This window comes from Chanos chanos, chromosome 3, assembly GCF_902362185.1.
Source record: "Chanos chanos chromosome 3, fChaCha1.1, whole genome shotgun sequence".
NCBI classification, from domain to species: domain Eukaryota; kingdom Metazoa; phylum Chordata; class Actinopteri; order Gonorynchiformes; family Chanidae; genus Chanos; species Chanos chanos.
Genome location: NC_044497.1, coordinates 14,515,547 through 14,659,114, shown reverse-complemented (window position 1 = coordinate 14,659,114; position 143,568 = coordinate 14,515,547). Strand labels below are relative to the sequence as shown.

The 143,568-nt window shown below is 41.0% G+C and overlaps 8 protein-coding genes across 14 annotated transcripts in view; 5 read left to right on the top strand and 3 right to left on the bottom strand.

Annotated features, from left to right (window-relative positions):
* Positions 1-1,850: 1,850 nt before the first annotated feature.
* olfm3a (olfactomedin 3a) lies at positions 1,851-12,058 on the top strand. Its single transcript, XM_030769190.1, has 6 exons — positions 1,851-1,919; positions 8,059-8,202; positions 9,070-9,225; positions 9,640-9,859; positions 10,829-10,935; positions 11,381-12,058. Exons 1-6 carry the CDS (start codon positions 1,851-1,853, stop codon positions 12,056-12,058), a joined length of 1,374 nt encoding a protein of 457 aa, XP_030625050.1.
* A 16,452-nt stretch (positions 12,059-28,510) lies between these two features.
* Positions 28,511-36,624, top strand: tecrl2a (trans-2,3-enoyl-CoA reductase-like 2a). 2 transcript variants are annotated; one of them, XM_030769027.1, is made up of 13 exons: positions 28,511-28,525; positions 33,823-33,873; positions 34,054-34,105; positions 34,359-34,403; positions 34,948-35,051; positions 35,158-35,273; positions 35,376-35,481; positions 35,573-35,645; positions 35,746-35,789; positions 35,882-35,939; positions 36,072-36,160; positions 36,252-36,297; positions 36,497-36,624. In XM_030769027.1, the coding sequence occupies exons 1-13, from the start codon at positions 28,511-28,513 to the stop codon at positions 36,622-36,624; spliced, it is 927 nt and encodes a 308-aa protein (XP_030624887.1). The 2 variants fall into 2 exon arrangements, with proteins under 2 accessions (XP_030624887.1, XP_030624886.1); XM_030769026.1 differs by lacking the exon at positions 28,511-28,525 and adding an exon at positions 30,640-30,663.
* A 1,576-nt stretch (positions 36,625-38,200) lies between these two features.
* On the bottom strand, positions 38,201-66,036 carry abca4a (ATP-binding cassette, sub-family A (ABC1), member 4a). Its single transcript, XM_030767604.1, has 49 exons — positions 65,971-66,036; positions 64,911-65,004; positions 64,556-64,697; positions 64,063-64,202; positions 62,724-62,851; positions 60,073-60,270; positions 57,718-57,807; positions 56,175-56,415; positions 55,721-55,860; positions 54,203-54,319; positions 53,679-53,876; positions 52,053-52,258; positions 51,713-51,889; positions 51,233-51,455; positions 50,704-50,925; positions 50,230-50,434; positions 50,029-50,106; positions 49,754-49,936; positions 48,643-48,820; positions 48,411-48,542; positions 47,893-48,032; positions 47,560-47,697; positions 47,254-47,444; positions 46,933-47,032; positions 46,507-46,712; positions 46,313-46,367; positions 45,577-45,752; positions 45,292-45,416; positions 45,034-45,132; positions 44,620-44,809; positions 44,372-44,466; positions 44,247-44,279; positions 44,062-44,167; positions 43,693-43,767; positions 43,391-43,560; positions 42,887-43,064; positions 42,578-42,693; positions 41,952-42,099; positions 41,604-41,727; positions 40,855-40,984; positions 40,444-40,564; positions 40,290-40,352; positions 40,049-40,155; positions 39,777-39,918; positions 39,528-39,662; positions 39,317-39,420; positions 39,134-39,226; positions 38,725-38,974; positions 38,201-38,311 (listed from the first exon to the last, which is right to left on the bottom strand). Exons 1-49 carry the CDS (start codon positions 66,034-66,036, stop codon positions 38,201-38,203), a joined length of 6,879 nt encoding a protein of 2,292 aa, XP_030623464.1.
* Positions 66,037-67,607: 1,571 nt separating this feature from the next.
* Positions 67,608-105,034, bottom strand: arhgap29a (Rho GTPase activating protein 29a). Of its 4 annotated transcripts, none has more exons than XM_030769761.1 (23): positions 104,914-105,034; positions 103,079-103,458; positions 86,474-86,617; positions 82,149-82,245; positions 81,229-81,301; positions 80,726-80,780; positions 79,805-79,951; positions 79,017-79,081; positions 78,707-78,817; positions 78,476-78,556; positions 77,391-77,558; positions 76,681-76,818; positions 76,154-76,347; positions 74,549-74,721; positions 73,054-73,182; positions 72,123-72,221; positions 71,643-71,806; positions 71,054-71,242; positions 70,824-70,961; positions 70,499-70,731; positions 70,032-70,347; positions 69,798-69,921; positions 67,608-69,704 (listed from the first exon to the last, which is right to left on the bottom strand). In XM_030769761.1, the coding sequence occupies exons 2-23, from the start codon at positions 103,359-103,361 to the stop codon at positions 68,752-68,754; spliced, it is 4,074 nt and encodes a 1,357-aa protein (XP_030625621.1). In that variant the 5' UTR covers positions 103,362-103,458; positions 104,914-105,034; the 3' UTR covers positions 67,608-68,751. The 4 variants fall into 4 exon arrangements, with proteins under 4 accessions (XP_030625621.1, XP_030625624.1, XP_030625622.1 ...); XM_030769764.1 differs by having other exon boundaries at positions 69,810-69,921; XM_030769762.1 differs by having other exon boundaries at positions 69,798-69,918.
* A 1,368-nt stretch (positions 105,035-106,402) lies between these two features.
* On the top strand, positions 106,403-116,731 carry abcd3a (ATP-binding cassette, sub-family D (ALD), member 3a). 3 transcript variants are annotated; one of them, XM_030767473.1, is made up of 23 exons: positions 106,403-106,531; positions 107,130-107,166; positions 107,328-107,429; positions 108,515-108,603; positions 109,508-109,577; positions 110,044-110,141; positions 110,455-110,578; positions 110,745-110,801; positions 110,902-111,044; positions 111,150-111,219; positions 111,372-111,441; positions 111,543-111,640; positions 112,000-112,091; positions 112,222-112,313; positions 112,411-112,477; positions 112,598-112,661; positions 112,919-112,996; positions 113,332-113,397; positions 113,559-113,648; positions 114,290-114,409; positions 115,267-115,371; positions 115,579-115,635; positions 115,798-116,731. In XM_030767473.1, the coding sequence occupies exons 1-23, from the start codon at positions 106,422-106,424 to the stop codon at positions 115,873-115,875; spliced, it is 1,977 nt and encodes a 658-aa protein (XP_030623333.1). In that variant the 5' UTR covers positions 106,403-106,421; the 3' UTR covers positions 115,876-116,731. The 3 variants fall into 3 exon arrangements, with proteins under 3 accessions (XP_030623333.1, XP_030623331.1, XP_030623330.1); XM_030767471.1 differs by having other exon boundaries at positions 112,405-112,477; XM_030767470.1 differs by having other exon boundaries at positions 107,127-107,166; positions 112,405-112,477.
* Positions 116,732-117,670: 939 nt separating this feature from the next.
* Positions 117,671-121,872, top strand: LOC115808164 (tartrate-resistant acid phosphatase type 5-like). The gene is made up of 6 exons (XM_030769447.1): positions 117,671-117,787; positions 118,015-118,205; positions 118,915-119,042; positions 119,291-119,482; positions 121,113-121,260; positions 121,492-121,872. The coding sequence occupies exons 1-6, from the start codon at positions 117,715-117,717 to the stop codon at positions 121,729-121,731; spliced, it is 972 nt and encodes a 323-aa protein (XP_030625307.1). The 5' UTR covers positions 117,671-117,714; the 3' UTR covers positions 121,732-121,872.
* A 763-nt stretch (positions 121,873-122,635) lies between these two features.
* Positions 122,636-125,770, bottom strand: f3a (coagulation factor III, tissue factor a). Its single transcript, XM_030769411.1, has 6 exons — positions 125,648-125,770; positions 125,304-125,412; positions 124,708-124,901; positions 124,417-124,601; positions 123,614-123,779; positions 122,636-123,056 (listed from the first exon to the last, which is right to left on the bottom strand). Exons 1-6 carry the CDS (start codon positions 125,757-125,759, stop codon positions 122,911-122,913), a joined length of 912 nt encoding a protein of 303 aa, XP_030625271.1. The 5' UTR covers positions 125,760-125,770; the 3' UTR covers positions 122,636-122,910.
* Positions 125,771-143,466: 17,696 nt separating this feature from the next.
* alg14 (ALG14 UDP-N-acetylglucosaminyltransferase subunit) overlaps positions 143,467-143,568 on the top strand; it is an 8,909-nt gene continuing 8,807 nt past the window's right edge. Inside the window, exon 1 of the mRNA XM_030769586.1 lies at positions 143,467-143,568. This exon is cut by the window's right edge and continues 253 nt beyond it. The gene's annotated coding sequence lies outside the window, so the exon portion shown is untranslated.

Here is a 143,568-nt window from a genome sequence, read left to right as displayed (position 1 = left end):
TCAGCTTCACACAGACGCACTCCACTTAGTCTACCACAATGACTGCTACACAACATGGACATCTTATTAGGCAATGACATGAACTTTGAATTTAATATTTTGGAGCACCCTGGCCATGTTTTTTTTTTATACTCACTCAATTCTTTGCCAGGGAGGATCAAGTTGAGTCTTTGAGTCCTTTCGTTCCAATCAGAAAAAGGGAAAGGAAGACATTCTTATTTTGCAGTTATGATAGGCACTCGAGGTTGCGTAGCAATTGTAATTAACCAGTGAGCAAAGATTAATTGAAGAAGTAAATGTTTGGTATGAATAATACAGGACTGAGTCACTGTTCTGTTGATTTGCATGCTCTTTGCAACCTATGGACTGTTTTGTTGATTTGCGATCTGTTTGCAACTGATGGACTTTCCGAACCTTTCGCACAAACAAAACTAAATCTACAAAACCTAAATCAATCGGCGGTCATGCAGAATCTTTTCTCGTACCTTTTTTTATGAGTAATAACACCCCGCTGTTTCTCTGAACACTACTTTTGGGATCTTGAAAAGACAAGCAATGTGTAGGAGTGCACATAGTTCCATTAAGCTCTAAATTTCCCTGTTTTGTTGTGCACACAAGAAAACAAGACCATGTTAAATGTTATGCAGAAGCAGTGTGGCAAGGTAGGGGGCAGTGGAGAAAAAAGGCTGCGCTCTCAGGAAAGAACAAGAAATGGAGAAGAACCAGTATGGTGCCAAGCTTTGTTTGGTTGAAACTTGCAAGACATACGTGAATCACAAACACAGTTTAACAACAACAACAAAAAAAGAAGTAGAACCACGCGAACCAGTCATTCCAATACATTATCAGCATCACTGCATACCTCCGACCATCAGTAATCACTGTTCCTGTCAACTGGATTGCATTAGAGCAATTATAGTCTATCACAGAATTCAACCGTTTGCTCAGCAATCTAATAGACTCAGTAGTCAGCAATCTAATAGACTCAGCAGCAAAAAAGGAAATCATATGCCGTTAATACATGTTAATCATAAATTGCATTGCATTTCCTTTGGGGGGAAATCTACTGACACCTGAGTATAGTCTGCCTTAGTTTTATAATGGACCGAGTGGTTAATCGGTTTTGCAAAAACTTTTCATCTTGCATTTTCTGAATTTTATGAATGTGTGTTGAGCAAATGCCTGATACTAATTGTGTGTGTGTGTGTGTGTGTGTGTGTGTGTGTGAGGGGGGGGGGGGGCAGGGGGGGCGAGAGACAGAGAGAGAGAGAGAGAGAGAGGATCACATCATATTTACCCATTCATAAATCATACACCAGATAAGTGGCTCATCTGAATATTGCGACTGTACTTTTCTGAACGGCAGTCATGAAGCACTGAAAAGTATCACTGCACACGTTACATACACCCACAGTTTAATGAATGCTAAGAGATACACAGTCCCTTGAGAACAATGGTCAACAACAGGGTGTGAAAACAGCCGCCTACCCCTGCATTTTGGGAAGGCTGTATAAACTGATATTGATCAACATAATCACATTTGGTTCATGCAGACCCAAGCGAAACATCAAATGATGTCATATCCGTTGTGCAGGTCGTGTAGCCCATCCGCTTGCTCTTAGGTGTCTGGTGTGTGGTCTGAACTTTTTTCTGTTGCGTGGTGGCGGGCTGCGTGCTCAGTATTGGCTGCACGCAGAGACTCTCCAAACGGTGGAATGATTGTGGAACTACTCGCCCTGTTCCGTTTGGGCGCTTTAATCGGCGAGTGGTCTCCAGCTGCAACGCTACCAGTTCTGCATTGAAGACTGAGTAAGAATAAACGAGAAAAGTGGTATTTTATTCCTGACAGAATGCGATCTCTGTACAGCGTTTTAAGTCCCCTGCTTCTCCTTATTATTTTCGGATTTTATCCGTCAATGGTAAGGTATCGGTTCCTTCATCTTTTTCTTAATTGTGTGACACATTCTTTCATGCATTAATTTGAACTGTGTGACATATTCTTGTCTGCATTATTTTGCTGCTAATAAGCTAGATGACTGTTCGTTTGTGTGAAGAAAGAAAAAGAGACAGGTACATAATTTCACTTAAAGTAAGGACCCAGAGGCTTAGTTGCATTGGGAGTGATGTTCTTATCTTTCTCCTCTGACAAAGCTTTAACGTTGGGCTTTCTCAGTTTATACTATATCTCAAACGTCTTGGAACTCGCAGCGTGCAGACATTTCTTCTCAACTGTGTAGCCTAAGCCATAACCTTTGAATCTTTTTCTCGTGTAACTCACCGTTAATCATATGAAGTTCACAACGGGTGATTTTAATTGCAGCACTATCGGGAGTGTAGTATTAAAGTATCGACAGCGTGAGAGGCGCATTTACATGGTAAAAGTAGATGTCAAGATAGGAAAGAAAACTGGACAATGCCATTGTTTGTCCATTCTGGGCAATTGCATTCTTAGGCAACGCAAATGACTTGTTTAAAACATATATTGACTAGTTCTGAGTTGCCATTTCCAGTACTATGCAAAGCCATTGTCTCCTTTCTCTTGTAAATATAAGCCAACCACTGATCGGCAAGTGTGCACATATAAATCAACAAAAGTATAAGACAATTATTCGATTAAAAATTTATGAGACGCGGAACAGGCTGTTTTTTTTTAAATAAAATAATAACAGTTCATCACTTCATGTCACTTCACCACAAAAGAAGAGAGGTTAGCCACAGTTCAAACATGTCTAATCGTTGTTTGTTTGTGTGTTTGTTTGTTTGTTCAGTAGAAAAATATTTTCGACTTTTCCAAAGATTACGAGAGATGAGGAAGTTGCCTGCATAATTCCTTGTCAATGTAGGGTCTCCATGCCTCAGACTGTTGATTGTAGGGCAAATTAACTGCACGATTGTGTTTTTGCGCAAGTGCCCGTTTGTGCATTAGCTTAAACTCCGGAGCTGTCCAAACGCCATGGTGCTGAAAAATGCTTCCTAGGGACAGGGGCGTGCAGAGAACGTGCTGTGTCTCTTTTCCAGTTGTCTGGTTACGGTACTCTTTGCTGCAGCATTTCCCCATACTGTTGTATTTTAATCGAACTCTATATCATCTCATTGTCATGTTGTCAGTGTTAGTGTAGCGTTGTATTGAAATTAATTTAGTAAATAGCTAGTTAAAACAACTTGGCAAAATGATGATGGCCACATTGTGTCCATGAATGTCAATGTGTGTGTCTCAGGTAGATTGTTTGAAGTGATAGGGACTGCCGCTTATTTTCTGGTACCTGAGGAGAAGCTAGCTGTGCTGTGCCGTTCATACTGTACTGGATGCAAATAGAGTGTTTTGTGTTGATTAATGTGAAGTCTAGAATCTAGTGCTTTTATGATTAAGAGTTGCATTACAGCCCAAAGGATATCCTGTCTTTAGGGAAGAAGATTTAATTCTAGTGCTTTGAGTGAACATAACTGTCCCCTGTTGCCTATCAATATTTTATCACTGGAAAACATTTTGAGGGCTATCTTCTTCTTCTTGTTCTTCTTCTTCTTCTTCTTCTTCTTCTTCTTCTTCTTCTTCTTCTTCATCCTCACCCTCTACTCTTCCTTACCACTCATATCACATATGCACATACACTGTCCTGCTGACTTGTGCATGTGGACACACACAAACCCGGAGAGAAACCTGTCATGCAATCATATAACTGAAATCATATCTTTGTATTTCCTCAATGTGCAGTGTAAGTAATAACAGTTTCAGAACAATACCTTATCTATAGCTATACAGTGATGTTGATATATGCCAAATGATTTTAAATCTGACTAATTAAGAAATACATGGGGCAGGGATGGAAAAGCAAGAAAGAGAAAAAAGATAACCATACTAACATACCTTGTTTGAAGTTCTTTGTACTCTTAATTGGAATGTGAAGGGTATGAATGAACATTAGTCTTTGATGAAAAGATGGAAAATTAATTCCGTAAGACCATCAGGGGTGTTGTTGAACTGTTGTCGAACCTTCATATTAAATTCAGCCTGAAAACTTAAATGAGTGATTTAGATACAGTCTTTTGACTATCTGCTCTACTATTTTCTACGTATTATGCTTATTTCTCGCTCTCTCTCTCTCTCTGTTTCTCTCTCTCTCTTTCTCTCTCTCTGTCTTTGTCTCTGACTCAGCATTTAACATGAGCCCTATTGCTTCTCATACAAATCTGTATGAGAAGCGAATGACAATGAACTTCCCAAACATAACAAGAATGCCTTGGGAAGAGAGAGAGAGAGAGACAGAATAATACGAGTAAAATCTTTTATGACAGACAAAAGTTCAGGATTTGAAAGGTATCTGAATCATGTAGATAGTGATGCCTGGAGATGAACCCATTTTAGCAAACTCAGTACCCAAACTCAAAACAATACCATACTCCAAAGCAAACGTCCTTCTGAAAGGACACTGCAATAATAATATGTTGGTATTTCACAAGTTGCAAAGAAGACATGCAGTGATTAAAACGTTGGCCTTCATCATGTCAAGCCACTATTGTAACGTACTGAACACCACCAGTAGATTAAGGCTGGTTTATTCCTATATTTCACATGTATTTAGGTAGTTTGAAGCATTGACATTTTACTCATAAAACTCATATTCATTTTTGTTGAAGTGATATGGCTGCCAGGTATGAGAATACACTGGAGTCAATTGTGAATTGAAATGTTGATTAATTGCAGTTCAGTTCTTGAACTTTGATTCTGTAATTGAAAGAATTCAGTGTAATGAAATTTCACAACCAAGAGAACTGTTATCTGCACATAAATTACACCGAATGAAAAAAGAATACCAAATGAAATATACAGAAAGTTCAATTAAATATATTTAATTTCAAGAGTTTTAAACAAAATTATTTATTTACGTTGTGTTATTGTGACTATAAGGTTCTAATCACATTTTTGTACATAATTTGTGCAGATGCTATGTCTGCATTTTAGAAGTTGCTTCCTAAAATATTTATTTCAAATACATTGGAACAGCGCATGTCTTAGCTTCCAGCCAAAAATTCAAAACATTCAAACTACAGTGAAACTGTGGATTCAGTCTCAACTTTTCACAAACTATTATTAGATTTAATGGAATTCAACTTAATGTCCTATAATTTCAAAAAATGTATTTCTTGAAATGCTTTTCCAGTACAAATACTAATTCTTCACTGAAATTTGGACCTGATGAATCCATTTATGAATCTACTATGACACTAATGTAAGACATACACTCAGCTGATATCTAAGTACATCTGGGGATTTTTGTAACCAACAGTATTTAAGATCTGAGGAAAATATGCTAACCATATATATATATATATATGTATAGAGAGAGAGGGAGAGAGAGAGAGAGAGAGAGAGAGAGAGATAGATAGATAGATAGATAGATAGATAGATAGATAGATAGATATAGATATAGATATATAGATATATATATCTCACAGCTCTATGATAAGTGTTTGGCCAAGCTTTTGAAAATAAAGGTAAGAATTCTGCTTAGACTTCAGTGTGATTGCTTTAGGTCAGATAAATTACTGTTAGAGAGCAACGCTCTGATTTCTTGGCTCATCTGTTTGCTTTGCTGATGGCGAACACTTGTCCTGCATTGGCTCATTTGACTACATAGTGCTTAATAAGCTGCACTGCTATAGACCGAACGATGATGCAACAAGAGAGAAAAAGCTTCCCCTTAAGTCAAATACTCAGTTACACATTCACTTGTGCTGTGTCAGTAAGACAGTTTCTCCACTCCCTAACAGTAAATAAAGGAATAACAGAAAACGCTAAGCCCTCTGGCTCAGTAACAGATGTTCTTTGATAGACGTTCAATCAAAGATTAGTGAAAATCGTAGTATTGGCATAAATTAGGGAAAGAAAGACTGGAATACTTCTCTCCCTTTGTCCTCATCAGTCCCTTCAAAGTTATTACTGGATCTCTCTCCATCTCTCCATCTCTCCATCTCTCTCTCTCTCTCTCTCTCTCTCTCTCACACACACACACACATACACAGTCCTCTGTTCGTCCCTTCAGACTCGTCTCCCGATGTATTCTTGTTGCTGGGCTGTAAGGTAACCATTTGTCTTGTTGAACTGCGGTTTGTCTTAATGTCGCACTGAATTCGGTTATGGCAGCCAGCACAGACAAGTTTATGTTGTCCACCAGTGAAGCAGAAATGCTAACTCATTTAGAGAGCATGATGATCAATTACAGCACAGACGTGTGCATTCCACTCCAGTCACCTCCATTTCACTGATGGCTTTGTTTTGACGTGACTTTTTTGGTCTGAACAATCTGCCAAGATCTATGACATTTCATGAACACTGAAGGCATGCTGTCTTACAAAAGCAGAGACACCATCTGTGTAAAATAGAAGATTAGTCATTTGCTGAAAAGAGTAAAATATCACAATTCTAATAGCATCTGGAATATTGCAACTCTAACAGCATCTGTTTTTTTGCCTGGTCAGATTGATATTTGAACTTGAATGACTGCGTTGTTTTAAGTGACTCTTGAAGTGGAACCCATTTGCCGTGTGTGCAGTGGGAACATGCACTTTTTGATGTAAAAGTGTGTCCAGGCAGGAATCTATATGTGCTATATGCATCCATACAAATGTGTGTGTGTGTGTGTCTGTGTCTGTGTGTGTTTGTGTTTGTGTGTCTGTGCGTCAGCATAAGTGTAAGTGCCTGTGTCTCTGTGTGTGTGTGTGTGTGTGTGTGTGTGTGTCTGTGTGTGTCTGTGTGTCTATGTGTATGTGTGTATGTGTCTGTGTATCAGCGTAAGTGTGTGTGTATGTGTGTATGTGTGTCTGTGCATCAGCATTAGTGTGTCTGTGTGTGTGTGTGTGTGTGTATGTGTGTCTGTGCATCAGCGTAAGTGTGTGTGTATGTGTGTATATGTGTGTATGTGTGTCTGTGCATCAGCGTAAGTGTGTGTGTGTGTATGTGTGTATATGTGTGTATGTGTGTCTGTACATTAGCGTAAGTGTGTGTGTGTGTGTGTATGTGTGTATGTGTGTCTGTGCATCAGCGTAAGTGTGTGTGTGTGTGTGCGCGCGCGCACGCGTGTGCATCAGGGAGAGGCAGCAGTGGATGAGAACAGTAAATTCAGAGTGTGCAGAAGATGCAGTGGGAGGAGAGAGTGCATCAGGGTTCGTATGAACAGTAGATCACCGTTGCTCTTAGTCCTCTCTCCGGTCTCTCCTTTCTCTCTTCCCTCTACTTTTCATCTTCTCACTTGCACATTAGTGCTACAACTCCACTGGTTGAATCCAGCTCTCATTTTTCAAAACTGCTTTGTTTTTATTCGGCTCTGGTCTGCCGAGTGCCTAGTGACGTGCTGGGCATATTAACGAACAATCTAAGCTGTGCAAATTATACATCGCACCACTAAAATTGAATCAATTCTTTTTGAGGGAGTTTAGTGAAGGGGAAAATCATAGGTAAAAAGTGAACTGGTGCAACAGTGTCTGAAAATCTAATCATTCTTCTTAAATTCAGAGACAATGGCTGAACTTCATATGCTATACCATCAGATCCAAAACAGGTTTCCAGTTAAAGCAGGCAGAGTCTCAACTGGGACATTTATCTTCCGGTAAACCACACTGCCTACTGAGGCAATGACAGTCCAGCCACACCTGTCTTATTTTGTGCAAAAAAGCATTTATTTCAGCACAGGAGACCTTCAGACCCACAGATAAAGGACACAGATTTTCTCAGTGCAGTTTTAGCCTTGTCTGTAATGTCAGCCTCAAGGCTCGCACTTAAGAAAGTGGTTCTTTCATAAATGACATTCTGTCTGTATTTACTGAGTGAATAAATGATCGATTTACTCTGTTCTGCAAAAAATATCTTTAAATAGAGAAATGAAATAAAATAAATAATGGAGCTCACTTCACAGAAAATAATGTGATCGCATCACTGCTGTACAATGTAAATGAAAACGTTTGTATGGATGCATGTGTATGTGTGCATGTGTGCTCATGCATGTGCGTGTGTGTGTGTGTGTGTGTGTGTGTGTGTGTGTGTGTGTGTGTCCACGTCCACAGACCATTGGGCCAAAGGAGGGTTGGCAAGTGTACAGTTCAGCACAGGATGCAGATGGGCGCTGTATCTGCACCGTGGTAGCACCAGAGCAAAACCTCTGCTCCAGAGATGCAAAGAGCAGACAGCTCCGCCAGCTACTGGAAAAGGTGTCAGTCAACACACACGTCCACACTCTCTCACACACACACACACACACGCTGACCCACACATACTGACTGGTGTGAACTGGGTTTGTGTGGTTGAATTTAATGCATTCTTTTGCCTGAGGGATTCACAGATTAACAAGTCAGCCCCTTAACGCAAAGCAATGTGTTTACGTGGAAACACTTACACACACCCATTCTAGTGAGACTTGGCTCTGAGTTGTCCAATACACACAGTATTAGTCATGGCTGACCTTGCTGATGTCAATAACTTATTGAAAACCACCATGATTAGGGCTTGATTTCAATATGTACTCTCTGTCTGTCTGGCTCAGACCTTCTCAAACACACACACACACACACACACATTCCATCCTGTCAGAGTGGGTGCTCTGATCAGTGATTCTACTGCTAAAACAAGGGGCTGATTTGAATCAGGGTCATTAATACCTGTATTTCTGATTAATGATACATGTCTCAATCCTGTGAGAGAGCAAGCCTCACTAATATTAATATGTAGATGTATGAGCATGTCCATAATCTTAATAGCTTTAAAAAGGAGTCTGAGCCTACCGAGAACATCTTTCATTCATGATTTATAGAAGTTTCTGCTATTCTCCTCTCGCTCGGAGAGGAAGCCAGCCAGAGCGCTTGACAGGGAGGAAGTGCCAAAAGGTTCCTTTTTTTTAACATTTTTCATTTACATTTCCAAGATTAAGCCATGGATACATGTCTATTCTTGAATTAACTATTTCCACTTTTTATCTAGTTGAACCAACTGGGGCAGAGTAAAACAGTAGTCAACAAAGACAGATTGCTGTAGTGGCTGGGAACAGGAATGTTTAGGGTTTTTTTTTATTCTTACCATAGGTCCAAAACATGTCCCAGTCTATCGAGGTCCTAAACCTACGTACGCAGAGAGACTTCCAGTATGTCATGAAGATGGAGAATCAAATGAAAGGCCTAAGGACAAAGTTCAGACAGATAGAGGAGGACAGAAAAACTATCATGGCCAGAAATTTCAAGGTACATTTTAAACTATGCAAATCAGATTTCTCTGTATATACTGACTGAATGCATTGCAGCTCTGCATTATAAAAAAGATGTAAGAAGATGTGAATGAAATACTCAGATATGAAAACAGATAGTCTCGCTTAATAGTGAAAAGAGATGTTCTTATTCAGTAGTTTGCATTTTCTGAATGTGAAACTGAGATTCTGCATAGGTATTGGTAAAATCAAAGAAAATACACACAGCCAAAAATCAGTGCTAACATACTACTGAGTACTAACCAGAATGCTGTTTTTGGATTGCGCCTTTGTGTGTGTACATGCATGTGTATGTGTGTGTGTGTGTATGTGTGTGTGTGTGTGTGTGTGTGTGTGTGTGTGTGTGTGTGTGCACGCGCACATGTGTTGTCACATGCATATGTGCGTGCAGGAGTTGAAGGACAAGATGGATGAATTACAACCATTGATCCCAGTGCTTGAGCAGTACAAAACAGATGCTAAGCTCATCTCACAATTCAAAGAAGAGATCAGAAACCTGTCTGCAGTGCTGACCACCATCCAGGAGGAGCTGGGAGCTTATGACTATGACCAGCTTTACCAGAGAGTCATTAGCCTGGACAGCCGACTCCGCAACTGCATGAACAAACTCAGTAAGGCCCAGGGCCAGCATAGAAACTCTCCAAAATACCCAGTTTTAAATGATGGAATACATATCTCTGCATATTTGTGGTGTCATTGAAAAAGATGTATGCTGTTTAGATGAAAAATATATTGGCCAGATTTGTTAATGGTCAGAATGATTTATTTCAGTTTTGATCAATTTCAGCAAAAAATCTGATGTTCATTTTCAATGACTCAGGCCAACCTGAGGCACAGATGTTAATAGGCCTCTAATTGAATATGGATGTGATGTTGTCTAAGGAGTGTTTTTTTTCTGTCCAGTTAAACAGAAAAGAACCCATTTTCAGCAAAGCAACGTGCAATATAAACCCCATGGAATCTGTGTTAGAAATAAGAACATATTAATTTTGGGGAGTGTTTAATGATTCTGATAAAACAATTATTCACTTACAACTGAAGCTCACTGAATTTTTATGTATTTATTTATTTTTTATTTTTTTTCTTATTTTAGACAGTTCAGAATACCCTCCCTCAGATAGTTCTCCGATTAGATGTGAGCAAATGGAAAATTAAGGATGAAGGAAGTAGTTTATTAATTCCTCTTAATCCACAGTCCATCCACAAAAAACCTACTGTGGCTGACTTTCCAGTCTAAACACCACCAGAATAATACCTGTTTATCTAAAACAGATATCAAACATTAACACCATTAATAACTTCCTTAAGCACATTCAACAGATGTTCAAATAACAACTAATAGCTGTCCTAATTGTGGCCCCAGTCAGAGAGTAACGTGCCAGACTGCTACGTATTAACTGGTGATGCTGATTTAATATGCATGGCATAGTAATTCTCTTCAGTGGCCATGAAAGCCATGAAATTAGCTTTAGGAATCTAGTTAGTGATAGAGAGAGAAAGAGAGAGAGAGAGAGAGAGAGAGAGAGAGAGGGAGGGAGAAGAATGCTATGCATCTTATCAGTGTATTTCTTTATTACCAGCATGTGGAAAATTAATGAAAATCACCGGGCCTGTGACTATAAAGACGTCTGGGACCCGATTTGGTGCATGGATGACTGACCCACTGGCATCTCAGAGAAACAACAGAGTGAGTTTCTGGGCCGGGGGGGGGGGGGGGGGGCGGGAGGGGAGGGGTAGATCCATTTGCTCCTCTCTCTATGCCCAATGAACAAATTTTTCTCTCTTTAAACTATTAATTGCTGACAAAATAAAAGCCAAGTGTAGGATAATCACAGTCTTTCAGTTACTATGGGCATGCACATGAGGAAAGTTCATAACGCAATTGGTGAATTTTCCACACAACAGTGAGGATGGGACAGATAAATGTAGTAAAACTACATTGTTGTTCACCTTGTATTCACATATGAATCTTGAACCTTGAAAATCACACATGCAACCATTGGACTTTGAAATTTTAGTTATCTCATTTCTAATACGATCCCCGAAATCATTTGACCAGAGTTGATCTCAAACAAATCAGTTCCATCATTCCACCACAGTTGTTTGCATCTTTGGTCATTTCTCTGTTACAGGTGTGGTACATGGACACGTACACCAATAGCAAAGTGGTGCGGGAGTACAAATCTATGGAAGACTTCATATCTGGACTTGAATCGCGAACCTACTACCTTCCCTTCAAATGGGCGGGGACAAACCACGTGGTGTACAACGGCTCCTTATACTACAACAAGGAGCAAAGCAACATCATCGTCAAGTACAGCTTTGAGACTGGTCGGGTTCTGGCCCAGAGGGCACTGGAGTACGCTGGCTTTCACAACGTCTATCCTTACACCTGGGGGGGCTTCTCCGACATTGATCTAATGGCTGACGAGCTGGGTCTGTGGGCCGTCTACGCCACCAATCAAAACGCAGGAAACATTGTTATTTCACAGCTGGAGCCGCAAACCCTGGAAGTGCTGCAGACGTGGAACACGGAATATTCCAAGAGGAATGCCGGCGAGTCGTTCATGATCTGTGGAACACTTTACATCACCAACTCTCATCTGACCGGTGCCAAAGTCTACTATTCCTACAACACCAAGACCTCCACTTACGAGTACATGGATATCCCTTTCCACAACCAGTACTTTCACATCTCCATGCTTGACTACAATGCCCGGGAGAGGGCCCTGTATGCCTGGAATAACGGTCACCAGGTCATCTTTAACGTCACGCTATTCCACGTCATTAAAACGGAGGACGACTCGTAAGGGACGGAGGGGGGAAACAAGTGATACGGTTTGAAATGAAGCACTTTTTGTACCTGTACATTAGATTTGTTTTTCTTTTCCCAAAGCAGACAACACATTACCTTTTTTTTTTTCATTTACCTTTTACTTTGTCATAACTTGAAGACATTGCCTTTTCTATCTGGTAGCCACTCACAGACAAAGAGATAATGACAAACTGTGACTGATGAATGAGCCAAATAATATTGCAATGGATCTTGTTTTAAGTCATAGCTGCTAATACAATTCTGCCTTATTTTGCAGTTTCTCATTCTGTAAGCCAGAGGCATTCAATGGCTTTTGTGCATGAATGTTGAACTTTTACTCTCATTTGTGATTTATATGTGTATTAGTATGATTATGTTACTGACATGTTTTCCTTCTATTGCTTGGTGATGTGTTTCTGTCAGTTCCGATTTTGGACAATTGTTATGTTCCAGCCCCAGCTGGTAATTTGTTGCTGTGTCAAACTAAGTTATGTAAAACATAGTGGAGCAACACCCCAAATCCATGATGATGAAAACTGATGAAGCTATGTAAAAGATTGTAATAATCATTGTGTGTCTGTGAGAATAAATATTTTATAATGAAATGATACAATAATCATGAAAATCATTCATCCAAATTGATATGAATTGTAAATCAGACATGGTTAAATGCTAAAACCAGAAGATACCGTAGGCTATAAAGACTAAAAAGAACTGCATGTGGCGCAGGATCATTTTAGCCCAAGTGTGTCTAACTGATGACTATTAAAATGGGGTCATTTGCTGATAGGGGTTATATATCCACCCCTTAGCTCTTTGAAATCAGAAAAAAATTCTCCTATTTTCAAGGCTTTCTCACTTGATGACTTTGAGTGCTGTCCTTTGGCATTTTCAATCAGGATCAGGGCTGTGGGAGCCGGGGATGATTCGAGCCGGTTTCTGTAATTTCTGCCTTTTCTTGTCTGTGTCGAGACTGCCTGTCCATCACCACATGGGGAATTCAAATGTAACCCTCAACCCCCATCATATCCAAAAAGGAACAGGAGATCTGCCAGAATTTACTTTACCTCTCGTGCCTTTCCTACATTTCCTACATTGCCTTTATCGATATCAATCACTTATGGCCCAACACAACACTCTCTCTCACACACACGCACCCCTTCCAGAAGCACAAAACAGCATCTTTTAATTGCACTTTTCTACTTTTCTCTGTAATGACATTTAATGGTTTGGTGCAATCTCTCTCTCTTTCTCCCTCTCTCTCTCCCTCTCTCTCTCTCTCTCTCTCTCTCTCTCTCTCTCTTTTTTTTGCCCCTGTAACCCTAACAGCAAAAGCATAGAATTGCATTGTAGATAGATCTCATTGCCACTGTCTGCTGGTGTCAAAACAAGAGGCTCCTTGGGGAGCCATTTTAATTCACCTGTTTGCCTCAGGCAAGTAAGATATGAAAAATCACTGGTCCTGTTTTTTTGCCCTTTCAGTTACGTTTCAGATTAGACTTCAAGAGTTGTGTCAACTCCATAAAGATATCATATTCCACTACACAGCCAGATCTGTTCTAAGACATCATTTCAAACTGAGAACTCGGGCTGACCAGGTAAAGCTACCATGCTTTTTCTTTCTTTCTTTTTTTCTTTTCTTTTTTTTTAAATCATACGCGTTTCTCAGATTCTGACGGTGATATTTACATAATATGCAGATCGGTTTTCCAAGTCCCATCATATCAGATTGTAAATCAAAGGTGTTCTGACTCCAATTTTACTTTCCTAGAAGTGACCTGACAGTTGTTATTGAAGTAGTACAGAGTGGTAGCAGATGCCACCATTAGCATCTTTGGCTCTGCTCTTTGAGGATGCAACTCATTTTAAATTCCCAGAGACACCAGTTAAACCTTTGATGGGCGGGAGAAGAAGACTTGCGGTGATTGCACGGTTGCCTCCTCCATATTAATGATATCTGCAGCCATATGTTTACTTCCATTTTTAATGGTTAAGTGGATGCTGGAGGCTATGAAGAAATCTATATTCACATTAGGAACAACATTTCATTTGAGTTCAATCGATGAAAGTTTCCCATAATATTATCTTCCTGAATGAAAATATGATGGTGTGAACCAGCCAATAAATTTGCCGGCTGAAGATTTAACCTTTAAAGAATTTTGTCAGAAGGAGAATCAGATACTGAAGTTCTGCCAAAAGTTCACCCTGAGGAACATTTACACAAGGACAATTACCACTGGGTAGTAATCCCATTACTTTTGTCAAATTGTGAAATGTGGCTGGACCAGTATAATTTGCTGTGAATGTGTAGAATACCTGGATATAGTGACAAGATTGTTTTGATTCACACATATGAAGCATAGCACACATGGTTAAACTATCATCCAAGGTAAAATCAATAGCAAAAGAGAGGGCCCAGGTTCATTTGATAAAATGTAATCATACTTAGAATCTGATCCTCATCCCTAAAGCCCTGATGTAATAAACATTTTATCAGTTGAGTCAGCTCTGAGAAACACCTCATGAGTTTGCCTGCATTCGGGCAGTCCAGCAGAGAGTCTCTGAGCAAGACAGAAATGAAATGGTAATTTCTTTTCTTTTCTTTTTTTTTTCCCTCCCACCGTAATCATGACACTAAAGCCCTTAGATTCTCCCCTGCCACACAGCCAAGTCCAAGAAAATCAGCCACGCTGGGAGAAAAGACCTGAACGCATGGAGGGCCTTTGCTTTGTGCCCTGTAATTACCGTGCTATTTGCTGGAGTTTTGTCCGTCCTCTGACGTTATGGAAAATTTATAGGCACAGTCCACTACAGACTAAAAATAAATACATAAACAAAATTGAAAGAAAGACATCGCACAGGAGGTTTTGAGGTCTAAAAATGAACCTAATGGGAGGATTTTGGGAGGAGTTCTAATGTTCAGACTGAATAAATCCTCATTTCCGTTGTCTTAACAGACAAACAGACATTTGTCACACGCTTTATGGTGGGTGTAAACCACATTTAGAGAAGCATAAACACCATCATTCTCTTTGAGAATAAAGGAATGAAAATAAAGAAATAGGACAAGTCACATCCCCACATTTGGACGTCCTAATAAAGTTTTCTCTCTCTTTGCCATGAGTTTAAAACCAGTTAATGACAAACCCCAACTGTAACCAATCACTTAGTGGATGTCATCTATGACATATTTCCAAAAGCTATGAAGTTTTGAAAGGACAATGAGAAATCATTTTCTGGTCTGTTACATGACTGATTCATAACACACACTGATAAATATTACTGAGTTTTACTCTTTTATCTTAGAACAAGTTTTATCTACAACTTTTTGTCACTCCCATCCCATTGCAACAACTTTTTGTCATTTCCATCAAAGTAGCATATTAATTAATTAAATAAGCAATCCTACTTCATTCCGCAGTACATTCTCAGTACACTGGAGCTGAAATAAATTGAACCAATATTTAATAATGGCCTGTAAACATTTCATTCAATGCAACAAGCTCATTTCAAGATTAAAGAATAAATATGCATGAATCTCCTAAATTCTTGTCTCATATTAATTTACCTCAACTGTAAAACCCCGGCTTAATCTCATAAAAGATGACTTAGAACTCAGTGTTTCTTATAGTCGCGGTATGATTAACGTAATATATTTAATAGTCATCGTAATTACTTTCGAACACAAACACAGCACTCAAGCAGTCTCTCCGGAATTCAATCACATGTCTCGTCTAAAGCTGAAAGTAATTGTCAGTCACGTTAAACAGAGAGCCCATATTTCATTTCTTGCTGGAAAAAAAAATGTTCAGTTAAAAACAGCGGCTGATTTTCATATCAATCATAGCAGCTTGGCTATTTCTTTTTTTCTTTGTGTGCTCTTTGAAATGATGGTATTGCATTGTTTGTATTCTCTATCACATCTCCGTGTCTCCGGTGAGCCGATAGTGTATTAGAATATGTATGGTATCATAGATTTTTTTTTTGCTGACAAAAGTGCATCGAGTCTTTGTGAAATGTCTTTGAGATGGTGAGAGATCTGAATGGAACTTTGCCTGTAGGTGAGTTCTTTCACTGCCACGCATCTTATTGGCAAAGACACAAAGGACAAGTCACATGAGGGCAACAGACCTGCTGTCAAAGCAGTAAACGTACCAAAACCTCACTATCCCTAATGACTGACATCAGTGTAACAGTCCTGACCTAATTGTCCCATTACATTCCCATTTACAGAACACTGCTGTTAACCTTATCATGATTACTTTGCAGTGCGTATCTGTATGGAAGTTAAGTTGACAGATGCCCAGAACTGCTAAGTCGGTGACTTGCCCTTGAATGTGTGCCAGTGACAAAGCTGCCAGATTAATGTCTTCACTGTCAAATCAATGTTGTCGGGAGGCACAGGTGAGACAGAGAGAGAAATTAATCAACCTGGCACCCAGATCACAAATCACAGTGACTGTATACAACTGTCAAACCAACTAATATCTAACTACAGAGATGTGACCAGTAACAGAGATAGACTGATGTCAGCACCACGATCAATGCCTTTGTCATAACAGGCCATCTCTGGCTGAAACCCCACGCAGCGTACGAAAGCTCTGAAACCAAATAGTCATGCAGTTAATTAACAAGTCCACCAGTAAAGCACAGGAATAGAAAACACAAAGCATTGAATTGCCCTGTCTCCTCTATAACTTGATATTAACATTAACAATATACTCTGATAATAGCTTATTAAAAGGATAGAGAATAAGACGCCTATCGAATGTCTGTGGCACACTATCATGGAACGTCTATGTCAGAGGTCAGTTTCTGATAGTAGAATGCATTGCATGTATAAATGAATGTTTAAAATTGAACGTCCATCATGGCTGTTAAAGAGGGCATCTATCTATCTAACTGTCTGTCTGCCTATCTATCTATCTATCTATCTATCTATCTATCTATCTATCTATCTATCTATCTATCTATCTATCTATCTATCTATCTATCTGTCTGTCTGTCTGTCTGTCCTTGTGAGAAAGCAGTTGGCACATATTCAGTAAGTTCAGCCTGCTGACAGGGGCATGGGCATCCAGAGGACACACTTGTCATATGGGAACAAAAATCAATACCAGATGATCAGAGGTCACATCTGACAGTTAGCACGGAGGCAAATCCCAGAGCGGCATAACACTTTCAATATGATGTCGGTCAGTGAAACACACAAGTCACCATTTCACCATTTTACATATCCATTTAAATAAGCACATTTACTGTAAGGTTTGACAGACTAAGAAATGTTAAAGAATCATTTAAAAGAACAAAATCATTTACGGTTTTGACTCGATGCTATAAAGACAGGTTATTATGTTCTATTCCTGAACACAATACCATCATGCAGACGTGTTGAGTGGCAGTAATGTTATTCCGTCACCTTATTAAAATAGCACTGGCACATGGATTCATCTGTAGGATGGGTTCAGAGACCTTGCAGCTTGGGTCTATTTCTGTGGTAATAGCGTGGCCAGACTAATACTGTTATTAATGAAAACTGACTAAAGCCATTTCAAGCACTGTTCAAAAATTCTGCACACATGCTTGATGTGTCACTTTTCGGAACAAATTAATCATTCCAGCTGTTATTTACTTTCAATATATTACAGTTGTTTAAATTAAATTGTTCTCATAAATCTGAGTTTTGAAATTGGATTCTCTCCAGTTCTAGATGAATGTTTATTTGATAAGTATCCTCCAACCCCTTGCTAACCCTCTACAACTTTACAATGATGGTTGAAGGTTTTGTTTGTGTATGCTTCTTCCTGTGGGGAAGACAATCACGTGTCTTTTTTTTTTTTTTAAATAAGAACATTCTTTTTTAAATTACTTGTGCGATAACATTAAACGTGCCCAAATAACCTCTCGAAGAAACACTATATATGCAAATTGGGGAACAATGCAAATGCCATCACATTTGCATGAAAAAGAACAATTCTGTCTATTCCTTAATTGGAAATACGATCATGGTTTGCATGATCTCTTTTAGTCAAACAGAAATTATAAGATTAAGAGCAACTAAGATGACGGCAATATTTTGATATGTCTAAAAAAGCACATGGTCACATGATTATAGGGAATTGATCCAATCTGGACTGTTTAATTTATCAATATGTGAGAGCTATGAGGGGTTATGATGTTATTTTTCAGAACTGAGCTGGTTATGCTCTGGTGCTGATAAGCTGTGATCTCTAATAGCAGTTTACCCTTGGAAAAACATAGCATAGTCAAATTATCATTGATAAGAAGTCATCTGGTGAAATGTCTATTAAGTCTTTCTGCTTAGTCATCTAGTCCTGTGACTGATATAAAGAGAAAAACCCTGTTCTTCTGGACTCTCAACGCTGCAAGCTTATGTTTAAATGTCTTCAAGAGTTCTCTCTGATTTTCGCCTCAAGGTGAGGATACAAGAATATAAGGACAGCTTGTTCACATGTTTCATCTCTTTAGATAAATTTTCCGTTTTCAGTTCATTCATAATAACTAAGTTCAGTACCAGCTGTTATCAACGTCTCTTTGCCTTTATTGCTGTATCATACATGCCACATTCAGCCATTCCATTGGAATTTTGATTAAATGGATATAGAAATTTTCCGGGGTGGAACGATGCAATGTCTCTCTCTATCATATCCAACGACCTGTTCTTACACAGCAGAACAATCCTATCATAAGACATGATCTGAGGCAGATACTCATAATATGAATGAGCAGAGAAGAATGACTAAGGAAAGCAGAGTGGAGCTCACAGCATGGAGCTAAATGAGTCAGCGAGGTTAAATAACCAGACACTATTTCTCTGTGGCACATGCTCAACTGTCTGCCCAGGCATAAGGCAAGACACATTAGTAGCTCTCCATAGGAGACATGGTGATATAACCAGAGAATACAGCCAGAGAGCACAGACTAACCTCTGGCCACCAGAAGCATCTAAAGAACCCAGATGGCCAGCTTGCCTTGTCTCTCCCAAACAACTGCCTCATAATCTTTCTTCTGGCAGATTATTTACCATTTGAAAGCCACAATAAAGCTGCTCATGAAATGTCATTTAGGATAAAGATTCAAAAAGACCAAGTCGTCTCCTGTCACTCAGGATTAGGGATATAGCGCCAGACTTATAAAAAAAAAAAACCCACATACGGCAATCTTCCCTCTTGAATAATATCATATTGATTCTGATGTTTTTCCGATTTTTATGATTAAAAACGTTGATGCCGGTCACTGATACTGACAACACGCCTCTTCTTGTTTACTGCAGGATAGCACATTGAGATTCAGGGGCAGAAAGCAAACAGCTGGGAGCGAGTGGAAACAAATCGTCTAATTAACGTAGTTAAACTGCAGCAGCTGTAAACAAGTGAGCACAGCCAAATACACGCACTTTAGAGCCCATTTATCTGGGCATGTCTCTACGAAGCTTCTGCTGTGCCATGCAGCTTCTTTTGCTCCCTTGTAAATCTACATCAGTGACTTGGCAATGCTGGGGAATTGCTCGATTTCGGATGAACGCATTAGTCCAATCCGAAGTCCACCACCGCTCCGGTTTGCCGGACAATGGCAGAGAAATTGAAGATCTCGTTGGTCTGATCTCAAGGGTCAAATTAAAAGACATGTGGTCCATTCTAAGAAGACCATTATGGTCAGTGTTTACTCAGATTCCTTATCTTGAACCAACAGAGATGTGGACACGCGCGTGTGTCTGTGGTTGTGTTTCTGTGTCCTAGTTCCAAACGAAAAAAAGACAGGCAAGACAAGTGAGAGAGAAACAAATGGGAGAGAAAGAAAGCAAGAGAGGGAGAGAGAGAGAGAGAGAGAGAGAGAGGGAGAGAGAGACAGAGAGAGAGAGAGAGAGAGAGAGAGACAGAGACAGAGACAGAGACAGAGTTTGGGTCACCGAAAATCTTTGTATTGATGTGCACATGGGTGTACACATGCATCTTCTCAAAACTCAAATCTCCATATCTGAAATGATATACAATAAATAAGAAGAAGGCCAAAAGTAGGCAAATGAATAAGAATGCATTTTCAACTCAATAACCAGAGGCAATCATAAAAAGCCTCTTAACTGCCTTTTCATTAGAAAAAAAATTAGTCTTTATGATATGGAAAATGTTCCTTAGCTCATAGCAATTAGTTTTTCCACTATGCATGGAACTGAAATTAATTAAGTTCTTGTTACAAGAGCGGAAGAAAAAACAAGCAAATATGCAACCAACTGCAAGGCTGAATGATCTTCACTGCAAATAACATCATTAAATCTATCAACCTGACACATGAAAGACCCTGTAAATGGATGAAAGACAATTTTTCAATAAGACGGTCTCAAAGCTTCAAGGACCAGGCTTCATTTCAAGGACCAGACCCCATAACAGATGAGATATTCCACTTCTTCCCTCCTCCTCACACTAAAAGAGCAAGAAAATAAAATCTGTGCTGTGCTGGCAGGGGTCTATTGCTTTAAGGTCTGCTTTGTGTCCTTTTCCTATTTGTTCTCATCTGGCAGTCCTCTGGGACTGCTGTGCTTAGAAGAAAGCAGGAGAGAGAAGAGTGAGGGATGGAGAAGGAGAGAGAGAGAGAGAGAGAGAGAGAGAGAGGAGCATGTGAGAAAGAAAGAAAGAAAGAAAGAAAGAAAGAAAGAAAGAAAGAAAGAAAGAAAGAAAGAAGAAAGAAAGAAAGAAAGAAAGAAAGAAAGAAAGAAAGAAAGAAAGAAAGAAAGAAAGTGCAGACACTGACTGGATTGAACAAATGTACTAATGCCATGGTAACCGTATGTTGGTGGGTGAGGCAAGGCTCAGTGAACATGGCAGGTAGGCTTCCTTCAGAAATGAAACAGAGAAACATGCATCATTTATATTGTCTTGCAGTTTGTGCATACGTAATTTTAATTCACTCATCCATATCTTTCGGGCTATACTTTCAACTCACAAGACATAAAGTAACATGTGTGGTGGCACATACTATGCTTTATGATTTAATTCTCTCCATAAGATGCTTCTCTTTCTCTTTCACATACGGGTAAGTTGCTCTGCAGATATCGTAGGAGATCTCTGAATTGTGCTTACTCCAGGATAATGGTATTATGGTGCGGTTTTTTGTCTGAGGATGAGTAATTGAGTTTCATTCTCCTTGCTTATCTTTCAGGTAGATGATGTATAGGTAAGAGCAGCCACCCTTCCTCTTCACATAGTATCCTAATCAAAAGCTAGGAGACATCAAATTAGTGAATAAGAATTTAAAAATGTAAATAATACATTTTATATATATATATATATATATATGTGTGTGTGTGTGTGTGTGTGTGTGTGTGTGTGTGTGTGTATATATATAAAGAAAAAGTCTTGTTCCATCTTCGTTCTCCAGTGCTCTCTCTCTCTCAAGGGCGGCACACACACTTGAAGGTCCAGAACAGTTCTCCCTCCTCATCATCATCATACTCCAAGGCCAGTTACTGCCAGGAAAGCAGTGTCTGAACCAGTCCCCATCCCAGTCATGTCTTTGGATTCTTTCTTAACTTCTTGGCATCCCTCCACTGAACTACAGTGACCTAAGCCATCAGCAACACTACTGGCACTTGCTCAGAAACAATTAAGTGGACTGGAGCTCACCTCACGCAGGTGCCACAAGATTTCATTGTCTGTCTCTGTCAAGCATAAAGGAAACATCATTCACTGTATATGTTCTACATCACACATCTCTGTGTGTCAGAGAAAGCCACTAACACACAGGCACAAGGCATGACTACCTCCACCACTTCCAGTGGTTCATTCATAATTCCAATCCTGTTTCCACCCCTTAGTATGGATGCAGTGCTGGACCCCAATCAACAACAACTACCTTCTCTGTCTGCTTCACTTTTCGTCATCATTATGCCAGTCTCTTCTGGCACCTCCATCCACTGACTGTGGCACCTCTACTCTGATGCACTGTCCAGCATTATTTACACTCTTACACGTGTCTTTCTCTTTGTCAATAAGTCCATTTTCCAGCAAAAAAACTTCAAAACCCCCTACTCATTTTTGAACATCAAAATGTCATTCACAGCTTCCTTACCTAAGGAAAAGTGGCCATAATCATCATCATCATCCTCAAGACCAACGATGTGCCCTGCTGCCCTAAATGTGATCTTCTCTCTTTCCCCTGGCACCCTATTTGCACTATGAAAGTGATACCATGTCAACTTTTAAGTTCTTGTTTGCTTACTAATATTTTGTTCTTTCCTTCCCTTCTGGGTATTTGATCAGCCTTGCCTTGACATGCATCTCTGGTATTCTTTTCACATCAGCAGGGAAACCTGTATTTAGTTTATGAAGACCTTCTTTCCACTTCTGTAGACTTTCAGTTGTTTATTGATGAAGTGAGTTCCAATGGCTGAGGAGGACTGCTGCCATCATTCATACATGCTGGGTTCTACTATGCTGAAAAAATCACAGCAAAAGCTGGCTGCCTGGTACTGTTTTGTCCATCATCTTCATCAACCTCATCAACCACCACATTTCCTGTGCATGACCACCTCCATGGCACTAATGATTGTGCAACATGCATGCATTTCGATTGGGAATTTTGTGGGTAGATTTCAGCTTGGTCAGTTATCTGCGTCTTTTGAAATCTGTCAGACTCTGAACCAAAAATGCCAATATGTCCACCAAGTATCCTTAACACTAATGCCAAAACAGTTTCCATTTGCTGACAAAAAGTAAAATGAAGCTCTAAATAAACATTCAGCAGGAGCTGATAGAAGAGGACCTCTCATTCTCCCACTAACAATCGAATAAAAGTATTTTAGCACACTATGCTTTGAGCTCACTTAGCTCAAAAGCTATTTGGCCACTTCATCTCACTTTTAGCAACACTCCCTCCTTCATCCACAAGTACCTATCCCTTACCCTGACAGGAATAATTTAGTCTCATTCCTCCAGCTGAGATTTCAAGCCATACATGCTTGTGTGCTTGTCACACTATTGAAAAACCAATTCTATCATTTTCAGACTATGAGGTAAATGCCACTTAGTGGCTGACAACACAGAGGTGACTATGAGCCCAATATGTTGAAGTGCTGAATAGGTCGGCATATACTCAAATATATTATGGGCTGAGCCTTATCTCTGATATCCTCAATACCCCCACCAAACAAGTTCAAACGGATCAGTCAAACAGGTAAGCAGAATGCTTTTCGTTTTTCTTGGTGTCAGTGCAAATTTGTGAACGATCTGAAGAGCTGAGCTTGAAGGGTTGACTGCCATTTGACTTTGAGGATAAGTTCATTCATGTCTAAATTCACCGTTTGCTATTCAAAGAGCTATGTTGTCAGCAGCATGACTGTTGCGTTCAGTGACAGGACATCTAGAGTGAGAGAAATTTGATAAACTGGAAAGCCCACAGAGAAATGATAGCCTTTTCATCTGAAAAGGTGTATATTACTGGTGCTCATGGGCTTTCAGTGCAGCAGTTCTATTCACAGAATAAACCATGGGAGAACAGCCTCGCTCACCAGACCATTTTCACTACCCACTGAAGGAAGAGATCTGCCTTATAGGAAAACCCAAACGGCCAGGCAGCCTACAGCTATCATCGCATCAGAGTTGTACAGCAAAGTCCAGAGACACTACCAAGGCTTTTATTCTCAACTAACCATATACAAGCGCTCCCAAAGCACCCTTAGACATACTTCACTGACAGTTTTGCTACGCTCTGTGCAAAACAGCAAGTGTCACTTAAAGCCCTGAATGTGATGTTTTTTTAAATTTAGATTTTTAGATTATTTTTTTTTTTAAGCTCATGCACAATTTACAAAAAGGCATGTAGAACATTTACCAAACCTACATGGAGTTTAGCACAGAGAGAGAGCACTTGCAAAATTCAGCTTTATCTTACTCATGCACTGAACGTAAGGTATGAACATGTTCCGCTAATTTGTGCATTCAATGAAACAGAGTCAGTGATATACTCATTACTCAACCATAACAGCAAATGTCTGTTACCACCGACCATTGCACTACAAACAAATTCAGATAATTACACTGAAATATGGAAAGATGCATGAGATTTAAAGATGAGGTGTTTTTAGGCTGTAATTGGGTAATAAATCATCTGAAGATCGGGTGATGAAATTTATGGCAATAATAAAACCATGGTGGTCATGGCTATGATGTATTTGCAGAATATTCCAAAGGGTTCAAGTTTCTTCCTCCGAGTTGTTTACTGAGTGATGTGTGCCTGTGGGTATGTGTGCACTAACCAGATTTGATCATTTGAAAGGCCAATTGTATGTCAATCACAGATGACTACTTTAGCTCTGAGGAATGGAATCCCTAGCATACAGTTAACAAAGCGAGAGTAGTATGTCATTATTTGTCACAGAAGCTATGGGTCAGAGGAGGTTTGTAGGACAATGCAATGTGCACAGTAGGAGAATAAACTGCCTAAGGATGATACAGCGTGCACACACACACATACACACACACACACACACACACACACACACACACAAATAAACAAAGAAACAAACATGGTGTGAAAATATCAATTCTAACATCTAATATTCCATGTACATATAACTGAATACTCTTCCCCTGTATTATTTGTAACTGAGGCTTTGGACTTAGACCAACACCTGTCCCCTGTCTAGTGTTACTAGCTACACACACACAGGCCCTAAAACGCTGTTATAAATATCTGTTGTATTACCTTCTGTCTGAATGCGAAACATCCAATAAATGCTCCCTAGAAAATGAATGTACTTAGTGGGCTTTGTCGACACTACTCCTTTAACATTGATTAAGAAATTAAGTTAATTCGTTTATTGTAATTGTGAGGGGAACTGGCACAAGGCAAAAACGATTGTTTTTATTGCCACATCAGCTCTTTCTATTCATGTTGCTTCTGGTGACATTACGATGGGGCGGCAATTAACTTTTCCCAGACCTCGCATGAAAATTTAATTTAGCACTCCTATCGCTTCAGCAAGCCCACGGTCACCACCAGGCTTTCAGGAAGCCCACGTAAATATGCTAACTCAGATATATGGACCAAGCCTGTTTCCTTTTTTTTTTTTTTTTCCCTTTTCTTCTCTCTTTTCTTTCTTTTTTACATCAGTCTAATGACATGTTATCCACAATATTATGGCAAAGGGCAAAGACATTTTGGAGAGCAGATACACAGAAACCAGTTTGTTAAGATCCTGTGGATTATAGCCAACAGAACTTCCCCAGTATGCAAATAACACCAAAGACTTCACAAAGATCTCAAGAGGGTCTAATAGATTACACACCTTAGTTTTTACAACAACATGTCTGCTAAACCCCCGTAGTGTCCATAGTCATTTCACACTCCTTTTCTGCTGTTCTTTTTTTCCCCTCCTGTGCTGTTGTGATTGTTTATGGAAAGCAGCACCTTTTAAATTGGGATGTACAAAGAAATTCCAAAGTAGCTAATTGGGGCTGCTGTTGGTAATGATGCCTCGCTCTTCATTAAACACACTGTTTGTATTCTGTTTGCAAACACAAGCATAAACTACACATACTCTCTGCATGTTTACATAAAAGAAAGTCTGTGAAATGGCTGGCAGCATTATGCAGTGCATTTTTTTATTGTTATTTATTTATTTTTCATTCTTATTTATTTATTTATTTTTATCGCTGTCACTCATGGTTGGTGTTGTGGTATTTTGATTGGAAATTTTGAAATGAACTTGACTGAAGTCAAAAGATGCCTGGGATAACATTTCCTCTAATATTGTCTCACTGGCATAGCACGCTAACAGGACTGCTACTGCGCTACAGGCATGTAAAATGCGGGGACATATAAAATATCAAAAGCAGCTGAATACGGACACTGTAGAAGCGGTTCTCAAATCAAAGACAATGTAGAAAAATGAAACAGCGATGACACAGAATCACAGTGGTCAAGATTGTTGAAGGGCACTGGTAACATCAATGGCGTTGCCAAAATTCGTTAAATAGAATATCTGTGCAAGAAAGATCTTGTCACAAATGAACTAATGCTCTCCCGTTTCTTCACAGTGTGAAATATTTTTTGCCCTCTAAGCCTGAGAAAACTTTCATGGCTAACTGTTGTCGAGCCTGCTGAGTTCTACACAGTGCTGTTGCTATTAATGGTGCCAAAGTGAGTTAGCTGCTGGCCATTGTAAATGCATGAATATTGTTACACTAGAGTAACCACTAAGACACGGGTTGGAAAAGTCATTTAATATGAGAAATTAATTTTTTAAATAGTGCATTGGCAAACACCACAGTGTAAATGCTGTTTCAGAAGATGATGTGCTGGAGGGGATCCCAGAGCGAGAAACCCATCCAGAGTATATCTGCAATGAGCAGTTCTGGGGGAGCCTAAAATGTAGAAAGAGGAACAAAAAGAGAAAAAGAAAAAGATTTCACCTAATATTTCTGCCAGCATTCAAATTTTTCTCTCCAGCCTCCAGTCTACCCTCGATGAATGCAGCTATAGGAAAAGTGTGAATGACAGGTGAGGCTGAAAGGCCAGCTTATACCATTGTATACACTGTTACCCTCCATTCCAAAATATGCCTTTAACTGACTGTGCAAGTACAGGTTGTAAGACAAATGATTCTTTAAAATAGTAACATCAATGGTCAACCCAGTCCAACCAGTCAGAAGTAACACTGAAGTAAAATGGATTTTTTTTAAACTCTCAGTATGAATAGATTCCATAGATCAAGACTATAAGTGTAAAATTGGTGAACAAATCTAGACTTCTGCTACTCTCAGAAGTATTAAGTATTCTTAGCAAGGTGTAATGAATTTCAGAAAATGTGTTAAATAATTCAAAATTTTCAAGGGGAGATCCTCCAAACCTCCACTCAGTTCTAGATATAACATCCTGCTTTACATCAGTTCTCAGACTAGACAAGGGTTCTCTTTCCCAGTGACCTCAAATGAAAGAAATTTCATATTTCAGAGTCCCTGATTGGATTCATGGACGGGCCAATTTATGTGTGTTTCCATTTTCAATTAAAATGGTCCAAGTGCAAGTTATTAAGATTACATCTCCCCCTAGTGGATTCACATGCCAGCTTTATACCAGACGGAGGCCCACTTAGGCACCAGAGGTCTAACAATACTTGACAATTTGTTATTGTTTGTTTTTTGCTCGTTTATTTTTGTGTGGGATGTTTGTTTGTCTTTACTTTACTTCAAAACTTTAAAACTTGAATTACAGCACAGATTTCAGACCCCTGATATTAAATCAAAAGGTGTAGTCATACTTTGTCATTCTCATAAGTGTGATTGAGCGTAAAGTGCACGAGGAGTTACCATGGTGATCATCACATGCCACATTGTCCATGACTTTAATTTATAGTAATTCTTTTGTGAAGCATAGGCAGCTGTTCTCTTCTCCAGTATTGGGAAAAAAAATTAAGCTGGAACAGGTCATGAAACCCCAAAGTCCTGGAGCAACAGCAGCAGTTTTGAAATCCGTCAAACTGAAGAGTATTAATAATTGGCTTCTGTGGAGATACTAAGCATTGTCTTACATTTACTTTTCTTACATTTGCATTTATCTCAAGTGCCTAAGTGCTTCATTTTGTATTATCCGTAGGCCTAAAAAAATTTTGATTAATCACGTATTTCAGAGTACCCAAGGCAAATGTCAGAGAAGTCAGCTCACTTTCCATAACATTTGCCTAATAATTTCACTGCTGTATTGTGTTCGCTCATCCAGAAGGTATGAGAGGGACCCCTGACAACCACTGTCCAATTCACTTCTCTACAAAGTGAAGTCCCACATAGCAAAGGCGTTTTCATCTAAATTCCCCCTGTCTCTCTTCACGTATCCCCGTCACCTCTAGAATCTTTAAAGGGCTTTGCTAGATTGTTCAGAGGCCCCCAGACTGCTGTCCAGTGACACTTTCAGAGCCAGTGAAGATGATTCTATCTGATGGCAAAGTCGATAAAGACTCCTCTGACCTTGAGAGAAATCTTGCAGCAATTGCAGTGCTTCAAAGTTTGATCTTTCCCTGGGCTACTTCAGACACCTCTTACATGAGAATGTTCTCATGCGCAAATGAACTTCAGCACTCTTCAGCAACGAAAAAAAAGCCATTGATTCCACCGAAGACATTCAAATGCAAATGAATGGGTTAATTATCCGATTCGGGTTTACCTCCAGTGTTCAGATTGGATTAAGAGGGTAAGATCCCAAACCACTTAAGTGAATCTAACCTTAGTGTCTTCTCAGGTCTAATGGACTGAAATGAGTGTGAATGAGAACCATAAAGAGAATGAGGGCTTGCTGAATGCAGGAGTTCTCCTGCCAACTATGCCTTCGAAATGATTGTAATGTGTAGCACAGTTCTATAAATACCTTCATCATCCTTTCATTCTATAGCAATTATATTTATGAACCCCTTTCTTCAGACAGAATCAGAAAACTCATGAAACATTATACAGCATAAAAAAATAAAGTGTCATCATCCGGTGCTATGAATATGAAACTGGTACATGTATAAGTGTTTCTCTGAGACATAATGACGGTAATGAGATGTAAAGACAATAGCATCCAGCAGAGGCTGCTAATGTTTCAGCCTGGGGAGCTGGAGTGACAAGTGAGAAGTGCACATGGGAGGAATGACCACGTGACGTGTGAATTCTCCAGACTGTGAAAAGCTCTCTGGATGGCAGCCTCACAGCAGCTGAGCTGGGCTCAGTCCAAACGCCTCTTATTCCAGAGTGGCTCTCAACAACAACAGCATAAACAGAGGGCAAAACGGAAACCTCCACCGCCACCTCTACCCAAAAGAAAGGACAAGCACCACTGACTCCAGTCAAAGGGAGGCAAAAGTAAAATGATTGAGGTGTAATCCAGAGAGAGAGAGGCCATTTCATAGCACAGATCAAAGGGACTTGGCCCCGTGGCATTTCTCTTGAAACTCATCACCTTGAAAAATGAAGTAGACCTGAAAGGTCCATGAGAGAAAAAAAAAAACAAAAAAAACAAATGAATTGGTCAGTAAAGTGCCAAGGCTTCAGCCAAACTTGAGCCGACTCAGTAATTGTTTTTGCGGTTTTGTTTTTTGTTTCGGTTTGGTTTGGTTTTTTCTCATTCCCTGCCTGCCTGGTTGTTAAATCATTTAACAGAACTGCAGCGCATACAGTCCATATGTGTCGGATCACAGGCAGCTGTCTCAGCTGGCTCATTCCACTGACCGATTTTTAAAAAAAAATCTTGCTAACAAGACCCTCGCAGTGCATATAGAATTCCATGTGTTCCTCTAAGAATAACTGGTAGCAGGTTTGACCGAGAGGCAAACTGGGCCACTGCAAGGACCGCAGGCCAAAGAAAGCAGGGTCATCAACACTCTTCATGGCCACACGCTTGCAAGCGTGTTGTATGATATTCAGATTGTAACCTTAGACGTTTTTTCTCACCCCTTTTCAAAAGCATTTAGAGCCAGTCACTGAGACCTCTGACAGATTAAGTAACATGTAATGACAGCCTAAGAAGCAAACTTTATGTTGACACGAACATGCATTTTTCAAAAGTTAACAGCAAGGCTCATGAAATTCAAATTTACTGTTACAAGCTGTTACAAGCCATTTCTAAGAGAGCAGAAAATATGAACCGCATAAATTTACTCTTATTGTTAATCACAGTAGATATAATTTCGTGAGTTTAGTGAGTGAAGAGGGGCAATGGGTGTTATATTAGATGTAATTCTTGGCATGCCATTACTGTACTATGGACGGCATGTTTAAATCCCTGACCTGCTTATGTATGGGGTTTCACAACATAGCCCTCTGATCTCAGGCTAGATGCAGGTAAAGTCAAATGAATAAGGCCACAGCGCTGTAAAAGAATTAGCTGTTAGATCTTTTACACAACCTAGATGAATAGCTGTTCACATTAAAATCATATCACGCCTTCTGTATTTCCTTGGATGAAAGTAGGATGTCCTCTCCTTATATTGCACTGCGATTTCAAAGCTTCAGTTACTTGTTCCTGGAGTTAGACTCAGCCTGATTTGCTGGATGAGAGCTATGGTGTTATTACTTCACTATTGCACTGGTGGATCTGAAAAAAAATAAAAGCCTGGTTCAGCCCAAAGGTATTAAAACAATGACAGTGGACCAGAACTGCAGAGGGAGCTAATTGAATCTCTTCTCTCTCTCCCTTGGCTGTGTGTTGTGCTGATGCCACAAAGAGCATCGCACCACATTCCTGACCATAACTTGGGGGCTGTTTTCTATTTTTGCCCTCTCGTACAGCAGAGGGCTTTCCTAGGTCCCCATGCGTATGTGATAGTTTGCGAGAGTGTCAAGTTTCTTCACTTCTTGCTCTTAGTGTACTCCCTCAGATGAGTGAGGGGAGGGGATGAGCGAGGGAGGGGTAATGAGAGATGAGGGATGGAGAGAGAGAGAGAGAGAGAGAGAGAGAGAGAGGGAGGGATGGAGGATTCTCGGTGGAACTGTCACAGGAGAGGAACGGAGCACCCTATGATAGTCCTACACTAAGGGAACTTACACTGAGGGAAGGAGGAAGAGGAGGGGAAGATTAGCTGCCAGAATGAGCAGAACCACATTTTTTGAGGTAAGACGTGGGCTTTAACCCGATGATGTGTGTTCTAAATGGAACAATGTGTCTTTGACTTAAATCTTCTAGAGAAAGTCAAGCTTTGTCACTGGCTTTGAGTTCAAAGTAATGCCTAACTAATTCAGGTGCATGAAGTGAAAACAGATTGTTATATCTGAAAATTATGTATCTCTCTGAACTAACTCATGAATTACACACTGGAAGGCTGGAAGCATTTCTTGGTTCTTGAATAATCTGAACTTTGGGTAGATTCAACTTAGTTTACATTCTTATTGATCAGCATAGAAACTATCATGCAAATGGAGGTTGTTAGAATAACACAGAGACACAGAATAAGAGTTAAAGTGAATGAACAATAACAGAATGAACCAAAGCAGAAAATAGTCCTTTCCTTTTAGCTTATGAGTTTATGAATTTGTGTTCTATTTACAAAAACATTCTCTTAATCTACAAATTGGGTCTAATAAAACCATAAATAAAAGTTGAGTATAAAAGGCTGCTGTTAATGAAATCTTTGCTATCTGCTTAATATGCAAAGAGTGTTGGGTCTTACTGTCAGCCTGAATCCTAAATCCAATCACTGCAATCAACACCTGTGTAATGACACCAGAGTGATGATAAATTAAATAAATGTCCGGTTTATTTTAAGAGATCCTCACGGCCTGGTAGACTCATCGTGACTTGCTGAAATGTTACTGAAATCCAAAGCTCCACAGCAACTCCTCAGTTTCTTCCCCTAGCGTTAGATTTTACCACATGCAGCAGTTAGAATACCGTCAACAGTAGGTTTGTATTTAATTGAAATGATGGTGTTATTCTGTTAGCCTTACCATTTGTGTCCCTACCTTTACTCTGTTATGTGCTCATGAGTAAATAAGTAACTAAGAGCAACAGGCATGTCACCCATATGACTTCCAGTCTACTCTGACATTGACACCATGCTGACAGGGTTAACTGCTACTGGGATGTAGCTAGTGCTCTAAATCTCAAGAGGGAACATTTCAACCGTTTAAACCATCAACTAGTTTCTCGGCTCTCTCTGTCAACAGACTGGGTGTATCTGGGCCATGGCTGGGGCAAAAACAGAAATGCAGTTCTGCATGTGCTAATATGTTTTGAACCAAGAAGGGCCACGGTCCGTCCCTCATAATTACTTGTGTATTTAGAGAGCTGGAGGGTAGGCTAGGGCAGATTTAGGGCATGTTGTCAATAGGGAGCACTCTGAAAATCTACTGAGTGCTTTTATTGATTTGTTGGCCTGATCGAGCACAGGACAGATTTACTGCTCTGCTTTTGTCTTTGTGGCCAGCCTCTTAAATTATGGGAGATGAATAATATCTCTTTGTAATGCTGAAAGCTCAAATTTGAACTAATGTCTGGGAACTGTTGCATTGGTTAGTGACAATTTAAGGAATAGTCTCTCTTTCTCTCTCTCATTGCACAATAGAACAAATATAGCTGCAGAAGATGTACAACATTCATATCTAAGACCCCAGAGAATTCTGTGTACAAAAGACTCTCTTTCTCTCTCTCTCTCTCTCTCCCTCCTGACACTAAGAGCTACATCTTTGAAAATTGGATTTACATGGTTACATGGACACGGTGCCAACCTGTACACAGTGTTTTACCTGACTCTGATAGCACCTACTGTGAGGGCCACTGTTTTTAGACCCCTTTCAAACAGTGGAATGAACTCATTGTCATCATGTCCTCTCTCTCTCTCTCTCAGACAACACACACAAACATAAACATGCACACACGCGCACACACACACACACACACACACACAGACACACACACACAGACACACACACTTCCTCTCTCTCTCTCGATGTATATTCAGCAAATCTTCAGGCCTCCATTAGAAGCTTATTACACTATCCAGTAAAGGAATAGTTTAAAGGGTGACAGGTCTGCTGAGCTCCACAGTCCAGAGTGCTTTCAGGGCAAATTGCAGCTGCCCCCAGCCCCTATACACAGGCTTTATATCAAAGCTGACACGGGCTAATTAAGATTAAAAAGATCTGTGTTGCTGCTGGAAGCATCATTGTGATACAGCTTAGCAATGAGCTCATCTTCTTCCAGGACATAACTGCAACCTGAAGGGTTTCATCTCAGGGCAGTTCAGAAGTCTGCTACTAGTGCAGACTTAAACTGGGCCTGATCTTAGAGGGATGACTCAGAATGAACAGGATTAGCCAGTGCTGAAGCAGGGAATATGGATGTGTGATGTCTTAGGTTCACTTCAGTGGTTTGTTATTCATAATATGTGTCATGGTAGGAAGGTTTAGGGTGTTTAATGCCAGCTAAGAGTCAGTAGATGAAATCCTGTCAAATTCTCATTCTGTGTGTGGCTGCATGAGAATGCAATGGAGAGGATTTCATTTACACTTTATGAGAGCACAGCCCTCCACCACATATACACACATACACACACACACACACACACAGACACATGCGCACACAACACACACACAACACACACAAGGTTAAATCTAATCAATATATTGATGAAGTTCTGGATAAGTGGGGGGAAAAACTCAGATGACTTTATCTTAAAGTTCTTGGCTGAGATCTCAAAGAATATAATCTGACATGGAGGTGATGACTGGCGTTGTAGGAATTGGAGTGTGATGAGATGTTGAGAACAGGGCTGACGGATAGGGTGAGTGTACATGCGCAGGCATAGACCGACTTGAAAGATAAAGTCGTGCACTCCAGAATGTTTTTGATTTATTTTTCAGTAGCGGGAATTAACTTGGTACCTTATCATCTTTTTCTCTCTCTATTACCACTTGTACTATTACTGATTGAAATACCATATTCGTACGCATTACAGCAATAATTTAGAAACCATGAGAGCTGTATGCAATTCATCACCCCAAGCAGTAAAAAATGCGCTTGGTCATAGAGGTGATTTCTTAGGCCTGTGCCACTAACCGTAGGCCCGTGATGCACAGGTGTCACTCTGGATTATATGTCATGTGTAAATCTGAGCTGTTTGAGCAGGAGGGTAATAGGAAGAGAAATATGTGCAGTGGGTTCGCCCTCTGTCTAAACACTAAATAAAAGAGTTTGATTTATGGTGATTGAATGGGACTGGTGTCAATGCTATGCCCTACTGCCCAAGGAGAAATAACCATGTTGTTCTTTTAGGTGGAGATTCTGGACTCTAAGACCAAAACGCAGCTCTGTTTTCTGGACAAAGTGAGATGATTTGATCACTTATTGCCAGTGACTGATTATATAACTAGGATTTAAATGCCCAGTTTCTTTCAACAGTAGAGATTATTGGTATTTTAATGCCAAGAACCTTTTCTTAATCTCTTTCAGTGTTAGAAATTATAGGCCTCTTTATGCCAAAAATGTTTCTGTAATCTCTTTCAGGTTGAACCTCACTCAACAATCAATGATATAAAAAGCCTCTTTCACAAGTCATGTAGGTATTCTCAGGATTTCATTATGAAATGAATTAATCAGAAATTATTCCCAACCTCAAATGTTTTGTTTATTATATTTACTTGCGTTTATTGTCTTTCATTTATTATAGGAGATATTTTTTTATGTGTTTAGGCTGCCATTAGCAGTGTAGAGTTACACTTTTGAGAGTATAGAGAGTGAGGTGTCTGTATGATTAGATATTGGTGTATGTTATTCGCACTAAATTTGATCTGGGCTGTTTTATTTTATAGATCCTAAGTGGTATCCTGCCAGACAAGCCTTAAAGTTGGACCCCAGTGAGTCATCACACTATGAAAATATCCAAATAACTAACACTGTGCCCAAAGCATCACCCACATGAAATATGGATTTCGTTCAACAGGTTCTACATATATGAACAGATATGCTTATGATTCCAACATCTGCTTCAGTATGAAGTATGTGGGTTACGGTCTTACTCAGGAGATTGCTAAAAATGATTTTTAATCAGTCTTCCTCTTCTTACGTCAAGTTTGGAAAGGTCAACTTGAGATTCGTAGAAAATGAGTTGCCGTAAAATTGGCTGAATCCAACTGAGATTAACAACTCCACGGAGAAATATTTCAAAGAATCGTCTGCATTTAACATACTTTTTCCAAAAGATGAGGATGAGAAGGACGGGGCCCTACTTCGCCATAAATCTGACTTTTTGTTCAGTTGCTATTTTTACTGCATAAAGCAAATATGATCATGTTATTCTACTATTTCACATTTTGCTGTCATTTTTATTGTTTCCTGTATAGATGTTTCTCATTTGTTTTTTTTTGTCAATAAATGTCCGTGTATTCTATTTATTTTCAGAGGGAAAAGCACTTCGAGATGATGAAATATTACAGGATCTACCAGTTGGGACCACAGCCACAATGTACTTCAGAGACCTGGGTCCACAGTTAGGATGGACAGCAGTAAGACACCTCATTAGAACTGTTGTTAAACATTGGACCGATAAACGGTGATGTAAAATTTTAAGAGGAGGTGTTTTTTTTTTTTTGTTTTTTTTTTTTTGGGCAGGTGTTTCTGGCAGAGTACATTGGCCCTCTCTTGATTTACCTCCTCTTCTATTTTCGCCTTCCCTACATCTACACACATAAGTATGATTTCACCACCAGCCCTTATCCAGTTGTCAGGTGAGCTCACATGCCAACCAGCCAAACCCCCCTGTTAACCCTCTTTTGTTATGCCAATAAGGTAACAACACTCCTTCTCCTTCTCTTTTTCTCTCCCTCTAGCTTAGCCTGTGCATGTCACTCTTTCCACTACGTCAAGCGACTGGTCGAAACAATCTTTGTGCATCGTTTCTCCCATGGCACCATGCCTGTGAGGGTTATAGTGAGGGTAGGCTTTGGAGCACTGATCCATAGTAATCAGCAGTAGTGTATATATAAACATATATACACACTGTATTTATACGTTTACCTCTCCACAGAACTGTGTGTATTACTGGGGCTTTGCAGCATGGCTGGCATATTATATTAATCACCCTCTATATACACCACCATGTGAGTAATTTCAACATTTTCATCTCTTCCCTAATGCGAAGTTCAGTTGCACTTGTATAATCTAATGCCTTTAGATAATCTATTCTTCATTTCTATATAGCTTATGGAGAGAAACAGATCAACCTTGCACTGGTGATTTTTGTGGTGAGAATATTTCTGACCAAACTTTTGAAATACACATGTTCACAGTCTGGAACATATGTCCACTAACTTAAAGGTGTTTGCTTTGGCTTCAGCTCTGTGAGGCTGGTAATTTCTCCATTCATTTATGCTTGAACAACCTGAAGGCTGAAGGTACATATGACTCTCCTGAACCATTTTACAACCTTCCACTTATCTTGCTTAAACTCATGATATTTACCAAATAGCCTAGAGAAAAACAGTTCAGACTTTTTGTTTCTTCTCGGTGCACTTTTTTCTCCACAGGAACAAAATGTCGGAAGTTTCCACACCCAACCAAGAACCCCTTTACATGGCTTTTCTTTTTCGTTTCCTGTCCTAACTACACTTATGAGGTAAGACTTCATATGGTTGGAATTACACAGTTATTTATACCATAAAATCTTCTCACACAACATTGACTTGGCTAATCCTCATGCCACACAGGTAGGAGCCTGGGTGAGTTTCTCCATTATGACCCAGTGTGTTCCAGGTAAGCCTTCAGCCATGCCCTCCAAGTGCATATTAGCTCTGTTGCCAGGGCAACATCCTCAGTGAAGGCAGCATGCCCTCTGTCATCATTTTATTTTTGATATGCTGAAATACGTGTAATAATATGCAAGTAAAAATATGAACATTTCAAGGACTGAAAGAGAACAGCAACTTTTTGTAACATCCTGTCCTTTCTGCAGTTGCTCTGTTCACGCTTGTTGGCTTCATTCAGATGACCATCTGGGCTAAAGGAAAGCACAAAACCTACATAAGAGAGTTTAAAGACTATCCACACCTGAGAATGCCTATTCTCCCCTTCATTCTCTGACCACATTGATATCCAGAGAGGAGTAGGTCAGTGTGAAGGCTTCTGGATTGAAAGACAGTTGGTAGTCAAAATAAGAAGAGGTCACACTCCGTACAGTGGTGGAAGCAATAATCAGCAAAGTGAAGATCGGCCAACACGTAGGCCTGACGGGCTTATCAACTACACTGGTACATGTACCATCTTGAGGATCTTTTTCAGATGCCGTTTGGAATGAGCGCTTGACATTTACAAAAGAGAACTGAAATAAGGCCCAGCAACTGGGCTGTGTAAAAAAAACATGCACTGTTTAAGCAGTTTGTTTGGGTGGTTGAACTTATTGAAATGTACCAGTGCAGGTACAGTAAATAAGGAATGGATATTTATGAATTACCCTCGGTGAAAAATCATACCTTGAACGACGCTTTTAAAATGATTGTCGTGTACCAAACCATCACAAAGTTCCTTCCTCAGAGACACTCTGTGCTACTTTAAGGAGAGCAATATTGAACAAAAAGCCAAGTAATCCTCAGGAATTTAGTTGGCATTGACTGCGCATCTAAGGAGAACCTAAATAATTGAAACAGCTAAAAAATAACTGACGCTGCTCTGTTACCCATTCAGAAAATGAAACAGTTCAGACGGCCTATGTGGAATTCTACATAGGATATTAGACTGTTTGATTGTATTGTGCGCAGAATGTAAATGAGAAACGGTATTCTCACTATATTCATACACTATTCTCAGGTGCACATTATGTGTGTAGTCAAGCAATAGCAGGGAATAAAAGCCATTTTAACCCCAAATTATAGTAATGAATAAGCCATGACAAAAGGACATACTGTGGATCATTTGCCAAAGGCAAATCACTGATGCTAACATAACTAATATTAACATTGTTAAAATGAAAATAATGTTAAGACCACAAAGCAATACGAGAGTGAGATAGAGGAAGAACATAACATATACAGTTTTTTTTTAATTTGAACGGATTTAATACAAACGGTTTGGATTTCTACAAAAAGTTGAGTGTATTGTACTTACTCCATGGAGCTACATTTTCACAGTTTAGTAGGTTCCAGAAAAAAAAAATACTACAATGCTTATCAGGCCTTTCCCCAGAAAATATGCACATAAACTTGCAATATGCATTTCTATATTTGCATACACAGAAACATTCACCTGTGGTTTGCAAAATGTCAGATCATAATGCTTTTCATAACAGCAAGTGCATTCTCAGTAATGTCCTAGTGCTGTATTTTTATTTTTTATATGTATTTATAAAAAGAGAAATCTTGGTAAAAAAAAAAAAAAAAAATACAGGTGGTAATAAAGTGCTATTAGGCAAGACTATCCAGTAGGACTCTTCATTTGCTCCCTAAATTTATGGCTTTGTTTTTTACCGCTACCAAAGGCAAAGCAAAGAAGAATAGCAAGAGTAATGGGCTCAGGTCAACAGCATTGCGTGAGTGACGTCTCAGGGCCCCACGGTAGGTTCAGAATCTCAAAAATCTCTTCTTTTGGATAAAAACACTTCCCCCATGCATTAACGCAACCCCTCAACCACATTACGGTGAAACCACTCCGAGTAGTCAAGTGTTTATTTCCTAACATAGTTCTCTGGAGAGATCCGTCGAGCACCTGCTGCCCTCGGGTGCAGAACCGTGGCGTCATCCTCTCCAGACTGTTGCTTGGCAAAGTTCACAAACACCTGGGGAAACACACACCAGTGGAGTGAAACCGCAAGGTCAAGAGCCAAAATGGTTGACATTTTCAGCTCTAGCAGGAAAAGCTTAGAAACAACTGACACCAGATACAATGCATATGATGCTGTTAGAATGTGTGTGATGCAGAACACTATCTATAGCTTGAGCTTGACTGAGAACACAGTTTAATGGCCTGAAGTGAAGTTGTGCCCTGCGCATAATAGCTAACCACATTCTCTACTAAATAAGAAGCTTCTCAGATGGATTACTTTGAACACTGTCCAACAATACATCAATAATAGAGATCAAAAGCGTGTGTCAAATTGTTTCTAGTAATCGTTTTTTAATTATAAAAATTGTAAATAGATGCACGATAAACCACTGCATGTTGATCTAGGCAAATGTCTGTTTGGTGTACCTGGTCCAGTGTTGTCTGGGAGACAGAGTAGTCTTCGATGTTAAGCTTGTCCTTGTTGGTGAGGACCAGCTGGAAAATACGGGCCAGAGAGGAGGTAGCAATCTCATACTGCAGGGTATTGTAGTGTTTCTCACGTTGAACGCAGCCAGGGAACGTGCTCTCCATAAACGCTTCAGCGGGGTTCAGGTCTGGCGCCGTGGCCCCTTTGGCTGCCCTGATCTTCATAGTGACCACATAACCATCCCCAAACCTTGATAAAGCCAATCACAGAGGCAGTTCAATATAAATCAAACCATGTCACAGTCATGATGAATCATGGGCTCACATACAATACCATAGCATATTGTTGTTTATGTGGAGAACAACTGTTGGTTACATTCACAGAATGGGCTCATCGTGCTCAACCTACTTGTATTTGAGGTGCTGAATGGTTCCAAGACATTTGAAGCTTCCACTGACCATTATGGCCAGACGAGTACACAGGGCCTCACATTCCTCCATACTGTGAAAGAGCAGAAAAAGACATGTTCAGAAAAAAAGGAGAAGAGAGAACCACCATAAGAGAGTTCAGTGGTCTGAGTGAGCTAATGACCTGTGGGAGGTGAGGACCACTGCCCTGCTGTCCCGGATCACACTCATGATGGAGTTCCACAGGAAGCGGCGCGAGTGTGGATCCATCCCAGTGGTGGGCTCATCCTAAACAAACACAAGTTGTTCTCAGTATGAATGACACAATACGCTAAAAAAGAGTACGACAGGGCAGAGAGGTGAGGTATATTTTACAATAATAGAGTTACACCCACTAGAAGGACGAGGGCGGGGCAGCCGATCATGGCGATGGCGGTGGACAGTTTGCGTCTGTTGCCTCCGCTGTATGTCTCTACACACTGGTTGGCATACTCAGACAAACCCAACTTCTGAATCCCCCACTCCGCCACCTACAGGGGAGAGTTACATTTGTTAGAGTAAAAGGAACAGATGGAAAGAGAGAGAGAGAGAGAGAGAGAGAGAGACAGTGAGAGAGAGAGAGGGAAAAAGAGAGAATGTCTTACCGCGCTGATATCGGATTCAGGAACTCCTCTTAGCCTGGCGTAAAGGTGCAGGTGCTCTCTGCCCGTCAGAAGCTCGTCTAAGGCATCGAACTGGGGACAGTAGCCCATGTTCTGGTGAACATCCAGGATGTTGGTCAGAATACTGAAAGGGAATCAACAACTAGTCACTTCAATGCAAAACAGCAGCAAAGGCTACACTGCAGGTCCCAATGCTGCTTAAAATGTTGCCTTTTTTAAAAAAAAGATGAATTCTGTGAGCCGGTACATTTTACCTATAACCAGTGACAGCTGCTTCTCCCGATGAAACATCAATGTCTCCTGTTAGCATTTTGAATGTGGTTGTTTTCCCAGCACCATTCACACCCAGAAGGCCAAAGCACTGTAAAAAAGAGAGACAAGAATAAAAATAACACAACAGTTCAGTTTAATATCAGCAAATAATTTTCATAATCATCATCATGATCAACATGATCATCATCATCATTATCATCATCATCATCACCACCACCTTACCTCTCCTGGTGACACCCCTACACATATTCTATCCACTGCTGGTCTGCTCTGTCCCGTATAGGTCTGTAAAGCAAGAGAGAAACACCTGTAATTTCACATTAACCCTGAGAGAGATTTCCCATCGCACGCCTGTGTGATTTTGTATTGAGCTCACCTTGGACAGATCTCTAATCTGCAGGATGTCACTGCTGTTTCCTCCTTTATAGATTCGCTCCCTCTCCTTTGCCACATCCACATCCTCGTCGAGAATGGGGGGCCTTTTAAGGTCTGGGATCCTGATTTAGACATGAAATAGAAACACACTGCATATCAGTACGGACCACAGAAGACTCCACTATAGGATATCATTGATTTCATTAATAGAACAACGTTAGTTATTAAATAAGGATATATTCAAATGGATACATGGTATTTATACAGCACATAATCATTTGATCTCCATTTCATTATTCAGACTTCACTATGCTGGTGTTGTGAAACTTGTGAAAGTCATTTGTTAACACAGTATTAACTCAGAGAGACTAACAGTATGTGGTATTTTGCAAACATAGTCGTGGACCCTCACCAGTGATCGAGGAAGAAGCGATACTGAATGAGGATATTCAGGATGAAGTACACAAAACCCTCCGCAGCCATGAATGCCAGGTACTTCCCCAAAAAGTCCCAGCTAAATGGATCCGGACTGTAGTCCTCCCCTTAGACACAACAAACCACATTAGGATCCAGACATAACAGACGAGTAGGCCCCTGAGGTGAGGTTAATCCCTCTGATGTAAGAGCTGTCTTCACCATCAGGACAAGTGTGGCACTGAACCCATTGCATCTGTCAGCTCTATCATAATGATCTCAATTCAACATGTGGGGGGATGGCGCGAGGATGTACTCCCTATAAAAACATCAGCACCAACCTTAATTTCAGACACGCCTGCAAGTCACCGCAATAAATTTTACTCTCACACACACACACACACACACACACACACACACACACACACACAGATATTTCCACCTATCCAGCAGGATCTTTAATGAGTCCAATGGAGAGATTAAGAGCAGACTTGCTCAGATTCAATGCCTATTTTAGAAGACTGTGGCCTTGACGGGCTGTTGCTCTGGCGTAAATCCCTTGGAGGACCCGGCTGACAAATGTGAGGTATCAAGTTTCTGTCAGTGAGGTATTTGGGCTGATCTGAGGGAGGAGTGGATGCGCAGCTCTGAGCTCCTGGAGCGTTGCCAGGGGCTACGCTTACAGCGCTGGCGGCATCTTCCCTTACAGCAGTCCCAGTGTGAGGAAAAGTGATGGATGAGACTCACCAAAACGGGCGTACACTTCAGTCATGGCCTGGTTCATAGCCATGTCAATCAATCCACGGCCCAGACAGAAGTGAGGGAACACCAAAAACATTTTCTTTAACACTTGGTTGCATTTATAAAGGGCCTGAAAAAGAAACAGGGGGAGATTCTTGCAATCGTGTGTCAACCATTTTAACACTGGAATAATTAAGTCTTGCTGTACTGTGATTTCAGCATTCACATATTCTCAAATGACAACAGCAGCAGATGCATTACCGTTTTAGAGACACAATGATTGTCTATGAAAAAGTAGAGCACTGGAGTATTTTTCTATCTACTCGGCTACCACAGGCTGTAGCGCTCCCTCACCGCTGTGCTGTCGAAGAGGTCTAGGATGAAGGTGATGGCACTGCTGTTGAGGCCAATGAAGAGGTTAATGCAGGACAGAGAGACATAGGCCGTGCTGGGTACACTGTACATATAGGACATTGGGTACATCATGGGTGTGACCGACCATCTACAGAGATCAAATGAGAGAGGAGAGATTTTAGCAGCCTCAGAAAGACTTCAGAGGAGAACTGAAAAAGACTGAGACACCAAAACTAATTTATTAAGTGTGACACTACCATCTGTAAGATTCCAATCACTAATGTATTCAACATTGTAAATTAAATAGGCAAATATAATGACATTTGTAGTGATTTTATTGTCAGTCTTGGTTACTAATTCGCTGTTATCTTTCAATTTTTTTTTTCTTAAAAAGTAAATGCAGATTATCCTTAAATTCTCAGTACCGCACGAGAATTTAAGGAAACCCCACACTGACAAATTACCTCCTACCTTTTCATAATTTTCAAAATGTTCCACTTAAACCATATCTTTTAAAGTTTCCTAACAAGTGACATATCTGAAGTCAACACCCTAAGCAAAGTTAATTAGATAAAATACTGTAAACTGACTGTTCAAACTGCAACATTTACAAACCAAAGCCTTACCCATACAGAAGAAGTAATGCCACTAAAGCATTCAGATTGGTCTCTGAGGTGTAGCATTTCTTATCAAAGGTGATAAAAATCCACACAACCATCGCCGCACTGAAAGAGTAGTTTATCTATGGACGAGAAAAAAAATAAAAGCAAGACTTTTCATATCTCATTAGTCATACAGAACAGACATTTACCCTGATTATGTCAGATACATGCAGAAACCACTCTGTCCTCCTCTTGTTTATCTCAATTTGCAGTGTCGTTTATTCAGAGTGTGATAAAGGAGGTACATTTTAAAAGGCGTGGCCATATGTTTACCATGTCCCAGAGGAAGTTAGCAGTCCAGTAGACCAATGGACTGACTCCACTGACAAATTGCAGGTGTTTGGCCTGTGTGACTCTCTCTTGGATAAGATAGAGCACAAAGCTAGCTGGCACAAAAGACATGGCAAAAATCACACAGATAGCCACCACCGCATCTACTGAGGTGGTCAGTCTGGAAAGAAAAAAAAAGGGAAAAGAGAGTTTATGTGAACATGTAAGACACATGAATCATCATGTCTCATCACTAACTCCACCTCTCACATACACAGATGCAAGCAGCTGTGTGAAGCGAGTGCGATATGTTTAAAAAGTAAATAAATAAATAAAATACGGAGATTTTTGAGTATATGCAGTGTTTTCTGTTTTATATGAAAGTACCAGAAACACCAGAGGATAATAAGTTACAAGTCTGCTCTCATCATTTGTGATTAGCGATAATAGGCTGACTTGCTCCCACTGTGGAGATATAACACAGTTTTTGTGACACGAGGTACTTACACAGTAACCTCAGACAGCTGCTCCTTGGTCAGGTTGAGTGGGTGGTTAATAACGGTGATGCCGTATTCATGTAAGTTGGCATCTGCTGGGAGGTGGGCTCTGAGGATGGCATTGTTAGCGACATTCAGGAAAGCCACCATGGCATGCCAGCCTTTGTTATTGTACCAGACCTTCAACAAACAAAGGAAATGTGTACCATTTGACTTATTGTTGGTTCCTTCTTGGAAAATGTGAATACATATATTTAAAAAACTGGTCGGTATTAGTTGATGGGTTTTATTCTGACTGAAATCTATGCCTACCTTAACATTGTTCTCAGTCTCCATATATCTAAGAAAAGTTCCAATCTCCTTTAGGGCAAGTTTGGAGTATTTTCCCTGAAAGAAATACACAATTTATTCATGAAAAAATGTAGCAATTTTAGCATTTAGATTTAGCCATTAATGTTAAAGGGGACATAAATGAATAAGATACAGATATACACATACACATATACTTACACAAACGTGTTTGCACGTATGCTCGCATGCGCACGTGCACACACACACACACACACACACACAATTTCCTCTTTCTCTTTCTTTCTCGTTGTGTATTCCACAAGTCTTCAGGCCTCCATTAGAAGCACACAGGCACACATACACACACACACACATTGAAAACTGACTGACCCCTGTGACATTAAGAACACGTCCCAGTTGTGATAAAGCATTTTGAATGGTTTTAGGGTCCACATCCAGAACAGGCAGTTGTCCTCCAACTGAAATTCCTCCATACCTGTGGTTAGATCACAGTCAGTGAGCTCTGAAACATTTACTGCTCATGTCAGATTCCTCAAGAATAAGAGAAGAAGTACCTTTGTTCATTCACCCAGTATTTGCTCCTCAAACTGTAAGCAAAACACCATAAAAGACATTAGCACTCAGGATGAATGTATTAAAAGAATGAAATGAAGTGAACACATGTGATGGTGGATGGTACCTGGTCCGGATCATGATGGGGTACGTCTTCACCAAATAATCAGATATGTTCCTGCCAGTGAGGTCCATCAGAACATCACCAGTTGACTGTATCCTCTAAAAACGCATAACACACATACACAGACAGAGACACACGTACACATACACATTCAGAAGTTAAGCTCTGTCTGCAGCTTAATCAATCAGTGCATATTAAGCTGTTTGTCTGTCGGTGCTCTGGCAAATCCGGTGTCATGTGCAGTGCCTGACCTGTGGTGGGGGCAGACCTCCGGCTCCCTCTGGACACACAGGAAGCATGGTCAGCTTCTCAGCCGTGCTGCACTGGCAACTGGGAGATGGTCTGATGTGAGTCCACTCTGGGTCATCCAGCATTTCAATTAGAGCTGGGTTCACCAAGGGCATCTCCCACTCAGTAGTGATGTTGTTACATGGATACTCCCTACAGGGAGAGTAGGAGTAGAGAACATTTATTCACACCAAATTTGCATGAGCAAATCCACACACACTCATGCACACACATACACACACACACACAAACACACAGATACAGACACAGATCCCCCCCCCCCGCCCACACACACACACACACACACACACACACACACACACACACACAGATACAGACACAGATGCACACACACACATACACACTAAATCACTTACTCCAAAGGTTCATCCACCATGCATCGGGTCCCAAAACCAGGCTTATTTAGAAGCACTTCCCCAAAATATCTCATTTCTGACTTCTGCATTTGTTCATTACTGTAACAAACACAGTGCAAACAAAAATGACAACAATTGTTTACACTTGTTTAATCTCATTATTTAGCTCAAAATCAAAAACCAAAAACAGAATGAAAAAACAAGAATTGCCTAATGAACCAGGAGAAGCTGTAAGTAGAATAAGCAGAAGGAGCTGACCTGAAGAAAGTGAACTGTCTTCCATACATCCACGGGCTGAGAGTCAGACTGGGATACTCTCCAAATGGGGGAACGATAAGGGTGAACATCAGAGCCACCAGTACAAAGCTCGCCGGTAACACAATCTGACAAAACAATGCAGCAAATTACGTTTTTATACATTTGTACTTGCAGAGAAAAACATACACCCGAGAATCACAATCTTAACAGACATAGTTAAGACATGCGGTAAAACATTCCAGCTATGCTAGCAAAGACTTCACTAACGCACTCCTTTCAGCTTACCTGGGCGACAAAGTCCTTGCTGGAGCGTGTAGAGTGATGGCAGCGTTTGATAAGCAGAGCAAAGAACTGCTTCAGGGTCAGAAAGACACCTCGGACTTGTCTGGAACCCCGTCCAACCACGCTGGCCGAGCTGGCAGAGTTCATCTGACCGTTAGCGTACGTCGACCTGTCCGCCTCTAAACAGGGGCACAAAGCATGGACCTCGGTCAACAGAACCTCAACAAAGCAATTACACGGTCATATGTTTATGAGAAAAACTAAGGCCTGCCTAATTACGGGATCGTTTGAGCTTCTTGCACTGAAGCTGCATTGGAAATGAATATCATGGTGCAACAACAGCAACAAGCTACTGACCAAAGTAGCAGCTGCATGACTAGGCACATTTTGTAGAGGATTCAAGCAATGTGTCTTTATAGGTCTTGCTGCTCGCAGCCTCTAACTGAAAGCTCAGAACTGCAACTTGCAGACAGAGTTTACAGCAGCTCCACAAGCATTTGCCCCAGCTGCAGATAGCGAACAGTCACCTTCAGGTGGATCAATAAGAACTGTGACTTTGTTGTCTCTATATACACTGGCACGAGATTTCTGCTGTAGAGCTTTGATATCTGAGAATTTAAGCAATAAACGAATTGTAAAGCACAGGCATAAGGTACCATACACACATATGCAAAGACACACACTCCAAATAGCTTTCACAACCCAAAATCAGTTCCAGGTTAAGTGTAAAATAACTCACCATGCGTTACACTGCTGTGTCCTGTCTCTCTGTCAGTTGTAACTTTGAGGAATATCTGCAAGAAAAGAGGAGAATGTATTTATCATACTCAAAAGAAAAAACCCACACCACAATACTGCTGGTTTTCTTCTGTAAAGCTGAATACTTCAGCATTCACACTGCAGAGGCTGTAATACACAGTATAAATGACCGACCTCCTCCAGAGAGGTGTCAGAGACACCAAAGCTGCTCAGGCCGATGTCAGCAAGGGTCTCCTCCAGCTCCCTGAAGAGACTGGCATAGGCGCGGTGCTTAAAGCCACGGTTAGGGAGCAGATAGGTCAGCTCCTGTCCAATAACCTCAATCAGCCTGGCGTCAGGGACATGGTGATGGACCAGAGCTGTTATAGTGTCTATATCTCCTGTGAAAACACAGAGAGGTTCCCATAGAACCAAACCACGCTTCTGACACCCCAGTGCTTTCAGGGCTGAAACATGCCATAAAATCATCACATATTGTTTGCAAAGGTCGTCTGGATGACAAATCAGTTATACACATATGTCAACACATATGTCATACACATATGTCAAATTAAATAAAGTCAAATTCATTGATGTCTGTTAGGGGACTGTCTCTCTCACCGTCCATCTGTCTCTCTGGAGGTTTGGACGGCTCCTCAGAACTCTCTTTAAATTTGGTGCATATGGAACATTTACAGGAGCAGTCATCTGTGCAGTCACACTGGCCCTGTCACAGAGACATCAGCATTAGAAACTCCACCCACAAACTAAACACACACACACACACACACACACACACACACACAGAGTTACATTTGTCTGGTTAAATTCTTAGCTTGATATTTAAGTTAATACTGAACTTAGCAGTGGCACTTATGCAAAAAGCAGTTATGCATACACACCCACCCACCCACACACACACGCTAAAAGCTAATGTCTTGCCTCCTTTCTGAGTTGGGGTGGTTCATCTTTCATGCGGCGGACCAAGGTGAGGTAGAACCCAGCGCCAAAGCTGTTCTTAAGAAAGAGAGGAGAGCCGCAGCAGTGCAGTCGTCCCTGTGAAATGATGGCCACGCGGTCGCTAAGCAGGTCAGCCTCGTCCATGTGATGAGTGGACAGGATAACTGTCCGTCCTGGACAAAAAACACACATCACTCACATTTACAATCTTGTAAACTGTCAGGGGTTTAATCTGTAGACCAAGATGTCCTTGCTATCCCTTTTACAACCACCAGAGGGCGAGTGTACCTGCACGATACTTCAACAGTAAGTCCCAGATGGACCGTCTGGAGTATGGGTCCACTCCTGATGTGGGCTCATCCAAGAACACCACTTTAGCACCGCCCACAAACGCCATAGCAACTGATAGTTTTCTCTGCATGCCCCCTGTTAATGCAACAATTCCATTCAGAACAATAAATAATATTTTACATGTTATTTATTATATCAAACATCAAAACCTGTTCTTCTTGCAAAGTCACTTCTTCCCTTGGATAAATGAGACAGAGCCATAGGACCTGAATACTCAGGACTGACAGTGTATAGAGACACAGTGTGAAAGTTTAGTGGACTCAGCCTGACCTGAGAGGTTCTGAACCTGTTCATTTCTCTTGTGAGGGAGGCCCACGTCCTGAAGCATGTTCTCCACCTCCTCCTGTGCCTCCGGCAGTGGCCTCCCTTTCAACAAGGAGTAGAAAAGAATGTGCTCTGCCACTGTCATACTGCAAATAAGAGACAGAGACAGATAGACAAACAGACAGACAGACAGATAAACAGATAGATAGATAGATAGATAGATAGATAGATAGATAGATAGATAGATAGATAGATAGATAGATAGATAGATAGATAGATAGATAGATAGATATAGAGGGAGAGAGAGAGAGAGAGAGAGAAAGAGTGAGCGAAGATGACGAAATTTTAGGCGAGGATTGAGGTAATTAAAGGAAAAGAAAAGAAAAGAAAAGAAAAGAAAAGAAAAGAAAAGAAAAGAAAAGAAAAGAAAAGACCAAAATGAAGACATTAAATCCACTCATCATATGTTACTCCCCCCACTGTGCTACTGTAACCACTGAGGAGTCAAAGGAAAGTTCACATACTGATGGAAAAGAATGTTGTGTTGGGGGCACATGCCAAGTGACAGGCGAATGGCGTCCATGTCGGTTCGAATGTTCTTCCCGTAGATGTAAGCTGTTCCCGAGGTTGGAGGGAACAAGCCAGTAAGAATAGACCTGTGACATACCAGGAGTAGAGGGAAAACATTTGCCAATGACATATCAATGCTCTTTTAATCATATGTGTAGATAACTGTGTTGAGAATCAGTGACGTACATGGTTGTAGTCTTCCCAGCACCGTTGTGTCCCAGAAAGGCAGTGATTTGACCCTCATAGAAGTTGATACTCAAGCCATCCACAGCAGGTCTGGAGCCCTTACTAAACACTTTGACCAGGTTCTCAACACACACTCCCACCACCAAGCCTGTAGGCTCAGCCTCAAAGAAGACCTTCCCTGGAGACAGAGAGACAGATCTACAGTAACTCTACAGGGCACATATCACCACTATTTAGCGCCTGTTAGCAGCACTTATTCAACAGTAACATATCCTCATAGATACTGCACTCAAGAGAGCTCTCTCTGTGTAGAAGTCAAATCCTTACAGAGGGGAAACAATGGTTCAGGCAAGTTCATGACTGACCATTTCTGGATTATCAACATTCATCTGTTTTAATAAGATCCGTTATTGTAGTATCCAAAATGGCAATGTTTCAAAACCCACAAAACTATTACTCATTATTTAGTTTAAATACACAATGGAACTCACTTTCGAGTTCATTTGGTTTATATTTGAATGTAACAGTACAAATAAATGGTAAACTGTGTAAGTAAATGAGATTAGATCAGAAGGAAGGAATGCCACTTGATCTTAATGGGACAAATGCCTCAGTTAAACATTAACCAACACTCAGAATTGAATCTCCAGAGATTCCTACAGCATTCCAACCCTGCCAGTCACAGCAAATACACTCAAGGGCATAAGCTTCCCACAGTGCTCTGGACAAGAGATGAGTGAGTGAGTGGGCATTTGTGTGTATGTGTGTGTGTGTGTGTGTGTGTGTGAGCGTGCGCGCGCGTTTGTGTGTGTTGGGACCGAGGGCTACCTCTTCAGCGTCTATTGTTTCAAAGCTCATTCCAGATTCGCAAGAGGCAGTGGCAGCGAACAAGAACAAAGTGTTCCCGAAATTCTGACACTCATTTCAAAAGCCCACACAGTTGTACCAAATGTAATTACACACTCATTAAAACACTTGGTTAGGAAAAAATCAATGAAGGATTATGCAAAAGAACATTAAATTCAAAGGTCAAACAAGAGAATCAGACAATTTTTTAGCTTGACGCTTGTTTTTTTTGTGGTTTTTTGAGATGTACCTGATAGCTCAGTACTTTGGCTCTTGTTGGTCTCATCTTCTTCCTCTTGTCTCTTCAGCTCCTCTTTCTCTTTCTCCATTTTCTCACGCTTATCTCCATGTTTGCAGGACCCCGGCTGCTCAGGAGGTGCTGTGTTCTGCTCAGCCTGGGCATGGTTCGCCAGGTTGTCAAACGCTGGTTTTTCTTCTGCTGGCTTCTCTAGCACTACACAAAGGGCAAAAAAAATCATTTTCCCGTGAAATCTCTACGCTTGATCAAGCGCATGAATCACACCGCAGAGACTTACATACCTGTCTTTGGAGGTTCACGGTTGAGCCAATAGGATGGCTGGATGGGAAAGTAAAATGGCCGACCGATACCGTACTGCCCTGATAATTACATTCAAAACAAGTTTTAATTTGAATGTCAGAGAAAGATGCTCACTATATATAATCACACACTTTATTCCTCTGTTGCTGTCACTTTATGGAGCATATCAGTATTGTTGGTACCTGGGAAGATGCTGTCAAGGTACCAGGCCAGCAGGGCATACAGGACGGTGTCCAGCATCATCATTATGATGGAAGTATGGAAGGAGAACTCATCCCCCTCCAGAGGGCTGGTCTGGATATTGTCCCACTGCAGACCCAAGCCCTGCTCCTCATAGCGGGACAAGTACTCCGTACCAAAACCAAACGCAACTTGAGACATTAGACTCTGAAACAAACAGACACAATAAACGTACAGAAATAATAACTACAACTCTAAAGCACCTGGCAGATAGGTATATAGCTTATGCACAGTGTCCAGATAACAATATTTTGCCAGATAACAATATTTTGTGACACAGCATGGTAAATATCTTTTTCATGCTCATGTAAGCTAGTTTGTGCAACTACAATCACACAAATGTTGTCAAGAATCTGTCACAAGCACACAGGTATTCTGATCATGGTTCTAATGTGAAGTGTTGTCAGGTGACATACTGCCATAATTTTCATGTCCTTGGTGATACGATCTTGCCAGGCAAAGCAGACAATGTGGGGCAGATAGAGGGTGAAGTAGATGATGCCACTGCAGGCTGCCGCCAAGTTGGCCTTGTTAAAGAACACGCTCATTAGGAAGCACTGCATGATGGTTGCCATGGTGAAGGTTAGCAAGAAGAGGAAGAGGATGATGGGGTTGCTATAGTTCAGCACTCTTCCTCCCTAAAAAAAAAAGCAAACCAAGAGATGAAACAAGAACATATCAATTTGACATGTGAAACTCAAAGAACGTAGCAACCCAAAGAGGTTGTGTCTTGGTAAGCTCCACCAGAGGTCACTGTGGCATAAAAATCCAACCAATCTGCTTCATTATTTAAAATCAGTCAACCAAAGGAAAACAACACAAAAACCTCATTAAGCATGAAACATCCAAAAAAAGAATATCTTATGTCTTCAATGTCTAATAAACATCTATCAAATCCAAGAAACTCAATGTCCCTCTAAGGTCTCTGTAGATCTGCTGTCTCACCATGATGATAGCAGTGAGCAGGGCGGTACTGGCAGCCATCATTATGAAACTGTCGATGAACCAGGTGCACCAAAGCACCTCGCTGCTGACGCCCATGGCCTTCAGTGTCTCCTTCAGACGCATCTCCTTCTCCAGAACGATACTCTTCACCGTCATGGACACAGAGTAAACCCAAGCAAGCACCATGAAGATGGGGAAGCAGCGATTTAGGGTCAGCATGAAGCTACAACCCAGAGCGTCAAGAAATAGAGATGAAAGCACAGGTAGGTCCAAATGAATCAAACTATTATGATAATGCGATCATTGATAATAATGAAATAATTAAACACAAGGTCCTTCCTGATTCTACTCTATCATGTTTTCGTCAAACATGATCAGGTTTGAACTGGTTTTTATATTCTAAATATCAAGACAACTTGTTTGGTGTGATTACCTCAGAGGGTTTTACAGTGTTAATATTAGAGACTATGTGTCACTCACAGATCATCCACGTAGCAGGGATATGGCATCTGCTGCAGGTAGACCCCCAGGGGCCAGTCTTTGCCCGTATGAGACTTAATGATGCCATGCTCCACCATGTCCTGCAGGTAGGCAAAACCTCCCCACACATACCGCAAGTCATCTATGGGGTCTGCCCTTGGGCCTGGGTCCCAGTATCTGAGCACCAAAGAAGATATTACAGTTTAAGAGGGAAGCAGACTCTGGCTAACATTATGACTGAACTGCTGTTAGCCAGATTGGCGGGAATCAATTCTGGCTGTTCGAGATAATCCAATTTCATTGGGGATTTTGGTCACCTAAGCGTAACCACAATGCTGACCTGTCTTTGATCTTATTGGTACGCTCCACCATGTCAATGTCCATGCGGATCTTGAACTTGACATGTGGTGGCACCTTGTTGGTCCAGGGGTACACGTTCACAAACACCAGTCCAGCCCAGAATTTACTTTCCTCTAGCAGGTCCAGAGCTCGATGGGTCAGCTGGTCCTCGTCCAAGAGTCCCACAAACTTATCTAGGACCAGGCACTGCCAGAACACAGAGATAGACCATGATTGCAGTCCTACAGCCCCTGTTTCCCAATCCTGCATTACTAGTACTCCCCGAGGATTGGGAGTACCAAGCCTGATAGCAATGCTCTGCTTGAAGAGCCACACAATGTTGGTGCCAAAGTTCACATTCACACCCCTCCCATTGACAGATCAATGCAGGATTGTTAGTACATTCTAACCGTGTCGGATTGAGCCATTCCACTCAGGAGGCCTCGCCGGGGGCTACGACTTGATACTGACAACCAAACACTACGTCCTGACACGTAATGTTCCAAGGAGACAGAACATCAATTTCATTGGTTTGCTAAATGTTAATTTGTGTCAAGTTGGCAATGGTAGATGACTGTGAAGAGACCCTGTAGAAGTTCCACGCTATAAGACCCAAGTTTGTGTTGCTGTAAACTGGCAAGGCCATTCTCTTTGTGGGGAACTGAAAAGGGGGCGAGTGGACTGACAGCTGTACCTAATTGGGCTCAATCAGGGAGCGTTTGTCTGTCACCCTCAAGTGCTGTAGGCCAGAGCAGAGAAAAGAGATGGAGCGCCATAAGAGCTACACAATTAGATAGCAGAGGTTCTGCTTCAGCGGGCCAACGTGCTGTAGTAGACTCACTCTGATTAGTATTGAGGGCACGAGGACCTGAATTCAGAGACGCACTGAAGCCATCAGCCTCACTCAACTGAAGAGCTCTCTGAGACGTTACCGGGCTCTCTGGAAAAAAAATGAGTTGTTTTTTTTTTTTCTTCTATTCCCCCCCGGAGGGGAGCTGGACAAAGAGGATACGTCTTTTTCAACTTAAAACTCCTGAAGAGATTTCCATCTCTTTAGCTGAAGTACAGCGAATGTCCAGATTGGAATCTTAATTCTTAATCTAGGACACCGTGAAAAGCGTGACTGATGTTTTCTGAAAAACTGACCACCAAGACGGCGCCGTATGCCTGCATTTAAAGATGTTCGGAATTCCGTGCCAGGTTTGGCTCTGACCTCGGAAAGGTCCTGTCACTGCCAGGCCTACTGCTGCTAAAAGCCAGGGCATTCCATTCCATCAGTTTCAGCTTTGTCTTTACCGAACAATATGGGATAATTGTCTTTGAACCCTTTTCGAAATGCAATGAATGACCTGTCACTGGAACGACAAAAGGCATCCTTCTTATTTCTTACTGTTATTGCAGGTTTCAACAAGTTTACTTTGTAAAGGAGAGAAAAGAACTGACTGAATAAATATAACTGAATTCAATTTTAACACATATAACAACTGTTCATGAATTAGACTGCTATAAAATACTGAACTGTAATATGACAACTTGAGTTATTAGTGACGCTGACGCCTGAATATTTTGACAAAGAATATTTTGGCGATGAAGCAACCGGGGAAACACTGTGTTCTCTCTCTCTCACCTCCCCATACTGGTTGATTGTACGGAGGACTTGATCCGTCAGGTTGAAGATATTTCTCCAATCAAAGTTGGGCATATCAGGGTCCCGGTCTTCCTCTGCTCCATTGTACAGGAAGTTTAGGATGTGTTTGGCAGTGAACTGTGTGTCTTCCAGAGCTCGGTCAATGTGATTCATCACTGTGGGATTTCTGATGGAGTTCTACGACATGACAAAGATGAGAAATCCTGTTCTCAAATAATGCTTTACCAATAAGAACCTCACTGTCTACAGGGGCCTCTTGCCTTCAGTTCACATATAAGGACCTATGAATACATTTCCTTAAGAATAATCCTTAGGGAAGAAAATAAGTATACTCTACAACATTATGGATCTAAATTGTGTAATTCTTTTATTAAACAGAAAGAGAACCAACTATTGTCATGACTGTTTAAATGCATACTACTGACATTTACATTTTCATATGTAATTATGGAGACAGAGTATACATTGTGTAGATCCAAAAGCATTCTCTCTCTCTCTCTTACCCGGATCATGTTCATCTGGATGCCGTCCTGAAAAAATGCCCAAACCTGAGGCCCCACCTCCTCCCAGGCCTTCCCCATATTTCTCAGTCGCTCCAGCTCCTCAAACGTGGTATTGGCCTACACACACACACACACACACACACACACACACACACACACACAGTGACTTTTGTTCAGTTAAATTCTGAGCTTGACACCGAAGTTAATACTGAACTTAGCTGTGGCACTTGTGCAACAGACAGCTTCTTAATGGCTATATGCTTGGTTAGTTTCTGCCTGTCTTGGAAGTCAGTTTGAATAAAGGCATCCGTTTAATGAATAAATGTTAATGTAAATGTAATCGTAAGCTTTCAAGTACTTGTAACACTTTTATTATGTAATATTTTGATTCATTTAAACTGAAACTACTAAGGAGCTCTGTGCTGATAATTTTCACGGATAATAAGAACTGGGTACATGAAAAGAAGATCATGTATCATCTGCCTGCACACCTTCTCCTGTATTTATCATGTATCTGATAGCAGGTACCCTGTGAAGAGAGAACAATAGGCAGTTGCTGGCAATTGGTTGTCTGTAATCAGTTCAAGCAATGAAAGACCGAATTCCCACAGGTTACTGCTTGAGCTCTAATGAAAGGTAAGTCAGAGTAAACACACTGAAACAGGACACCCTACTACCCTAAGGGGACTGCTACCATGGCCCACTGCCCAGCACCTGCATATTCTTACACCTTACTACCCAGGGCTAAAACAATTTCCCTAGGGAGATTCACTCACTCTCTCTCTCTCTCTCTCCCTCTCTCTCTCTCTCTCTCTCTCGCTCTCTCTCTCTCTCTCTCTCTCTCTCTCTCTCTCTTTCCTCAGTGTAACCACAGCAGAGTGAGAGAGATACAGATAAGCTGAGATAAGATGTGTGTCTCCTGAAGGCAAAGAGGTTCATCAGGTCTGAGGTTCACTACCTCTTGCATGTAGTCCAGACATGACAAGGGGCCATTTGGGGTGTGAAAACAAAAGTCTGAATGCCTTAGGCACTAGGGTCACTCAAGCTAAACAGAAAAGGAGCCCTGAGAAGGTAGATCTCACCCTGTGTTTTGCTATCACTCTGTGACAACTTAACCTTGCCCTGTCTCTTCAAAACAGGTCAGATTGCAGTTGGAGGGAAGCGCAGGACAAAGAAGGCTAAAGGCTAGGGGAAGAGGAAGCTCGTCTGAGCATGACTCGGATACACAAAAGCACCAGGCCTCTTTACTTCTGTTTGAATGAGCACAAGCCATTCAGGTGTGTCAGCTTGCCTGTGATGCTGTTGTTACAGATGTTGCCCTCTCATTAAAACGAGACATGCCTGAATGATAAATCGCCTAAAGCGCTCAGCTCTCGTACAACCACCCCAACACAATCCCTTCTGATATGGAGAGAATAAGCACAAATGACATGTAATAACAGGTGTGCTAGAGAAACAGGTGTGTTAAGGGGAGTTAGGCAGGATCACTAAGATGGAAAAATGTGCGCTGTCTCTTACGCTCTTGATGATCTGTCTGACGGCTGGAGAGTCGGGAGAGTAAAGGATCCTCCCCATCACCATGGGCTTCACCATACTCCACACCACCCGTGTGATGGGGTTAGACTCCAGGTCCCTCATTAGGTCATTACAAAACGGCGCTGTCAGGAAGGAGCATGACAAAATACTATCATTTCAGAGCAATATTTAAAGGGGTTTTTTTTCCACGGTCCATGTCCATTTTTAAATGATCACTGTTTGGTCTGAAATGTCATGTTGGGTTTTTACTGAACCTTTTAAAAAGTGGCAAAAGAAAATTTTCCACGCATAATGCAACTGGCTTTGCAACTTACTAGCACTGAAGCCATTTATTGTTCAAATGTTAAGACAGATCACTTGTCGTCTTATGGGTACTAACTGTATGAAAACTTTGACCCACACTATCATGTGCTATTATGTTTCAGACTTGACTCACTGGCTGAGTGGTCATAGATATATTGGCCTCCACCCCTCGTGCTGTTGATCCCAAGGAAAGCCTTGTAGTTGTTGTCCTCATACCAGTTGAAAGAGGTCACTCTGGAGAAAGCTCCCTCTGTGTAACCACAAAACAGGCTGGAGGTGGCAGCCATCAACTGACTGAAGGAAGGGTTTCCCTGGGACTGGAACAGGGGCTCCAATACCTGCAGCAAGTCTTTAGCACTGTTCCTCTCAAAAAACTGAAAGCGTGTGGAGAAAGGATCAGAGAAAGATCAACAAAAAAACATGGTTCTTCATCAAGCTCTAGAGACACAATTTTGCTTTGTGTTTAATTTTTCTGAACAATAATTATGTTGTATTTAGTAATTGAATATGCATTTCATTCATCAACCATTTAATCAATCAATGTATGTATGTGAATTTGACTGATGTATGCTTCTGCATGGATGGTAAACAAAGCAAAAGACTCAAACAAAAATGTCTTTGTGTGTGTAGTAGCCTATATAAATCACCTGGATATGTATCCCCACAAACAATTCCATCATAATCTATCTTTCTCTCCCTTACATAAGCCCACCGCCGCAACAACCCACATAAAAACCTGATTCAACCTAAAATAAAGTTACAACAATTTTTAAAGGAACTTTCACAGCCGCAAGACCACTGGTTTTAGATTAACATCTCTTTGTTGGACCACTTAATGCTGAATTCATACACTGATGATGGAATGGTGCTTAGCCTTCAAACTAAACAGCATCAAAGCCTTCACATGTAGCACAGATGTACTGTTCACTTAAGGGTGCTCACTAAGGCAAGTCATTAAGTTATGCAGTGAACAGTGTACACAGTGCATTTAACCCACAGAAAATGCTATGCCAGCAGCATCTGTGTGTTAAGAACTAAAAGGGATTCCCTAACTGAAAAACGGCTACAAAAAGAATCCACATTTCATCGTATCAGCCCATATATAAATCAGGGTTACACACTGGCTCAAGTGAATTAAACTATTTTTTTTAAATGAGCCTTTGTAATTTCAGCGGATTGGAATGTTCACAGTTTTTTCAGCTGGATCTGGCTGCATCTGGACTGCGGTGTGGAACATGATGAAAATGGAATTCGGAAAATGAGTAACTGGCGTCGGGGGGCCTCACTTAGCCGGGCGACAGACAAGAATTCAGCCCCGCCAACAGGATGTCACATTCCCTACTGTATATCCTACGAGCACACTGGCCCGCTGCAGTAAGCCTAACTGCGTGTGAGGTATCCATCTTCCAGCCTGGCCTTGTTCACTGTGGTCTCACCTGCGCTTCAGAACATTTAAGCCAAGTCAGCATGCAGGGGCCACGACTTATAAACAACGAAGCTTAAACCGAGCATCTCAAAGGGCAAGGGCTGGATTTAGCCTTCCGCATACGCACAAATGATAGCCCTACCGCCTGTGTGTTTGTGTAAAAAGCCAGTCGGAGGAAGCCGCAGCTTCCTGGCAGCTAAAAATATGGATGAGATGATCTTTTGGATTGGCCTCCAAGCCCGGTACGTACCACTCTTAACTTCTGGGAGACTGCAGACAGGACTCTAGCCCAGAAATGCAAGTCAATGCCAGAGGAGTAATTGTCCAGCACGCGTGGGAGCTGGGGACGAGACAGGGAAGAAATAAAACATCTCTTTCCTTATAGACACATATAAACAATACGGTGTGTCTTGGCGTGGACTAGTGTTCCTTAAAATCGGTAATGCACATTTTTCCTTTACCCAACTGCAGACACACCTTACTGGGTGAACAAAAAGCTTGATCATTTTTGAACAGGCTGAATAAATCTGTTTAAAGGAGGGTTGGAGTTGAAATATGTTATGGCTGTCAGATAATGTAGATTAAAGAATACATTAATAGAATGTATATTAAAGGATATTTATCAATATATACAGAAATTTGGAGACTATTTTTGAATAAAACTGGTTTCAGTGGATTGTGAGATATTTTGAATTCCACCTTTTTGTGATAAATGTAAAAGACACACTGGTTGGCCTGAGTAGGCAGGCTAAATTTGCTGAGCAGAGTTAGAGAGAAATCTCTCAGCTCACATCCTGTATCCTAAACTACAACACTTCCAGAAACAATCCTTCTTCTAGGGACTCCCTGGAAACTGGGAATCTTCCAGCGCGCTCAAAATACAATGGGCTAAAGTTCAGGAAACAGTGTGTCGTGGAGAAACAAACCCCAAAATTAGACTTCCTTCCTCTCTGACATTCTGTACTATCTCCTGAGAAAGGAATCATTCAACGGAGAAGGGAAGAGAAGAGAAGAGAAGAGAAGAGAAGAGAAGAGAGGAGAGGAGAGGAGAGGAGAGGAGAGGAGAGGAGAGGAGAGGAGAGGAGAAGAGAAGAGAAGAGAAGAGAAGAGAGGAGAGGAGAGGAGAGGAGAGGAGAGGAGAGGAGAGGAGAGGAGAGGAGGGAGAGGAGAGGAGAAATAAAACTTGATTTCCAAAACACCTTTACTAGTACAATCTCACTTTGCCATATGCTAAATAAATAAAAATATGCAAACCACACTCGCATTTCCAATGCACGACATTATTCAAAGATTCAAATCCAACAGCTCGAAGAGAAGGGGGGGGGCAGGAGGAGAGGAGTGGACCGGAGAGGAGAGGTGAGGAGAGGAAATAAAACTTGATTTCCAAAACACCTTTACTAGTACAATCTCATTTTGCCAGGAGAAGAGAGGAGAGGACAGGAGAGGAGAGGAGAGGAGAGGAGAGGAGAGGAGAGGAGAGGAGAGGAGAGGAGAGGAGAGGAGAGGAGAGGAGAGGAGGTCAAAAGGAAATGCTGAGGTCTGGGTTTGTTTTGTTGTATTGGTGCCAGTCTATGGTCTCGGGACAGAGGGAGGAATAGTATAGTCTGTGAGGGATGCAGTCTTGAAACAGTACAATGGAGCGTAACTGCTTGGCTGGTTATTACACAAAGCTTTCTTATGGTTTAGTCTAGCAGAGAGGCGTGTCCAACCCTAATCCCATTATTGATATAGGCCACATCTGCCTCCCCAGCTAACACCCTGATCTAGTCAGTCCACACCTCCTTCGGTGCTTAAACCTACTCAGCCTACTCACTTTCCTCACCGTGAGTCAGAATGGACACTAAAGGATTCAACTCCAAACCAAAAAGGGTCAGAGGTTTAAAGAACTCTCTGGAGAGTAATTACGCTGCACATGCGAGCCTTCAGCAAATAGAAAGTACATAGCTTTGTGGTTACATGGCCTTGAAAGTACATAGCTTTGTGATTACGTAGGCTACACTTTGAAACATATCCAACTTATCAGCATGATTGATCTTATGAAGCAGATCACGCACCCATAACTTCAGACTAGTTATGCTGTCAGGTTTTGCTTGTACTGGTGAACACAGGAATATAAACGATTTTCAGTCACACACTTAAGCTTACATTTTCTCAAAGCAGTAAGTTACCCCTGGCGTGAAGAAGACTAGGCCATGCCCGTGGGATCAGAATAAGAAACAGGGGTCTGTTCTCTTCTGACAAAATTTTCTAAAGGAACTAAAGGTATTAAACTACAGTGCGCACCTCATTTCAAAATGGCCATTGAACTAGTGTCAAACAAAACGCTATTGTTTGCCTTAACAATTTGCAGATTCATGTAACATGTAATAATTAACTTCTAATAATATCACAGAATGCTTTCACATATTTCTCATCCTTGAAGAAAAACAAAGAAATAAGAGAGGGGAAAAGAAAAGAAAACAGATAGGGAAAAAGAAGCGGGGATTCAAGTAAACGTCTCAACATTCAAAAAGAATTTTTATATATTGCATTTGTTTTGCTTTTTCTTTTTTTTTTAAAGCGAAAGGAGAATTTTCTTTCCAAATCACCGCAGAGGCGCACTAACCAGTCGGAAAAGCTTGAAGAAGTCCACGTTGGCGTATAGTTTGTCCTCGATGATCTGCAGCCGCTGCGGCGTGAGGGCGCACATGGCGTTACGTACGGTGTATAAGCCACGGCGGCTGGGGAAGATGAGAAATCGCTCCAGGAGAGTTTGACTGCAAGCGATGTCCTTCAGACTAATGTCTGGAACTCCGTAGGCGAACTAGGCACGGGACAAGAGGAGTGAATTAGATGCCTATAACGGGTACAGTTGGAACATACCAACGTACATCAAAGTCCAACATTTCTTTGGGAGGAATATGGTGTTCTAGATACATGCCTGAAGTGAAAATCATTTTGTACCAGGAAACAAAAATTCCATGACATGCGTTTTGCATGGTAAAACAGACAGACTCTCCCTTTTCTGCAAGATCAAAACTACATCTAAGCTTTAGTTCAAGTTGGCACCATTCGTCTACCGAGAGAACTAGTTTACGATTTACTCATACTACATGAGATAAACACCTTCACCATCATTTAATGTGACTTTTGTGACATGGATTTAAAATAACAATAGCACATTATTGTCTGGCTATTTTAATAAGCTTTCACCTTGCAGGAAGTCAGTTATAAAACACTTTGAAAAAGATTTGGTTACCTGACAATGACTGTGCAGTGAAAAGACAATCGCACATTGTACTGTTAAGTGGAGCCCCTGGGTAGTAAGACGTATTAGCACAGGCCTATTCAAACATCTTATATAAGTGCACTGTCAACTGAGTCACACATTAACAATAATTACTCACGACAGGACACCTTTTGCACAAAGATATTGGGATTTCAATTATTTATTAGTAAAGGTGGACTGAACCTCCATCTATCTGGATCACAGAACAGGACGCTCTGAAAATACAAAGACTGTCAATGTGTGAAAAGTCACTGTCAGTGGGTTCTGCTACAAGCTTAAGCACACAAAAGGTCGTGTGTTTATCTGGTATCTTATTGGTGCTTCCGATAAACATTTATTTTACTGAAATTAAAAATGAACAGCCTAACCCTGACCCCTAACCATATCCGTGACCAAAGAAACATTTTGGCACTTTTTGTTTTGACAACAAAATAACAATAACATATTTTGCAAGATCCAAGTAGGAACCAGCAATGTCCCCATGAGATTGACAGAAGATATTGATATCCTCATACGGACATTTTGTCCCCACTGTGCCGCAAAGACATGGTACACACACACGCACACACACACACACACACACACACACACACACACACAACTTTCAGTGGAACGCAGGAAAGTGTTTGTGTAGGGCAATCTGTTCTGATAGCCTGCTGGTCCAGCACCATGCTCTCTGTTCTAGTCTCACTACCTCTTACACAAGCATCTCAGCAACTAAATCATAATAGGACCTGGAGCCAGCAGCACCATGGGCCACACTGACCCTGTGCACACATTCCTCAACTCCTACCAGCCCCTTTAAAAACAGCTCAGCACACACATGCCTTAATTCTGACCCCTGCATGTAATTGGCCAACTCTGTCTGTCTCACTCACTGCCTCCTTCTCCTTTTCTCTTGTATTGTGTTGTGTATATATGTGTGTGTGTGTGTGTGTGTGCATGCACCATGGTGTATATGAGTTTGTGGATATACACATACCCACTATGCTGCCATATGCATAAGAAAGTGAGCATCATTAACACTGACAATGGCAGTGACCATGGAGATCCATCAGCCTATCACATGCATGTACGCTTTATATGTATATATATATGGGCATATGTGTAGACCTGTCAATCATCAGACAGATGTCCCCTGTTTATAGCATCTCTCTCTCTCTCTCTCTCTCTCTCTGGCCCATCGGAATGGTTGCTAAGGACTTATCCAGCCAGCATATTCCCCCTCCACCCTGTCCCAGCTGGGTGAATCAGGCAGGCCTATGAAAGACAGGCTGCGGTGAAAGCTCACTGTTTTGCCCTGGGCTATTTCCATATGAAAGCTGTCTCTAGAGCCCATTCTAAATACTGATGTCATTCCTGGACTTTGGGATTTGTTGGGCGACGGCTCAGGTCCTGCTTACTTTCACTCCCCTTTAAAATTGAGTCTTTTTTTTTTTTTTTTTGTGGTGTGGTGAGCGCAACGTTACCCCCAGGATCAAAGCGGGGGTTTTTTGTTGTCTTGTTTTGTTTTGTTTTGTTTTCCTCCGGTGTGAATCACGACTGATCTTTTGTTCTGCACAAAAACACATGGACAAAAAGGATTCAGTGTCCGAATGAAATGAAACTGAGTGAGTGATGAGTGTGAGAGTGGCCAAAAGGGACTGTGACTGCTACACTGTAATTCTGGCTGAGGCAGACAGTAGCTTAGCTTACTCACACACTGACAAATATATATATAGATATATCCCAGCAAGCCTGAGCAATGAGGCCACAGAGCTTACTAACCCACACATACAAACGTGTTACTGGAACATGGTGACTTAAAGGCATGTAAGAATTCTCCTGCTGAGTTTCAGACTCATTCTTTTGTCAACAGGCAAGACGACAAAGAAGAGTAAATCTGGCGAGGCGACTCCTCAACTGATTCGTCAGCGTCAACCGTCCATTGTGGGAACTGCCTGAGAGGCGAATCCACGAATTTTATGAGTTTCATTCATGTGGCCTACCTGCTCTGGTCTAATCTGGGCGTTGACCAGCTGATTAACCACAGAGTCAGAGAGAGGGACGTCTCGGAGCAGGAAAGAGGTAAGGGTCTCGTCGTCCTTCAGAATGTCCTCAACCTTCAATCCTCGACCTGCGAGAGCAGCAAAACCAAAAATATGAGGAGAAAAGTTAGTATTAATGGGAAATGTCTAGGGGCCAGTCCCTCCGTGAAGTCGATCTCTACCGGGGGAGCTTTGTTTCTCTGAGAGCATTTGCTGTATAGGAGATTTCAAGGGAGAAAGAGAGAGGAGTACTGGCATGTGAAGTGCTGAGACCAGTGAGAGATGTTCAACACCTTGAGTGAGTGCACTGGTGAAAAGGGGTTAAGTAGCTGAACTTAATTAAATGTCACTTCTCATTAAGTAACCCACTCCACCTACACTATGTGAGTATGTGTGTGTGTGTGTGTGTGTGTGTGTGTGTGTGTGAGTGTGTGTGTGTGCATGTGTCTGTCTGTGTGTCTGTGTGTGCACGTATTGTGTGTGTGTGTGTGTGTGTGTGAGTGTGTGTGTTGTACAGACAGAGACAGAGATATATAGATAAATAGAGAGAGAGAGGGAGAGAGAGAGAGAGAGGAGAGAGAGGGAGAGAGAGAGAGAGAGAGAGAGAGAGAGGAGAGAGAGAGAGAGCAACAATGTACATCAACACATTAGAAACCAAGGAGGTCGGGTCAGTGAACCTAACAAAACAAAACAAAAAAGCGTTTCATCAGAGAGTGGGATGTAAACTCTCCTGTGGGCCTTTGTGCCCTGTTCTCAGCTCAAGCAGACCGCATTGTCGGCACTTCCACTTCCATACTCCACACATAAGGCTGGGCTACCAGCCAGTGAAAGCTGCTGTTTGATATGCATTCCAGCCCTGCTGAGAGGGAGAATCCTTTCATTTCAACCCCATCCGCAATCCAAGCTGAAGCACCCACCAGAGGAACTTATGCAATCAATCACTGGAATGCAATCAATCACGTTCCATTCAGTGCGACCCTTCCCTATTTCATTTATTTGACTAGCAGGCTACCCCATTGGAGCTGTCAACATAGGAATGTCTGTATCAGTCCAAGACAGAGCCATGTTTGTGTGTCCTACTGAGAGGTAAACAAATGGAAATGCTTTCTCTAAAAATAATGGTATAGAGGGAGAGTAAGCAGCTTAACTTTCCCCCACCAAAAGGCCTCTTCTAGACAGATCAGGCATGTGATGTAATCCAGGCTTTCTCTAAACACTGTGCCCTGAGAAAGTACTGCCGGGAAATTGAGGTGAAGTTGTGAAGCTATAATTGGGAGACGTGAATCCCATGTCTCCTGACCTGAGATCTGTTCGGGATTGGTCCGGAGGGTGTCCATGAAGTTGCTCATGACGGTGAACTCCCTCCATAGTCGACCGACCTGAAGGAATTCTGGATCGCTCAGCAGGAGCTCCTGGGCGTCTACCCAGAACCGAGCCAGTCTGAAGAGAATGCACACACACATGCATACATACACACAGACATACACACACACACACACACATCCACAAACAAAGACATGGATTAAGAGGTAGTTACAAAATCTGTAATAACAGTCCAATGATACGCCTCCTTTTGCTATTTGTACCCTAGCAACATTGCAATCTTCTCAAATTGCATCCAAAAAAAGTCTCCTGTTGAAACACAGTTCAGATTTCTCTTAGGCAATTTCTTGTGAGACTATTGTTTAAAGTACATCCCTGTGAAACCAGTTACATTTGATGCTGGTGACCTGTCTCTCAACCCTCTGCAATCAGCAAAAAATCACTCAACCAGCTGCTCAAAAGAAACTCACATTGAGTTGTTATAGTTGGACACAAGACCAGGTGACTCTCCACGGGTTGGATATTGGAAGCAGGGGTTGTTGGCATTACAAAAGATCCCTTGAATCCAAGGCAAGATGCCAGTGGAGGGCATAGCTTTGTTGGGGAAGTGACCTGCAACAAACATAGCAAGGAATCTGGCAAGTGAGCACAGCTTTTCTGTTTTCTTAGTCAAACTGTTTTAGCAACATACCAAGAACAGAGCCCAAATCGACTAAAGGGAAAGTCAAGTGGATTAGTAAATTGGTAGATCCACGAACGATATCGCTAATCAGGCCGTATATGCATTTTCTAGTGCTGTATTATATCACAAACAGTCTCACTTACACTCATGTTGGCTGTAGAGTGGGTTAGCTCTTCTTAACCACACTAATCCAATGAACAGCACTACAGGCCACATGATTTCCATGAAGAACCGAGTCTACGGACAAAAAAGAGGAAGCAAATAATTAGCCAAGGAAGTGCCCGTAATCATGGTATGACTACATGATGGTAAGCACACGCAGACATTCACCCATTGGCAAAGATTAGAGGAAAGTAGGGAGAAGTAACATTTGGTTTTCATTTGAAGGCTTTGAGACTCAGTGTTGGTTGAGGTGAAGCTCTGAGAAAACAGTGACATTAGTTTACAACGATAAGATCAAGTCTCAAAAGAGATTAATAAGACCACTCTCAAAAGAACTGGGAGACAGTGTTACACTGATGAAGCGTTTCTGTTGTGTTTCTTCTCCCGACAACAAAACGTATCAAAATGCATCATATTAGCATCCAGGGTACGATCCAAACCAAACCGTTGTATATCACTGCACAGGGACTAGACTGAACAGTGTGTGAAGAGAGAGGGCTAGATTATACAGAATAACAACAACATAATTATGAGAGTCCTCACTGACTAAGGACCACTCACTCAGGACATCACAGTGCAGCCACTGTGACAATATTTAAGTTATCTCAAATGCTGACGCTGAGCAAGATGATACAGTTCATTCTTTTTTCTGTGTATAAAAATGGGGAGACTCCAAAGCACAGCACTGGGTTTGTGTATGGCTGAACTCTACCAATGATACAAACCACTACAGCTTATGCAGTTCATGACTTCTATACATTCAACAGCACTGAACTGCTAAGTAACCCTGGCCACAGCACACTGACCTTTCATTACACTTGTTCAGAATACTTAATACACAGTTGTCTATAATCTCCACAAGCCAAAAAGCTCATTTATGATGTGCTCTATACCTGGAGACTGCACTGAAATGAGATATGTAATGTACTTTTACTACTAAAGCGCTACCGTACTGGACATTTACATGTGCGCACGCGCGCGCGCGTGAGTGACCAATACGAGTTCTGCGACAAGTGGTTAGTATGGAGGGGCTGCGTTTACCTTCTGTCTCCTGCGGACCGTCCAATTTTTCCACAGCAGCAACCTGACCTGGCTGCTCGACCCCATCTTTGCTCCTTTGCACACCCACTGGGGGTCATAAGCAGGTCATCAACCTGGGCAAAATATCACCACAACCATTTACAATGAGGGTTATCTCAGCAAACAGAAATACTGCCACCCTATAGTTCACATAATGCACAGACGTGCCTTTAGAACTTCATCGCCACTCAGCTGTGTCCTCCGTTTCAATCATCAACCTCTAAAGAGCCTTGCCTAGCAAAGGAAATGTGATAATGGACAGGGAGGACAGTTAAGAAGAGTAGAACATTTTTGCTGAATCACTGGATTTTATATCACTAATAAACCTAGTTAGATTAGTTTAATGAACATGATCGACTGCCTATGCATCGTGGTCAGAATCAAATAAATATGTCATCTCGTCAGCAGTCATCAAGACAGTTTGCATGCACAACAAACCATGCCTCAATAAGCAGAAAATAATATACTAATATACTCAAATGTAGTACCACACATCTTTTATGTTAAAACCATTTTAATCACATTTATTACATAATATTTAACACTGTTATTATATGTTAAATATTATCTTTATGCAGACTGCTCTTGATGACGGCTTTTCTTATTTTGCCCATGACACTTGCTAGACGAATTTGATAACTGGAAACCAGTAGAGTGGAGGTACAACGACCTGTTGTGGCGCTTTGCACCTCTTAAGCTGCTGACACTTAAGCACATACAGGTGGCCTGAGGGCAAATTGGGAGGATTCGATCAGAAAACTAATTCGACACATGCGTAAAGGAACTATAAGCGAGGATATGTATTTTGTTGCTGCAAACTGTCTCACGCAAAACTGCTTTTTTATGGGAGGACAGATATCACGTCCGCCATTATGTCAGTTAAACTCATGCGTTTTCAGCAAGTTATTAAATCATATCGAACTGCAACACTCAAATTTCATAAACACACTTGTCTGCTACCGCGGAAATTTGCAAGATTTAGACATTACGGTCCTCGAAAAAAACAATTCAAACGGAGAAACTAGAAATTTGTTTTTTATATAACTTGGAAATTCTAGTCTCCGATTGGTCTGTTCAGTGCGAACGAGGCTCTGCACTAGGACAGTGATAAACATCGCACCATCACAGCAAACAAAAAGCATCACTCACCTCTGACGGAAAGTCTTTTAAGGCAGTTTCTACTGAAACTCATGGTTGTGTACAACCGATTGGTGTTACATGCTGGTACAAAGACCGTTCGTATATTACAATCCAACCAGGACTAGTAATCAGATTGCTGTAATCTCCTTTCTCAATGCCTCGAGCCTGCTCACACCACTCGCACATTCTGTTACAGGCCTATTTGACATAACCACATGGTACTATTAAAGGATGTACGTGTTGATTTGTTTCGGCTGTAAAAACAAGGTCTCAGTTTACTAACTCATTGTCAGAAAGACTGATTTTTAGAAATAATAAAGGCTAAAGGGTTGAAATATTATGCACAATCTAGATAATGAGATTACGTACAATATAACAAACATAGATAAGCAGGCCTGCGATACTCTTACTATTCTTTTGAAATTCCATTCGAAATTTAGGACACATAACACATTTTGTTCTCAACTATTATTTTTAATAAGTTACAAAAAGAGTGTATTCTCACATGTTCCTGTTTGTACATCGGAGGCGTTATAACAATTTGAAATTCTGAATATGAACCCTGGTACATCATTAATAAATTGTAAACGGATACATAGAGTTTATAGGGACAATGCACATACTTTGGCATTATCGACTCTTGTGGTGGGGTGCATGTGAAAATGATGACTGATGACATACAGGCGTGCATAAATATATGTGCATTTTAACCATGAAAACAACAGGTACAGCTGAATACATTTGATGCTTCATATATTACACCAGTCTAAATAGTTGAATTTGATCCTCTGGAGAAATTAAACAAACAAACAAAAAAATCCTTCCATATTTACATATGCAGTACATATTGTTGCAGCACTTCAGCAGTCTACATGATTGGAAGACCCACTTTAATGTGACACCAAGTATTTGGATTCTGATTCAGTGACATCCCATGATTAACCTTTCCCATTGCTCACCAAAACATAAGTCAAATAAAATACTGCAATTGTGAAAAATACTGCATTAAAAAGAGCAGAAATGTTTGTGCCCCATGATAATTTTGGAATACTTGATTGAACCTTGTAAGTGCACCAAAGTGTTTGCAATAAAGTGACAATACACAAAACAGTAACAGTTCATTTTTTTTTGGTAAAACATATAAGTATAGAAAGGTACTATACAGAGAAGTCAGAATATAATTCATATTTAAAAAAAAAAAAAAAAGCTAATTGCACAAAATGGAGCTTTTCTGAGTGACACTGGAGTTGAGTTAAAAAAAAAAATAGGACTACATAGAGGAATTATGAATACGCAGTACATTATATTTATTTCAAATATGCAATTAAAGGTCAAGCTTTGTTCAGAAGAAACAGCCTAGAGAGAAGAGACAATGTAAAACAAATTAAACTAAGTGCATCCTGTATTAATTCTGGGTCCATATCCTTGCTTTCCAATGGACTTCAAACAAATAACGCAGTATATATTAATATATTTATATAACACTTCCTTGGGGTCTCTTCACAGTTCATGACATTGTTCGCTTTTCTTTTTCATATACAATATAACACATATGATACAACTTTTGAAATTTCAAGTCCAAATGTTAGTGTAAGACATTGGTCATACAAAGTGGGCCTCTCTGTGTTCAAACTCCTGCACGCGTCGGGACCTGAGTCTCTGATACACTGGCTTGGCTTCACTTTGGCTATGCTCCTCAGGGCTAGAACTGGGAGACTGAGGAAGGCAGGGTGGACTTGATCTCTGAGTCTCAGGCTCTGGTAAGGGTTCATCCACAGATACCTCCACCTCAAGGCCCAACTCCTCCTCTTCTTCTTCTTCCTCATCCTCTTCTTCCTCTTCATCCTCTATGCTGTTGGCTTCCACTGCGACAATCTTTAGCCTTGCGTCCTCCAGTGGTTTCGCTCTATTACCCGAGGGTGGTTTGTAGAATGTTCCGGGGGGAGGTTGCAGGGTCCTTGGTGGCCTAAAGGCAGTGGACACTGGGCTGTATTCACTCACATTGCCCTCTCTCTTCAGAGTCCTTCCTGGCCTCACCGCAATGGTGTAGGGCGTGTTAGCATAAATGGTCCTGGTGGTTTTTGTGTGGTCAGACAACGATGAAGGTATAGAGGTGGACAGGGCATTGGCGTCACTTGACCCGATATCTGCAGGTGTGTTTGACACAATCATTGCAGTGCGAGGAGTGACATCATAATGTTTATACTGCTTGTCCCATGTCCTCCGCAGTGTTTGTGTATCAATATACGTGCTCCTGCAGTCCCTGCTAACCCTAGACTTTGGCTTCTCATCCTCACACACCTCCTCAATGGCTGGGTCACAACCGCCGACCACCTCCTGCTCAGCAGAATTTCTAGCATTGCGCTCCTCCACCCTGGCTGGGTTCAGGAGGCGCTCCAGAGGCATGCTTACAGGCCGGGAGCTCAGTTTGGACCGGGGGCAGCGCAGCTGGACCCTAGTGGTGTGGTTACGACGGGTAAACCCAGGAGAGTTCTGCATTTCTGAGACGCTCTCGGAGAAGACTCCGTTTAGTTTTTCTGAATCTGTGTTGACAACTGTTCATAGAGTAAAGAGAAATTAAAACTTAATAACGTTGGCTGACATAAAAGTATTGCTTTATAATGTTTATAAGACATACGAGTACTGACATCCATACTGACCGGGTGCAAAGTCTGTTTCATCTGGCTGGGCCTTCACTTCTTTCACCTCGTCCATGAGATGCATGGAAGGAATGACCGAAGAATGCCTTTTGAACATTTTAGAGCTTTGCTGCTGCAAGAAAACATAAAGAGAGAAGAAGAACCTCTGTTAAACTCTGATATTCTAAGAAAGCTACACCAACAACAAACATTAATCTCGGTCTCTCTTGCATACGGACTCACCTCCTTAACGTCCACCAGAGACCTGGAGTGTCGGCTAAGCTGTTGCTCTTTCTCTTGAGGAGTAAAGCGAGATTTGATAGGCAGAGGGGAGCTCTCTCCCACTGGGGAGGTGGCTGGGAGTGGGCTCAAAGGGGCATCAAAGATCATCTCGTAATGACGGATCAACAGCTCGACGATCAGCGCCTGGTACGGGTAGTCCACGAGAGAGGAGAGTGAGACTTCAGCATCTGCCTGCCGTGGTTTGATCAACGTAGGCCCGAAGATAATTCCCAGGTTGCTAGCCGTCATCTTGTTCTCTTCTGCTTTTTCAGTCACTCTGTGAATGAAATTAAACATCTAGTTATTTAAAAGCATCCCAAGACTGCAGCAAAGTTCAACTTAAGATATCCGCATTAGTTTTAAGATACTATTTTTTTGTATACTCATGTGTGTTTGAATTTAGCAGGAGGAGCCCAAACTGGATTTACCTGTGAAGGTGTCCAATGAGGAACTGCAGAGTTTTGTAATGAGCCGGAGGTAGCTGACGGAGAAGGTCTTTGATCTTGAAGAGGACCCTGTTGAGTTCCACACTGACCTGAGGAGTGTCTGAGACGGGGCTGCTTCGCGAAGCCTCTACCTCATCCACGATGATGCTCTGACTCTCTTTGGCTAATCCAATGAAGTCGTTATAGTAACGAAACAGGACGAGAGGCTCTGGGAGCTACACAAGAAAAGAACATTGATGTCATTGAGTGAGGCCTGTGAATCATTGAACTACTTGTCATGATTTGCTCTTCTCGACGTTATACGCACCTGTCGCAGGTAAAGTTTGAGTACATTGCTGATATCGTGGGGATAGAGATCGGAGAGCTCCACCAGGTCTTTCCCATTTTCAAAAGCCTGGCATAGCTTTTCCACTCTGGATTTAGCTCCGTTGACCCGGTAAATTCCCTTTAAAGAGAAAAAGAACAAAAATTCCCACATTAGCCTGTGGTCTGCTTTACACCAGAAAAAGAAATACACAAAGTTATTCGTAAGTGTACCTTGATGTTCAGGGCCCTATTCTCAATTTCAGAAGTGCACTTCTTGATGATGAAGGGGATCCCATCTGGGCTGTTTTTGGCTGCCTGGGAGAAGTCGATTCCAAACAGATGTAATTTGCCCTGGAGCTTCTTATGTCCACACTGAATGGCAAGTGTCTCAAGACACTTCTTATGACAGGCCAAAGAACACTGAAAAAAAAGAAGAGTAGATAGCGATCAGATGAGGTGTTACCACCATTCAACACTCTGTGATTGTGCTCTTAGCAACTGGAGATTATGAACTTTAGTCAGTTTTCAAAAAAACAAAACAAAACTATTCAGTTAGTTAAGCCTTAGCATAAGGTTATTAATCCATAAACAAAGCCAGAGCCAAACAACAGAAATAACAGTGGAGTTTATCACAGCAGATCAACCCTCAAAGATCTTTATCAAGCTATGGTTAAAAATGTTGCGAACCTGCTAGAAATAACCATTTTTCAGTTCCAGCTGAAGTGTTTTGGTCTGACTGAAAGTGTGTGTGTATGTGTGTGTGTGTGTGTGTGTGTGTGTGTGTGTGTGTGTGCGTGCGTGCACGCCATTTAGTTCTCACTTCTTCACACTCAGCTCCGTGAAAGACCACGAGGCTGTCACACTCTCTGCATTTAGACGGAGCGCGGAGCTTCCTCAGTTTGTGTGTCTGTGCTGCCTTTGACATCTGTGTGTTCCGGAAAGGTCCGGGTGAGCTTGCTGTCTCTGTCACCATTTCATTGATGCCTGTAAAGTCAAGGAGTAAAACATATCTCATAATGTAACAGATCTCAATACTGTCCAGTGAGCACAGTGCAAACAGCTTGATTAACAGTGTATTTACAGTAAGAAATGTTTGAGATGTCAGAGATGTTACTAAATGTGGACAACAGTCTAAGCAAACAGACTGTCACCGTGCACAGGTCGCATGTTTAGAATTCTACACATTCTCAAAGACATGGTATTTCACAATGAAAAAGACAAAACAAACTAGAAATACAACCTTTGTATTTAGATAGCAAGGGCTGACTGGTTGCTATACAACAAGCACAGAATGACTCACCATTGTCTGAGGGTGATGGGGGCTCTCTCTCGTCCAGGTCATCTGCTGAAGACATAGTGCCAGTGGAAGGAGTGCGTGGAAGCCTCCTTTTAAAATCACCTGTTCCAGAGCAGAAAATACCAATGAGCTTCATCACTGGAAACCAGTCTGCTGCAAACTGACCCTTTGTACCCTATGGTTTTAAAGCTAAATGTGGAATCAGTGTCATGCAGAGGATCATGGTCCTTATGAAGAGACCACCCAATGGAGTATCAAAAGTGATTGACACCTCTATTCACTGATCAATCCTCTACTCAGTTCCCCTAATTCTGCTAATGGCTCAAGAGTGATGACCTTCCTGGACATCTCTCTCACACATTTGCAAGGATTTTTTTCAGACAATACGCTTTTGGGTGAACAGAAGTAAGAGATTCATCCAAATGAATTAAACCCTGACCAAAAAAAACAAAAAAACATTGTTACTGGGGACTTTGATCAGCTTTCTAAAGTTGTTTCGAAAAGTTTTTTGTAAAGTTTTCATCATCAGATCATAACTTAAGCGTTGCACAATAACATTTCGTTATTGTAGGCGTTTCAGATGAATCGATAACAGCAAGCATGAAATAACAGCTTTAAAAATGAGTACAACTTATCCAAAAAATGTATGGTATTCTTCGAAAGCATTCTGAGCATGACTCTGGATTACTGTTGATGACAGAGGGCATTGTGAGAAAGAGAGGAGGCCGTGACCGTCCTCTCCGTCATCCAAATGCTATGACATAACAGTCATCAATCACTCTCCTTTGGCTTAGATAATGACAGGCTTACAGCGAGGAAGAGGAAAAGAGCAGCTGTTAAAGCGTTTGAGGTTACACCAGGTGAGATAGGATTTGTGTGTGTGTGTGTGTGTGTGTGTGCGCGTGCGCCGGATGTGTGTGTGTGTGTATTGTACCTGGACTCGCGGTAGGGGAATCCATGGAGCGAGATTCACTGCTGCCTCCAGCACTCTCAGAGTCACTACACATCCCTCCACTCTGGCTCCCTGTGCCCCAGGCACGGAGGGGAGCCTGGAATCTCAGAGCTGAGGAAGAGATGATACACATGACATATTTTTTTTTCCAAGTTCATATATAAAAAAAAAAAAAAAAACTTTCAAAATCTGCTCATATTCAAAGACAGACAAAAATATTTCTTTGTTGTAATCTCCAAGCTGGTCTGGCATTATTATCAAAACATCTTTATGAAAGAGCATTTCTGATGTTCTGAAAAGGTTGATGATTCTGAAAGGTTTACAAAGCATTATGAGATTATAATTAAGCGAGCTGTTAATAGAATCGTTGAATTGAGCCCTCGCAGTTAATCAGTTGCTTTAGCGTGAAGGAGCTGGAAATTGCAAGGGGATCACTCAGTTTTCTTCATAAGAGTGCTAGTCATAACTATGAGAAAAATCAACCAATGGTAAGCACGTTGGAATGCAAGTGGGATTAAAATTATAAATTAGATCAGAGATGACATGTAATCATTACTAAAAAAAAAAAAGACCCTTGAGTTAAAAAAAAATGAATTTGAACACTTGTGATTAAAATGAAAAAATAAAAAAAAAAGTATTCCTCCTGCTAGAGCAGGGCAAAGAAGCAGAGGCGCGTGGCCTGAGTGAACTGGTGTGAGTTCATGTGGGCTGATGTCGAGCGGTCCTGAAAAGAGCCGGAGCCCGTAAATGATGGAGTCAAAGGGGGACAAGATGGAATCTCAAAGGCATTACAGATGGACCTTGGCAGGCCCTGTCTGTGGCATCACGCCGGGAACGAAGCAAAAATTCATTCTGGTTCCCCGCCCCGACACCCTTTGTCCCACAGCCTAAAAACCTCAATGGCGCTTTACTCTGGCCACTTCACACTCTCTCATTGTCACCATTGTGCTATGACTCAGGTGCTAATGTAGCCACTTCAGCTAACGTGTTTTGTCAGCCGGTGGGCCGGTGTGCATATCTCAGGTGACGGAGATATGATCTAAAGTCATCAGTGAGGGGGACGGTGTGAGTCTCTGACAGAGCTGACATAAACATTCATCCTAGGGGACTTAACTGAATAAAGGAATTACGTGGAAGTTTGCCAAGTTCCATTGTGATGCAATCTGAATTGATTTCATTGAAACCAACCAGCGTTTTTTAAGGAACGGTGAGTGTGTTAGGAAGTTGAAATTAACATAAAGGAAAACAACTGACATCTATGTTTTAGTCTGACAGATGTTAAAATTCCATGGGAATCTGTTAAAATTTCAGGATAGCCTATTTGAAAACAGTCTCTAAACCAAAACCAAACTCTAAGCCTTTGACCTAAAACATAAAAGGATCCTAAAACCATTATAATGCAGCAGTTTCTTTTTATGTGGAGCTGGTAAATGTGACCAGTCTGGATGTGTCAAGGGAGATGTGTTTTATGGGGTACCTTGAATGTCTGTGCTGCTGCTGGAATGTCTCTCCGAGATCTTTCCCACGCGCGTGTGGACGGGACTGTCCACGTCCTCTGTGCCGAGAAAGTCCCCCGACGTGACGGACACCTGCGAGAGGTTCCCGTGGGACGAGTGACTGCTGCTCAGCGACCGTTTTGTCATGGGCAACCTGGTTTACAAAAACAGTCGCGTCGTTATGACCAGATCACGCAATTTATTTGCACTCCCGAAAGACTAAGGTCAGAAAATTTAAGACTTAATGATCCTGACCTACAGTAATCTCACAGTCCATGTAAACACACTTCTAGCTTGTCTCAGCTGGTTTTAGCACGACAATGTCAATGTCACAAACGGACCATGAACGTAGCAGACAAATTCTAACCCAGAACTCCGAGACCCGTATATTTATCGGCCCCATGGTAAAAAAAATCCAATAGATATAATTAACTTGTAATTAGAATCCTAACAAAGCAGTCCTAACCAGTCTTATCCAAAACTGGCTGATTTGTGACATGTTATCTACACAAACAGGTCCAGTGAGGCATGGATTGGAGCTGGATTTAGCCATGTCTCAGTGTCATGAGCTTTTCTGATTGCATTTGTTCTGCTTTTCCCACAGCGCCGCTGTCTCTCAGGGTCTTTTGATCAGCACACAGGATTGGGAGGAGAAGGAAATAAGCAAACAACAAAGCAATTCAGTGCCACACATAACGTCTGTCACTACCCTTGAATCACACCACTGATTTTACAAGGCCCCGAACAAAAGGTCCTCAAATAAATCCGTTAACAGACCTGCTCTAAAAAAAAAAAAGCTACGGGAGCAATGGCCTCAAAGCAACAAGGCTTAAGGGGCTGCTCTGTGAACGGGCTAGCGTTCTAGGTTTGGAGATGGGATTTTTTTTTTTTTTACATGGAATCCAATCTTATGTTTCACTGGAACTGAATTCAGGAAAAGGTTTTATGAGGTAAAACTGTTTGACTGTAGGTGATCCAGCCATGGAATCTCTTCGGTTTTGATTAGAGTGGCTTTCGGTCCAGCTGTGGGTAAGCAGGGCAGTTGAAGGTAAAGAAAACAGAACTAGACACTTCCCCTCTTCTCCCATCCCCCCCTTCTCTTCTCTTATTCTATCCATCATTCCCTCACTCCCCCCTCCGACTGCAGCCATTTCCTCAGGAAGGCCTGTGGACGCCCATTCGATTGTGTTACATTCTTTCTAACACAATCCCTCACTCTCTCTCTCTCTCTCTCTCTCTCTTTCTGTCTTTCTCTTTCCCTGTCTGTCCATTGTAACATTTTGAAGTCCAAGAACTAGATGACAGAGCCTGGTTTCACAGACAGAGCCTTAGAAGGCAGCTCTGCATATTTACAAGCTCAGAATCATCTGCATGGTTAACTGCATATTATTCACCAAACAGACCATGTACATTTAAAAAAACAAACAAACAACAACTTCCCCTCGGTTACATGTTTATTAGTTATGACTATGATGCAGACGGGCAAGAACATTTACCTAAACATTATTCATTCAAATATCACTAATTGGAGAGTCAAACATGATCAGACTGTTAGATAGTCTCAGGAAAGGTCTCTTTAGACTTACCCAGTGTTGTTCTGTGTGAGTGGAGCATCAAAAGAGAAGGACTCCACTCTTGTCCTGTCTGAGGGCAGATTCCTGACAAACTCTGTGTAGCGCTGGCCTGGCTCGTATAGTTTAGCGCTCTCACACAGAGACTGGTTGTTGACTGGCAGAGACACTACCTGTGCCTGTTGCATTTGGAACCAGTTCACCGTTACCTGAAGGCAAAGCACCAATTATCAAACGCATGCATTTTCAAAAGTGAGACTTTTGCTCATGAAAAACTGATAATGTTTCTCCATGCATCTGAACTGTTGTAACAGCATATCTCTCCATTATATAACCGCGCAGCAAATTCATTCGGTGTTAACATAACTTGTGTATGGAGAATCTAAACACTGTCAGAGTTAACACTGCCGAACTCCACAGTGTGAATACAGTCCGAAATGGTGTTGAAACGATTGAAATCATCATTCTTTTTTTTATCTGTTAGTTTCAAACATGATGTGAAACAGAAGGTCTCTGTTTATTGTTGGAGTTCTGTGACTCACTGCTTTCAAGGTCAGGTCGCACTGAAAAACCAGTTCCCTGATCTGTGTAAGGATCTCGGTCTTCACGTTGGCCAGGTCAACTCTCTTCACCCCCACGTCTGTGATACAGGCCTTGTAATGCTCCTTCGCCTCCTCAGCCTGCGGACAAACGCCAGTCAGGACTCACAACACCAACACAAAGTGCCAGTAACTCCTCATACTAAACATCTCACATAATCACTTTGACTTTAAGACTCCTGCCTCCTTTCTCTCCAATTCCCTCTAAACACAGATATAAAAAACACTGAGCGTGATAACAGAAACTGAATTTGTTTAGGGCTACACAATAAGAGAAGAGGAAAGCAGACAAGGATGACCAACATTCCATTTCTAGAAGGTTCCATTTCTGAATCATCGCGCAGTGTTACTGATCAAACCAGCTAATGGAGGAATGCATAACCAGGTAGGAACTAGGGAACCAGGCTTCAGATCAAGAAACGATTTGGAATACCAAAGGCCTGAGAACTACCACAAACATAGCGTGAGTGGAGGTCTTCACCTCCAAGTTAATGGAGCGAGGGAGGGACGGAATGAGAGGTTGAAAAAGTGATTGAGTGAGAGATCAAATGAGCGCGTGAGGGAGTGAGTGAGTGATTCAGTGCGTGAGTGAGCGAGCGAGCAAATGTGTGAGTGAGTAATCTGAGTGATTAACTGGGGAGAAGTGGACGTACCTTCTGCAGAGCTTCCTCCTCCAGTTTGCGTCGTTTCTCAAGCTGCTTGCCTCCTCCACCAAGCTGCTCCTCTTCTACACGGCTGGTGGAGTTCCGTGCTTTCTCGTACTCCTCTTGTCTCTGAGCCTGTAGAAGTCTGGCCTTCTTCAGGGCACTGTCTGCCTCGTGCTGGAGAGCACGCACACAAACACACACACACACATACAGGCTGTTACAGCTTTTTGACTCAAGCTAACAGTGTGAACAGTTCACTTCCTTCTTTTCTTCTGCATCACTATGGACAAGGGTATGTGTGTGCATGTCTGTGTGTGTGTGTGTGTGTGTGTGTGTGTGTGTGTGTGTGTGTGTGCGTGTGTGGGTGTGCATGTGCGTGTCTGTGTGTGTGAGCACACACAAATACATAAAAGTCTGATAACAATGTCTGTCCAATCAAAGTATACAACCCAAATCGCCATGTACTGGCAAACTAGGAAATTTACACAATTGTTATTCTTGAAGTTCACTGGTAGTCAAAAGGAAATACACACTTAGCGGTCATTGGCACAGAGAGATCCCGGACATTCTCTCTCTCTCTCTCTCTCACGCACACACACACACACACACACACACACACACAATCATACAATCAAACACACCACAGCAGACTCATCCGTAAGCACAAGCAAAACCTTTATTTGTTCTAATCCACTTCCTTCAATAAACCACACGCAGCCCTAACACAAAGACACATTGTGGATAAAACAAATCTCATCCTTGACGCACTTGAGCTTGAGGAAGAAATCACCTTTTTTTAACCCATGCCGACATATTCAATCACACAGATGAACAGAAAACAAGGGCTAACGTTTAACAGACAGAGGTTCTTCAAGGACAGGGAAACAAAGCAGGGAATCGAAAACCTCTGCCAAGCTCTTTAAATACTTTCTTTAAACATGTCCTTTAACCCTACCTTTAAAGTATTTCAAACGCTTTCAAAAGAAAAAAAAAGAAAAGAAAAGAGAAGAGAAGAAAAGAAAAGAAAAGAAAAGAAAAGAAAAGAAAAGAAAAGAAAAGAAAAGAAAAGAAAAGAAAAGAAAAGCACTTACCATTTTCTTTTGCTCCCTTTGCCATTGCTCCTTGACTTCTTTTCGTAATTTGTCCAGCTCATTCTTGCGTGCCTGGAGCGGCTAGAGGTAAAAAGCAAACACACACACACACACACACACACATTGAGATGTAAATAGAGCTCTTATCCATCACCTGTGCTATAAGATGCATTAAAAAAAAAAAGATCAAAAGTATAAAATCAGATTGGAAGGTCAGATTGAAAACCATACCTGCATGAATTTGTTGGCCTGCAGAGCAGCAGCGGTCTGAAGGAGGACCTGACTGTACTCGATGTCATTTTTGAACGCAGACACGTAGATTTCCCGAAAAGGCATGTACTCCTGTTGCTCAAATGATGGTCCAAACAAATCAGAAATGAAAGTAAAGTATGAGATAAAAGAATGAATCAAAGTCATACGTTTTTATTCTCTCAGAATATGAATGACTGGGAACTGTGAAAGGTTGTCGTGAGTTTCTGTGCGTAGAAATAAAGAACAGAACTGAGAACAGGACAGCGAACAGAACTGAGGGAGAAATGACCTGTTGACTTGCGAGAGTCTTTGCAGATTCGGCCATTTTAGCGTAGCTTTTCGCACACTCAATGTCTGTGGAAAAAAGCAGAAGTTATGAAACACACTCTGTGCAGAGAATGACAAGTGGAATACCAGGCCCTGAAGTGCAAGAGCTAAATAAACAGAGCAATCTTGTTATGTCACACCACACAAACCCACCTACACACACGCTAACACACACACACACTCACACACACACACACACACACACACACACACACACACACTCACACACACACACACACGCACACACACACACACACACACACACACACTCACACACACACACACACACTCACAGATACACACGCGTGTGTGCGCGTGCACACACACACACACACACGCACGCACGCACTTTCTCACACTGAGTACACAAATGAGGCCCAGACTGCGCATATCTGTCAGTAAGATACCCGTGACAGATTATACTGTAAAAAAAAGTTTTATCATTGCAGCAAACACCACTGATAGGTAAACCTCCATCAGTCTCATACGCGAAAATGAGATCGAAATCTTCACCGTCGGTGTCACATTTTAGATTCAGATTCCACTCATTTACATCCATAACTAACTCACCACATTCATACATAACTAATTTAAGACATTTTTGGTCAGTTGAACATAGGTTGACGTCACAATGATCGACAAACAAAACTCGACAGCATCAAAGCGGTTCCGAGGTTTGCGTGAAACTCAAGACTGTTACGCACTGAATGTGGTGACGGAAACCTGCGTCTATTTGTATGTTACGCTCACCCATACTGAGACGTTTTTCCACCCATGACAGTAGCTCCTTGGTGTATTTGGACCAGGCTTTGGCATAGTGAAGGGCTGACTCCACGCCGCTGTCACTCCTAAGCAGTGCTGCATCCACCTCCTCCACCCGTGCCGGAGGGCTGGGGCCTGTGAAGACAGCGGACACGTACCCCGAAACATCAGTGAGGGTCACCAACAGACGCCTATGCATGGTTCATGCTAAGCTCTAATTCACATGTGCATGTATATGTACGTTTGCCTGTGTGTGTGTGTGTGTGTGTGTGAGGGTATGTGTGTGTGTGTGTGTGTAGGTAGGTATGTCTGAGTGACAGATAATAAAAGCTCTTCCTGACCTTGGGACGGAGAGTCAGAGCTAATGCGGACTGATACTAAGCAGAGCGGACAGGGATTTGATATGACAGCGTTATGACAGCTGCTTACATTTACAACTCACTTCTGTTGTTTCCATAAACACACTACGAACATGTCAACAATGCCAGAGCTTCCCACCAAAGATCTCCTAAAAAGGAGACCTGTGTCTCTGATTTATAATTTGCATTCATCTAATAACGAAAGCAAAACACGCTGAGGTTATTCAGACAAACAAATGTCTGACATGATGTTCAAGCAATGAAAACGTGAATAAAAACAAAGAGGATGTTCAATAGTTCAATTATAATTATATAACAGTGGAGTATGGATAACACGTTAAAAATAAACAAGTTGTGAAACAAGTCTATGCGACACCACTTCGTACAAAAGAGCAACAAACTGAATGTAAGCCGTTTAGCACTCAATACACAACTAGTGAGGAATAAACTTGTATAGTACACCCTTATAATGTGGTACATTTGTGTGTTAGAGCTGTAATTTGAAAGCTGACTTCTGACGTGACAGTAAATTGTTGTCTTGTGTTGTTACCTGGAGAGTCATCTGGCACGGATCCACCAGACTCTACTGACAGGTTCTCAAAAGACTGAGAATATAAAAAGAGAAAGAGAGAGAGACAACGATGAGTGTCAAGCCATAAAAGCCACTCACAAAGAAAAATTAGGCTAGAGACAAAAGAGAAAAAACAAAACAGCTTTCTTACTCCCTGCTTTTGCATGGCCCCTCAAAAAAGGACACACAGTACAAAGCCACACACGCTACACTGTCGCACGGTGTGACCACTCGCTTTCCACTGGATATTTCAGGATCACAGTCCAAACAGGAAAAGGTCTCTTCTCAAAAACAGACCTTGTTTCTATTTTTCCCCCCATAAGATCAAACCCTTTGACCCCAACTCGACGCAAGAGACGGAGCCCATATCCTTTCTTCAATCCATTTCTATCCATTTTCTCATGGCGGTAAACCACCTGTTGTTTTCCCGTTTTAGACGTTTCCAGAGTCTTAAGAGAAACAGACAAGAGAAGATGGCTCACCCTGCTTCTTTGTGTCTGGGGAAGCCCCGTGGATGATCCATTCTCTACATCTCCCATAAGGAAGTCAGAAACACTGAAAGACACATGTGCTGAGTGAGATGCAGTACAGACACAGAGAGAAAACTGTGGCTGAACACAGAAAGCAAATGCATCAAATATTCTCACGTTTTAATACTTTAATGCTTTTAAAACTGTAATAATACTTAACATATAATATCACACTTCTATATAAACAGTAACTTAGAAATTCAGAAACCAAATTTAAAATTTGCAACAGTTTGTCTGACTTGGGACCCGGGACTTGGGACTGATAATGTGAAATATATCACATGAGCTTGTTTTACAACATGCCTTTCCTGCAGCCCTAACACACACACACACACACACACACACACACACACACATACACACACACTCACACCCAGAACTGAACACTTGTGTGAATATGCACAAACACACACATGCATGCAGAATATGCACACACACACACACACACACACACACACACTCACACGCAAACACACATACGTACACACAAACACACATACACACACACACTGTATGCACACAATACACAAACATGCACACATGCATGAATATGCACACTCACATACAGACACATACACGCACACAGACACTCAGGATGGACGAACTAAACCATGAGTCAGAGACAGCAGATACACTCCCTATTTGAAAGAAAGCAGTGGTTATCAAATCAAACAGATGTGAGTTGTACAAACACCATATCTGCTGACATGGGAACATTTCTCTATGGTGCTATCAGCGATTAGTCACCCACAGACTGTGTTTTAAACCATTAAGTACATCTAAGAGTAGCTCTTCCACGCAGAGAGTTCAAATTTAAACATTTTTTCGGCGAGCTGTCTTATCATTTGTGTGGAACCTTCATTTTGACTTACACATTGCCAAACGTGAAGGCCAATGTATCTATAGATGTGTAGATCTCTCCAAAGAGCTTCTGCTTGTTCTCTTCATTCACTTCATTGAAGTTCACTCCTGTCAAAAAGTGAAAGAGCTTTAATGTCGACATGTGAAAGCGGATAAGATGGGAAACTGACACGAAAGCCTTCGCTCTCTAAGGTTACGACTAAGGCACAACACGAAACCTGTCATTAACACAAACGTGCTGATCGTCACCTCTCTAAGCAGTACACAAAGTCCTGAAGGTGGTCCATGACAGTGTTCTACTGAAAAATCAGGTGAATGGAACAATACACAGAATACTGAATAGAATCGAGGCAGCTCAAAGCTTTCTCAGATGTTTTGGAGAAAAAAAAAAAAGGGTATAGGTCTGACTGACTGGTTAGAAGCTGAATACTACAGACAAGACGCTACAGAAAAACAGACAGTATAAAAGGAGTAGCTGTTTTAGGAAAGTAACTAAATGACTCGGTCAGTAATCTGGTGGGAAAAACCCCCCCCCAAAAAAACGTTTCCTGCAATGAGTCTAAACACTCTAACGGCTGGAAAGAAGACGGCCAAAACATTAGTGCAAATAAGCTACAATCAGTCTCCACAATAAACTTCCTGTCAAACTCCAAGGACAGAAAAATAAACTAGGCGAGAGTGCCTCCAAATCGCTCAGACACCACCAAAAAACCCACTGACGCCATTCCAATTCCCATTCCAAAGCTTGGACATCCTCACTCCTTCCGTCCGCACCAGAAACAGAGGGGAATTTTGGAGCTCTGGAGGCCCTCAGATTCCAGAGTCAATCACTTCAGCTAATACTGTTCACACTTTACCACCACAAACTTTCGAGGGAAACTCCCCTTTTTTTACCGCAGGTTTACACACATTGTTGGTCTGAAGGGACAAATCCGTCCATTTAGTTCCTTGTCAGTGTTGTTCTGTGAATAAATAGAGGGATGCAAGTCTCAGAGGTCCTCAGTCTTCTCTAAGATCTGAATCTCTGGACGAAACCTCAGCTCTGTGGTTTCATTTCACTAATATGTACCCAGGCATTTCTTTTTTTTTTTTTTTTTTTTTTTAGTGAAACAGGAAACAAGTGTACGAAGAGCCCCAGCCTTAGCGAAGGCTTCCTGTCTGAAAAAAAAAAGAAAAAAACCCATAACGTGCCCTCTGAATCCGCCAGTCTGTGCCACTTACCCACAGCCAAGCTTCCCATCAAGCGTGTATACCCCCTCGCATCCAACCCAGAGCGTGTCACCCAGTGCAGAAATGAAGAGAATAAGGATGCTAGCATGTACTTCCTATTGAGATTGAAATGGAGTTTTCTTTCAAGCTTCTCAGCACACTCCTTAAAGATTTTCCCTCTCGCCGAATGCAGGCAAAATTTTTCTCGAAAAAACAAAAAAAGACCCTCTGAAAAGTCTTTTCATATGCATCCAATGTGAAGAAACAGAGGCCTTCAGTAAAGAGGTATGGTGTATATTCAGGCCGGTATATGGTGGAGGACTCCACCGGTGTAGGAGCGGGAGGAACAGTGTGAGTCGCGTGGATCCCTAGCGTCTCTGAAGCACTTTGCGACCTCATGTCTGAATCTACACCTCTCCCAGCATATAGCGACCCCCCCCCCCCCTCTCCAGCCCCCACCCCACCCTTCAACTACCCCTCCAACAGGACATCCTGAAGCTCACGAGAACACAATGGCAGCCCTCTGCAGCCACTCACAAGCGTGGAAATTACATCATCAAGCAAAAATGGCATTGTTTTTTTCGCTCTCTCTCTCTCTCTCTCTCTCTTTCTCTCTCTCTTACTCTGGGAAAACACAACACTGCGGGTGGCTAATCAGTGTCAACTCTGACTCAGGGGAAGCTAGCTGACAAAACAGATATTGACGAGAGCAAACTGAACTGGACACGCATGCAGACTTTCCATCTCTCCCACAACTAATATTAAACTTTAGGCATGTACGGATTCAATTCACAGGTCCGCTCATAAGGAACAGCAGAAAACAGAAATGTACTTACTTTAAACAGTCAAGACACAAAGTACGAAGGGTTATAAACTGTCGTTCTCAAGGCAACACGTCTACAGTAGGGGAGCGAGCGGCAGTGAGGTTTACTGTCAGTTAGAATGTGGTTTGAAACCAACTGTAGGTTTTGGAGGTGATGAAAAACAGTACAGCAACGAGAGCTATGGCTGTAGAAAATAAGCACACTCCCACTCTGCCTGCCGCTCCGGAGAGAGAGAGTGTCGACAGAAGACACGCGGGTTATTTCTGAAACCTAACACTGTCAGCAGTGCACTTGAGAGAATCACAGTGCTCTGATACAAAAAAAAAAAAAAGAACATCAGAAAGAAAAAGGGGGGAAAATCACATGATGGCTCACATTCAAGAAACCACAACAAGGGGTTTCTTTCTATAAAATGGAACGCTGTGCATTGAAATGATTAAGGATGGGGAGCCATAGGCATGTCAGTAACAGCAAAATACTTTCCCGTTAGAGACCTGCTCTCTCGAAGGGAAAGAGTCCAGAATCCAAAGAAAACTGAGTCAAAGCTTTCTGCCTTGGAGCTTCTCAGTACCTCCACAAAAGCTTGCTTGGACTCCTGCTGTTTTGGATCTCATTCTGAACCTCAGGCAGTGTGGCCAGAGTCATACTCCAACAGTGAGGGTATGAATGAGGCCAAACATGTAGGACTGCAATCTTCTCTAAATGCACTAAATGCACCGCACTCCTTTAGGCCAGTCCTGTAGCTCTCACAGCCTGATCTGGAGATTCAAGCTTCTCTTATTTTTAATCTCCCAGAACACACGGATTAATCCAGTGTCATATTACATCAGTAAGTTTGTGTGTGTGAGTGTGTGTGAGAGAGAGACAGAGAGAGAGTGAGAGAGAGAGACAGAGAGAGAGAGAGAGAGACAGACAGAGAGAGAGAGAAAGCGAGGGAGAGGGAGAGGGAGAGGGAGAGGGAGAAAGAGAAAGAGAAAAAGAAAAAGAGAGAGGGAGTCAGAGAAAAACAGAGGGAGAGAGAGAGAGAGAGAACAGTGCGTGCTACATTTTGGCCCTCTAGTGGAAACCAGAGGAAGTGCATGTCCATTTAAAAATCTGAACTAGTCACTGTTTCACTGGAGTGAAAAAAAAACGATCCCAGGAACAGACTTCGAAGACAGAAGGTTTCAGTCGCTTGCAAATTTCCGTTCATTACTTCTTGTTCTTCTTCTTCTTCTTCTTCTTCTCACTTCTTCTTCTTCTTCTTCTTCTTCTTCTTCTTCTTCTTCTTCTTCTTCTTCTTCTTCTCCTTCTTCAACACAGAGCCATTAATATTAAAACTTTGAAATGAGGAAGCCATCTGCTTCAGAGACAGGTTTACTGAGACATGACACACCGTGCATACAACAGTCAAAGTCAAGCAATACGTAACAGTCCGCACTGAAGCACACAGTGTCTACACATTGGCCCACGGTCACCAGACTAATGTAAACTAAACCCAGACCTGAAATTCACCTAATCTCACCTCTGTTTGCTCTACTAAATGCAACCCCCTCAATTACTTCTAAACTGGAGAATAATAAACCAAGGGAAGGGAGGTTATCAGAAAATTCGGGTGAACCAGGCTTAGTAAGAAAACACACACACTCAGCCCCCCCCCCCCCCCCCCCACACACACACACACACACACAACCCCACCTCTTCTTTAGGTCAGCTTGTCCCTGCTCTTCATAAGCAAGGGGCAATGCTAGAGGTACGGCACCACATCAGTTTTGTATTGCAAACTGAGAGGAGGCAGAATCTGAGATTCTTGTGCGCGCGCCAAGTGAAGCATTGCCCTGCAGGCGAGATGCTAATCTCTCCGCGAGGGGAGTGGAGCGAAACGGGATTCCTCCGCTCTTCTCCGCTCGACTCCCCGAGGGAAAAGCACGCAGAGTCCCGCCGCCGACAGCTCGGCATTGTTCTATTCCTTTCAACCTCACGACTTCATTAGCCAACGGAATAATCTCCAGGGAATTCTGTGGCTTGAAAAGAACAGAGGTTTCATTTTTTTACTGTTTTGTTTAAAAGTTCGCCCTCCTTCGTTCTGTCCAGAATGATGCAAATATCACCAAAAGAAAAAAAGAAAAAAAGAAAAAAAAAAAGCTGGCCAAGTCCATGGTACTCCAGTGTACAAGACACAACTCTACAGATTAAAGACTGGGAGCCCAGAGTGGGGATATGGTGGAATAGGCTGAAATTTGGAGACAAAAATTGTTTTTTTGAGGTCTTGGTGATACACCGCCTATCTGAAGAGGTGCAGAAGAGGGCACAAAGGTGCTCACCTTTGACCTTGGCGATGACTGTCCCAGCAGCACTGAGAATATCCACGGAGTTGAGCGTCTGATGTTTTCCGATCACGGCTTTAAGCACGCGCAGTAGCTCGCCCAGACGCTCGTGTACTACCTGGTGTAGACAGTCCTGGTGTTCTGAGACACACACACACACACACACACAAAAAAAAACAGAGGAACATATTAGAAAAACTTTGGATCTTACCGATACAACACACACGCATATGCAGTCAAATATAGAACCTTGCAAATGCTGGAAATTTTCAATATTTTATACTGCATTTTTTTCCTACAACTTCATCAGGTTTCAAATGATTTTGGAATTGAGAGCATAAAACACTGTAGTATGTAAAATCCTGTAGTATGTACTATGTAAATTCCACAAGCTTTTGATTCCACATCTCTCGTCTTCCTCTGATTAACGAAGCCACACAAAAGTAGCTAGAACATGAACAAGCCTACTGTGAGCTATAAAGCAGCACTAAAGCCCATAAAAGCATAAACGCATAAATCTGACCAATTTAATCAAATATAAGTTGGCTCATTTTCATTGTTTTCTCCACAACTCTGTTCTTTATTCTGTGGGACTAAAGACAATTTACCACGGACTGTCAAGTTTGATAACTTTTTACGTGCGTACAGACTGCAGTTCAGTTACACCCTTATTGCATTCCTTAATTTGACCACAAATGATTTTGATGAGACAGGTAGAGGAGTAAACATTTACTCTGAATGAGGTACTTGTAGTGGATGTGTACACGTTGGATGAAACTGCTCAAAGGTATGAGAGAAACCATAACATACTCTTAGTCACAGAGGAACTGCTTTCAATCAAGTTTTGTCCACTGAGTGCAAGAAACCATAAGTGATCCAATCACCTTGCTAATGACCCCTTAGCATGCCGAGAGAGTTAAGTCAGAGTCAACACACCCACACAATGAGAGTACTGCATGACCAAGAAACACTCCCCAGATACGCTCACTCTGTTTCTGACCCCCCCCCCCCCCCCCCCCCCCCCCTTACAGCAACGCAGAGCTACGGCTCTATGCTTTGGATAAAGCCTCCCGTGGGCCCGTTTTTCCCGCAAATCACACACATATACACACAAACACACATACACACACACACACACAAACACACACAGACACGCACTCTCTCTCTCACACAGAAACACCCACACAAACTCACACACACACGCACGCACACACAGACACAGACATTGAGTGGCAGGCAGTGTTAGTTCGTAAACTCTCTGTGCCATCAGATCTGTATTTGTGCTGACAGTAGCTGTTGGATTACCCCTGGCATGGAAAAGGGGATCAGAGAGACTTTAGCCGTCTCCCCCCTGTCCTTTTTTTTTCTTTCTGTCTCTTTTTTCGAAGCACCACAAAAAGAGCCTGCAGTGGAACTAATGCAGTCGTGAACGTGGCAGCCATGATGATGATGACAACTCCACCAAAACGCTGGGCAATGGGTGAAATTTTCACACAGTAAAAATGCCGCAAAAATAAACATCACTGTAACACATCGAGAACAACAGTAAGAGCAACATGGACTGGTATGGAAAAAATGTTTCTTAACTTCAACATGTTACAGAATGCATCAATAGTGAAAGTACACACAAACAAACACACACACACACACACACACATACTCACTTGCCACAACTTGGCACTTACATAAACACACACTTCATTAGACAGATCAAAAAGCCATTTGTCTGTTTTTATACCCACACCACTATGCAGTTCTCATTCAACCACGCCAACTGTCTGCATACTCTGTGTCATTTTCTGTTCCATGGCAACAGTTTCCATCCATCTTCATCAAATGTCACACACTGTTGTTTCCTGCACAGATAACCTGTTGCTCACTTCTAAAAATCTCGTCACGTGTTTTGTTTCAGTCAGGCTGTCTCCTAAAGCTCTCCACGTGTCAACGCAGCATTTTTTTTTTTTTTAGGGCTCAGAGATTCTGAGCGTTATGCTAAATTATATGTTTGAGGATGTTCCTCCCCATAGGAGACATCAGAGAGTCTTCACGAGACAGCTTAATTTTACATCTCAATCTCAGAGGGTTTCAGTAAGTCGCGTGTGTTTTAAAAGGCTGTCCAAAGGCAACTGAGGTTAAATCAACAGGAGCTATTTTAGTCAGTCAGATTTCAGACAAGCTAAACTTAGGCGGTAAATGTGAGAAAAATAACTTCAGAGTACGTTTTAGTTTGAAGAGTACATGCACACAGCAGGGCCCTGAAGACATTCTAGAACGATTAGATGCAAGGTATTTTGGTAGAAACACAAATGGCGGTCCAGGTGCACTCGGCAGGCTAACGCAGACTCAACCAGTTCAGGACAGGACTGCATTCATCCGAAGCCCTCAGTCAAGCCGGGACACAAGAGCACACATCGTTCTGAGCTCAGCTGAACAAAGCAACAGTCAATGACCCTGACCCAGAATCAGCACAGAGGAACCTACCAGCACAACAACATCACACTGCTATCATATCACCAGCATGTAAATCTTCCCGATATTCAGTTATGTAACTCTGTGGCAGAGAACTTGGTAACAAACAACACCAGAAGAAAACATCAAACTGAAAAGGATTAAAACACGAGACTATACATAAAGCATCGTAGAAAGTTCCGGAAAAATAGACAGAAGCTCAATCAGACGTTTTTTTGTTCTTTTGCAATTTCATGGCAGATAAAGTTTGGAGAACAGGACAACGACATAAACGGTTCAAATGCACGCTTAACATGTCTCGACCGTTTGGCATAAATTACGTTTATCCTTTATGTAGTTTATGCCAGATAGACCTTATGTTCCAATCTGAAAAAAAAGCGGCGAGAAACAAGTAAGGGGAGAAAAAGTGGGAAAGAAAGAAAGAGGCAGAGAGAGGATTTCACACCACAGTGTGAAGATGCGGCACATAATGAGCAGGTGGGTCAAAGTTTATGGCTAGTCGGCCGGAGCCTTAAGCTCTTAATTGGTCGAGGTCAAATTAGAAACCCTCTCTTCAAGACATTACACTTTGAATGACAATAATGCAAACAAAAGCGACGGACCCCATCCCCACACATCGCACCCCATTCACACAGAGTCACACAGAGCAGGGGCGAGGGGTGCCGGGAGGGGGTGTTCAGTTCTGACAAGGAGAGGGGCCACGAGACAGAGACACCCCCCCCCCCTTCCCTTACGCAGTCCACGGCACAGTGTAGTCGTTTGGACCAATCTTAAAAAACGACTAATTAGCACAACATTAAGTTCCATGCGCTTGCCCAGCGGGGCACGGGAGGAAGCACAGAGACACATGGGTTTAACCCTGTGGCTCCTTGTTTTTAGGACGCACAATGGGACGGGGCCTGTTCCCACCAGGGACCACCACGGGCCAAACACACTCGCTCACTCAGCGGAGGCCCGTTTTACCGGGAAAATGCACCCCCTCGCCAGCGCTGATGACGGGAAGCACTGTTTAACCATGACAGAGCTTTCAGCAGCCCCAGAAAAGCCTCCTTGATTGGGAGAAACCTTGCCTTTGTCCCACCAGACCATTTGCAAACAGTAGGGCTGTCTTCTCTGGAGCCTGCAGCATGAAGCATTTATGGAACAATAAATCTGACAGCAAAGCCTTTCAGCGTCTTTTAGGACAGGGGAGAGTGAGAGCGAGAGAGAAGAAGGGTGAGAAAGGAGACTGTGATTGAGTGGGGCTTTTAGGAAGGAGAAGAAGCAGGGACGATCTGTTCTCTCCCCAGGGTTGTCAGCTCACTGTGGGCCGGTGTATGAGATAGTCCACCGGTTCCCGGGGAAGCCCAGTCCTGCAGGACATGCACTGGTCTGCTCCAGTGGAGAGGCAGCAGGGCTAGCAGGACTCATGCCACATTTTCACCTCATTAGCGTCATGGAAACCCAGCATTCCAGCGTGGCCGTGTCTCTTGTTGAAATGAGAGGAGGGAGGGGGAGTAGGGATCCACAATAACAACACAGCCGGATCACTCTGCAGTGAGATGACACCTCAGAACACAAAATAGTCACAGGGCCTACACACACACACACACACACACATCCAAAAACACAGAGAAGAGCCCTCTAATAAGCATGACTTCAGAGCTGGTCCTTGATGAGCTCATGGCTTTGAAAAGGCACTCTTTCTCTACATACCAATCCATATCAATCACCCAACCTCTGATATGATTGCTCCAACCATTCCCTTAAAAACGCAACAAATGGGCAACAATTGGTAGCAAAGAGATGCGAGCTTACGAAATGAATTTCAATGTCACCGCTACCGTTCCAAACGATTATCTCTTGTTTTGCCTTATTTTTTTTACCGGCAAACTGTTACAAATAATTTGCATAACATATCGTGAAAACTGAAAATTGCAGTCGCATTTTTTTTTTTTTTTTTTGGCTGATACACTGCTTAACACTGTTTGAATCCGGCACAGAACTGAACGCCAGGCTGTAGCTAACCCTTCCCACCAAAGGTTAGGCAGAGAGACACAGAAACACTTATATCCATCAAATAGACAATATGATTTTGCGCTATTCCATTCGTTGGGACCTTGGATCTGTTCAGTCATGCATGTCAAATCACAGGAACAATGTATTATTAATGCCTCAGAACATTGAAGTGGACCTTGCGGGCCTTGGTCCACCGAGCATGAAAACGCTAAAAGTGTCACAACCTGGGCCCGTCACAAATTGGTCACATGAATGGAATTTATGGTCATAAATACGACACAGGTCAAAAGCTAAGGGTCCCGCTCTGCAAGTGTGGATTATTCCCTTGAATTTTATCGGAGACCACAAAGTACTGTAGATTTTGTGTTCTATGAACAGAATTCTTTTTTAAGTAAAAGTAAAATTTTATTGTTGCTTGGGGAGGGATTATGCTGATAATGGAAACATGATACCTCCTGGATGCATCAAGACCCACCACATGAGCCCATTCCCTGAAGACCGTAAAAACACGAGTGAGATGACTTCCCACGAGTGAGACCATAATCACAACACTGATCATCACGCCACATGTTCATGTTCAGTGCTTACAGCAAGTAAGGAAAATGCATGACCATGACTTGCAGAAGTTGTTCATGAGGTCTCATTTGAAGAACGCTGGAAATAAAATGAACTTTTGTGCTGCGCACCTTCAAAAGACTTGAAAAAAAAACAAAAAAAAAAACAGGACACTTAACCTTTCACATGGTTCTTTGACTAGACCTTCTTGCTTGGATGCAGCTGAGGTCTGCTTGGTAAAAGACCCCCATCAGGGAACTTCCTGCCCCAGGCGTGGTGGATGATGTCCTGCCCTATGACAGGGCCACTCCTGGGATTAGGAGATTACACACTACGCGGTAAAGAGAGGGACAGTCTGCCTCCCTGCCTTCTCTAGGCCAATGGATTCCCTGCTGCTCCACCTTTCAATCACTCTTTCTCATGACTGCACACAAAGAACCAATGTTTAAAAGAACACCCCCACCACACACACACACACACACACACACACACACACAGCTACAGCAGCAGCAGCATTCAGGTTGGTTTCAGAAGCTCCGAAGTGTCTTTCAGCTCTACAGATACCAGTCATGCACATTAGCTATTACCATGTGAAAAAAGAAAAACAGAATGCCATATGAAGGAATGACTATTTTCATAGCGTGACTGAGCAGCATGGCATGGCAATTGATTGCTTAGTGGCAGAGGTATCCTGAGTGTGAATGTGGTTTGATTGGAGAGGAGAGCCAGAACAGCGCCGTGATTGTAATGTTCTCTAAAAGGTCATCAATAAGAGTTGGTCTAAGAATTCCTCCATGTTTCAAGAGATATAAAGTGCTGAAAGGAATGACTGAGAGCTGATTTTAGGACAATGCTGGCCCTTCAATCAGACCAGTTTTGGCAAGACAGAGCGCTAACACTTTAAGGGACTCAACACCGATGAAATATTCCCAAATCCCTTTTCCAAAGCCAACAACGTGTTTACCCTCGGATATTTCCCTCTCTGGTCTTTTGCATATAAATCAGACACTTAGCATGGAGTCAAGAATGTGCTTTTTTCTTTCATTTGGCCACAGAGCTGTCCATCATACAGGGGAGCGAAGAGACAGGCAAACCTCTCCCTCCTGATCCCCCGTTTGTGTGAAGCACTGAGCACTGGCATTCCAACTATGCTTTATTCACGGGGCACTGAAAATCTCCCACAGAGCAAGGGCCCACCACAGGGCCAGACTGGAGGGCCTCAGAAAGCACAGTCTTGCTGGCATGCCTAACATGGCCCATGTGTCCCTGACAAGGCAAGACAGCTAGTGTCTAGTTTAAAGGGTTGCTGGATTTGGGGTGAGTGAGGATAAGCACATAGGGGTTCATTTTGGTGCACAGTGAAAAGAGAGCAGGAGCTCGGTTACAAAAGCTTGGGAAACACCTGTTGTTTGGACAGAAATGGATGCGTAAACAGGGCACTTGGGTAGATGCCTCATACCCTACCTTGAGCACCCTGGAATCTATCAAAGAGCATAGTTTAAAATGTGCGGTACGCACTAAACCTTTTCCAAATATTGCTTTTAGTGTTTCTCAGTGACAATGTGCAATGTGAGGTGCCACAGTTGAACTTCTGCAAGTTAGCAGTACCAAAATGACTTTTCTCCTAACACCATACACCTTTATTTTTTTTTTCTTCTTCCATTTCAAACACTTGACACAAAATATTCTCGCTCTTCATTGAAGAAAAGTGATGCTTTAAGTGCATCAGATAATAGAGGAAAGACACCCTTTATTCATCTTGTAAAATGGCCATATTAAGTGCATCTCCACCAGACCAGGCAGTACCAAATTACATATTCCTTCCCCCTGTGGAATTTTATCTTTTAGCAGTCCATGCCAATGGTCGCGGAAAAAAGCTATTTATCAAAATGACAGCTAATAATAAATAAGACACATAATGAAACTGCAGTGTATGTCACTGTCATGATATATGTTATACCTCTCTTCCCCTCTTGTCACAGGGCAACAAAATCAAAAAATGTAACACATCATAATAATTTCAACCATGTTTTCTGCCCAAGAGATAACATGACATTCAATCAAGGTGTGAGGTCAGTCAAAGCATACATCCTTTTAAATCAAGTCACAAAGAATGATAAAATAATAAATCAGACTGACTGGGAATCAACTAAGCTCCAGAAGAAATCCTTGGTGAAAATAATAGAGAATTATATACATGCATGTGTAAGCCCTCTTAAGGACACAAGGACTCACAAGTTTCAAAGCCCTTCAAAACACAATTTAATGTAGAGGACATGTCTGAAGAGGACACGCTTTATGCTAATGAGCTCATAACGATTCAGCTGGTGTACTCGCATTGAAGTGAAAGACGCTCATTACAGCATGAGTCCGTTCCATAACAGGTCCCATGAAAAACCTTTGTGCCAAAAGAGGGTCGGGCCACTACAAAGGAACTGGCTCTTTTCTCGCCCCCCAGTTATGAATTATGGAGATTTTGTCACAACAATGGGATCAGGGAAAACGCTGGATGTGTGTGACATTGCGACATTGTCTCTCAGTAAAGGAGGGGGCATAAGAGCGGAATATGTGTATTGTTTCAAACGGGCCTTTTTGGACGGTCTCATAGCTAGTTCCATCCCTCTTTACCAATCCATCCATTCATCCCTCCATACTTCCCTTCAAGCTCTGCTATCCGTGTTGACGCTGCAGTCGGCCCCAGGGGACTGTATGCGGTACCACCCCAGACACGCTTCACGCTCAGTTTGTTCATGTTCCAGTGTTTATCCTGCCATCAAAACAGTGGAGCCCTTCCCCAGCAACCTTAACTTTAAACTGCATGGATGTAATTGGACACAATGGATTGAGACAACCACCAGTAACCTCGGTCTCCTGCTAATCTAAGTCTGCTGACGATAACCAGTTGTGAGTTTGACACAGCGTGGGCCGCCCCCACACTGCATGTGATTGCATCCCTTTGATGGTCTTTCCAAGGGTTCAGACCCCAGATGCAAAACAAGGCCAATTAATCTTCAACTATCCCTGCCTTGTTCGTACCAGGAACCCACGGCACAAAAACATGGCTTGATGGACAGGCAAAATTCATTGGCCTTATAAGGGCCAGTGGTAGAACTGTTGTCTCTGATCCTTGTAGACTTGCCATGTGTTCAGGCGTTTGAGGAGATTAGCCTATTCCCACTGGTTTTGTGGTTAAAGAGAGCGGAGTGACACATTAATTCTACCTCTCTCTAGACAACTTTAATCCAATGTTGGGGGGCGGTGGTCAGAGGAGTGCCTTAATCCAATCTGCAGGGTAAATTTGCCATCTTGGTTTAAAATCCTTAAACGGCAGTTGGGGGTTGGCTTGTACTCTGTAGGGGAGTGTGTCTGATATATAGGTTAATCTACTGAACATATTTGCCATCTTGGTCTCCCAGGACTAATACTACAGCGAGACCCTATCAGTTTCCAGGGGTTAAGAGTTCTATGTTCTTATTCACTACTTCTGGTAAACTCCAGTTGAGGTGTTAACAGTTCTTTCAGAGGTTGTGAGTGCTTGGCCCATTTTCCACAGGTGGCGCACTAGAATAGAGAACAGGTGAGTAAATGTTTGGCCAGGTTGATATCTTCTCTAAACTCTCCCATTTCCTATTTCAAACAGATCTCATTCCACAGCTCACTCTATTTGGAATTGCCATCCAAGCCTTTATTTCACTGTTTGAACTCTGTTAAAAGCACAGGAGTTTTAAATGATTGGGTGGTATCTGTCACATTTTGAGAGGTTAAGTCCAGGGTCACAGAGCAACTGGGCTAATATATCTTTGAAACATCTTACCAGGTGAAAATGTGTATACTTTACTATATTACTATATATTTACTATATACTATACTTTAGTATATTGCGCCAAAAAGACACAAAAACAGTTGAGGAAATCTTAGATGGAAGCATACGGTTTCACACGGTAGAAGCCAAAGTTTATGGCCTTGACCCTCACATAGTTAACACAGAGTTCCAGGGGGTCAACACTAGCCCTTCTTAAACATTTTGCTGACTTACAAATCGGAGAAGACATAGCTCAGTGATGTAGCCAATCCAAACTGGTATCCCGTCCCGGAACAAATTTTACCCAGTCTGAACAGAACCCATAACCGTAAATCTACAGTCCAGTGAGAGAGTGTGAGTGAAAGAGAGAGAGAGAGAGAGAGAGAGAGAGAGAGAGGCAACAAAACCTCCTTTAGGTTTTGACCAGGAAAGAAGGAAAGAAAACAGCCTACAAATCTTCCCCTTAAGTGTAGTGGCTCATTAAACCCTACAAATCAGCATGGACCTGCCAGTGCATGGCCACCCGCAGTCTACGCGTGCAGCCACTCAGTTTGGTCGCCGAGATTTGCCTATGTTCTCTGTGTACTATATTTCCTTCTGTGGTTCTGCTCCATGCAGGGATAAATACTACAGCCATATGTCACCTTGTCCCGTGTAGAAATCTCCTGTTGAGCTGTAATCTCCTGCAGCTCTTTCTGAATGGGCTGATGATAAGGAACAAGAGCCTTGGTTCCCAGAAAAATACAACAACAACTACTAGTCAAATATCCTAACCTTACCCAAGCTTTTTGTTTAGGAAATCTAGCCTAACTGTAAATCCTTTGAAAAGATCTGTAAAAAGCACTTTTTGAGAGCATTCAGAGTAAAACTGACAATAGGGCTTGTAACTTGCACGTTTCGCAAAACCAAGAGTTGAATGAGATCTTCAAAGGAACCATGAGATCTGAAAAACAGATCTGAGTAACTCTTTAAGACCAGACTAATTTACGGTGGCTTTAAAAAAGGATCTGCTTAAGGCGGCCATAAAAGGAGCTTTTTTTGATAGAGGAATCAGCTGAAATACTTTACAGTGGATCTCAAATCCAGGGGGATATGCCATCAAAACAAGGCAGCATTAAAGCCACACAAAAGCCAGCATAGGCCAGTGAAAAGACAAGAGGGGGTCTAATTTTAGGCAAGCATTTCACAAGGGGTGATTTCAACCACAAATCACTAAAACAGCATCTAGGTTTTCTCAGTGGACTTGCAGCAGAGTCATTTTCCCACAAAGCTTTGGTATTGTGACATAGGAGGAAAAAAGGATAGGATATTTTCCTCTCTTCTTGTATATTTCTCATTTTTAAAAATAACTTCAACAGAATTTGACAGACTGACAAAATAGCACCACAGCAATTTATTAAGAGATTTACTGCAAATTTGTCAAAGTCAGTTTAGAAAACGATAACTCAGTTGCTACTGTATCTGAAGATTACCTCATGGGAAGAATGGAAATAGTCATTCCCAAAACATTCCTGGAGGAGTGCCAAAGATTAATCACAATGACGTTTGTTGTGTCAGACTTTTACTGTGTGTTGCACAACACCTGACGAACTGTTCTCAGCTCCTACCCAGTTAAACATTATAAGAAAATGTGCACTGATGCTGTGAAAAGCTCTTGTACAAGTAGTTTTCCTCACTGTCCCTTATCAGCCATGCTGATGAAGTTATTCAGTACAAATGACTCATTCAGTAAAGTACGGAACATCATAGGACAAATTCTTAAATGTACGGAGATTACACATCTTCCGCTGGAAGTTTACAAACACTAAATCCATACGGATTTAGGAAAAATGTGAGTCAGGATCAAACAGTTATTTTACAATTTCATAAATAATTAGCAAGCTGCTGACTCATAGGCAGTAACATCTTTAACATCTGCAGTCATTTGGCTCTTTGTGACATCACAAATAGTGACACACACGATCTCAGATCTGCTTGGTTTCGCTGAACCCGTATGAACCAAAACAAGTTTCCTCAAGATGAAAGGGCTTCCTTTTGGGCTGTAAATATGTGACCTCATCTTGTGTCTGAATCAGAGGTTCACGAAGGCTAACTGCCTCTCACACAGCCATCACAATGGGGGCCAGAAAATCACGTTTAGCCGATCAGAGGCAGCCCCCTGCGAATGGCGAGAGAGAGCAGCTCGGGATAGAGAGGGGGCCTAATCCCTCTCATAGACTCCGACTGCACCCCACAGTGAAGGAAGGTACAGACCCTCCACAAACTCCATATCATTACAATGCAAGACCTTCTCAGAGGCTTTCTCATCAAATGTATGCGGAGTCGGGGATTCATTTACTTTCCCTCTAACGTGAAAACGAAGATCAAAATAAAAGAACTTTGATCCTGCAGCAATCTTGTACTCTGGGCAAGGGCAATGTTTGATCATATGACTCCACAACTGCACTGTGAGCTGAAGTTTGTATTTGTCTTGATTCTGTTATGGATCAATGAGTGATTTAAAACAAATATTAGGCGATTTAATTCAGCGAGTTATTTTAAAAAAAAAATTACATTAACACAGAATATCTACCTCTTTATTCATAGCTAGTCTGAAGTCATATTTCTGTTAGAATTTGGCGCATCTGTCTGAGACAGAAGTGACACACGAATACTCTTCCTAGGTCCCCCTGCCCCTCTATTCAGCTCCACTGCAGTTAGAACAATCCCAAACCCCAACTTATCATTACCACAGGCTCATGGTACTACGGTTACAAAGAAAAGATAATGACCTTACAAAGACAATTTAAGTTTTTTTTTTTTTTTTCTCTCAAAGTTTTTACTCTGTCCTTTTTTTACAAAGTGTCCAGCGTCTAGCTACTGTTGATCTAAAGCACTAAAGCAACAAGTGAGCATTTGTTCTGCAGGAATGCAGGGTATGTGAGAGGGGGATGGGAGGGAGGATAAAAACGGTTGGACTGTGAGGAGGAGAGGAGTGCTTTTCCCACCCCTATCAAAATGATTAGCTGTGCCTTTGGTAATGGCTGAAGCTGAGAGAGGGTCAATATTGATACAACAGTTAAAAATACACCCAGGTTATTTTCCTCAAGGTTTCACACACTACTGTGTAAAAAAAAAAACTATCACAGTAAAATTATTCCAATAACATTTTGCCTTTAATATTAAAAAAAATGCAATTTGTAATAAACAGTAAGCATGGTTGTCAGTTTAACAGAGCGGAAACATGAAAAAATATCTTTGGCGTCTGGTCCAAGGCTCGTAGATGAGATACATTATAAATTAAATGGAAACCAAAAAGCACTAACTGCTGGAGAAAGAGAAATAAATACATATTTGATTATTTATCCATCTGGCGTTTAAGGAACACTGAGCTCTTGTAGGCCCTTGAGACCCAATGATAAACAGACAACTGGTCTTGAGTGGATATGAAGCTAAAGAAAGACTGGTTCAGTCTTCAGAAAGCTGAAGAGAGACTGAGAATTTTTAGTGTTTAGATACAGGCAGAGTGGCTGGCCTGGAGCCTACAATCTATGTGAAAGATATGAAGAAACAGGACTGAACTACTTTGAACCACAGAGAATCTGTTTAAAAAGTATTCAAAGTAAACCTGAGTTTGCAACTGAGACATTGAAAAAAACCCCCACATATTTTACATACCACTGGCAACTTAACTGTATATCATTGAATCTGACTTGGATGCGCCCAAGTAGGCCTAATTGTGGGTTTCCAATTTTGGAGTAGTGGCCCTGAGTAATGCACAATACAATGGAGAACGCACTCTGAGTTAATGAGACGTTTTGGACCTGACGGATATTTATCTCTAACGCATCTTGTTTTCTTGAACCTGATGCCAGCCTTTTGGGGACCTGTTGTTTTTCATTCCAAAACGGCTGACACATGCCAAGTCGTCAAACATTCTTCTGCCTGAACGAGCCACCTGCAAATTAAATTCAAGCAACGCGTTTGACCTGCTAAGCAATAAGAGAAATTGAACCGCAGCTAAAAATAGACTACATCTCCTTGAAGAGGCATAAGAGCGAAATACCAAGCAATAGTGTATCACTCTTTTTCATACAAACTTGAAAAGACTCCCCAGAGTACAGCAACTGGAGTCTTACTTCATGAAAATTTGCTCCTGGAATACCTCAGTCAAATAATTTATTCAATAAACCTAACAATCTCATTTGTTAGACAGACTAACTGCTGACTTGTGACTGCATTTAAGGGGCTTGAGCAGACATTTATTTGACATTTACTACACATGGTTAGACAAAGCAGCCATATAACTGTGCTCTCTCTCTCTCTCTCTCTCTCTCTCAAAACTTAACAGGATGACAAACACAACAAAAAGCGGTGCCTACAAAAAAGTCTGAAAAAAAAGATGACATTTAGTACAATGCCAAAAACAACCATTCCTAGGTACCACTCATCCTTGATCAAAGGATCACATCTTACTACCCTGTAGAATTCTTTTCCCCATATGGGGAATAACACTTCATGCTTAATAAAGTGTAACATTGACCTCGGTGTGAGTTCAAACTCTAAACTGCCTGTTGTGTCCCCCAACGAGGGCAAACCTCAAAATAATCCAATCCAATTACCCACATGTCCCTCAAAAGCAAGCGCTGGACCAGGTCATGACCTCCTCAGAAATTCAAAATCCCTCACATTGTGAGAAAATCACTTATGAAGCTGTCTCAATCTGCAGTTCACAAACTACCACAAAGCAATAAGACAAAAAAGGTTTACCTTAACCAGTACGGAAGAAATCCACAAAAAATACACTTTAAACTGCCTTTTATGAAACAGAGGTTATCCTACAGATCCTACGACCACAAGTGAACCGCTGTTGACCAGCATTTGCCATTTAAGGTGACACATGAAAAAAAAAAAAGAAAGAAACAAATTCTTACTGGAGCTAGCCACCTCTCCCTTGGGACTAATCTGAAAGTTTCAGCTATTCTTACATGGGAAAGTCAACTTGTAGCCAAATCTACCAGCCTACTACAGCTTGCTAAGTCTGAAGCTGATACTTGAGACAAAAGATGTCAGCTTCACGTCAGTAGCCATGAATAAAACAACTGTTTCTGAGCGCAAGGTCTCAAACGAAATATTGCTCTCCACTCGTGAGAAGTGTGTGGCAGCAGGAGTAACGCGCCGTTTGCCCCATTCTCTCCATGAATGGCCACGGTAATGAGAGTCTCCCTTCCAACCACGGATCCCTCAGACAATAAAGTCATAAATTGGAAGGGATTTAAATCAGTTTGAATCACACCAGAAGCAATGATTCCCCGCGCACTCTTTTTCACGCATGGCTTGAGCCCCACCCTGCTATCCACTGCCAATTGGACTTTGAAGATACTCGCTGACCCACAACGCCGCGAAACCGTTCAGATATGATCACCAACAAAAACATTTGTTTCCTAAACACTCAAGAGCTACATACATGTGTGGTCACTCTGTCTCTAACATCCACGCTCGATTTCACTGGAAACGGTGATATCAGATATTTTCTTCAGAATTAGGACCAGAAGGGCGTAAACTGGGAGAAAGGAGCATAAACAAATATGAGAAAGGGACCAGCAACATCAAAAAAAATCGTCTGCAAAATATAACAGAAGACGAATTTGAAATTCTCTTCATTTAGTTCAACGTATTTCATGCTATCAACTAACCTCTGGAATGTCTTGTGTCGTATAATTGTTACATTATCATATGAGCAAACAAGGAGAAACATTCCTATAGATTCCTCTGTGAGAATTCACTTTTGTTTCTGGAGTCGCTGTGAGAGGAAGAGCTCCATACTCTCTTTCTCCACGCTGCTCCGTATTTAGTTTCCTGCAGGGCAATTAGATTCCTTTCCCAAAATTGCCCTTTCCTGCATTTAGCTGAAATTCAGTAGATTACAGGAAAAAAATCATTTACAATGACTCACTTGTTGCAGTTTCAACAAGTTTATTCATATTAGTTCAGGTGAAAGGTGTCATCTGTGCAGTGATACTTTTTTAAATGAACGCTTCTTCTGTGGACACTAGTTAAACATTGCTCTTTCTGCAACGGTTGAGACGAACAGTTGAATGAAAACAACACGGATATGCCTCATAGCAATGCAAATAGGCTATTTGCTGTATGTGGCATTACTCACTATGGAGGCCTTCTTTTTTTAAAAAAAAAAATACCACAGCTGCAAAGATTGAATATGACAACAATGCAAACATGTCACATAGTTTGTGCGATGTGATGAAGAGGTAGGGCTTTAGGAGAAATGCAGTTTGAATAAACCAGAAATAGGCTGAAAAAAAAAAAAAAACCCAGAGAATATTAATCTCAAATCTGGTTTGTTTCATGGGCAGTGCTGTTGGCAGCATACCAAGAAAACCCTGGAGGCAAAAAAGCACTGGTCACACACGGCTTGCTCTCCAAACTCCTCTCCTGCACAGTTGGGGTCAAGCACCCTCCGTGACCCTTTCCGAACAAAAGAGAAGATTCCTCGAGACCTTGGACAACATGGCACGGTCACAATAGGAGCCCGAAATATCCGCCACTGCTTTTAGGGGACTCTCATGTAGGGGAAGGGATTAGTGAACTGGACCTGATCCAAGGCAAGCCCAACAGAACCGGTTAGGAATGCAATAATCACAACATGCAAGAGCAATCACCCTCTTAATCTTCACTTAGTCTTCCATTATAAAAACGTTTCTCAATGGTTTTGAAATGCCTCACTTAAGATTACTGGAGAGAAGGGAATAAAAGTCATTTAATTACAGGCCCTGTGCATTATTCTTTAAAACCTTATTGAAAAAGCAGCAGCACAGAGGCTGGAATTTGCTATTAAATATAAGCACCAAGAGTCATTCTTAGATGCTTTCCTAGTTATCTTTCTCAAAAAAAGAAAAGAAAAGAAAAAAAACACAATCTGCTTAACAGTGTGGCTTATATCATAGCTGTACAGGGGCTTAAAAAAGGACAGGAGCATAGATATGGAATGAGTTGAGAACAAGCTTTTTGCTCATACCAAAGCAGAGCCTCAAATCTCACTCAGAAGTCCACCAACCCCCTCTTTAAAATAGTACTTGACGGAGGAAACCGAAAAGAGTTTTCCCTCCCATAACTTAGACCACAGGCAGCATACCTCCTGGGGGAGGTTCCCCTGAGTACTTTTTTAAATGTGATGTCAATTCATACACTCAAATAAACATAGACGAGTTCAACAAATGAAAACCATGTCTGAGAACTGCATTTCCCCCCCCTCACAATGTTCTTTTAAATGTTACTATCCAATACTGTTGATGGAAATCAGACCTTAAGGCCTATAAATTTCTCTTTTTGAGCTTGAATTTTGGAGACTTATTCTGTCACACTCCAAACCACGCGGGTTGAGTAAAGACTTCAGAAACTATTCAGTCGAACAAGCAACGAGAAAACAAGAGTGTGGACCAGCGGTCATTCTACCTGGTTGAAAGATAAGGTCAGGTGATTGACCGAACAGCCAAGGACAGACCCAAAATGACATGTAGACACTACACTGCGTCTTTGTGGTCAGACCTTCACAACTAAAAAAACTCTTTAGCTCATTTATAAACATGTTTTAAACCTGATAGTTAACAAACAAGTACGACTACTTATAGTTTTACCTGTAGGTGAATGTGTTATATGATACGTGTAATTCTCCAACTCCAGTGGAGATCTGTTCCAACTCACTTGTGTCTCAGTAGTAAATACAGCAGTGTTCCCGACCTTCATGAATATCTAAGTGGCTCCAATAGATCTGAGCTTACCTTTGGAGTGGAAAGCCTCTTTGAGGTGACGCAGTACATCAGTGAATCGCCGTACATCATTCACCAGCTGCATAATGTAGTCAGGGTCAGCCCCAGGCGTGTCCACGCTGTCCGACTCAGAGCTGACGGAGCTCAGAGAGCTGCTCTTAGCAGTGCGGCCTAAGCCCCAGGTGCCGGAACCAGAGGACAGGGGAAAAAAGTGTGAGTTGGAGAACCGTGAAATGCCCAGGGAACGCTTGTTCCCGCCACCGCTGTTTTGCTGCAGCATTCCAGCCGCAAACATCCCCGCCGCAGCCAGCGCGTCAAGAGGGCCAGGCTCCCACCCGCGTTCCTTGCCCGAGTCTTTTAGATTCCACTCGATTCACCGCAAATGGCCGCCCCTGCGCAAAGAGCAAACCCAGCACAACCTCATTCCACATATGCTACAACATCTGAATAAAAGCGTTATCTGATTATTTTACAATACATTCTTTTACCGCTCTCTTATCCACATTCACAGCAAGGCAGTGTCAATTGTGGTCTAATAAAGAGAGCTTACAAACGAAATTGGATTATTCTTTTCTGGGCCTCCTTAATGTTTACATTTCAAATAAAAGAGTCTTCACAAAGAGCAACATGACAGAATCTATTTTGAGAGAGAGATGCTGGTAACAAGGCAACCAGGCCTTTGAGGGGCCACTGTCGAACAGAGATCTGAGGCCTAATGAGTGCTTGAGAGAACTGTCTTTCATTTGGGTACAGTAAAGGAAAGCGAGAGACCACTACAGGACTCTAGACCCTATCATCTCACCATCACATCTCAAACCATGCGTACGCCCTCATTATGACACCCCCACCCACCCTAAACATTACCAGAGACCCCATGAAAACACACACACACACACACACACACACACACACACACACATACACCCACACACATCACTCAGGATCATCCAAGACCAATTAGAAATGTTACAGAGACAGCACAGCTATAATTCCCTGTGGATTTTAAGTTATTCTTTACATATTTTAAGTTATTTAAGTTATTCTTTAGCGTCCACTAAAGAAAGAATTCCTTGGTGGAGGGAACTTAAATTGGAGCACGAGTATTAGTAGTCTTGTGTACATTTTTACACCCATTACAATGTTGCCCCATAGTAATAACCAAAACTAAACATAAACGCCTTGAACAAACAATTAAAGAAATAGTATCGCGGAACGAATGCATGGCAAATATAACGGTGAAATTATTGCGAATCAAAACAGAGCGAATTAAGCATCTGATCCGGTACAGGAACATGTGTTGTAAGGGTAGACTGTCTCTGATGGAACTCTACTGCATCGGTAAAGTTAGGGGTTTTAGAACCATCTGCGCTGCAACAAGAGCCGGAGAGTTTTGACAAGTGGGTCAGTGCAAGCTGTCCTACTCTGTATTTATTCGCCTGTTTTAGACAATTAGGGTATTTATCGACAGTCAAAGAGTTTATTCTCAGTCGAATATATGTTCAGTTCATATCTTCGACGTAGATCCATACGGTACATTTACAAGCGATGGGCTAAACTGTTAGAAGCGTTAAGCAGGCGAAGTTAAACATTCAGATTTTATGATGCTTCAGTCACCGAACTATGGTAAAAATCTCAGATCAGAAAATATATGATTTAGGGATAAAATCGGTCAATTTCAGTAACCTGGTAAAACGTGCTTTCGTTTAAATGTCGCTGTTGATTTCTACAAGGACCATCATAATAACGTACATATAGGTAAATTGTCTCATTCCAGACTGCCTGGTTCGCAAGCCTGATTAGGCTGTCTTATCACAGAATTATATGAACTATGACGTGAAGGTACTCACTTGAGAAACGGTTCTGGATCATTGCACGATGAAAAAATTCCTACAGGTGGTAACACGGATACCTGATAAATCCAAGAAAGTGTTATTTCATTTCACGGTCCTTGGTCTTTTCTCAACCTACATAAAAATCACTACTACAGCCTGGGAGTTGAAATTTGGGAACCGCCGTCCAATCTCTATCTAAAAGTCTCCTCCCCTCTCATGTGACGGCTCATGCAACTTTTGATTGGCTCCTGGTGGACGTAAAGGGGATTCTTGGTCACCTCCCCTTAACAACAGGTGTTCTTTCCTCTGGCTCGGTCTGTTGACATGTCCCTGAAAGTACAATACCTGTTGTGATGTGATTTCCCTAACAGTGTCTGCTTAGTTTTTGCACCAGCGTTTTCTAATTAGCCTTTTGCTTTTGCTAGAATTAGGAAAGGGTCCTGTAATCAGGAATAAATTAATTCTTCCCATAGCTTTCAGTTTGTATACGAGAACTACGTTGTTCGTTTGAGCAGTGATATTTTACACTAATCTCACCCTGATGTGTTGCTTTTCTCTGGTAGTTTAACAGACGTTCCAGCGTCAAACCATTTTTGTAGGAACGCCTAAATTGTCCAGAATTTTAGTGGTGTCTCTGATCCATCTAGTGGACAATTTTTGTTATAGCACCCTTGACGTTTTCATATATGATTTTTATCACCCTTTGGCGTGCTAGCCTGGTTGTACATGTTTCTCAAACTTTCATATTAGTGCAAACCACGCAGATAAAATTCTTCTTGTCCAGAGCGGCACTTATTGCCCAGAGCTTCTCTTAAACACATCCATGTATATCCCATACCTGTCAAGTCTCCCGTTTTTTTCCGGGAGACTCACGGATTTTCAACATTTCCCACGACTCACGTATATGATACTAAATCTCACGGATCTCGTTAAATCTCACGGGTTTTTACACTCGGCATAGAATAATAATTACAAATCCAATAGAGTGCTGCGCAGTAGTGCGAGTGATATACTGGCGTGTTAGTTCTGTGTGGCTCACTACGTCTGCAGGCGAGATATTAAAATCGCAGCTAAGACATAAAGGTACATGTGCAAAGATGCCAGGCTTAAAAGTGCGAAACGGGCTGCAACTGACTATAATTTAGAACACAGCAGTAAGATATTATAGTGACTCAGTGGGGGTGACTCACAGATTTTGCCAAATTTACCAAATTCTCAAGGATTTTAATCACTGACCTCAAGAATTCCAGTCTTGTTCACTTGACAGGTGTGCTATCCCTACATGTCTTACTTTGGAGAATAAGCCCATTTGTACGTTTAGCTATGCGTTTCTTGGTGGGCTATACATCCGAGCTTTATAGTAAAACGTCTGCATCCATTGAGGGCCTGTCTTCTCACTTGACCGTGCAGTTCCCTTCGTTGCAGATGATGGTCGCTATAGAGCAAAGCCCTTGCAATCGCGTCCCTACTTCCCATCATGCTCATTTCTGCTCAGTCTCTAGTCGGCCTGCGCTGTCGGAAACATGGCGGCCGTCAGCAAGTATCTGACAGCGAAAAATTCCTCCATAGCTGGCGGTGTCCTACTTGTTTTATACATTCTGAAACAAAGAAGAAAATCCGCTAGGTTGAACAGGTATGTTGTATCGATTTAGCACAGAAAAGGAATGTTTCTTTAGTACTAAACGAACGCAATTTTCTTGCTTGACAGAACTTGAGGCTAGCTCTAAAGCTATACTTTCTGGCCCAGATTTACCCTCTGGAAGCTTTCAAAATGTAGTTGATGACAGTTGATATGCGGTAAAATTCACAATGATATTGTAAATAGAGACCTTGCTTTAATCTTCCGTAATGACCTTGAAGAGACCTGTGACTCGCTACATTTTACACTGTCATAGTTATTTGAAGCTTGACATGTCCTAGGTTAACAACGGACTGTTTTATGTGCAAGGGAGACAGGCCGGTAGGTCAAAGGATATTACAGTTTCAAACAAAAAAGTGACAAAGCCGGTACTGTCACATGGCCTCGCGACGGAATAGTTGCTAAATTGCTGTTGTTGTCGTCGAGCTTTTAATGTAATGCTGTATTTGTCAATGAAGGTGTCAAACTGCGTACACTTCTCACAGTGTCATGAATGATTAAGTTCCCTTAAACTGTGCAGTTTTGTACATGCATCTTGCATCGTTTTGGGTTTTCCAAGGATAACATCACCTTACTTTTTTAATTGTAGCAGTAAGAAAGGGTCGTCAGAACTGCTTTTGAAAAATGAAGTAAGTGAAATTCTTCTAAGTGTATTAGGATTATTAATGAGTATGCTTTGACTGAATTTTTCCCAATGAAATTTAAAGAAACTGGAGACTTATCCTATTAATACTGAAATGTTTGTCATTCTTTTGTGATTTGTTTCAAACTTACTTCTAATTTGCTCCAGCAAAAGGAGACAAAGAAAGACAAAGCATCAGTGGACAGGGTCTTTTTCCTGCGCATTGGCCGGATCCTAAGGATCATGGTACCACGGTTTTTCTGTAAAGAGGTGGGTATTATGACGTGATTGCTGCTCCTTTTTTTTTAGCTTAGAATTAGCCTTGAAATGATTGTGACTTTAATGTGCTTTGTCAGTTTTTGTCATTTTTGTTCTCATGTTCTCTCCTTTCAAGTCTGTTGACAATCATGGTATTTTCATAAGATAAAAAGCTCTAAAATTTCGGTTGCAAAGTTTCAAATGAACTTTAGTTGCATCCAGATAACCACTGACCTTGAAGTACTGAATACTTTTGAAAGTTGTGCTTGCCTGTTGCAGTTAAGTAAAGACAGTCATAGTTCATTCTGTGTTCATTGCATCATTTTTATGCCCTTACTTATCAGGCCTTGGTAGCTTATTGTTATAAGTATTTTCAGAGCGATTCATTGAGACAAATGAGGACCATCCTTAAATTTGTGCGATGTTTGTCTAAGAAATAGCAGTGTCTCTATGCATATGCACAGTTTAATGACAGTTCTGAAACCCGGTTGAAATCTCATTGTTTGAATAGGGCTAGGACAAGGCCATAGTACCATCAGGCGATTTGATAGACGCGATTTCTCTTATCTTTTGTCATGCAATACACAGGAGAATTCAGCCCCGTGCACGCTGTCAACAAAACAGGTGTCTGGATTGCCATTGCTACTGTGACATTTTAAGAGCAACTTTTTAAACTTGGGTCTTTTCACAAAATGAATTCAGGTCTTGACTGAAGTCACAAAATATTTTAGATAGCATGCTGTATGAAGAAATCATTCACATATTGTATTATAAAACTGATTGTAATCCTTACCTGCTGACCTTTGAACAGTGTTGAACATCATGCTCTTATCTCAAAAACCGTCTGAGTCTGCTATGGTGACTCAATCATTTCATTCAGTTCACTCTTAAAACATATTCTGTTTTATTTCAGTATTTGACCCCATTTGCATCTATACCATCTTATACTCTTCTAATCCTTTGGCTGCGATTTTTTTTTTATATTAAAGTACTTTGAAAATTGTTGTGAATGTGGTGTATTTTTTTAAATAAATGACCTCATTCCTGATGTAAGGTGAGTCTGTTGTCCAGTGACTCTTCATTGTTTTGTTCCATAGACATGGTACCTGATCCTTATTGCCGTGATGCTGATAGCACGGACATACTGTGACGTTTGGATGATCCAGAATGGAACTATGATTGAAAGGTTTGATCTTCATACTACATGTTTTGTTATGTTTGCAGTGGAGTGTGTTCGGTGGAGCTGATCGTGGCTAATATGATTCAAACACCCGCTGTTTATGTTTGAGCATTTATTTATTTATTTATTTATTTTTAATCTTTCACAGTGGTATCATTAGCAGAGATATCAAAGTATTCAAGACGCACTTTTATTCCTACATCGCTGTCATACCTGGGGTAACTTTTGTTGACGTGGCTTTTGCTGTGAACAGAAAATATTAATTGAAACTAATAGCAGAGTTGGGGATGGTTCTGTTTTTATTGAGTCAATCTGGGAACAGAGATATAATTTAGCTCACAAACTGAAACAAAAAAGTCATGCAACCAAATATGTGGTTTCATCTTAATTAAATGGAATTGCTGTCATTTGCCCTAAAATGACCGTGGTGAAATGGAACTGGCCCAAACTCTGCTCATGTTGGGTGATATTTGTGCTGTTGAGCCCTTAACGTAGCCTTAGACTGATATGTTTTCATTGTATGGCAATTCACACGATGAATCTTCCTAACAAATGCCTGATATCTTAATGAACCACTTACCTCTTAAGTGATCATATTAAGCCATTTTTATTGTTTTTTGCACTCAAATTCAGATCTCCTCTGGTATACAGTATAAAGGTGAATCCATTTACCCCAGTATAAGTGGATGTTAAGGAAGCTTTTTTTTCTTTTTTTTTTTTTCTTTTTTAAGTCTCTGCTTATTTGAAGTTGAACTTACATAATTTATTTCATAGTAAAGAATTCCTCAGCAGAATTTCACTCTATCTCTATCTCACTCAGTCTCTATTCCATGTGTTAACCATATTTGCCTGTGTTTTTTCTTTTTTTTTTTTTTCCTTTTTTTTTTTTGTTGCATGTTGTGGTTTGCAGTGCAATTATTGGTCGATCTACAAAAGATTTCAAGAGGTACTTGTTCAGCTTTATGAAGGCCATGCCCATTGTAAGTGTGGCTTTCTCTGTCTTTTTTTTTTTAGTAGGCTAGAATAGTTCCTCTCACACATTCAGATTTGCTTTTCATGTTATCACATCGTATGAGAGTATGAGAGTTTAAAGTTGTGGTCTAGAGTACATTTACTGTCAGAGGAGGCCTGATAACAGTTAAACAAATACAGACCTACTCACAGCACACTTTAACTCCACTCTTACAACCTAGCCTCACTGACTTAGCTGCCCAATATAAATCAACCACTTGTCCATAACAAATGTCCCTTAATCTGTAGTTTTCCGTGTCATGCTGATGTCTGTCAGCGCATTAGCAAAGAACAATTGTGTTTCTTGTGTTTACTGTTTTCTCTGAAGTAACGATATGCAGCTATGCTAGGCCTTACCAGCATGCCTTAGAGGTGTCTGGGTTATATTTGTGTAAATGTATGCAGTGAAGATACAGGTTTTCCTCCCTGCTTCAGATTGCACTGGTGAACAACTTCTTGAAGCTTGGCTTGAATGAGCTGAAGCTGCGGTTCCGTGTGAGACTCACCAAACATCTCTATGAGGAGTACCTAAAGTAAGGGTTATGACATCATTTAACCTCATCTGTGCTGTAACATAGGAAGATACACACCGCTTTGGTTTATATAATTGGAACTGGTCATGTCATATGGTTTACCAAGATGATAATTGTAATTACCTGATCCAGGTTCGTCTTCCGGAAATTAAATGAATTATTTTAAAATAATTATTGAAATTTTAAGCCACTCTCACTTAATATGGATACTACTCGTGGAGCAAACTGTATCCAGTTTGCTTTTTAACAGTCATTTATATTTTAAGGATCTGCAAACTGTCTTCATGTTGTATTGTTTATTTGAAATCTTCAGAGGGTTCACCTACTACAAAATGGGGAACCTGGATAACCGTATCGCCAACCCTGATCAGCTGCTAACCCAGGATGTTGAAAAGTTCTGTAACAGTGTGGTGGACCTGTACTCCAATCTCAGCAAGGTAGGCTTGGATTTGACTCAAACTCTGACAGTCGTTTTGGGAATTATTTTGGGGTTTTTTTGGCTTGTTTGTTTAGTGTTTGTCTCAAGGCTTCAGCTGATCGCTGACTACGAACTGATTTTTCTGAATTGTTTTTTTGGGTTTTTTTTTGTTCCCTCTCCTGCAGCCACTTCTCGACATTATTCTGTACATCTTCAAGCTTACGTCTTCTATCGGAGCACAGGTGAGTTAAGACTATCCTCTAATTAAAGCGTTCCAGAAGGATTTCCCCTAGCTTCTCTCCTCACGCGGTGACTACAAAGCGTCGTCTTCCCTGTGTTTAGGGCCCTGCAAGCATGATGGCCTACCTCCTCATCTCAGGGCTCTTCCTCACAAGACTGAGGAGGCCCATCGGCAAGATGACCGTGTCAGAGCAGAGATACGAGGGAGAGTACAGATACGTCAACTCCCGTCTGATCACCAACAGGTAAACCTTCTCTCTGTGACCTCGTGTTCAGCATAGTCACTTTTTAGATAATCGTATAATTCTTCAGACTTACTAGTCCTTTGTCGATTTGATGTTCTCTCTAAGTGAGGAGATTGCCTTCTACAATGGAAACACAAGGGAGAAGCAGACTATTAATTCCACCTTCAAGAAACTCGTGAGTTTTGACTCTCTTCCCTGCAATGGTTTTACTTCATCGCACTGTGGAAAAATGTTTGTTTACATGTTTATGCTGATGATGTCTTGAAGTGACAGATCAGATCTCTGTGTACAACAGTCTAATGTTCTTTTGTTTTGTTTTGTTTTCAGGTTGACCACCTGCACAATTTCATCTTCTTCCGATTCTCCATGGGCTTTGTGGACAGTATCATTGCCAAGTGTAAGACATACAACCATATGAAAGATCTAAAGTAAACTTTAAGAAAGCCCATGTCAGAGAGTACAGAAACAGTGTTGATAACCCTTAAAATCTTTCCCCAGACCTGGCCACAGTGGTGGGTTATCTGGTGGTGAGTCGGCCCTTCCTGAACCTGTCCCACCCTCGCCATCTGCACAGCACACACGCAGAGCTGCTGGAGGTGAGACATTTATGGTGAACAGCAGCATTTGTACCCTGGATGCAAAACAAAACTCACAGGGTGCTTTGTTTGAACAGTAACCTTGAGAAACCCGCTCATAACAACCCTACAACAACCTCAAAGCCAGTTAGGTCATACTATGAAAACGTGTTTTTTGTTTTTGTTTTGTTTTTTTTTAGACCCTCCACCCAAGAAATGTCAACACATAAAGCCAAAATGACATCATAAACCTTAAGCTACTGCATGTTTTTCAAAAATCTCCGAGTAGTCATGGGAAATCCAGCTAAGCACATATCACTGAGCCCTGTGGAATGCCAACTGATAGATGTCTGACCCTTTAACACGCCTTCTTTTCACAGGACTATTACCAGAGCGGACGCATGCTTCTGCGCATGTCCCAGGCTCTGGGCAGGATCGTCCTAGCTGGTAGAGAGATGACCAGGCTCTCAGGGTGAGTCCATTCATCCCTCCACCACCTTTACGTCCTCCATTCATTCATCCATTCATCACTTTCGTTTTTTTTAAAGAACAGGTTGTCTGGGTTTCCGTAGACCATAACACACTTCTCCCTACCCGCTCAGGTTCACTGCTCGCATCACGGAACTCATGAAGGTCCTGAAGGATCTGAACACCGGGAAGTATGAGCGAACCATGGTCTCCCAGACTGAGAAAGGTAAACATATACCATAACGTGGTTTAGTCAAGCTTGCAGCCATGCATCCAAAACACATGACATTAATGACCGCTTTGTCCTTGGAATGCAGAAAGAGATGCCTTAGACAAACTCACGCTGATCCCTGGAAGTGGCCAAATAATCAACGCTGACAATATTATCAAGTATGTATGAGAATACGTGCTTTCCTGTCTGCACAGCAGATTTCAGACAAAAGACTGGTGGGGTTTTATTTAAGCATTTTCATCAGGAAAAACATTGTTAAGTAAACATTGCTCTTGCAGGTTTGACCACACACCCTTAGCTACGCCCAACGGAGACATTCTGATCAGAGACTTGACCTTTGAGGTAGGTCCTCAGTTTATAATCATTTACTCAGACAGGGTTCATGCGTGGCATCTCAGGGCTGCATATTTGCTCATCTGCTGTGGTTTAGAATACTTTTGTTTTGGCCAATGCTGTATTATTTTGGCCAGATTTTTTTTTTTATAGTTTTAAACGAGTTCAGTGTTGAGAAAATATTTGAATTCATATTGTAAAGGAACATCCAGATTATAATGTGCTGTTTTTTTTTTTTTTTTTGGTTTATTTTTTCTTAAACAAAGGTCAGATCAGGTACCAATGTGTTGGTGTGTGGCCCTAACGGCTGTGGGAAGAGCTCACTCTTCAGAGCCCTGGGAGAAGTGAGTACCAACACTGGGCAGCAAAAGACACTCAGTCAAATTACCCCTGTGTTGTTTGCTATAATCAAATAAGCTGTTGTATAGAATTTATATTTATATTTATACCTGTGGATAAATGAAACGTGGTTAGACCTTTGCAGTTATAAATCACACTAGGGATGATAAGCAACAGGACTGTTTTTTTTTTGTTTTTTTTTATTATTATTATTATTTCAAAGCTTGGTTATATGCCTTATTACTAATATGATGGTTTAACTGAACATGAAAATGTCAAATCATTAGAGATGATGAATATAGCGTTGTTTAAACGCCAACACCGTTTTCCCATTTCCTAGCTGTGGCCTCTGTTTGGTGGGTGCCTGACCAAACCTGAGAGAGGAAAACTCTTTTACGTTCCCCAGGTAAGGTTCCTCAGCCGTGGCTCAAAATTTGCACTGAACCCTTAGCGGTTGCTAGGCTACACCAGGTATGTTTATCATGACTAATGGCTGAGGCACTCTGTGCAGGTGTGAATGTGTGTGCCTCTGTTTACCTGTGCTGTGGTTTTGATTTTTGTGTGCAGAGGCCTTACATGACCCTTGGCACCCTGAGGGATCAGGTGATCTACCCAGACACCCATGAGGACCAGAGGAAGAAAGGAATATCTGATCAGGTACGGTTGGCCCTTCACGCTCCAAAACACACACTCAGTCTGATATAAATCTCTGCCAGCTGCAGGAGTCAATAAATCCCAAGTTCTCTAGCGATAATTCTCGCTGGTTTATGAATGCATTTAGGAGAATGACAGACAGAGCCCTGCATATCCAGTCTGGACCCAGCGCCAAGTTTTGATATCCACAGTCAAACTGTGTGGTCCCACATCACAAAACACCCCGACTAAGCATTCGTATCACTATGTAATCATCTTAATCACTCCACATTTACTGTTATACCATGCCCTCTGAAGAAGTCTTATCTGCGCTAAATGCAAAAATTCTCTCTATTGATAAAAAATAATCATTTTCATTATCATTTTTTCATATTTGTAATCAGTTTATTTGCATCAGTAGTTTCTTTCCAAATGAAATCTTGTTTACTGTGTGTAGGTTTCCGTTATACAAGTTGTTTGCATATTCCTGACTTTATACTCCAGCTCAGTCCATAGACATAGAGTAAAGAAAGAGCCATAGCATCCAGTATGCAAAGGCTTACAAAAGATGACTTTGTTCCCGCCCTAAATGGTCTGTCTGTGTGTGTGTGTGTGTGTGTGTGTGTGTGTGTGTGTGTGTGTGTGTGTGTACGTGTGTACGGCAGGTTCTGAAGGAGTACTTGGACAACGTACAGTTGGGCCACATCCTGGAGAGAGAGGGCTCGTGGGACGTCGTTCAGGACTGGATGGATGTTCTCAGCGGAGGAGAGAAGCAGAGGATGGCGGTAAGACACAAGAGAAATACAGTTTGACTGTAATTTCTACTAATACAGCTGGTGAACTGAATAAGTCTATTATACAATGTCAGACAGTTTCTTCTCATGCATGACTCAGCTCGGTCTCTGCCATGTTACAGTGTGGTGGACATTTTAAGTGAAAATATGAAAATAAAAGAATATACAGTATGATGATGTTGCATTATTGACAGTGCACATGACATGCCATTACACTTTCCCAAACATACTGCTGACAACACTATGCAGTCCAGAACAATCCAGAACACAGTAGCTGTGCTGTCTGTCGTTGAGTTTAAGTTGATTTCACATTAAAAGTATCTGTGTTTTAAAGTTTTGACAAGACATTACCAACCAACATGAAATTCCATTGGTCTTCTAATTAATTTAATGTGTTTGAAGAACTGATCAAAGAGTTCTTAATACAAAATATAGATGTTTGAAAACAGTGCTTTTCCTCACTGAAGTCATGTGAGATGTGCAGTTTGTTTGGCTTAGCAACAGTTACCAGTGAGAACCGGTGAGAGCCAGTGAGTTCTTGGCTGTGACATTTCAACCAACAGTGTGAATATTTAATCCAGTGCCACTTTCAGCTTTTCCTTTTCTCTCTCATAGCCCTTTTTCAGATGGAGCACTAATGTGCTGTCATTTGAAGTGAGCTGGTTTAGCAGTTTGATAGATGGGCTTGCCAGGAGCAAATCATAAAATATTAGGACTTGTATTATACATCAGGAAACTATCTGTAAATACTGTTATACTATGAATGTTTACTGTGCGGTTGACCCCTGCTGTTGCTCTGACACTGTATGATTGCACTGTAACTGACTGAGTGGTGTCCTCGGCTCCAGATGGCTCGGCTGTTCTACCATAAGCCTCAGTTTGCCATCCTGGATGAGTGTACCAGTGCTGTGAGTGTGGATGTGGAGGATTACATCTACAGCCACTGCAGGAAGGTAATGAAGTCCACTCACTTTTTACCATCTAAACACAGGGGATACTAAAGTTCATCACCGGGGCAGTGTGACACCAGAGCAATCTAGCTTCACCCGTCTTCTCAAACGTTTGCTTAATTGTCTGTTGTTCATGATTTATTCATTTCTTTCTTTATTTTTATCTTGGAAGTTCAGTGTGATGCTGACTCTCTCTTGTCTTCCTGGCAGGTTGGCATCACTCTGTTCACAGTGTCTCACAGAAAGTCTTTGTGGAAGCACCATGAGGTGAGCTTCTCTTCTCTTCTCTTCTCTTCTCTTCTCTTCTCTTCTCTTCTCTTCTCTTCTCTTCTCTTCTCTTCTCTTCTCTTCTCTTCTCTTGAGTCTGGCAAATAACCATCAACTGAAGTGACATATTTTTTTAACTGCTCATTTTTATTTTGTCCACAGTACTACCTGCACATGGATGGGCGAGGAAATTACGAATTCAAACCCATCACTGCAGAGACTGTGGAGTTTGGGTCATAAAGGAGACCAAAAACCACAATATACCACAAAGCTCCAGACAGAACACCTGTACCTTGGAGATGTCTGCCAACTAAACTAGAGGATTTTCTTTTTAAATCACGTCTAACCTTTTTTTTCTTATTAGTTTGTTTCTTTGATGAGGCTTTATGTAAAAATCTGTTAATGCTACTTCCACTGTCCACTGTAATTGTATATAATTTATAAATTAATGTGCAGTCCAAGTTACTGGGTTGCTGTAATGAATAGGAAACATCCTAGTCTAAATGAGACTTACTCACATCCTGTATCTGAGCATTAAAATCATGTTTATTGATTGTGAGGAATTAGTCCTTTTAGATCCATGAAATTTTAAATGGTTCGACATAGGTAGGTCGTACTTTCTGTTTTTTGGCCCAATCATAGGGCAAGTTTAAGTACTAACAATTCCGTTACTTGTACCCACCAGAACTATGAGTTCTATAATTGTCAAATTACAAAGTGGCCTTAGCACTTAATTGTAGAACTGAATGGTTTGTCATTGGTACAGGAATGTCTGTCTGTTGTCTTGTTGTCGGAGCAGGTGTTTTTGGGTGGTTGAGAAACTTATGGAGTGTTGCACTGACTTCCAAACCAGAGAGCCTTCTAGAACCATAGGTTGTATGTAATTATCAAACAGTTGCTACTATGCATTTTGTTTCTGCAGTTTAATGTAAGCTTACTGTGAGTCATTTTTAACAAGTGAAAACTGCCTTCGTAGAACGTTTTTTGTACACTACAGACTGTGGTAACAAAGTAACAGTACCCGAAAAGAAAGCGCATGAACCTGCAAAGAATTCACCAGTGCATTTTCATTAAAAAAAAAAACCACACAATTTAAAGAATGGGTTGTTCTGTGTTTTTTCTTCTTTATTCTGGAGGAAGAAGGGTGCCATCGAGCTGTTCTTGGCTTAAGTGGAAATAATAGAGAGAAAGTGATAATAATTGACATGCTGTGGTAGAATGTAGGTAAGGGGTCAGTCTGACTTTAACTGATTAGACTTCGTCCTTGAAATAAAAACAGATAAGGTTTTTGTATCTCATGACTAAACTGTAACAGATTGTGCACAACTACTTGGATATGAAAAAGTCCATTCAAATGCGCTCAAGCTCGACTGTGTGATTTATTCGAGTCAAAGGTGATCCAATCTCTCGTTTTCTGTATTGAACTTTTTCCATGAGTCATAGGAAATTTTACCTGAGCTTTGTCTAGGCCCCGCCTTTTGCCATTCACATTGGGTTAAAGGTTACTGCCAATCATTGCATACTATCATCTCACCCCACAGCACTGATGTGAGCACTCACTACCCTTTTTTACTGTGTTAATCATTTATAATGAACACAATACAGTGCCTCAAATTCCTTCAGGTATTACTAAGAGAATCAGTTATAATAATCGCTGTAGATTTACTTAAATTTAAAAAGCAAAATATGTTTATCAGAAAAAAAAGTATGTAGCAGCATTCTTCTCTACCATATTAATAGTGTTGCCATGGAAAATATTACAATGATCAGGTTCCGTTCCATTCCATTTCTCATCTTGCATTTTACTCACCGACCTAAGATGAGCCTCAACAGGTTGTGCTACATGCTTAAACTCAAGGGTCATGTGTACTGTGACACTTGTGTACTGCTGTTGCCCTATCATGTGAATTTTTTTTTTTTTTCACAGTTCAAAACAGGAAGCTTTTCTGAAACCACAAACAGCTTCCCGTTCAGTAATAAAGAAAGTAGCCGTTTGCTGTGTCTGTAGCTCTGTTTTCTCCTCTGCTCCTCCTTTTGTTTGTTCTTGATGCAGAGAGATCTCCAGTCGTAAGATTACTCATGGACTGGCCAGCTGTACTGCTCCTGGTATACCTTCAATCTTTCACCACACTCTGTCACCCTCAGGAACCTGGTACAGTATTCTACTCTTCTATTAGTCCAAGTTTGTATCAGTTGTATCAAGTGTGTCATTGGCTTTTCATTTGTGTACGCATTCAAATACGACATTTATGTAATGAACAATCTAGTAAAGTTTATATGTGAAAGCAGTCAGAAAAAAAAAATGGTTTTACCTGATTTGTTTGTGCCTAGTCAAAGTTTAAATTTTAGGGTCTGACCCATACATCTCCTTTTCCCTAGCCTCCTTACGTTTTGTTGGAATTGGAGACTGGGGTGGGCTACCCACCCCCCCATTTTACACACCCCATGAGATACACACCGCCAAGGGGCTGAGCACAGTGACAGAACTCATGGGCCTGGACTTCATCCTCAGCCTGGGAGACCATTTCTACTACAGTGGAGTGAAGAACGTAGAGGACCTCCGCTTCAAGGTTCCTGTTATGGCTTTCTATACAGTATTAGTCCGTACGATAATGTGTCAAATACTACAGTACATTTCTCAGTCTATGAGGCTGTGAGATATGTGAGATAAGTTCCAGACATTAATGGGGAAAAAAGAACAAAATGTAAAGGTAAACCTTTTTAACCTGTTATTAATGAGAATGCAGTTGACTGAGAGTTAAAAACGTACAATATGTTGAACAAAAGTACAATACTGGCAGGTCTTGTGCGGTAGTCATCACCTGTCAAATCATGTGACTTGCTTCTGAGGTTGAAAAACATGCCCTCTGGTGGCCGTTCAAAGGAACACACCTTCACAGTTTAAACCAGGGGTGGGCAAATCCGGTCCTGGAGGGCCATTGTCCTGCTGTTTTTCTTGTCAGCTAACTAAATACAATCTGTGATTGGCTGAAGAGAGTGTACACCTGTTTGCAAGGTGAAAATCAGCAGGTAACTAAGAGGTGAAAACAAAAACCCGATAGGTCACTGGCCCTCCAAGACCGGATTTGCCCACCCCTGGTTTAAACTCTTACATGCATTGAGAGTTCAGTTTGATTTGATTTTCGTTTGTTTTGGGGGGTTTTATTTTAGGGGTTTTGTTTATTTACATATTTGTGTGTGTCTTTGTTTGTTTGTTTGTTATGGGTTATGAACGGCACATGAACTCCTGAGGTAACATCGTTTGCTTCTGTGCTGCAGAATACTTTTGAGAATGTGTTCTCCCATCCTGCCCTGATGAGAGTCCCATGGTACCTTGTGGCAGGAAATCACGATCATCGGGGAAATGTATCAGCACAGATAGCCTATTCCACTCGATCAGAGCGATGGTAAATGTTTGTGTGTTCGTCTGAGTCGTGTGAAATGAATAATCAATGCATTCATAATATGAAAAAAAAAAAAATTAAAAATATGTTCTTGGAGAGCAAAACTTCATCTTCTGTGTTGAGATAGTAAGACCCTTTGTTAAACAGCAAAAGTATGTTTGAAGATTCAAACAAAACGGGAGCATAATGGTTTCTACAGTGTATTTGTTGTACATTAAATTGCCAGACCATCATCCTGCTTTCATCCACAGGCACTTTCCAGAGCTATACTATGACCTGCTGTTTAAGATTCCCAACACGAACACGTCACTGACTGTACTCATGATTGACACCGTACTGCTATGTGGAAATACATATGATGGACTTTATCCACAAGGACCAGAGGACTTGACTGCTGCAGAGAAACAGTTTGAGTGGATCGAGAAAACACTCCAAACGACAAAGTAAGATAAAAGTCCGGCACAACCCCCCAAAACACTAGTTTATTAACACATTATCCTGTAATCAGAGGTTGGCAGAAGTGGGTAATTTCTGAAAAGTGTGAGTAATGTGTACAGCATCAGAAAAGGCAGGTTGAGTGGAAGGAAACCTGTGGTTAAGGAACCCGGAGTCTGCCTATTGGAATGTGTGGATTTCAGAACATGTTGTTAGAAGCCCTGGCACGTCAAACTCCTTACACTCCCATTTCCAAAGTATTTTACTCCTCTAATGATGACTTGTGATCCCACCCATACATTCTTCTGGTCTCCGTATGCGACCAGACAACTCAGGCTAACTGGAGGACACAGGAACAAAGATTAAAACAAGCACACTGAACCTGCAGGCAAAAAAAGATTATAATATTAAGCATTTACACTACAATTGTTGCATGATGAAGAAGAATAACCAGACATAATTATTACAATTATATATATATATATATATATATATATATTATTGTGTACATATATTAGTATGTATTTTTTAATAATGATGTGACAATCACTTTCCAGCAATAGTTCAGGCTTGTCCTCTGTCTTTGTGTGCAGGGAGTGTTATGGAAATAGCTTTTTCACAACTGGCATGGTTGTCAAGGTGCTTTAGTTACGGAGGCTCTCAGCCATTAACTCATTCACAGCTGTAAAAATCTGAAAGCTTCTTTGGGCAAACTGGAGAACTGGACATCACATGTTCAGCCAGCAAACAGGCGACTAGTTTGTTTTAGAATCTAATTATTATTATTATTATTTGAATTATGAAAGCGTGTCAGTTGAGCACAGAGTAGGTAATACAACAATGCAAATACCATTAGATCTAAAGAGTATTAACACATTGTTCATCTGAAAATCATTCAGTTTGATTCATGACAGCGTTGAACATGAACAGCATGTGTTGAGTTCAGGTAACCTAGATTTACTCACAGAGGACAGACCTTTCATGCTTGCGTAATTTTCTGCCTGAGGCTCTTTTAGAACTCTTAAAGAGTGTGGCATGTTTCTTCAGGTAACCAAAGATCCTCATTAACAGTAAGAGTAACCGTGAGACGCTGGCTAATGCACAACGTCTTCATATCTGGTGAGGGAGGTGGGTTCGTAATGTTTCTTAGCTGTTAAATCACAGTAATATGGCAACTGCATGGTTACATACCATTATCAGGCCAGATTAACCACTGTCTGCAATTAGCATCTTATTACTAAATCAAAGTAATCAAAAACAAGGTGCAGTTATGTTTTAAACATTTGTGGATTCTGATCCGAGTACTGTGTTAAAGGCTCAAATCCATGTCTTCTTCTTCTTCAAATCTTCTGTTTGTCTTCTTCACATTTCAAAAACCATGTCACCCATTCGTAGAACTTTTATGTATTTTCCGTTAGAGTATTTCTATGAATATCAGTAGGCTGATTTCATCATGTGATATCTATTCGTTCAACATAGAGCAGTTTCATTAACTGTAGCTCATTTTTTGGTAGTTTACCAAGGGTACAAGTAAGCTCCAAGAGAAGAAGGTTTGGGTACAAGAAAATGTAATGTAGACAGTTATACACCTCTTTTTATTCTAACTGTATCCTTCACAATCCTTATTCTATGTGGCAGGTCAGATTTTGTTGTGGTTGCCGGTCATTACCCAGTCTGGTCGATCGGTCACCATGGTCCAACCAAGCATCTCGTGAACAGGCTGAGACCACTGCTGAAGAAGTATAATGTGACCGTGTACCTGTGTGGTCATGACCATGATCTACAGGTGAGCACCGTGACCTCATACATGCTTTTCAGAGTGTTTGTGGACTGTGAAAATGACAATGTATTTAATAAAGATAGACCTGAAAGTCAGACCTTTAACTTGTACAAGAGATAAAAGAAAAAAAACAGGTTTACGCCTTGCACTAATAAAAAAAATAAATGAATAAATCTCAGTGAAGCTGTGTCAAGGCATGTTCTGAACCACAGTCCTATGTTGTTTTTTCCATAATAGTTCATCAAAGAGGATGATGGGAGTGCGTATGTAATCAGCGGGAGTGGAAACTTTGACGACGCTAGCACTCAGCACAGTGGCAGCTTTCCATCGTCTTGGCAACTGTTCTCCAGCGCAGTGAGCGGTACATCTGGAGGATTTACGTATTTTGAAGTGACAGAAAGTAAAATGCTAATCAGCTTTGTAGAATCAAGTGGAAAGTGTGTTTATCAGACAGCTCTGCCAAAGCGAAACATCTGACAGACTGGATGGGATCAAACTTGCACAAGATCAAACATGTTTAGTAATCACAGGCTACAAGTGCATGCGTTCTTTTTAAAATAGTCAAATCATTTTTCCTCTTTTTGTCCTCCATGTCATACATTTCTGTTGAGTTGATTACTGTATTTTAAGGTACGTATGAAAAATATTACATCTAAAGTTTTACATCTAAAGTTTTTACATCTAAAGTTTTTACGTCTAAATAAAAATCCTTTGCTTAATGAGTTTTGAGGACTATGCAAGTGTGCTTGTGCCACTGACAGTAGAGGGCACTGTGGATACAGGACAGGCTGCCTTATTTAGCATTGTCCACTGAAAGTTACCATTGCTGTATAGGGCTGTATGACCTTTCCCCTAAATCATGACAAAGAAGCAGGAGTAAACATTCTCATCAGGAGGAATTTATAGAATTATGATTTATTTTTAGAACAAAAATAAAATAAACATGTCAGTTTTGTACCTCTTTCTGGAGGATCACATTTCAACAATAATAATAACCAAAATAAATTTTTTTTGTTATTGTTCAGACTGTCAGTTTGTTAATTACATGAAAAGCTAGTTAGTGGTGCTTTTCTGTAGATTACTGTAAAAATATTTTCACTGTCAAGTCACTTTACAACTGTTACATGTACTTACAGATCCCATAAACTGATAGATCATGAATACACCCTTAAAATTCTAATATACATATATTAATGTTGCTACAAAAATAACTCTGCCCTATAAAAAAATACATAAAAATAGAAAGTAAAAGATCTCCCAAATTAAGCTCCAAAAAACCCTCTTAAAACATCTCCTAACAATTACCTGTATCTCAAGTTTAAACATATACTAGACCAAACACCAAAATAAATAAAGATAGGTAGTGCTTAAAGAATCATTTAAACAGTACATTTTGCCAGCTATTAAAAGTACCAGTCACCAAAAAAGAGTTAAAGGCAAATTGCAGCATTAGACAGTAACCCATATGTCCAACATATCTATTATGCGGTTTCACAGAAACAAAAAAGGAGGACTCCAGTGTTTTACAGAGGAATGCTGAACCTGTGATTCTGAACTCCACCCCCTTTAAAAGGGGGCTCCAGGCCAGTGGTACCATGTATTCCCAAAAGTTTTTTGTGTGTCGGAGGGTGAAAAAAAAAAAAAGCATTGTACGTCTCACACACCGCTTAAAGGCATTGCTTCCTTTTCTCCATTCTTTGCTCTCTGTCTACGTTTGCAGCACACCACGATAACGGTCACCACCACCGCTATGACCAGTATAATGATTGCAATGGCACCAACAATCGCAGAAAGGCTGTACTCTATAAGAAAATGAAAGGGAACATAACAAATTAACCGCTCTGATGCTTTGAGCTCCACACAAACACACACTCAATAGATAAATGGATTCTAAGGAAATGAGTTGCAGTTCTGCAGTATTGCAGTTCTCATTGTTCTTTTACATTGGGATGATCCATGCGAATGACTGTGGCCTCAGTCCCCTTACATTTCCAGTCATTAGAGCTGAGTGCTATCGACCCTTTGAGGGCCTCATCTTTATGTGAGTGCTCCACCACTGAACGATCATCAGCATTTTAAACTTCGCTAGCTGCTATCAAAGGCACACATCATCATTACTAAACCTTTTTTTTTCCAAGTTTCAAGTTTACGTTTATTTAAAGCCCAATATCACTTTTTACAGTCTCAAAGGGCTTTACAAGGACATGGATTGAACTGTGTTACATCAGTATCCTCTGATCTGAAACAACAACATACCTATGACCAAGTCTCAGACATCTTCAAATAAATCTTGAATCAGAGCCACACGAATTACATAACAACCTTAGAGCACAACTACCTCTGTTCTGGAAAGTCTCACCTTCAAGAATGGTCTTATCTCCAGGAGAACACTGATCCCTAGCGGGCTCCCCCAGCTGCTTGTCCTGGCTGCGAGAGGGGATGTAAGCCTGTACGGTAAAGCAGTAGCTCTCTCCTCGGTCCAGATTATTCAGTTCAATGGTATTGCTCTTACTGTATTCTGTTTTCTGAAAAAAATGGGATAAAATACAATTGTTAACATCTTTGACAAAATGAAAAGAATGCTTTCTTTCTTTAATCTACTGAAGACAGATTTTAACCCTACGATTACTAGGAGAAATATATTATATTCAATTATTTATAACGCCTAAATGGTAGGCGTTACTCCTGTATCTAAATCTCTTTTATGCTTCAATCAGGTCATGTCTTTGGCAACTATAATAACTGCCTGTCTGGTCTTGTGATATCTACTTTTTGGCTTAGTCCAAAACATGTGGATCAAAACCCAAGCACTGAAAGGTTTGACATGGAGAATAAAAAAGTATGAGACCAAGTTTGTGTTTCATTCACTACAGCTGTCATAAAACTGATGCCAAATGAATTATTTGGATCACTCTGTGTATGATTTAGCACCACCTTTTGACAGTAATTTGGGAGTAGGCTACCAAAAGATAAAAAAGAGGATTTCCTATTTATTTGCCATAGTGGACGGTTTTAGGTGGACATAAGATGAAAAATAAAGTGATCAGCGTGGTCCTTTATCAGTTTAATCCCATGAGTGACATTACTCTATTCAATTACACTGCACCACAAAGACAATCAGGAGTCTTTACAAGTTTAGTCAACATACCCATCAGTACTCACCTTTCCTGTGCTCTCTGCTCGCCTGTATGTCACTTTATATTGCAAGTCATCTTTAAAAATATCCCGAATGCTCAGTCGCTGGTTCTCCTCATTGAAGATAGCGGTGAGAATGTCTGTGACGTAGAGCGTGATCTTTCTGTGGTCTTTGCTCACCTCAATTTTAAACTCGGGTTTACCAATGATAGCTGAATAAGAGCAGGCCAGAATTAACAATCATAAAAGTGAAAAATGATCATACTGCTAAAAGGTGAAAAACCAGAGCATTTTTACTGAACTGGTGAGGATACGTACTGTCTTCGTAGGGGCAGAAATTGCCTGAAGTGGTGTAAGGAAATTCTATCAAATCAGTTGTCTCGTCACGCATTGGCTCTGACAGGACATCTGCTCTGTATGTGGCCTTTAAGTCTTTGAGGTCTGCGGTGAGATCACATTCAGTCTCCATACTCCTGATGCAGTGAGGATTTCTTTCTTTGTCCTTGCCAATACTGTAAAGCAAAAACAGTGACTCTGACACTGAAAAAAAGCACTAGCTTGAATGTTGGTGTGCCTGTCGATGATTTACTCGTACTACTAGTCCGTGCTGAAACGGCTATGAAACACCTCCACCATTCTTGCCAAATCATGTAAGTTAAGCATAATTTTTTATCAGCACCTTTACGAAAATACATATCTTATACTGTTTGTTCAATAAACCTGATAAGTTGGCAAACAACAACTTTGATCACAGACAGCGCTTTGAAATGCTGAAGATACAGTACATCCTACAACCAATAATGCATATTTCTAAAACTACATTTCAGTGCATTTTTCTTCCACTTCGCAACAAGTTCACTGTTTCAGCCTACACATCACAGCCTGCATGGAGAACGGCTGAGAGGTTTACTTACGGGGAAAACTCCACGGTATATGAATAATTGGTAGGTTTTGGAGTCCACGTTAAAAGTGTCTTGAAATTGAAAGAAACCCAAGAGACATTTTGCGCTTTGGGAAAAGAACCTAAAACAAAGAAAACTGTCAAAATTGAGCCCGAGGGTTATGTCACACCAGCCAGCTGAGTTCGCTAACACACGAGGTTAATAGACAAGTTATGTTAAAACACAATTCGAAATTAAAATAAGATGATATGGGAAGAAATATTCGTATATGTCATGCGTTTCGTCCATCCCTGCGCAGTCGAACAGTAAGAATGCTATGTGGAAAAAATGCAGCACAGGTAAAAATTGCAACTCACCACAAACCAGGTTGTTCAAACAGACTGAAGTGAAAATACAGAATGTACAGAGGAGATTCGATGCCCCTTTGCTCGACGATATATTCTTAAAAGCCAACATCTTCTTCTTCATGCTTGCAAATATTACACCTCTGTGTCCAATCAACAAAAGACAAAACAGTGTAAATCCAAAAACCGCCTGCAATGACCTGTACGAAGACGCTGGACTGTCACGGAGTTGGAGCCAACTAGATTAGTGCGCTCGGCGAATCACAGTTAATAATTAAATTCCGTCGTGTTTCATCGTTCAGGACAGTCTCTGACTGGGCAGACGTGCTGTCATGTGCAGATAACCACGCGTGTATTGACCAAATAAGGTTATCCGACACTGGAATCGCAAAATGGGCTTCGCCTCCGTGGATTACTCAAACTCTTGAGAGCTTTAGGTTGCTGTTGCTGAGGCTAGACACATAAACATTGGGGAAACACTGGGCGCACGTGGGGGTGTGTGTGTGTGTGTGTGTGTGTGGGGGGGGGGGGGGGGGGGGTACATTTTACAATGTCCATTTAAAAACAAATCGTTGATTCCGAACTCCCCCCTTTTGTTTTTTGGTCGAGACATCAAGCGGATGCCGCCCACCTGTCTCGGTGTACACTATTTCTAAACATTAAGCGATTTATAAGGCTTTCTGACATGACATTTCTGATACCACAATAAGGAATCATGTAAATGGCACAGTTTTTGATAATAACGTGTATATAGCAGAGTAATGCTTTATATTCTACCAGTTATGGCTCCATTGTCACATTTTGTCATGAAATTCTAATCATTTTCTATTGACGATATTAATAAACGCGGTTTCGTAACGGCTCTGGATGATGTAGTAGATTTTGTCATGTTGAGTAATCTGTCCTACTGTTGTCGTATTCCTCTTCCTATTCTTTCTCTTCTGTTTTTTCCATTAGCCAGATTAATGGATACCTCCATGTAAGGGTATTTCAGTGTGTGTCTTTGGTTAAATCAATCTGAATCAAAGCAAATGACAGTTGCTGTTGTGGTTTAGAATGAGAATTCTATTTTCCATTAATTTTGTCATCTAAGAACTGTTATTTGAATGGAACCATAATCAAATCACACACACAAAAAAAAACCACTGAATAATTTAATGAGATAGTGCGAGACTTGTAGTTCATATTTCTGTAATTTGAAACATTTTGAGTATCATCGCATGCTGAGTATTATAAGTCTATGACAAATAAACAAATTGTATATGGAATGGGCACTGTTGTGATGTTACCTGATTTTAAAGTTGCCTAGGCAGGGTTTTCAGTGGAAAATCTACAAAGTTCTCAGGCAGTTTAGGCTCTTAGGTTTGATAGATATAAAAAAAAAAAAAAAAAAACCTTTGTCTTGTATTTCTGTTTGTAAAAGTATTCCAGGGGCGCAATGCGAAGGGGCAATTTGACGCTCAGTCTTATTATGATCTCTGTTGAAGGTATTAGAAATCCGACTGACTGATGCACCAATTGTAAGTCGCTTTGGTAAAAAGCATCTGCCAAATAACTAAATTGTAAATTGTAAATTGTTAGAATGTGTGACTCTGATCCTGTGGTATGAATCAGCAATGCATATAGTCTGCTGCATGAGGTAATGCTGGATTACAGCTCAAATGAAATTCCTGTTAGCCAATGAAGCAATAGCACAAGATGATGATGATGATGATGATTATTATTATTTTAGTGACCATAAAATATGTACCATATTTCTGTGTAATGCATTTTGTGCTCAACATTTTAATTCTTCCTTATTCCTCATGTTTGTCCTGAATGCTGTGGTAGCAGAATCAGACATACAGTTTACTCACGGTGTGCTTGTGTGAAGTGAAGAGGGCATGACTGGGGTCTTCGCTTGTGTCAGCTACAAGGGAATGTGGCTGACTCACTGGCAGAACCAGGGTGGCTTTCATCCATTGTGGAGCTTATGCTAATGAGTGGTTGGTTTACTCACTGGCCTGTGGCTTTGCATGTTAAAATACTCATTTAACAAGCTTACTAAGAACACAAGGTTCTCCACTGAAATAAGACGAACTAGTAATCCTGACAAAAACCAAAACGATAACAAATGGTTTCTCGTAAATTATAACGTGGGACTGGTCGTTTCCAGCTCACTGCTATGCCCTTATGACCAGTTTCAAATGAGATTGGGTATTCACATAAGATTGATTTCATGGTTAGTAATTTACTCAAATACAGTGGGAGAATGACACATATTCTTTCATATCCCCAAAAAGATCCTTCCCCCGCTTTGTGTGAACTCAGATGGGAAATAATGTTGAGTGCTAAACTTCTTCCTTAACTCTGAGTTTATTTATGCCAAGATGGATTTGCTGTAGCAGCTTCAGCGCTTCAAGTCTAGTGTTATTGTAATAAGAGAATGAGCTTTTTATCTGATTCATAAACCAAAATATCTATTACAATATCTATTACGTCTTTCATACCCAGAAGTTCATAGAGAGTCCAAAAATATGAGGAACTATTCCTCTAATCTTAATGTGAATGCTACACAACATTTCAAAGCTCACAAGTGTTCTATTTGAACAATGAAGTACAATCTCAAGTTTTAGTGACACCATTGGCTTCTTTCAGGCTGACCACTCACGTCTAAATATAGATACTGACTCAATCTCTCATTATCTACTTACTCATGTGTCAGCAAATAAGGTCTACTGGCTTTCATCCATCATCCTTCTGTTAATTATTTTTCCATCAGCACCCAAGGAAGGATTTAAAATGAAAACACCGGTGAATTCCTCAGAGATCCTGTTTTTATGGCAAGGCCTAGTGACATCAAAATCTTATCCTTCTTGAATGTGCACAAGAGAGTGTAATGTGGACTAATAAATAAAGTATGGATGAGTTAGCTAAGCGTAAAAAAATAAAGGCATCTTGTTAAAGGTAGGATTCACAGTTTTTTTTTTAGTATTTAGGCTTATCTAATTCTGCAGCATTTGTTTATACTACGGGCCTTTTTTTAATCAAATATTTGGATTAGAATTTTTCATATTTTTTTACCATTTGTGTAAGTAAATTATTTTCCTTACCAATCTTAAGTAGTCTCAGTTCCATGTTTATCTACTTTACCATTAATAGTTCTGACAACACTGACAGCTCATTTCCAAATAAAGTTTTTTATAACAGTCAGATTGGTCAAAATGTCTTGTTAGGGCAGGGTTTTCTGTGTGATGTGAAATCTTGATATTTTTCTCATTTGTTCTCATAGGAGGCAGGATGAAGGAAAATCTTTTAGGCAGCAATTGATCTAAAGGCAGGATGTTAAGATGTTTAAAGTCTTGCATAATGTACATAAGGTCTGAAATGACCTTATTTGTTTGCAAATTGTAATTACTTAAAGTGGGAAAATTATGTCAACAAGAATGAATTTCCACAAGACATCAGAGTAGGGTTTGATAGTTGATTCCATACTCATTGTAACTGCATTTACACTGAACCTCCTAAGACAAAACAGATAGTCCCTGATAAAAAAAAACATACTGTTGTAAGCCAGTTTGTAAAGTTGTTGGGTTTTTTTTTTTGCTTTCTGCAGTTTAAATTTTCTGGTTGCAGCCATATATAAATGACATGTGAGCGATTGTCAATGAAATGGTGAATGGAGTATCCTTTTTCTGTTTGTGTCCAGTGAAATAAAGTTCTCCAGTGACTATCTGAGGCAGCCATCTTCCTTTCCTCAAACAAAGTCTACCTGAAGATTTGGAGGATGTTTCCTGGGAGCAGTATCTCCACAACAAGGACTGATATTGCTGTGGGAACTGTATTTTTATACCAAATGTATTTCAGTCATGCTATCCAAAGGTAAGCTTTACCTAAAGATGATCCTTTATCTTTTACAGTAATATCTATCAAAGTATGTCATTTCACTCCCTGCATAAGCTTGTTGGAGTAGGTCTGGTCAAGTCTTTGGAGAACTTGTCCCATTTTACCCAATGCTGTAATTCAAAACATCAAAAACAGATGGCACACTGTTAGTTTCTGTCTTTGTGAATCTGTCAGTTAAACGTAGTTCAAACCCATTTTCTTGTAATATTCCTGTGTATTTTTTTTTTCTTAAGTGGTCGCTGTACATGACTGTTCCTTTGTGTCCAAGTGATTTCCCAAAAGCTTAAAAATGTTTGGGTTTTATATGTTTATTTTGATTTTGGTAACTTCATTATGGGTTAAGGCCCTCTTTAATCAACTTAAAATGTCTTCTTCAAATTTCCGTTTGGGAGGGTAATGTTTACAGGTGCTATTGTATTTTTTTTTTTTTTTTAATTTGAAAACAGGATAACAAAAATACAAAGTACAACAATACTTCACAAGACAAAACAAACAAACTACAAACTAACAAACAATAAACAAACAAACAAAAAAAAAACAATAACAACAGCAAGATCAACCACAAATAAAGTCAAAAAAGGAAGAGCGAGGGGAAAGAAAACAAGATGGAAGAAAAAAAAAGAGGGAGAAGGAAAAAAGGGGAAAAAATTAACAACAGTTAAATAACCAAATAAATAAGATAAATACATCATTCTTTGTATATATGTATTTATGTATGAAGGTTGAACAACAAAACATAACAAGACTGACAAGACATGATGGGGCAAGACAGACAAGACTAGACAATCCGGGGTTGGTGGGACAAACTGCACACTGTGTTAGGAGGAGAAAATAAATAAAAGTTGAAAAGAGTAGTAATGTTATGGGTCACTTGTAGGGAGAGGAATCAGCATTTAAGGTATTGTAGAAAGGGGGACCAGGTGTCTTCATAGGATTTAATGCTGTTTTTCTGAGATGCGGTAAGTATTTCTAGATTTGAATGGTCTGCTAGTAGGTTGCTATTGGGTGCTATTGTAAAAGCCTCCATTCTGCCCAGTCCTGGCACTGGTGCAGTGCTTTATGTTCTGCAAGAGAGGAGATAATGGCCACTGAAGAACTTTCTTCCGGTGGGTCACAAATGACTTCATGAAAATGAAATCAATATTCTGCGCTTTGTTTTCTTAAGGAAAACTAAACTGACTGCTTCCCGTTTCTATGACAAACTTTCAGTATTTTCACTGTAACAAAAACATATTCCAGTATTCCAGTATGTCTGGACAGACTATTACACTACTTAGGGTGTTACTGTGACAGTTTCTCAGAGAGGAACTCCACATTGTGTACTGGTGAGTACTAAATGAATCAAACAGTTTTGTCAAGACAACCCACATTGCAGAAATATGATTAATCGGGTATTGATTGTTGAGACTAAACCACATGTCCAAACCACAATCTTGATAGAGGAAGTTTAATTTGTTCAATGAATTTTTTTTTCCAAAGATCATCATAAATACAATTTTCATACTTAACTGTAACAGATACCACAAATTTCTGCTGTCCCAGTTTGAGAAAGATAGCCAAAGACTCATCTCTTCGTTTGAACTTAATGTGCTCTCTGGGTAAATTTGTTTGTGAACAGAATGCTTTTGTTCTTGCATCTGTAAATTCTAGAAAGAGGTTTGATATAAATCCGTTGGTATCTTCAACTCATTCCCAGAGCCAGATTATAGATGTTTGCACTTCTCCACTATCTTTGATAACCTCAGCTTTGAGGAAGAGCACTTTAGAACGATCACGTAGTGATTATAAAGTGGTCCAAATTTTTGTCGTTCTTTTAATCTACTATCAGTAATTCCAGTTGTTCTCTCACAACAAAAAACGAAATTTAATACTTCTATGTTGCACTGGAGGAAGTTTTTTGTATAAAACTCTTGAGTCTTGAGGACTGCAGAGGAAGTGGAAACAAACTGCATGATGTACATCCTGCTCGGCCAATGTTCAAGCGATTGTTAGCAAGGGTGTTGCGTTAGACGTTCCTTGTCAGTGCTATATCATGTTGACTGATTCATCTGAATGGGAAATGGTTTGCTCGAAAGTATTGAATGGTATTGCACTGTAGATTCCTTACAGAGTGACAGGGTGCCACCAAGGCCGGTATGAACCTGTCTGAAGCAGCCTAACAATTTCCCAGACCTCATAGTGACGTAAGGGCAGAGCGCCAGTAAACCTAAGGAATCCTAATTCAACTGTAATGTGTGTGATGAGGGTCACATTACTAAGTCTCCTCGGTCTGTACTATACAAATACTAGGAAGGCTGGTCTGGAAGCAATGTTGGCCTGCCTCCTGCATCTCATTGCTCAAAGTCCCGTCAGTGAATAGAGGCACTAAGAAAACACAGAGGTAGACAAATTCCCGCACGCAATTATCCCAGTTATACTTCAGATCACATCCTGCATGTTATTGATGTAAACACGTATGAAGTCAGCTATGGCCAAGACTGCAACCTTTTGAGCCTCCAGGCTTGCTGTGCTTATCGCTGAGGTTGGAACAGATGCCTGATAAGAGACTAAAGGTTGGCTTTACATTCCTGCCCCTTTCAGATGTAATCTTTCTTACCCTCATGGTTTAAAGTGCATAAAAGCCGTTTACAGGAAAGGCTGGATTATGTGTTACCAGGGTGACAAGTACATAAAAAGGGGTGGGGTTTGAGCATTGAATAAAATGTGGTGGGAGGATGGGGGGGCTTTTTAGTACAGGCTGCTGGGGAGCGAGGGGTATTCACTGTGAGGATTCACTCTGTCCTCTCATAGGCTTAAACTGAACATAACGGGACAAAAAGTCCTGACTGAATTCAAAGGAAAGGTCCATAACTAATCGGTCAAAAGAATAATTAATTACACGGTTTATTGAATATCAATAAAAGTTAAGGGAGCAAACTCATTGAAATAACATCTCAAAATCTTACAGAAGTTGGTCTAAATAGTCGAAAGTGTTATTGATTTGAATGCTACTGTGATTACAGTAAGCCCTTCAGATTCGCTACTTTTGGGGAAAAACTTTGCAATCTGGAAACTGAGTTTACCGTCTGTTTACAGCTCAGTCATTCAGTTTGCTTGTTCAGCTTTGAAGTGGAGCTTCCTGTGCACATACTTTCTCATAATAGCATTTGTTTGGTTGACTGTAATTTCAACCAGACATGGCAGTAGGACTTAGCTGTCTATGTCCCCTCAGTTCATACTTGGGGGGCAAAAGAAAAGGTTATCAAAATTTCTGATTCCCCATGTCGGCTTCTCTCTATAAGTGACGTATGAAAAGCGTAACATTTTAGACCCATGAGAGCTCTTGCCATGGGTGGGTATGCAGCACATTCAGTCTCAGTGGGACTCTTCGTTACATTCACTAAAGCTCTCATTGGCTAACACAGTCCAGTCTTGTCTGTGGGTTCTGGGCACAGGTCCAAAACTCCAGAGGTGATACATTCTTTATTCCAGGACTCAGGAGAGATAAAAACAAGACTCACAGACATCCAAAGCTATGTAGTAGTGCAAGTTAGACAGAAAAAAACAGAACTGAAAAGACCAATTTTTTTTTTTTTTTTTTGATGGCTTTGAGGTACTGTGTTTTTTCCCATGCCTGATAATTGGTTACATTTGAGGGGGGAAAAAAGAAAAATTCTTAGTCTGCATTTTTGACCTCTCTCCATCAGTAGCTGACCCAAAACATAACTGTATAGAAAACATGTTGACTTTAAAATGACATTTAGTACTACAGCAGTGATATATGCTTTTTTATGTCCTTTTAAATAAGTTGGACTTTGACTTATCTGCTTCCAGATTATATGGAGAGGAGCAACCTCTACACACTCATTTTTGAAAAGAAGCTATTTAAAAAAAAATGAACTAAATCAAATTTACTATTCTATTTTTTCCATGTCTGAAAATAAAATGTTGGTATAATCTCTGCTGAGCAGAGAACAAAAATAATAGAAAAAGAAATAAAGAAAAACACTTCAAAATCAAACAAATAAGCAATCAAATGAAATTAGCACATACACATTACACCCTGTTTGCCTCTAGAAAGTCCTATGACAGAGTGTGTCCTAAGAACTGAATGATGTTGTATCTTGTTTACAGTATACGTTTCCTTTGCTCTATCTGCATCCACCGTGCAGGGAAATCTAATCTCAAGAATTCAGACCTTAAGTGCACTCCCAGTCAGCCCTGCACAATGAGAATCAAGGACAGCAAAAATGTCATAATATATGAAAAAAAACCTGTGGGACTTCATCTTAAAATTTGTTTAGGGATCTTGCCAAGAAAATGTTTTATGTTTCCTCCTGAGTGTGTGAACACAGCCAAAAAACGCCACTGTATTAACACAAATAGTTGCATTAGCATACGCCCAATTGAACAGCATTGTTTTGAAATGTGCAAACAAGATCTCTTAGCCTTGTCAGCTAATGTAAGCTTTCAGGAACCAGCTGACTCAATACTAGACCATCAAAACAGCATAAAAGAGCATGGCACTAACGCCAGACGGCAAACATAACAAAATTAAACAATGGGTTACACCAGACATAGGTTCAACGATCCAAGGTATCAGTATGAACAGGGTAGATTCGCTCCAAGTGTGTGACAAAACTCGGCTTTCTTCTAGTAACTGACTAATAAAAACACTCACTAGAAAAACAAAGACTGTGGACAGCTGAACTGCCCTAGTCAGGGTAATATTCGTTCACTGGTCTGAGAAACTCTAAAGATATCTAATTTTGAAGAAATAATCTTTTTTTTTTTCCCCCTGGTATATTTGATAAAAACAAGAAAAAACAAGCTGATGTCTGAATGTTCTCCTTGAGAGGTTTTTTGGCAAAGGAAGCTTTTTTTAGTGATAAAACGTGTATTGTTATCATAAGGATAACATTCGTACCACATGAACTTTGCATATTTTCACGTTAGAGTAACGTGTCGCTGCACGTCGCGCTCGCCCGTTTGGGAATGCTTATCATGGTTGGATGACAGACATAAATGCGTCTTGTAAGTGTGAGACCCTACTGTCTGGGTGTGGCGTGGGTATTTTGACATGGAGTACGTGAATTAATCAGAGGACAGAGTCTATACCTGCCTCCGTGCAATCATATTAGGCAATAAGAGTTTCAGAGAAGATGAACATCAATAGACAGGTGACATGCATCACTGGAGCTTAGCCTTGAAATAGCTCAGATTTTTGAGCCGTGAATGTTGACTGGTTGATGCACTAAGGTTGCACACAACAGCGAATATAAGCACTGACCAGTCTCCTACAATTTACAATTTACAATTTAGCATTTAGCAGACGCTTTTAGCCAAAGCGACTTACAATCAGTGCATCAGTCGGATTCCTAATACCTCACGAGCATACATCGCTAAAAAGACTGAGCGTCAAATTACTCCTTTGTACTGTGCCCTGGAATTCTTAGACAAACATAGATACAAGACAAGGGTTTTTTTTTTTTTTTAGGGGGGTTAGGCTTAGGGGGATAGGTGGGTTCTGAAGAGGTGGGTTTTCAGTTTCTTGCGGAAGATGGTGAGGGATTCTGCAGTCCTAACTGTATGAGGGAGGTCGTTCCACCACCTCGGGGCAATGGCAGAGAAGAGGCGTGGTCGGGAGGAGCGGCTGCCGGGTTCCCAAAGTGAGGGGACCGTCGGCTGACCTGAGGTCGTAGAGCAGAGGGTTCTAGTAGTGGTATATGGAGTTATTAGGGACTGAAGGTATGATGGGGCGGAGCCTCTTGTTGCCTGGTAGGCCAGTATCAGTGTCTTGAATTGGATGCGGGCAGCTACCGGAAGCCAGTGGAGCATAGTTAGCAGTGGAGTGACATTAGTTTATCAGGGCCAGGCGATGGGAGTAGTTTAGTCCCTGTGCAAGAAGGGTCTTCTCAGTCGCATCCTGGAATTCATTCTGTGAAGTGCTCTCCAGAGACTTTTGTGGTTGTCACGTCTTTTACCACCCACCTTGTTTTACACAGCCATTTTAGAAGAGTGGTCCTTGTTTAGGACGTTCACATGCTTTTCACCATAACCCCTCAAACCCAATACGTTTTTGAGCTGGGTAAACCCCAGTATTTCTCAGAGTAAAGTACCATAAATTTACAAAAGTGAAAACACATTGCACAACAAGATTTAGACTATGAAACAGTTTAGAAACTATTTATAGGGGGATGATGGAGACAAATCAGAGCTTGTGCTCAGTTCACAGTGACATAGTTCCAAGTAAATAGGGCAAATCACTCTCCACCATAAGCCTATTGTAAACCCTTGGTAGTGAGTAAGACAACGGTGATTCCTGTACTCCTACCCCTACAAAGGCACAACCTGGTGCTGGATCATCTGATAAAACATTCACTCTGACCGTGCTCCTGGCCTTATGTGGTTGAACAAGAGCTCGCCACAGTAAGTGGAAGCAGATGCAAAACATATATCTATGGCCCGATTCCCACATGATTTGGGGAGAAAAAAAGGCGTGACAGAGATGGAACTTCTCATCAAACAGTATTAACAGACAAACAGAAACTAACAATGGTTACGAGAAAGATCTCCTTTTTATCCCTCTCTTTGTCTTTTTCCTTACATGGGCTTTTAGTGCTTCGGTGGTTTTGACAGGGTAGTTGAAAAAAGACCTTATCGCAATAAACGAGTTGTGCTACATTAACTGTTTTACACAGCATGAGAAGTGCTTCCAAAAGCAGCTGGCCACTGTGCTGTGTCCTTTTTATGGCTGTCAGTATGCAGTATACCAAAGCAGAAAAGGAATCTTTCCAAATATAACAAATTTTTACTGTGTTTTTAGACCGGATTTTGGTCTTTGGGTAAAGAATTACATATTTAACTGTCTGTGTCTGTCCTCATGTAATTGTTTATATAGCTAATGTTCTTTCTGTCTTATGTTGCTAGAGTGTTTACTCTCATGAAAGGTGATTATTAAATGGATACTCTAGTTAATGGCCTTACAGTGTTGTGTCATAAGTTCATTCTGTCAGTTTGTGTTTTCCTTTGAAGCACTTTTAATAGGAATTTGTCTTTAATCTATCCAAGTTTGGGTTTTTTTTTTTTTTTTTTACCAGGCAAGTGGTTCTTGTGAAAATAGTATAATGATGTGAAAAGAGTAATAGAATAATCAGAATAGAGTAATAATGTGAAAAATTAGTAAAATACATGAAAATGCTAAAATACATGAAAATCTGTAGAGCATCACCCGACTCACACATGACAGATCCTCAAAAGTTGTCAACTCTTGTGTGTTTTGTCTTTCTTTTATGTGCATGTGTACTTCTCAGTCTTTCTACAGCGTGCGGTATTGTAGCGATAGTTTCATTTCAGTGTTGTCACGGGTTCAAAGCACTTGAGGAGCAACTTAAAGCCACTCAGAGTACATGACCACAACGTGGGTGAGGGTGTGTTTAGTCTACATCATCTAAATTAGGGGAAACCCATTATGCATGTCTGTGTCGTGAAATACTAGACACATGACATGCCCAATTCAAAAGAACTTTATACGATGAGAGAGACCCACTCATGATAACGTCAATAAAGTAAAGGCAGACAGAGGTTGTGATATCTGATTCTGGCTGAGTTTTGGGGAAATGTCCCCTATTTACTGTGCAATGAAACGGTTTTAGAGAAGTACACAACCACAGCCCTATGACACCAAACAAACCGTGTCATATGCTCAGATAACAATGTCACATTCTGATTATCAGTTTAGAGTTACACTGGCCTCTACATGGAAAGAGCATGATCTGTCACGGGCAGATACAGAGGACAAGTTCATTTTTTGAATTCTAAACATTTAGAATTTGCTTTTGGTTAAAGAAATGAAGCTAGAGAGAATTCAAATTGTTTAGAGATTTTTCTTCATAAATAAACAGAGTGGAGCAATACCACAGTTGGAACAGATTCGTAAGCAAAGAACGCCCATGGACACATTCCCTGTCCTGAGCATCTGGGAAAACAGAAATGCTCTGACATGAACTGGAGCTCAAAGGTTGAAGAGTCCCTGTCTCTCCTGGGGTGACCAGTGTTTCCATATCCCTCAGACAGCTGCAGTGGTTGTGATCTAAATTGTTCCTTTTTTGTTTTGCTGTATCTTTTTTTTTTTACTCATTGTCGCTCTGAAACTGACACTCACAGATTCCAAGATAAGCAGAAAACTCAGAGTTAGTCTGCACAACATGTACTGAACTTTTAGTACAGCTATAAACTATACAAGAAGAAAACATCCTCATTTTCTTCTAAAGCCCGCACTGAAGCGTTTTTATTGGCCCCTCTGCCATTAGTGTAGAACCTGATAGCTGGCCTTAGGGAATGCAGATGGTGACACACTAATCATAATATGCTGTTGCTGTAAATTTTCAAAACCAAGATGTAGAGCTGACGGACGCTAAACCCAAGAAACAATTCATATCTCCAGTGTCACAGACCACGATGGTGGATCCAAGATATTCATCTTTGTCCATGATTATCCTCTAAATTTTTCTCTGATCGACCCCCACCCCCCCCCCCCCACCCCCCCACCACCACCACCATCATGAACCTACCAAGCAGACACATTGTTGCAATCACAAAAATTGCCCAAAATGAGGTGCATGTAGGATGACGAGTTTCCTTTTACATAAATATCTACCCATCTGTCCCTCAGTGTGCCTGCAGATGCTGGAAAAGTAACTGCATTTGTTTGGTGGACTTTGTGTGGTAATAGATTTCTCAAAGAATGAGTGTAAAACAGAGACATCAATTAAAAAAAAAGTAAGACAGCTTAGAGCAGTGCTGCATTCCACCGATCTTATTTCTGTAATGCTCAAGTTTTGGAGGAGAGCCAGCCCTGCCAGTAGTTACCAATCTTCATGCTTAAATCATGCTCTATGTTTTGGTCTTTCTCACGCAAAGCATCAAACAATGCTCTTAAAAAAAAAAACTGCATAAAATCCCGCGAGGACAAACCGCCCTTTCCCATATACCGCATATACAGACAAATATCTCAGTTTCTCACATATTTGGACTCATAGAGTGTCAGATTACTGGGACATTCAGAAAGTCCATTGCGCAATTTCCAACTCCCTCGACAATGTGCTGAAATTGCATCGCTCTGTTAGCGCTAGAAATGATAAGCGATTCATCACTAATGGTCTTCGCTGCCCGGTTGACTTTATCCGGTTCGCACAGAAAACTGCCAAGGTTGGCGCATTCCAGAGCCCTCTTAACCAATGTGGACAGAAAAAGAGAAATTCTATGAAACACCACGCTGATTCTGGATGGGAGCACCAGCTTAAATTAGGAGTTCATCCACAGGTGCTGACAGAGCAGGATGTCACAGTTCTCTTCCAGTAGAGCACAACTGATAGAGAGGGAAAAAATCTGAGTCTGTCGAACCAAGGGAACAGTACTTTACACCTTAAAAGGAGCCCATGAGCTAAAAACCAATGCGATCAACACTACTGATCCTGCCCGTGCCGTGAATAATATTTGGTGCAGTATTTGATTATTTTCTCTTTGTTGAGGAGTGGAGGGCGATTGCTAAGTCTTTCAAAGGCTGCTTACATGTCATAAGTGCTGTTTTGCATATAGATTGCTCCGTAACATAAAATCAGTCTCTGTTTTGTGTTTGCTCTTGAGTGGTAATGTGTCACTTCCGTTATCGGCACACATATTCCCAGACGTGACGCATTCTTTTTCAGAAAAACAAACCTGCAGCCCTTAGCACTGGCCTGTGACTGACCTCCTTTCTCAACTGTAGAGCTAAATTTGTACAAAAGACCTCAGTTGTGGAATGGAGAAAGGCGTGGCCACTCTCTCATCCTTAATACAAGACAACAAAGATTATAACATTCTCTTTAGGGTACAAGCCGTTCCCTCCAGCCTCATAAGCATAAAACTATGTCACCAGAACAGGAGTAGTGCTCTTGACCATTCAAGCCTAACTTCAAATATTTGTGTCCTTTTAGAGTTTTCTCTAGTGGGAATAATTAACTAATTGTGAAACTCCCATGTTTTTCAGTATAAGACCAAACTAAAGGAGCCTACTTTATAATTTCTTCCGAATATGCGCACCTTGCTCAGGCCTTAGTTATTTGTTTTGATAGCTGCGACATATATTTTTAATGCCACAGTTCAGGATCATTTATCATGATTCATCCCTTTCGTTGAGAGTGTGAGTAAGGCAGTTTTGTGTCAGGCAAGATATAGCCCCAGGGTTTTTGGTACACCCAGTATGGCTATGCCAGCTCTCTCAAACAATGGGACCTTTGTGTTGATAGCATTTGTTAACATTGGGATATTCACATCTCCTAGCACTTTCCAACTAAAGAGAAACTGGTTTGGGCACTACCGCAGTGGGCACTTCACCAGTTTTTTTTAGGTTGTTGAGGTTGTTTAAAGTTGTTCTTTCTAGAGACGTCTAATATATGTGTTTGCCAAACGTCAACTGTCAATTCAAAAGCATGTTTGTCTTGTGCATTGTTTTATTGTCCTCAAATAAAAAAATTGAACAAGTACATTCTTTTATCATGGTATGCTTAAATGAGGTTATTATTTATTTCATTAGTTTGAGACATTGCTAATGCAGTCTACATAGAAGAATACACTATTTGAATTGATCTACATGGTTCATGCTGGCCGAGATCTCTCCTCGTGTAACTCATAGCATGCCAGGCTGGATAGAGTTAACTATAACACTGTGTTTCAAAGTTACAATCACCCTGTTCACACAAAGCTGCTGAACCACATTGAGAATCCTGTGAAATGCTTCTGGCAATTTTTTTTTTGCAAGTATCATGTCAAAGTGGAGGCTGTAAAACAATGGAATGCTTATGGAAATGTACGCAAAAGATTGAAGACGCTGGCCTATCTTAAAAGAAAAAAAGTGGATTTATATAGTGTCTGTACATTACTGCTTTCTAAATCTTTCTCACTTTGCCCCTAGGATTTTTACTGTCGCACTATTTTCTCAGATAGTTCTACTTACGGGTGATTCTACTCACTCTGCCTCCTTGTGGTAGAGGAGAGTAACATCATGTCAACAGGCTGTCCTCTGTGCCACTCACTGACCCTGCTAGTGCTGCGTGCCTTCTGATAAGACACAAATTAAATGGAGCTTGTACAAGTGACCAAAAGCAACTTTCCTAATTCCTGTCCAAAGCCAAGGCTCAATAAATAATCAGATCTTAAACCAGATTTACTTTGCACAAACTACAATCTTTCCAAGCTCAACAACTCATAGTTCATTTTATGTGACAAGTGCACTTGGAGAAAGTAACAGCTGATAAGGCATGAATGATTTGTGCCAAGATGGTCATGGCAAAAGTATATAAGAGCAAGACTCAAATCTATACCATATGCCTGTAAATAATATGTAATATGGTAAATTTAATCTTAGAGTTTACAGTGATCGGCATGTAACCACTGATCATGACAACTTGAGGTTTAGAACCCATAAGTTATCAGTGCTGATGGCAGATTAATGACTTTCATAACAGAAATTTAACCGGGGGTGTGCACATTAGCAAATGGCCAGGGAACCATAGCTCTCTATCAGCTCCACTTCCCAGAACACAACGAGCCATTAAAGATAAACAAATAACTTTCATCTGAGATAATGAATGAGAGACAAATAGCTTTTTAATGAGAGTTCTCAGTATTACAATAGTCTATAACAGATCATAATTTTAATATTAAATTTCTGAGGATAAAGTGTGACTTTAGCAATATGCTTGTCAACCAAATAACTGCTAACGGCTATGAAAATTTGTGGAAATAGCACAAATGTAAGAGAACAATTGCACAGCCTTGTTTTCATGAGAAACGCAGTAGTAAATTTTTATATAATCAAGATGGTGGTGATGTCTAACAGGTCTGTATCTTGAGAACAGATTTAAAACATTTCAGAAGACATGACATCAACGGACATCATGTCCATAAATAACAAACATAAACCAGGATGTCTGACACAAACATGTAAAAAATTTCCCATGGCAGAGTCACACACATAAATAAATGAATGCCTAGGTCTCGAACATTTAACACACACTCAGGACATACCAAAAACTTTTTTTTACAAACACAGGAAATCCCAACTAATACTTGAATTGCTTTCCAGTGGGGAAGTGGCTAAAAGTTGTATAATGCTTCCTCTACTACAGAACAGTTATTCAATACATAATAACTACAGTAACTCAATAAAAAAATAAAATAAATAAATAAATAAATAAATAATAATAATAATAATAATTATTATTATTATTATTATTATTATTATTATTATTATTATTATTATTATTATTATATAATTATTATAATAATAATAATAATCATAATAATAATAATATGAGGAAACCATCAGTCATATAATTTTGGGCTGCCCTGAACTGGTGAAGACAGACTACACCAACAGGTACGGCAAGGCAGCAGCACAATTTCACTGGAAGATATGCAGAGAAAACAAGATCACGTAAGGTGGCAAGTTATATTAATACCAACCCAGCATCATCACTGCCCTTGATGAAGTGATCATCCTATGGTATTTTCCCATTAAAAAAAGCAAAGAGGCCAGGCATTGTCATCAAGATAAAAAAGAGAACAAATGCATGCTCATCAACATAGCTGCACCATCAGAGAGGAACACTGTCAAAGTCAGTAACACTCTGTCAAATTCATCGAGGAGCTGCCCAAGAACAAGAATCTTGAGATGGAGATGAACAGGATGTGGAAAATGTCAATAAAAACAGGGCCAGTACTAGTACTAGCCATAGTAGCCCTTGGCCATAGTAGCCCGCCCCTTAACCTTGAGAAGAGAGGACTGGAAAAATACACCAGCAGGATCCCAGGCAACATCAGCATCCACAAAGTCCAGACCCCCACAAAACAGTTCACGTCCTATTTTCTCCCTGCTTCACCTCAGGACCACTGTTTGGACATGGTTCTAGTGATAGTAGTAGAAGAAGAAGAAGAAGAAGAAGAAGAAGAAGAAGAAGAAGATGATGATGATGATGTAGAAGAAGAAGAAGAAGAAGATGATGATGATGATGATGATGATGATGAAGAATGTTATATGAACTACCTGTCTGTCCCTCTCATTCATAAACACATTAGACTGTAAAACTATTTTAGCTGTAAATCCTTTTGCTGTCTAGAGACTTTTATTTATTTACCTGTTGATTTATTTTTAATGTGTCTGCATTTGTGGGGAGGTTGAATTTATAAGGAGAGTGGTTGAAACTCTCAGACTGGGGCAGAGTTGGGCTGAATTTGTGATAGAAATGTGTGTAGTGTAGAGTATTTATTAACTGTCCTCCAGACCACACACTCCTTAACTCCCACTCTCGCTTTTTTCTTTCTTTTTTTCTTTCTTTTTTTAAATGCAAATTGATTTGGAAATGTGATTTATTGTGCAGTGGTTTCTGCAAGAAGAGTTTTCCCATAATAGCAGGACAGAGAAGGGAAAAAACGTCTAGACTGCTAGAGACAGCTTAGTTTATGCACTGAGAAGACTACTGATTTTAAGGCAACACACACAGCAGAGATAAACAATCACCAAGCGCTTAGATTGACTAGAATCTGCTTTGCCATGTAAGCACACACATACCATGAATATGTATGTATAACATCCTTATAGATGTATTTATAAATGTACAGATACACTCAGAAGTATACATAAATCTTTGTGAAATACCATGCTGTGCTAAATAAATAGCATATCATTTCAAGTTATTCATGCTTCCTAATATTTGCAGTATGAGGTAACACCAAATGATGTTTGCACAGCTAAAAGACAGTACAAGCTGCCTTCACAAGTTTCTGATCTTTACAATGCAATGGTAAGTTACTGCACGTCAACCCGTCTCCTTTGGTCAAAAATGCAATTCTGTTTCTTAGACTACTTGACCTAACACGCTTTCCGTAGTTGTAATTTTTCCGTAGTTGAAGGCTTGACTATGCTAGCAACTGAATTGACAGCTTCCAATCTTCGAATAAACCATTTTTTACTCTTTATTCGTCCCATCATGTTACGATTTTAATACGCGCTTAGTATGTGCAATAGC

Excerpts from the sequence above, each read along its gene's own strand:
- f3a (XM_030769411.1), bottom strand. The coding sequence starts at position 125,759 with ATGAAGAAGAAGATGTTGGCTTTTAAGAATATATCGTCGAGCAAAGGG. Across the intron at positions 124,902-125,303 it reads TATACCGTGGAGTTTTCCCC|TATTGGCAAGGACAAAGAAA; the intron begins GTAAGTAAACCT and ends TTTGCTTTACAG. Across the intron at positions 123,780-124,416 it reads GAGCAGAGAGCACAGGAAAG|AAAACAGAATACAGTAAGAG; the intron begins GTGAGTACTGAT and ends CATTTTTTTCAG.
- olfm3a (XM_030769190.1), top strand. The coding sequence starts at position 1,851 with ATGCGATCTCTGTACAGCGTTTTAAGTCCCCTGCTTCTCCTTATTATT. Across the intron at positions 8,203-9,069 it reads TCCGCCAGCTACTGGAAAAG|GTCCAAAACATGTCCCAGTC; the intron begins GTGTCAGTCAAC and ends TTCTTACCATAG. Across the intron at positions 9,226-9,639 it reads TCATGGCCAGAAATTTCAAG|GAGTTGAAGGACAAGATGGA; the intron begins GTACATTTTAAA and ends ATGTGCGTGCAG.
- arhgap29a (XM_030769761.1), bottom strand. The coding sequence starts at position 103,361 with ATGTTTGCGGCTGGAATGCTGCAGCAAAACAGCGGTGGCGGGAACAAG. Across the intron at positions 81,302-82,148 it reads GCCTTCACGTTTGGCAATGT|TGTTTCTGACTTCCTTATGG; the intron begins GTAAGTCAAAAT and ends TGTGTCTTTCAG. Across the intron at positions 71,243-71,642 it reads ACGGAGCTGAGTGTGAAGAA|TGTTCTTTGGCCTGTCATAA; the intron begins GTGAGAACTAAA and ends CTTTTTTTTCAG.
- abcd3a (XM_030767470.1), top strand. The coding sequence starts at position 106,422 with ATGGCGGCCGTCAGCAAGTATCTGACAGCGAAAAATTCCTCCATAGCT. Across the intron at positions 112,314-112,404 it reads GGTCTCCCAGACTGAGAAAG|AAAGAGATGCCTTAGACAAA; the intron begins GTAAACATATAC and ends CTTGGAATGCAG. Across the intron at positions 112,662-112,918 it reads TCAGAGACTTGACCTTTGAG|GTCAGATCAGGTACCAATGT; the intron begins GTAGGTCCTCAG and ends TCTTAAACAAAG.
- LOC115808164 (XM_030769447.1), top strand. The coding sequence starts at position 117,715 with ATGGACTGGCCAGCTGTACTGCTCCTGGTATACCTTCAATCTTTCACC. Across the intron at positions 118,206-118,914 it reads TAGAGGACCTCCGCTTCAAG|AATACTTTTGAGAATGTGTT; the intron begins GTTCCTGTTATG and ends TCTGTGCTGCAG. Across the intron at positions 119,043-119,290 it reads TCCACTCGATCAGAGCGATG|GCACTTTCCAGAGCTATACT; the intron begins GTAAATGTTTGT and ends TTTCATCCACAG.
- abca4a (XM_030767604.1), bottom strand. The coding sequence starts at position 66,036 with ATGGGGTCGAGCAGCCAGGTCAGGTTGCTGCTGTGGAAAAATTGGACG. Across the intron at positions 41,728-41,951 it reads ACCTCTTCGACAGCACAGCG|GCCCTTTATAAATGCAACCA; the intron begins GTGAGGGAGCGC and ends TTTCTTTTTCAG. Across the intron at positions 40,985-41,603 it reads TGAAGTGTACGCCCGTTTTG|GGGAGGACTACAGTCCGGAT; the intron begins GTGAGTCTCATC and ends GTTGTGTCTAAG.
- tecrl2a (XM_030769026.1), top strand. The coding sequence starts at position 30,640 with ATGAGCAGAACCACATTTTTTGAG. Across the intron at positions 35,482-35,572 it reads CTGTGAGGGTTATAGTGAGG|AACTGTGTGTATTACTGGGG; the intron begins GTAGGCTTTGGA and ends ACCTCTCCACAG. Across the intron at positions 35,790-35,881 it reads TTGCACTGGTGATTTTTGTG|CTCTGTGAGGCTGGTAATTT; the intron begins GTGAGAATATTT and ends CTTTGGCTTCAG.